Below are 142,613 nucleotides of genomic sequence, written 5' to 3' on the forward strand. Positions count from 1 at the left end.
GTTCCATTCCTAACTTTCATTAACAAACTGGACCGCGTGGGCTCCAACCCAGCCAGGGCCCTACAGCAAATGAGGTACCGAGCCTGAGAAAGGACAGGGGTTGTGACCATCTGGATAACAAACCTTACCTCCAGAACTACGATTGACTCAGCGTCACTGGAAAAAGAAATTTATTTATGTGAGTGACTTATCTTAGTAAGTGGAACACTGAGGTCAGTAGTTTGATTTGTGGTGTGATCTCATCAACTGCCTTCTCTGTAAAATGGTGAAAATATGACTTAAATTGTAGGGTTGTTGAAGGTGAATTCAGAAGACAATCTGGCAATTACTGTTTTGCTATAGTTAGAAAAGTCATAATCTAGAGTAGATTTTAAAAGTTTGTTAGAGCTGTAGACATGATTCCGACTCCTAGTGACACAGCAGAGTGGTGTCTTTCTGCGCCGTCCTCTCACCTTATGGCGCTACGTCAGAAGTATTCCACTGCTATTCACAGGGTTTTCATGGCCACTTTTTCTGGAACTGGGTGACCAGGCTCTTCTTCGCAGTCTGTCTAGTCTGGAAGCTCCACTGAAACCTGCCCACCATGGGTGACCCTGCTGGTGTTTGAATTCCTGGTGGCAGAGCTTTCAGCATCACGGCGACATGCAGCCACCACAGTATGACAACCGACAGAGGGCTGGTGTGGTTCCCTAATGGGGAAACGAACTCAGGCTGCATGGTGAGAGCGCCAGATCTTACCACTGACCACCAGGCCTGGCTAGATCCTAAAAGTACTTGCATTTACTGAGACAAACCTAAAAGATCATCTTCAACTAATTTTAATTAATGCCCTTAGGTAGTCTGCTCTCTTCCCTTGCTCTCATGTGGTAACATATTTGCTGAGACACAGTAGCACTTCTTTCTGTGCCAGATGTTACCCAGTGGTATTTGTGGCATTTTACATTTTGCACAATACTGTGTGTGTCACATAACCTTGAGAAGAGTCCACGTTTCGCTCTTCACCCTTTGTAACTGTGTAAATGGAGCTGTAGCGTTCCCACTCAGCTTTCCCATGGCAGAGCTGATTGATGGGTGTAGGCAGTCGGGTTCGTGGTAGTGGAGAGACTGAGTGATGTGTCCAGTGCCAGGAGGGATGGTGCTGAGGACCTTTGTATCGCTGTGTGCACTCAGATGGAAGTGAGCTATTTGGGAACATGAGAATGAAATTTTTCTTTATTGGATGTTTGTCATATTTTCTTGGTAAAATAGAACGTTTTCACTTTTTTGCCTTTATTACTTATATTTTACTTGTGCTTGGCAGTAGTGGACTCTTCCCAAGTCTTTTTCTGAATTCCAGGAAAATTTTCTGTTAGCGTTTATTTTTCTACTTTGGTTCTTTAGTCTACTCTCTTTTTTTTTTTTTTTTTGAGGAAGATTATTCCTGAGCTCACATCTGCCGCCAGTCCTCTTCATTTTGCTGAGGAAGACTGGCCATGAGCTAACTCCCGTGCCCATCTTCTTCTACTTTGTGTGTGGGACGCCTACCACAGCATGGCGTGCCAAGTGGTGCCATGGGTTCCGAACCGGTGAACCCCAGGCCGCCGAAGCGGAATGTGTGTGCTTAACTGCTGCACCCTGGGCTGACCCCTACTCTCTTTAATCTGTTTTCCCATTTTGTAACTCTCATTAAACAGATTTTGAAACTCCTGAATCTCGCCTTCTTAACTTTTCTGCCATACTTTCTGTCTCCTTCTCATTTTGCACTGGGTTACAAGAGAATTCTTGAGGTCAGTCTTCCAGCTTACTACTCTGATATTCATCTGCATCCCTTCTCTTGTTTAGCCTGTAGTTTTCTTTTTAATTTCAGCAATTATATAGTTAATTTCCATAAACTTTCTCTTTTACTGCAACATCTTTGTTAATAGAGGTAATTACTTCTCATCTTTACACTTTATTTTCTTATAGTAACTCTCTCTTTGGACGTTAGTTCTATTTCTTGAACTCATGCCTCTCTTTCAAGCTATTGGTTTCCTTCGAATATTTGGTGATTGTTAGTTATCTATCCATAGTTACAAATGGGGGCCTAAAGTCTAGACTGGATGTTGGTAGCTGGAGCCCATTCCTTCTTGAGGGAGAAGCCCTGCTGGTGAGTGTGGCTTCTGTTCAGTGGTTGGCCTGAGTCGGGATACGGGCTGGTGACGAGTGTCTGCCTTTAGCACCTACTCTGAGAGTCTTCCCCTAAGAACTTCCTCTTCAGATGGCAGTACTCGGCTTCACGAGAGTCGGCTGATCCGAGAATGAGGCGTGGGCACAGTTATCCCACCATCTTCAGATTTCCTGGCTGACTACCCATTGACCTGTTCCTCCCCCTTCGGTTTCTGATCCAGGCTATTCTGGGGATCTGATGGCAAAACACTTACTTTAGAGTTCTTTTTGTTGCCTAAATAGGGTTGTGGCTTCCTGAGCACGAAGAGTTTGGTTGTCAGTCTGTCCCTGACTGCCGTATGTCTTCCATTCTGACCTGCTGGTGACACCCCTCGCTGTCCCACCTCATCTGCCATAGATTTCTTTTTATATTTATTTTGTCATTTCAGAGACATTTGGGGTGAAGAAAGAGGTAAACATATGTATTTTTATTTTTCAGGTCTAAGCTAAGTCATAATGCAGCGTTTGTGCAGATGCCCATTGGTTTGGAGAGCGATTTTAAAGGGATTATAGATCTTATTGAGGAGCGAGCCATCTATTTTGATGGAGACTTTGGGTAAGTATTAAAAATATATTAAAATCTTACATTTTAAAAAGTATGAAAGAGAAGGAAAAGAATGAGTTCTTTAAACGCAGAGTAAACATCTTTTTGAAATGAGGCTGGGAGAATATCCTTTAAGCTGATTCTGTTCCAATGCCTTTAATCCTGGTTTCTTCCTATTTTGCTTAGTATTCATTCCAAGGGAGAGTAGGTTAATTTTTCGCTAATGGATTTCTATCACATTGTGCCCTGCCTGGTGTGGTGGAAGGAGGCCTTCAGCTTGGGCTAGGAATGCAATCTCTCTTTTTCAACTTATTTATTTATTCGTTCATTCATTCTGCAAACTTTTTTGGAGCAGCTGCTATGTCTTGGGTCTTGTGACAAAAACTATGAAGAAAATAGGGATCATAAATATTTTCTCTGCCTATTTCATGAGATTACAAAGATAAAAAGATTAATATGTAAAGGCGGTTAAAAATTGCACAGATGTGGTTTGGGCAATATAAGAAGCAAATTGGTAACTTTTTGACATGGTATTTGGTCCATCAGTCCACTTTTGAGTGACCTTTGCATACAAAGCACTATAATTGCCCAGTGGTTATCAAACCACAGCATTCAGAAAAATCCCCTGGAGAGCTTGTTAACGCACATGTTCCTGGATCTTCCTTCGGAGATTCTGATTCAGTACATCTAGGGTGGGGCCTGGAATCTGCGTTTCTGGAAAGCCCCCAGGTGATGCTGATGTTGCAAGTCTGCAGACCGCACTTTGAGTGGCACTAATCTAGACAATGTGGGGAGTGGTAAATGACCCTTTGTTCTGAGGAGTGGCCCCAAGGGCCTGGCACTTTCTCCAAAGGTACTTCTTGAGGGATTTCCTTCCTCTGCTATGGAACTGGGATTGCTGGTCCTGCAGGTGGGTGATAGGGCCTATGATCAATTAGCTGTAGAGTTTATCTCATCTTGTAGTCAGGGAAAAGATGGAGGCTGTCCAGCGGATGAGGCATTTCTCTCACTTTTCGTGTGACAGCAACAAAGTTTGTCTGTCCTTCCTTAGAATGTAAGGCCCAAGAGGACAGGGATTTTTGTCAGGCTTATTCCTTCATGTCCCTAGCCCCAGAACAATCTGGTACGTAACAGGGACTCAAAACATGTTGGTAGGTAAAGGATTAAATCCACTTCCCCAGAATTACCAGGGCACACGTTTCTGTCCTCTAAAGTGAAGGCTTGTCAACTTTGTTGTGCATCAGAACCCCAGGTGGAACCTCTTAATATACCTACCCCTGCTCAGCGCTGGCCCGCCGGGCATGTGTATATTCTGATGTGAAACGCTAAGGGTCAGGGAGCTTGCGGGAAGGAAGGAATTAAGCTCTAAAAGCTGTGAAGAGCATTCTTTAGGATAATAATTATTTTCTGATCATTTGCAATTGGCTTCTTTTACTTTTTTTGATTTAGAAATGTGTTTTCTGAAAAGCTTATTATTTTTTGACATTAAGTTCCATTTTTAAAGAAATACTTTGAAAACTTTCAGACTATTGTTTCTAAGTGTCAGGTGTATCCATTTCTTGGTTGTGTATGTTTTATTTGTGACTCTTAGCTATTCGGCCCCTAGAGGAATGAAGCATTGGGATCAAAGTTGAAGAGTCTGCGTATTTAGTAACCTTTTTTTTTTTTTTTTTACTGCAAAATGGGTTAGTCTGTGTTAAAAATTATGTGATTGGTTTGTTATTAATGGAAAGCAATGGAGTCGGGTCTCTAAATCTGCTTGTTAGAGACCATGATGTTCTGATTCATTTGGGCAATAAATTTTCAGGTGCTCACATGGGCTTTGGGGTCAGACTGGTTTCGAATCCTGCCGCTTCCATTCACTAGCAGGACACCCTTGAGCGGTTTGCTCTGGCTGTGTCAGTGAAGTATTTTGCCCACTGTTTTGTCTGAACTTTAAAGCTGTATGTTAATCTTATTTGCCATTATACTGCAAATATATCAGAGCTCTTTCTCATCTGAAAAAATATTTTAGCCATTGGTTTATCTTTTTCATGGGTGCTTTATGTGTTTAATCGAATATCCTCAAAGTACCAAAATAAACGTTTCTTTTCTTAGTCAAGTTGTTCGATACGGAGAAATTCCGGCAGAATTCAGAGCAGCAGCAGCTGACCGCCGGCAGGAGCTGATTGAGTGTGTTGCTAATTCAGACGAGCAGCTTGGTGAGATGTTCCTGGAAGAAAAAATCCCCTCTGTTTCTGATTTAAAGGCAGGTGCCGTCGAACTGGGCCTTAAGTTGACAAAGCACGAGGTGGGGGGTCTGGTTTGCAGCGAGGAGATGTGATGCTTTCCGATGGGCTTATTCATGGAATGTGAGTAAACTTATTTAACATGATTGCTTTCTTCAAAAAGTACTCGAGGGCTAGCCGTGTGGCCTAGTGGTTAAGTTCATTGTGCTCTGCTTTGGCTTCCCGGGTTTGGATCCCAGGGCAGACCTACACCACTTGTCAGCCATGCAAGTGTGTAAAGTGGAGGAAGACTGGCTCAGGGCCAGTCTTCTCAAGCAAAAAAAAGAGGAGGATTGGCAACAGATGTTAGCTCAGGGCGAATCTTCCTCAGGAAAAAAATAATACTTGACATGGTCTCGTACTCTTTTTTTTTAAGTAATGAGTTATGTAATATTTTTAAATGGAAAAGGAGTCATAGTTTGTTCTAGAAAAAAAGATACTTAAATAGCTAACCTCTTGGGTATGTCCTTATTAGAAAGAAAGAAGATATGTAGAGAAATGTTACAGCAATAAGAGAGGTTAAGAGACAAGGCTGCTAAGTGTTTGCTGACTGCATGTTGGTACTTACACTGTTGTACTGTTTGGAAGGCTGTATAGAGTCTTTCACTTCATTGCTCAACTCTTTACAAATAAAGAGAAGATCCCTGCCTAAGACTGGTAGCCATTTTTTGATTATATGTTTCTGCATAGAAGATAACAAATGACCAATAAGCACATGAAAAGATGCTTAAGATTGTGAACCATGAGGGAAAGCAAATCAAAACCACAATGAGATACTGCTTCATCCATTAGGATGGCTATTATTTCAAAAAAACAAAAAAGCAGATAATAGGTGTTGGCAAGGATGTGGGGAAATTGGAACCCTTGTGCATTGCTGATGGGAATGTAAAATGATATAACTGCTGTAGAAAACAGTATGGCAGTTCCTCAAAAAACTAAACAGAACTACTGTATGATCCAGCCATTGCACTTGTGTATACCCAGAAGAGCTGAAAACAGGGACTCAAACGTACTTGTCCACCAGTTTTGATAGCAGCACTATCCACAGTAGCCAGGAGGGGGAAATGACCCAAATGTCCGCCAATGGATTAATGGATAAGCAAAATTGGTATACACATACAATGAAATATTATTGAGCCTTTAAAAAGGAATAAGATTGTGATACATACTATGTGAATGAACCTTGAAGACATTATGCTAAGTGAAATAAGCTAGACACAAAAGAACAAATATTTGATTCCACGTATATGAGGTACACAGAACAGTCAAATTCCTAGAGACAGAAAGTAGAATAGTGCTAATCAGGGGCTGGGGAGGGGCCGAAGGGGGAGTTTACTGGGGACAGAGTTCCAATTTGGGATAATGAAAAAGGTGTGGAAATGGATAGTGGTAATGGTAAGATAGCAATGTGAATGTACATAATGCCACTGAACCGTAAACTTAAAAATGGTTAAAATGGTAAATTTTATTTTATGGACATTTTATCATTATAAAAAAATGACTGATATTCATTTTGTCTAACCACTTCATGCACTTAGCAGAAATCACGTAAGTAATTATTGTGTGTAAAACATTGCACTCATGGAGTTTCCAGGTCAGATGCCCAAGGAAAGAACTGTTGAAGCTGAGGATGCTTACTAATATATCTCATAACTTAGTCCTTTACCGCTCACAAAGCTCACCACCTCAGTTCTCTGATGAGTAGGGAACACAGTGTAGGAAGGGATAGGTCTGGCCATAAATAAAGTCAAGTATTGTGTCCTGGGAACCACAATAGAGAGTTAGGTTTTTATCTATTGAACAGAATGTGGAAGAGGTCCCCACGACCACGCCCAGGTTTGTTGACTAGGAGGACTCGCAGGACTCAGGACATAGTCACACTCAAGGCTGTGATTTCTTACAGAGAGAGGACATACAGCAGAATCAGCACAGGGAATAGGCACGTGAAGTGAAGTCCAGAAGAAACCGTGTGTAAGCTTCCACGAGTTCTCTCGCAGTGTAGTCACGTAGGCGTGCTTGACTCCTCCAGCAGCAAGTTGTGCCTGCGCCTGTGAAATATCTACCAGGGAAGCTTCTCAGAAACTCGGTGCCTAAGGTTTTATTGGGGGCTGGTCACATGACACCCTCTACCTGGCATGCACCAATTCCTGGACTCCCAGAGGGAAAGCAGGTGTTTAGCATATACCACATTGTACAAACAGTCTTGGCCCGGTGAACCAGTCTTAGCACTTCTGGGAATGCTGGGCACCCTCCTGAAATCCTGGTTCCCAGACACCAGCCAGGGGCCAACCTTGCAAGCAGGCCATTCTAAGGATAGCACTTCCAGTCCTGCTGTGTTTACTGTTTTCTGCACAGGATGCGTGGGTAACTTTAGTTTCTGTATTGTTGGATATATTATTATTAGAGACAGTGGAAGTCAACAAAGTGTTTCTTAAGAAAACAAGGGAAAATTTTGGAAAAGTACAGCTTTTGTTAGGCTGGTATAGGAATAGTTTTTCTATTTATCTACCACTCTCATTTGTTTCTCTATCCAATGGATGTAAAGTAAGCATGGTAAGATTCTTATATGCCCCTACTTGCGTATAAGGGAGGGGTGGAAGGTCAAGGATGTGACCATGTGGCCTGGGTAGCCTCGGTGGTTAGTGACCTAGCCATTTTTGGTTCCTAGCAATGGCAAAATCAAGTTGCTAAGGTAGTTTCAAATAGTAATTGTTTTTTTGCCGTGCATGTTTTCCCCTGTTCTGCTCTGTTTTATCATGCTAGCTGTTATCTTACTTTTCATTTTCGTGATGTTTAAAAATTTTGGTTATAAATATTTTTCTTTAAGCTTTTTGAGGGTAGTTTTTTTTTTTTCATGAGGACTGACAAATAACTGTATGCTGGCTCCGTATTTCTGCAGAGGTAGGTTGTGGCCACAGCACTGCCCTTGGCCTCTTTCAGCTGCAAGAGCTGACGCTCCACTGCTGACGCTTGGAGACCTCCTGGGCCATTCGGGCACCTGGGGATGCAGCCTGAGGCCCACTGATAGGGCTTGCACTAAAGCCTGGTGTTCGTTATTGTAGAGCCTCTTACTCTCATTGCCCTTTATGATGAGTGATCCGTACCGCTGGACTTCCTGTATGTATGTTCTTTTAAAAAATAAATAAATAAACAATCAAGTGTTTTCTAAGGTATGCCTTTTTTTGGTAAGGAAGGTTGGCCCTGAGCTAACGTCTGTTGCCAATCTTTCTCTTTTTTTTCCTCCCCAAAACCCCAGTACATAGTAGTATATTCTAGTTGTAAGTCCTTCTAATTCTTCTATGTGGGATGCCACCACAGCATGGCTTGATGAGTGGTGTGTAGGTCCCTGCTGGGGATCCAAACTGGTGAACCCTGGGCTGCCAAAGTGGAGGGTGCGAACTTAACCACTGCCCCTCCAGGCCGGCCCCAAGTGTTTTTAATAGATGATACTTTCATATGGTTTAAAATTTTTTAAAGTATACAAAGATATACAGTAAAAAATCTCCCACCTGTCTCCCCTCTGCTCAGTTCTCTGCCCCTCCCTAAAGCAGGTTACTGGTAAATGGTTTCTGTTGTATCTTTCCAGAGATTTTTTTTTTGCATATGTATAACTTTTCCCTCTATTTTGTGCAATTGTTAGCATACTGTTCACACTCTTCTGTGTATGTGTCTATTTTCTATGTGTATGTATCTTTTTTTGCCAAATTGAAAATTAGTGACATTCCAAGAATGTTGAAAGCCGTTGTACAGTACGTAGCTTCCAAGCCCTGAAAAAGGAACTGATTTTGTTTCTTTTTCTTTGTATTTTGACCTTAAGTTATAGAGAACCTGATGCTAGTCTCCGCTAGAGCCAGTACTCCAGAGAGTATCAATGCATTTCATTCATTTGTTGGTTTATAATTGATCTGAAACAAAAAATGTAATTTTTAAGATTAATCATTAAATTTTTTTCTGTTGCAGCTTGCAATCCGAAGAGCTACTCTAAATAGGTCCTTTACTCCTGTCTTTTTGGGAAGTGCCTTGAAGAACAAAGGCGTCCAGCCTCTCTTAGATGCTGTTTTAGAGTATCTACCGAATCCATCTGAAGTCCCGAATTATGCTCTTCTTCATCAGGAGGAGTAAGTCTTGCAAACTGACTCCTAGTTTCTGCAGAAATACGTTAACACTTACGCAATATGATAGCAATGGTTCCTTTAAGAAACAGACTTTTTTAAGCACGCATTGATTATTTTTCTTTCCTGTCTCTACCAGATAATTTCTGTATTTTTTAGTCTGCTCTGGTCCTGTCACCATGTTGTAACTAAGCCCAAGGAAGTTATTCTTACTGATCTCTTTCAAAGAAATTTCATTTATGTGAGGTCAGAAACGTTTAACACACGTGCATTTTCTTAGCTAATACTCTGATGAAATAAATTGATATAAAAGAAGTATTAAATATTGCATCTCATAGATTTATGTTTCTTTTATTTTAAGTGATTCAAAAGAAAAAACCAAAATCTTAATGAACTCCAAAAGAGACAGTTCTCACCCATTCGTAGGCCTGGCTTTTAAACTGGAGGTAAGTTGCTTTCTAATGTATTTAACTGCTGTAGGTAGAGATTTTCTTTTCTTTTAGGTTTTTATTCCTATTATAAATTGACTCATAAAAGATTTGGTTACAGGGTTCTCTGCTATAAAGTTACTCTTTTTTCCCCCTTTTGATACTGACTCTTTAGAAGGAAGTTACTATGCACAGCCACAGTTAAGGGGTGGGGCATCAGCTCCCCCTCCTGGAAGGAGCAGCATCTACATTAACTTACTTGGGATTCTTCTATATGGGAGAGTTGTCTCTTCACCCCCGTTTATGTGTTTATTCAGTCATTAGTTTATATCAGTATGGATTCATGGATATTTATTTGTAGTTTGAGTTGTAATCCAGTAGTATGTCACTTATTCTGTTGCCCAGCTTTGGCCAGTGGAGCTCTTTCCGTTGGCTCCTGTGTCTCTTTGACGTTCTTCAATGTTTTGCTTTTTTGAATACTTCCTTACTTTGTGGCATTACATGGCCCAAGCCCTAGAATCAGCCATTTCTCTAGGAGCCCTGATTCCTTTTAATCAAGAATAGTATTAGGAACCAAGATTTGAGCATGGAGTGTGCTTTTTGTTGGGATATTGTTGCTTCTGGTCCTAATATTTTAAGTGGGGAAAAATGATGGATAAGTTAGAAGTGTGAAGAGTGGTTATTTCTGGGATGGAATTTTATTTGGGGACTTTTTCCTAGTTTTTATTTTTAAATTTTTACAATCTACTTCTTATTACTTCTAAAATGAGAAAATAATTTTAAATTCAAAAGTAGAAATAACTGTGCAGTGACAATTTTATGCATAAAGCTTTTAAAAATAGGTATTTAGGAATGCTTTCTTAGCATCCCAGAATAGTGATTATTCAGTTTAAAGTATGGAATGTTTTAATATTTAATGGTTTGTATTGCCAGATTGCTTTCATACTCTCAGAATTAATGTACTAGGTTATTTCAATGAGTCTTGTTCAAATTGAGTATTATTTATTAAAAATCAGTACTGATTTCATACATGAAAATGGCATTTTAATATTTCATCTTGCCTTAATTCCTAATGATAGAGAATATTTTTTCATATACTGTTTATGCAGTTGCATTTCCTTTTTTGTAATTGTTTCTTTATTTCTTTTGTCTTTCCTTTTTTAAAATTAGAGTCAAAGTGTTTTACTTATTGGTATGAGCTTTCCCTAATAAAGTTCTCTTTTAAAACAATTAGCAGTTTAAAATTTATATAATCAAATATATGTCTTTATCTTGAGTCATTCTCTCATTTTTAACTGCAGAAGCCCTGCTCTTTGAATATATTTTGTAAATATTTCTTTAGTTTCCTCTGCTTTGTTTATTGGTTGTTAAACCGGCTGGAATTTGTTTTGCTGTGTGCTGTGAGGTAGGGTCTAAGTGGATCTCCTCTGCCTCCAAAGAGAAGACCCATTGTCTCGTTACCAGGTTTTGAACAACGTTACACTTTTCCATTGATTGTCATGTTTTTTTAATCATTATTGACAAATGAATTAAACATTTTAGATTTTTAACTATGCTCTATGGACTGTTCGGTCTAATTGGTGCTAGTTCCATACTTTTTAAGTTTTGGAGTATTTAATTTTTTTAAATATTAGTCAGGGTTAGTTTCTTCTCATTGCCATAGTTTTTAAAATTTCTATTTTTAACCATTTTTCTAAGTAGATTTTAAATCACTTATCAAATGTTTATATATTCCTCTTGGGATTTTGGTTGCTATTGTGTTAAACCCATAAATTAATGTGGGAAAAATTGGTAACTTTTAAATATATATCTAATTGATTAGTGTTACTGTTCAGGAGGAATTGATTCTTGAATACTCATTTTATATTCAGTCACTTCACAGAACTCTTACTTAGATAGCTTTCCAGGTGATTATCAAAGGGTTTTTTAGATGTATAGTACAATCTTACCATTTCTAATGATGTTTTTGTTGTCTTTCCAATAATTATACCTTATTTTTGTGTCTTATTTTATTAAACTGAACTTATGAAATAATATTAGAAGGCAAAAGCATACTTCCTAATTATATAAATAATTAAAATTTTCTTTTAATAACTTTTATTTTGGAGGAAACAGAAGTAGTATCTTGGATTGTGATACCAAAAAGAATAACAACAACCATTTAACTTATCTTATTCAAAGCTAGTATTAAGGTAGTTTATGACAAACCAAAACATGTATATAAGATGTACTACTAAGATTGATAGGAAATATTTGGAGGTAGTGTGAAGTTCTCCTAAGTTTGATTACTTTTATTATTATTTATTTGATTGAGGTCGCTTTGGTTTATAACATTGTATAAATTTCAGGTACACATCATTATATTTTAATTTCTATGTAGAGTGCATTGAGTTCACCACCAAAAGTGTAGTTTCTCTCTGTCGCCATACACGTGTGCCCCTTTACCCCTTTTGCCCCCCCAGCCCTCTACCACCTGCTGCTCTGGTAACCACCACTTTGTTCTCCTTATCTGTGTGTTTATCTTCCACATAGGAGTGAAGTCATATGGTAATTGTCTTTCTCTGTGTGACTTATTTTGCTTAGCATAATACTCTCAAGATCCATCAGTGTTGTCACAAATGGCACTATTTCATCTTTTTTTATGGCTGAGTAGTATTCCATTGTGTATATATACATATACCACATCTTCTTTATCTGTTTATCCATTGATGGGCACTTAGGGTGCTTCCAAATCTTGGCTATTGTGAGTAATGCTACAGTGAACATAGAGGTGCATATATCTTTTCAAATTAGTGTTTTCATGTTCTTTAGATAAATACCCAGAAGTGGAATAGCTAGATCATATGGTATTTTCTATTTATAATTTTCTGAGTAATCTCCATACTGTTTTCCGTAGTGGCTGCACCAATTTACATTCCCACCAGCAGTGTATGAGGATTCCTTTTCCTATACATCCTCTTCAACACTTATTTCTTGTCTTTTTAATAACAGCCATTCTTACAGGTGTGAGGTGATATCTCATTGTCGTTTTGATTACCTTTCCCTAATAGTTAATGATGTTGAACATCTTTTCATGTGCCTGTTGGCCATCTGTTTATCTTCTTTGGAAAAATGTCTGTTCTTATCCTCTGCCCACATTTTGATTGGGTTGTTCATTTTTTTGATGTTGAGTTAAATGTTTTTTGATGTATTTTGGATATTAACCCTTTATCAGATATATGATTTGCAAATATTTTCTCCCAGTTGGTGAGTTGTCTTCATTTTCTTGATGGTTTCCTTGCCATGCAGAAGCTTTTTGGTTTGAAGGACTCCCATTCATTTATTTTTTCTTTTGTTTCCCTTGCCTGAGTAGACATGATATTCAAAAAGATGCTGCTAAGACTTATGTCAAAGTGTACTACCTATGTTTCCTTCTAGGAGTTTTATGGTTTCAGGCCTTACATTTAAGTCTTTAATCCATTTTGAGTTAATTTTTGTGTATGGTGTAAGATAATGGTCTATTTTCATTCTTTTTCACGTGGCTGTCCAGTTTTCCCAACACCATCTGTTGAAGTGACTTCCCTTTCTGCATTGTATGTTCTTGGCTCCTTTGTCAGAGATCCGTTGTCCATAGATGTGTGAATTTATTTCTGGGCTCTCAATTGTGTTCCATTGATCTGTGTGTCTGCTTTTCTGCCAGTACCATGCTGTTTTGATTACTATAGCTTTGTAGTATATTTTGAAATCAGGGAGTGTGATACCTCCAGCTTTGTTCTTTTTATCAGGATTCCTTTGGCTGTTTGGGGTCTTTTGTTGTTCCACATATATTTTAGGATTCTTTGTTTTATTTCAGTGAAAAATGTCCTTGGGATTTTGATAAGGATTGCATTGAATCTGTAGATTGCTTTAGGTGATATAGACATTTCAACTATGTTAATTCTTCCAATCCGTGAGCACGGAATAGCTTTCCATTTCTGTATGTCTTTTTCAGTTTCTTTCAATAACGTCTTATGTTTTCAGTGTATAGGTCTTTCACCTCCTTGGTTAAATTTATTCCTAGGTATTTTCTTCTTTTTGTTTCAATTGTAAATGGAATTGTATTCTTAATTTCTCTTTCTGCTAGTTCATTGTTCGTGTATAGAAATGAGACTGATTTTTAAATGTTGATTTTGTACACTGCAAGTTTATTGTACTTGTTAATTATTTCTAATAGTTTTTTGGTGAATTCGTTAAGGTTTTCTATATATAGAATCATGTTATCTGCAAATAGTGGCAGTTTTACTTCTCCCTTTCCAATTTGGATCCCTCTTCTTTTTCTTGCTTAATTGCTCTGGCTAGCACTTCTAATAGTATGTTGAGTAAGAGTGATGAAAATGGGCATCCTTTTTGGGTTCCTGTTCTTCGAGGGATGGCTTTCAGTTTTTCGCCATTGAGTATGGGTTGGCTGTGGGTTTATCATAAATGGATGTTGAATCTCGTCAAGTGCTTTTTCTGTATCTATTGAGATGATCATGTGATTTTTATTCCTCTTTTTGTTATTGTGGTGAATCACATTGATTGATTTGTGGATGCTGAGCCATCCATGTGCCTGGAATAAATCCCACTTGATCGTGGTGTATGAGCCTTTTAATGTATTGTTGTATTTGATTTGCTAATATTTTGTTGAGAATTTTTGCATCTATGTTCATCAGTAATATTGGCCTGTAATTTCCTTTTTTGTGTTGCCCTTGTCTGGTTTTGGTTTCAGGGTAATATTGGCCTTGTAAAATGAGTTAGGAAGCATCCCGTCCTCTTCATCTTTTTGGAAGACTTTGAGAAGGATAGGTCTTAAGTCTTCTTTGAATGTTTGGTTGAATTCACCAGAGAAGCCCTGTGGTCCTGAAGTTTTGTTTTGTGGGAGGTTCTTCATTACTTCTTCAATCTCTTTATTTGTGATTGGTCTATTCAGATTCTCTATTTCTCCTTGATTCAGCTTTGGGAAGTTGTAAGAGTCTAAGAATTTATCCATTTCTTATATGTTATCCAGTTTGTTAGTGTATATCATGTATAATGTATATCATGTATATCATGGTGCATAGCTTTTGATGGTATTCTTATAATCCTTTGTATTTCTTTGGTATCTGCTGTAATTTCTCCTCTTTCATTTAAAAATATATTTAAATAAAATATTTAAAACTGATTTTATTTATTTGTGCCTTCTCTCTCTTTTTAATTTTTTTGTTGGGGAAATTGGCCCTGAGCTAACATCTGTGCCAATCTTCCTCTATTTTGTATGTTAGTTGCCACCACAGCATGGCTTGATGAGCAGTGTGTAGGTCTGTGCCCAGGTTCCAAACCTGCGAACCATGGGCCCCTAAAGCATAGCTCGTAAACTTAACCACTACACCACCAGGCCAGCCCATGAGCCTTCTCTCTTTTTTTCTTAGTCTGGCTAAGGGTTTGTCAATTTTGTTTATCTTTTCAAAGAATCAGCTCTCAGTGTCATTGATCCTTTCTATTGTCTTTTTAGTCTCTATTTCATTTATTTCCACTCTGATTTTTATTATTTCCCTCCTTCAACTGACTTTGGGTTTTGTTTGTTCTTCTTTTTCTAGTTCTTTTAGGTATAGTGTTAGATTGTTTATTTGAGATTTTTCTTGTTGCTTGAGGTAGGCCTGTATTGCTATTTAGTTCCCTCCTGGTACCACTTTTCTGCATCCCATAAGCTTTGCTATGTTGTGTTTTCATTTTCTTTTGTTTCCAGGTATTTTTTGACTTCTCCTTTTATTTGTTCATTGATCCAGTAGTTGTTCAGTACATGTTTAGTCTACACATATTTGTGACTTTTTCAGCTTTCTTATTGTAGTTCATTTCTAGTTTCATAGCATTGTGATCAGAAAAGATGCCTGATATGATGTCAGGTGTCTTAAATTTATTGAGGCTTGTTTTGCTTCCCAATGTATGGTCCGTCTTTGAGAATGTTCTTTGTGCCCTTGAGAAGAATGTATATTCTGCTGCTTTGAGATGGAATGTTCTGTATACATCCATGAAGTCCATCTGGCCTAGCATTTTGTTTAAGGCTAGTGTTCCTTGTTGACCTTCTGTCTGGATGATCTGTCCATTGTGTAAGTGGGGTGTTGAAGTCCCCTACTATTATTGTCTTGCTGTCAGGACAGGGTATTCTTGGCTGACAGTTTTTATCTTTCAATATTTTGAATATATCATTCCACTCTGTCCTGGCCTGTAGAGTTTCTGCTGAGAAATCTGCTGATAGCCTGATGTGGGTTCCTTCGTATGCTATTTTCTCTGGCTGCTCTTAATATTCCTCCTTTGTTGTTGACTTTTGGCAGTTTTAATGTAAAGTGCCTTGAAGAAGGTCTTTTTGCATTGAGATAAGTAGGGGTTCTATTAGCTTTATGGACTTGTATATCCAGTTCCTTCCTCAGTTTTGGGAAGTTCTCAGCTGTTATTTCTTTGAATAAGCTCTCTGCTCCTTTCTCCCACTCTTCCCCTTCTGGGATACCCATTGTCCTTATGTTGCTTTTCCTGAGTTGGATATTTCTCCATTTTCTTCATTTTTAAAAAATCTTAGTTCTTTCTCCTCTTCCACCTGAATCATTTCTAGATCTGTCTTCAAGCTTGCGAATCCCTTCTTCCATATGGTCTGCTCTATTTCCAATGCTTTCTAGTTTTTTTCATCTCATTAATTGTGTTCTTTATCTCCAGAATTTCTGGGGGGTTTTTAGTTTCAGTCTCTTTGGTGGAGTGCTCCTTCTGTTGATTTTATTCCTGAGCTCATTGAACTGTGTTTCTGAGTTTTCTTGTAACTCAGTGAGTTTCTTCATGACAGCTATTTTGAACTCTGTCAGTTAGATCACAATCTTCCGTGACTTCCAGTTTGGTCTCTGGAGGGTTGTTGTTTTCCTTCTGTTCTGTGTGTTGCTGTGCTTCCTCATGGTGGGTGATGAGTTCATCCCCTGCCAGTGCATTCATGGTGGTACCCACCTTTCTTATTTGGGCACGGCTTTGGTTACTTTGATTCTGAGGTGCTTCTGGTTGCATTTCAGAGCCTGCACTTTCCACCCTCCACTGCCTCTGCTAGAGGCATCATCAGTGCCCTCTTGTGCTGCTTGTGCCTGCGAGGTTGCTGCTTATGATGTCCCCACAGTCGTGGGTGTTGCCACTGGGGTCACCAGGCTGCAAGCACCTCTGCTGGGTCTCGTGTTCCTCCACTAGCTCTCTGTGGGCTCTCCACGGGCTCGGGTGCTGCTGCCCCGTGCACCACCTGTGCTGCTGCTCCCAGGTTATCTGGGGATGCTGGCAGTACTACTACCAGAGGCACTCAGTTCACAGGTGTTACTGCCAGTGACTGAGGTCTGGGGTCTCGTGTGCAGCCCCTGCTGCTGGTAGGGCTGGTGTCAGGAGTGCTGCCACTAGAGGATGGGTGACAGGTACTGCTGTGACTCCTGGAGCCTCAGGTTGCAGGTGCCACCCGCCACTGCAGGGGAAAGGAGAGGGGTTAAGTCACAAGTGCCACTGCTGGGAGAGGGGCAGGGGCTGAGCCAAAACTGCTGTTGCTGCTCGTGCAGCCTCTGGTCTCCAGTGCCACTGTGCTTTTTGAAACTTCCGGTCAGGACACCACCACAAGGGGTATCTGCATTTTAGATGCACCCTTGCTGCTGGGAGGGCTGGTGTTGGAGTTGCCAATACTAGAGGAGGACACCGGGGCTGCTTCCCTAGTTCCACTGCCTCCCAGAGGTCCAGTCCACCCACCTTCAGGTGTTTATATGTCTGGATCTCTCAGGGTTTCTGGTGTGCTGTGCACCTTTTGTTTGTCATTCGATCTCCTACTGGCTGTAACTTAGAGGGGAGACACAATGGGAACAGCTCACTCTGCCATGATACTGACATCACTCCTAATTTTGATTTTTTTGTTTCTTTTTCATTTCTTTCTACCCTTACCCAATCTTGACTTCTAGGCAGGTCGTTTTGGACAGTTAACTTATGTTCGCAATTATCAAGGAGAGTTGAAGAAGGGTGACACCATCTATAACACCAGGACAGGAAAGAAAGTGCGAGTGCAGAGGCTCGTTCGCATGCATGCCGACATGATGGAGGCAAGTACAGTCATTGCTGTGAGGTCCAAAATTTCTCTGATGTCCGTGAAATACATCTACCTTCTTGGTATCCTGAACCCCATGGGAAAATCACTTTTATTGAACATGTTTTCCTGGCTTCTTTCTTTTTAATTAGCTGTGCTACAGGTCTGATGGAGCACTTTGGTAAAGGTTAAATCAGCAGATGATAAGAACACATTCCACACCACTATTTGTGAGTTAGCTGTATTTCCTCAATGGCCGAGGTTAAGGAGAAGGGACAGTTTGGTCCCTGAGACTCAGAACACAAGATTCAGCCCTTAAGAGCTATCATTACAAAGAGTATAATAGGTTTTTAGGACAGTGGAACTGTGGTTCTCAAAGGTAAGTGAGAGTAATAAATTCACACATAATTTCCCACATTGTTTAGTGGATTTACTTTCTGAAATATGGTGGATGTGAAAGTTCTTTTTAACCCTAGAGTTTTGTATTCGTAGAACCAGCCCCTTGACAGGTCCCATTGGTGCTGGAATCTCTCTGAAGATTGAAAGCCTTTTGAGATCTGGTCTGGAAGATGAACTTCGGCTTAGGGCTTGAATGCTTGAATTGGCTCTGAGTCTGTCCTGGCCTTCTCTTGTCCACGGGGTTAGGCCTTGGCAGGAGTACCAAGTGTGTGTGATTGTCTTCTACTCTCAGCCTTTCCCAGTTCAGCTCTGTATTCCTGGAGAAATTTAGTTGTCTAAGCAAAATCTTGACGTTCAGAAATTTTTGGTGGCCATAACTTTTGTGTCTCCTGGAACATAAATAGGCAGTCTCGATCTTGGGCAGCATTGCTGTTTTCTGAGATGGGCAACAGGGGCAGGCTGGAGGGGTTAGTGCTGGCACTGCTGTTTCATGGGCCAGAAGCTAGGCGATCTGTACAGCTGTGTAACCGTCACAGACAGACACACACACTTGCTCCTTCACAGTCAGTCGCAGCTCATTCACAGCTGTTCAGAATGAGCTGTTAGTATAAAAGGACAAAAAGCAGAAAGCTTAGAGGCACCAATGCTTTGTTCTTAGAGTTCCTGTGTTTTCTTAACTGCTTACATCTGTGAGAAATTGATTATTTTAAGTACAATGGGCTCCATTCTCCTTGTTTTCAAAACTTCCTTTGCAGGTTTTCCGTGTAAGCCTTTGCCATACACATCTCATTGGACTATGGCAGCACATATAGTACATGCTTTTTAATTCAATAGAAATCGCTTTAGAACTGTGAGGCTCTGTGTTCTGTCAGTACTGCAGATCCTCCAAGTCATGAGGCCATATCTCTGAGTTTCTTGTCGACTGAGATGTGGTTTAAAGAGGGGCCCTGTTTAAGGTGTTTTGCTGTGGTTGATTGGCGCTGTTGCAGTGGTTGTAGCTAGTTCATTCTTTGTAGAATTCATGGTGAGATTCTGCCATGTTTATTTATGAACAATGTATTTATTCTGCAGTTACTTTTTAGTTACCATGCCCTGATTTGTATTACTTGCGAGTATCATTTTGTGTTCTTTCTTTATTTAGGATGTTGAGGAAGTGTTTGCTGGAGGCATCTGTGCATTATTTGGCATTGACTGTGCTAGTGGAGACACATTCACAAACAAAGACAATAGTGGTCTTTCTGTGGTGAGTCATTTAATTTTAAAGCTGTTTATCACTTGAGTTTCAAAAGTCTGTGTTTCTATGTAGTACCTTTAGTACCTCAGAAAAACAGCCACTGAGGTTTTCATTGAGTGCCATAGGCATCACGTATAGTTTGGCTGTGGCTCTTTAAATGTCCCCTAGACACAGCTGGACCTGTAGCTCTGACTCCTCTGCCTCCCCATTTTGGGTGCCTCTCTAATTGCCGTCACCAGCATCAGGCTAGTCCCAGTGGAGTGCCAGCTCTTTATTAACTCAGCAACCAGAGGGCGGGCCCTCAAACCCCAGGAGAACTGCTGGACCAGACTGTAACGTTTAGGCTAGACCTGGGGAGAACAGAACAGGACAGAACCATGGTCTGAAGGCAAGATGCAGCTAGACAGCATGACTGACTGCAGCCTGCCCTGTGGCACTCACACAGGTGCCTTTTCAGCATCAGCGACCCAGAAGGGAAGAACGTGCTCGGCAGCCGCTGCCTTTGAATCCCCTTCACTGACTCCCCTTTTTTGCCTCTACAGGAGAGCAGCCTCTCCTACAGTATGACCACTTGTTCGTGAGGCTGGTTCCTCTCCTGAATTCAGTAAAGAAAGAATATGAGTACTTAGGGGACAGGTAATTTGCAGTGAAGGAATTTACAGTGGGTCGTTTATGTAAGAACTGGTCCAACGCTAACAAGTGAGCACTATAATAGCTCCTGTATACAATGATGAACTCATAATTTTGTAATTTAATTTTTTTGTATAAAATATTCTCTAATGTCTATGGTTTTACAAATGATTTAAGATACTACAAAAATCATAAATAAATCCATGCAAGTTTTGGGGGAATCTAGATAACGGGAATGTTGTATTTTATTATTGATAAGACCTCCTTTAAATACTTGTCCCTGGCTATGTGAAGGGACTGGAGGTGTGGCACGTGCTCAGGCTTTGAAGCAAGTCAGCCTGCTTAGAGTCTCACCTCTGCCCTCTGCTCTCTAAGGCCCTTGGCCAAGGTATTTTATCTTCTTTCCAAGCCTTTAATGATTTTATTTGCAAAATGGGAAAAATAATATCTGCCTCTCAGAGTTGTGATTGATTAAATAAGGTATCATATGTATAAAAAATCTAATGCCCTTTCTCCGTTTCTCTTGTCAATGAGTATAGTATATTTTGATTAAATAAAGTAACTTCTCAGAAGATAGCAACAGCAAATGTAGTCACCAGTCAATAAGAATTCCACATCTCATCATTTGGATTCATTATAATGATTATGTTAAACAAAGGGTCGATAAATTTAAGGGTCTTAGACAGTTAAATAAATAGATACTTTATTTTTGATATTTGGGGAGGGAGGAGATCATATAAGTGGACACCTTTATTTATTAATTAATATGTTCATTTATGTAATGCAAAACAGACCAAGATATATACCGTCTGGACTACAGATGTTGACTAGTATTTGTCCTTTGTTCTACTGGAAAGTAGAACATTAAGATTAATTCATCTCTGACATACACAGTAATACCTCTGAATTCTTCTCTCTTCTTTTAAATAATATTGTAGGAGTCAATTCATGTTCCTGATCCTGTCATTTCAATAGCAATGAAGCCTTCTAACAAGGTAGGTTTGACTTAATGTTCAGTATATCACAATAAAAACTTGAGCTCCTTTTTATCTGTCTACACAATGCACAGCATCTTTTGATAACCAGCAGTCTTATGGTCTCTGTTTCCTCTTTTGGTATTGAAATCACCTTTTAAATTTATCGGTCTATTAGTAGAAATTACTCCCCAGTATATTTGAAGAAATTGATAGTATTAAGGCCTTCACGAGACTGTGCATTGTAACTCCTTACGGTAGCGTTGGCTCCAGAGTGGGAAGTGACGTCGTAGATTTAGGTCGCAAAGGGATGGTAAAGGGGAAGCAGGTGCGTTTGTCCGAAGTTGGGGAAAGCTCACTGTAAAGGACACTAGAATATTGCAGAGATTGACTGCCTCGTGAATCATAATACATCCCCAGACTTGTGATAGTTAAGTCAGTGTCTGATTATAACATGGAACGCCTACAAACTGTTTTTTTTCACTTTCAGATGTGACAGTTTTATGATTGGATTTGATGTCATTTAGCTTTTTACAAAGCCAAAATTGCTTGAATAGGTTCTGCATTCATATTGCTTGCCACTGGAATTAGTCATGAACTTGAACCATAACTTGTTTAGTTCTTAAGTTGCCTTGACATTCGTAACAATCACCTTCATATGGTATATTGAAATTAACTCATTCATGCATTAGCTGAACATTCTGACCTCTTGTCACCTGGAAACTATCATTTACAGAACATGCTCTGATTTATTGTCTTGTGGATACAGTAACAGCTGCTACTTCATCTATTTTGAGGAATTTGAGATTTTCCAGACCCTTCTCATTATAGAAAAGAGAATGTTGAGATGGCAAGAAACAGTAAATGACTCCATCTCAGAAATCTGAGGAGAGACGAACCGTCCGTCTTGCCACACAGATGCCACAGTTTGTTCCAAGTGCTTTGCTAAATTGTTTGCTTTTCCCCTCAGAATATGCAGGGCTATAAGTTAAAGATACTATGTTTCTTCACTCCTAAATGCAGCGTTTAGGGAAGGCATTTAAGTGTTGATAATCCTCAGTAACGCAGGGAAATCAAATGCATCAATATCCAAAAGAGTTTTTGGTGTCTCAGGGTTGTCTGCCTCCTGGAGTAAATTAATTTAAATCAAATAATGAAGTCACTGCATAAAGCCAAGACTCTCAATAGTGGGGGCAGGGATGATCTAGTAAGTTGAGGGTACCTGGCTAGCGCAGGGAAAAGGGAAAAGACTTTGGAGATAGACTAACCCAGTATTCAGTCCCAGCTTTGCCCTGCACTAGCTGTGTGGCCTTGAGCAAGTCACTTAACTTCTCTGTGCCTTGTTTCCTCACCTGAAAAATGTGGATAATTCTGTCTTGCAGCATTATGGTTAGAATCAGATAACATATACAAAACACATAGCACAGCTCCAGCCACAGGTGATAGCTGTTAATACTGGTGATTTGGGGCATGTTAGTTTCCTTTTGCTGCTGTAAGAAATTGCCACAAACTCAGTGGCTTAAAACAGCACAAATGTATTATTTTACAATTGTGTAGGTCAGAAATCTGACATGGATCTTAATGGGCTAAAATCAAGACATTGGCAGGGCTATGTTGTTTTCTGGAGGCTCTAGAGGACAGTTTATTTCCTTGCTTCCTTAGATTGTTGGCAGAATTCAGCTCCTTGTGGTTATAGGACTTGGGTCCCCATTTCCTTGCTCACTGTCAGCTGAGGGCCGTTCTGGCTTCTAGAAGCTGCCCCCCTTCCCAGGTTTGTGGCCCCTTCCTCTTCAGTGCCAGCAGCAGCAAAGTAAATCCCTCTCGTGCTTCAGATAGCTCCTGCCTCTTCTTCCCTCTCCCATCTCTCTGACCTACCCTTCTGCATTCCTCTTCCATTTTTTAAAGGCCCATGTGATTACATTAGGCCCACCCAGATTATTCATGATCATCTCCCCCAGCTTGAAGTCTGCAACCTCAGTCACTTCTGCAGAGTCCCCTTTGCCATGTGAAGTAATATTCACAAGTTTGGGGGGATATGGACATATCCTTAGAGGGCCGTTATTCTGCTTACCACGTATGGAATTACGTCTAAGGAGAATAGAGGTGCATCGCAACACACCCGCGCAGATTGCTTTGAAGGGGAGCCGTCTCAGTGTGGCATTTGCCCTACTGTTGGTCTGAACTGTCCTCCTGAATCTACAGTAGAGTCTTGGTAAACATGCTGATTCCTTTGATTATGTATAGGACTTCTGAAATATAACACAGGAAAACAGATTCTACTTTCTGCATGATGGGCAGTTTTCCACAAATGGACAGTTTTTATCAATATAATAGGAAAGGGCATAGAGTTAAGTCTTGGACTCTTGATTTTTCTCTTGGTAGAGAAAGAAAATTCTGTCAGCTGGCTATTCCCTGCTCTCTTGGCTGTGTGGTATCCAAGCTCACATATTAAAGCATGTGTCCTAGGAACTAGATGGTGGATTATTTTTAATTCTTAACTGCTTATGTATTTGATTGCATTCAGTAAAGTTTGGTCAACAATCCCATTGCTTATCATGCTTAGTAAAATGTGTACTGGCTTTCTTTTTTTAAAGAATGATCTGGAAAAATTTTCAAAAGGTATTGGCAGGTTTACAAGAGAAGATCCCACATTTAAAGTCCACTTTGACACGGAAAGCAAAGAGACAGTTGTATCTGGAATGGGAGAATTACACCTGGAAATCTATGCTCAGGTATTAAATAACAAGGAAGTTAATTTAAATTCACTTTATTTATGTCTGTATTTCGTTAAGAGTGAAAGTCAGTAATTCTCAGTCTCACAGTCATAATAACAACAGTGGCTTCGCCAAGCTTCACTGTGGTTTGCATCCAGATATGGTGTACTCCTTCCTCTTCTACATGTTACAAATTATTTTGATCTCTAAATCTTTCTATTTGTAAAACATCGTAGACTTCTAGAATCAAGGCTCAGGAGATTTGCAGTAAGACCATCCATCCATCCCCAGGTCATGGTTAGTTGGGTCACGGATATCCTGGCCCCAGCCCCAGGGAGACAACCTGCTGAGAAAGTTGTCCCACCAGTACGCGCTCTCCAGGCCACTTCTTGTCTGTTTTCTTCCCAAGTCAGCACTTGAAGACCGTTATTATATGGATAAAAGAGTGGCTAGATGGCGCCTGTACTTCCCTAGGAAAGGTGTTGTGTTTCTATGAATGAAAACGAAAGATATGTGACTTAGAGTAAAAATTCTGGTTGTGATCGTATCTTTGAAGTTGAGATAGAAGAAAATTCTGACAACAGATTCAGATGCTATATAGTGAAATTGCAGTAAGATGGAACAAAGGTGAAGTTTTAGTGGATGGATTACTTGGAGGTAAGTGTAAATTAATCAGTACAAATTAGAATTCATTTATACAAAATCTGTAAAAGCAGGTTGTATTGTTTAACATCATGTATCCTTGTAAGATACTTAAATGATTTAAAACATCATTTGCTTATCTATTTAAATGAATGCTTCTAAAGTAGTTAAGATTCTTAGAGTTTTTCTTCTTTTTTATTTTTTTAATTTAAATATACCAAAACATTATCTTCCCTGCTCTTTTTAGAGGATGGAAAGAGAATATGGCTGTCCTTGTATCACAGGAAAACCAAAAGTTGCTTTCAGGGAGACCATTACTGCCCCTGTCCCGTAAGTATGCAACACGAACATCCTATGAGACGAGAACTGAAGCTTTTTATTATGGGATATACATAGCACTGTTACTGTTATTAAGACGCTTGCACCTCATGGCACTTTATTATAGAAGCTGTATAGTACTGTAATCAAGACATTTGTACTAAGCAACACTTTGGGATTTGTTTGGCCCCTTAAGCTAGATATCCGTGAAGACTGACATACACATCGTTAATAAGCATGTTTACACTTCCTCCAGAGTTAGGGTCTTCATTTATTCCAGTTGTGCTTCCTTGGGCAGACGGCTGCTATGTTTTACTTTAGTACCATACTGTGGATGCCAGAGAACTTGCATTTGCCAGGGAATAATCTCCTGGAAGCAAAGGAAACTAATGCTATGATAAAATTCAGAAAACAGAGTTGGGCTTACATTTTATTCGAGACAAAACAGTCCTCATAAAGAATAAAGGAAAACAAGTTAAACTACTACAAGTATGATATACTTCAACCTGGTGTCTATTTGAATTTACACGAATTCTGATTTAAAGTCAAAATTAATAAGACATACTGTGGCTACAAAACTAGTCTCAATTTTCAAATGAAGGCACATGATACTTCACCTGAGATGGAATGTCATGAAGTAGAATGGTATAGTGTAACTCAATGAAGTCATCATTTCTTTGCTATAATAAAAAAATAAAAACCTGCTGTTTAAAACTTAATATCATTGGCAAAAATACTTTAATTTTAAAAATCAGGTTCATTAGTAGATGATTATAATACTTCCACTTAAGTAAAAATAAAATTTGAATGTCATAATTTATTTAGCCTGACAGAAAAACTGTTGTCTTATAAATAAGTTTTCTTTCAAACTACATTTTAAAATCATGAGTTTTCATTTGTTACTCTAAAAATCATTTACCCTTTCTGTTTGGGGTTCTTGTTTTTTGGGGTTTTTTTTGAGGAAGATTAGCCCTGAGCTAACTACTGCCAATCCTCCTCTTTTTGCTGAGGAAGACTGGCCCTGAGCTGACATCCGTGCCCATCTTCCTCTACTTTATATGAGGGACACCCGCCACAGCATGGTTTTTGCCAAGTGGTGCCATGTCCGCACCTGGCATCCGAACCGGCGAACCGCCGAACCGCCGGCCACTGAGAAGCGGAACATGCGCACTTAACCACTGCGCCACCCCGCCGGCCCCGCTCTTTGGGTTTCTAAGTTGTGGTAGCTATTTAAGAGCATTACAGTCTGTAGTTCGTCATTTAAGATTCCTTAATGTTTCGAGTTGTTCACAGAAGCATCATTTAAGGGATAAACTACTGAAATGAGTGTTTACATTAAAGGAAACCAATTTTGTAATAGAAATTCTTTTAAAAAAATGAAAATAGTAAAATGTAATGAATGCGGTTATCTGACTTTGTCATTAAAGCTTTGATCTGTGCTGCTTCTTGCTTTGGGCATATAAAGTATTTATACCACTAGCTCCACAGAAATATTGCATCCACATAGTTTAAAACCAAGATTATCAAAGGCTGGCCCCGTGGCCGAGTGGTTAAGTTCGTCCGCTTTTCTTTGGTGGCCCGGGCTTTTGCCGGTTCAGATCCTGGGTGGGGACATGGCACTGCTCATCAGGCTATGCTGAGGTGGCGTCCCACATGCCACAACTAGAAGGACCCACAATTAAAATATACAACTATGTACTGGGGAGATTTGGGGAGAAAAAGCAGGGAAAAAAGAAGATTGGCAACAGTTGTTAGCTCAAGTGCCAATTTAAAAAAAAAAAACAATCATCAGAGATCTGCTCTCCTTACACAGGCTCTTTAAGGCTTATAATGGACGTATCAAAACCAGCCCGAGACTCCCAGGGGCAGCACAAGCTCCTGCGGCTTCTTTGGTTAACAGTGATTATAAATGTGACCCCAGGGTCAAATAGAAGTATACTATTCTCTCCTTACAGCATCTTGAAGTAATCCTTTCTTTGAATATATCAACAAAGACTGTCCTTTAAAGATAAGGTAAAAATCAGTAAGGTTCCTTACATGTTGGATCTTAATAGGTAAAGATACATAAGATACATAGCCTGAAGCAGTGGTTAAACCCTTCTGCTGAGATTTTCCTTAATGCTTTCATGAAACTACTAGCACTGTCTTGTACATATTTTGCATAAAAACGTGGCTTGAAATTCATAATTATGATTGTATAGGCTCTGGTACCTGGACCACTTACTCAGTTATTTGAGGCTGTAGTACCCCTATGGGAATCTTGTAACCAAGGTTGATGTCTTCAAAAACGCATTAGAGAAAGGCTGTTTCTTAAAGTGCCACTGTAATATTCACGTTGGGTATTTGGTGTCACACTCTGAGTTGTAAGTGACTGTCCTGCCTCAAGTGCCCATAGGGATCTAATAAGTGGTCGCAAAAGCCTGCAGAGAACGTGCTCCAGCTGCCTGGAGTTTGTCAGCAACGAGCTGACACCGGTCTGCTGGAGAGGCCTGTTCTCCCAACGGAGCTCACTACAACTGTTGGTTGTGGTTTCTTTACAGTATTTTCCTTGTTTTCCATTAGATACTACTGGTTGACATAGTTTTTTCTTTTTAACCTCTTAATAAAGATAAAATCAAGGAATTTATTTTTATTTCTTTAAGGTCCAGAAAGAGGCAGTTCAGAATAGTTATATCAGACTTAAATATTGTAAATTATTTCCAATAATTGCTTGGAAATTATGACTAAATAGATTATAACAGAAAATTACATACAGCAAGCTTCACAAATCCATGCCAATATTTTTGTTCTGGCTGAGCCGTAGGAAAAACATGCAGCCATGTGTCACAGCAGCTCTGGCACCACCAGCTCTCGGTGGAGGAGCGAAGCAGACATGGTCTCAGTATTGCGTGGCTGCAGTAATTTGACCAAACTTGGGTTGCCAAGGGAAATAATCTATATTAGGCTGAGCACAAAAACTGAATGCCGAATTATCTCTGACTCCAGACTTCACGCTCTTGAAACTGCAGCTTCACGTTCTCTAGCCGTCATTATAACTGACCTCTCTTTCAAAATACTAGGTCTTGAATACAAAGTAACTAAAGGGGCGCTATTTATCCAATCATGAATTATAACACTTTCAGTAAATATTAGCCCTGTTAATAGTGTATTTTATAGAAATTACTTACCACTTGCTTGACAGTTTGAATTTTTACCATTTTATACCATGTGTTTTCAGTAGAATTCTGCCATATTATATAACCACAGGCAACCCAGGCTAAATGTCGAACTGGCTTCATTTCTGGAGATACGTTTCCAAAATTGTCTAGTGAAGGAAACATTTTTATGGTAAATGGAATTATTTTATACATACAGTATTAACCTCTTAAAAAAACCTAAATTCTAAATCTTGTCATAGTTTCCTTGAAATGTGTGCAGAAAATAATTAAGCCATGGATCTATAAAGTTCCAAGGCCTTTTTTTGTTTAATTAGATTGGTAATGAATATTTTTGCAAAAGCCAGTATATTTCCAACATTATGTTAACATAAATTTTGAGCATAGATAATTGATATTGATCTTAAAGTTGAAAAAATATTTTTCCATGGCATATTTATGTACCTGGAATATTTTGTGCTTCTAGTGGTTCCTCCATGGACTTGAGTCTTTGATAAAATGTGTTATCTTCTTCATCTGGGTTCTTTCCGATTTCTCCTTCAAATGTGAAGTTGACTTCTGGTGCAGAATGTTGTCCTGTTGGAGGGTAAAGTACTTCTGCTGTGCAGTCCACTGTAACTTGCTGTGTGAAACATTTTGCAGATGATCTTTACGTGTAGATGGCCATCCATTACTAATTATTGTTCTTTGAGATAGAATGTTTAAGGCATTGGCCCGCTATTGGTGTTGTTTCAGACCTGACTTTGGAGTAACATTCCAGAGGTATCTAATGGGGATGGCCTAATACTTTTCTTAGAGGTATCTAAAAGAGATTGCTTATTTTACAACTTAGAAGGCTTCATAATCCTATAAATTCATCTTAAAACTTTGAATATATTTCAGAATTAATGGGGTATCCATTTGCAAGGCCAGATTTTAGTCTGACTTTATATACCAACTCCAGACGGGTTACTTTTTAAGTCTTTCCGTTACTCTTCGTCTCTACTCCTGAACTAACAGAAATCTTCTCAAGCTCAGATACAGCAATCTGTACCTAGATGTAAATGAGAAGATTGTAGCATTGGTTCTGCGTGGTAAAGACGAGTGTCTAGCAGCTCAAGTGCCTTTTAATGAATCTCCTTATGTTGGCCTATATCTCTTCTGAATTATGCTCAACAAAAGGGCAAACTTTTTTTAATTACAAGATGGTTATGGTACGAATTGCAGTTCCTTTTAACTTTGTTTCATTAATAGTTTGATAGGTGTGTAATTTTTAAACATTTCCCTGCTCCATTACTGAAAGATTCTTATCTGAACACGGTGCTATTAGTTGGCCATTCTAATACTCATAAATATCTAAAGCACTTGCTTTTTTTAAGTAAAAGAAACCAAAAACAGAATGAGAAAGGCAGACAAAAAAAGTGATGAGAGTAATATTAGGCATGAGTTCAGACTGCCTGATAAGTATATAACATTTTTAAAGGGAATTTATTTGAACTGAAGTATATAGAGTCTGTTTTCTAAATAGCTCAATAGAAATACTTCATGTATCTCAGAATATACAAAAAGAGTAAAAACTGACCCTTGTATGATATCGTTTATTTCGAGGCAGGGATTTCACAACAGCTTTAAAAAAAACCCCAAATTCTATGATTCGATCAGCAAAGGTGCTCTGGAAGATTTAGAATCAAATTTTATTTAATAATAAAGGAGGTTCACTTACTTTTTGGATAATTTCTTCCACAGAAAATTTAAGGCGATACTTATGTCCTCTTCCCGGAATATCCTAAAATTAAGAAAATGTGGTGAGTTATTATAACAATAACGCAGTTCTTTGCATTGTTAGAAGAACCCATTCTCCTTTGGTTGGGCGGCTGACTGGGAAGGGTAAAATGATTAGAGCCTTAGACCTTGAAAAATGCATTTCACCGTGTATGTAACATCTAAGTTAGCAGGTTCTCTATCAGGTTTATTTTGGATGAGAACAGAAGGGTGGGATAAAAGCATATAGAAACAAAATGGGTTACAATTCACTTTCATTCATCAGAGGACTTCAATCTCTGGGTCTGTGATCCTAACTTCTCTACAGAAGAAATTTTGAAACAGCCTTTAATTCTAAAGACAATAAACAGAATACACCGTCGAAAAGATTTTTCATAAAGTCCTGTGTACCCTCCAGATAGTGTTCGGTGAAGCTGAATTAATTCCATTGAGGCAGATTAGTGTGGAGTGGTGAGAGATGTTTAGTACTGTTTTTACTTGTATGGTTGGTGGACCTGCAAAAAGAGACTTTAACAAATTTTATAACAGTAAGACAAACATTTAGGGATTTCACCTTTCAATCAAGATACAATTGAAAGTTTACGCTTCATTATGCTGTCTGATGCAGTTTTGAAATAACACCTCCTCCCTGTCAGCGCTTAAAGACTGTAGCAGTTAAACTTATGTCGGATAAATAAGGGAGGACCTCAGAGCCCTTAGAATTTAGTAAAATGACAGCGAACGCAGTGACTGCTGAGGCCTTAAGCATTTAATTCACTCCTTTAGCCGGAGGAAGCACGTCTCTTACGGAGTCAGCGGCAGGAGTGTTGGGGTGGTTCAGGCGAAGGTTCGGGCCACAATGCTTTTACTCTCGGATTTTGGTTGTCACTTTCTCCTGCTGTTTCTCCCCCTTCATTATGGTCAAAGCGTCTGATAAGGGTTGGTCTTAAAATGTAAGCAACGAAGACTCGTTTGCAGGACAGGAGCTTTTGTAGGTGCGGACTGGAGTAGTGGGGGAAGCGCAGGAGCGGCGCCCGCAGGTCTCGCCGGGGAGAGGGGAGAGGGGAGAGGGCCGCCCCGCGCCGAGAGCAGTCCCCTGGCCCGAGGGCCGTGGAGGCCGACTCGCTGTGTCCGCCCGTCCGCCGCGGACTCACCTCCCTGCTGGCCTGGCGGACGGTCTGCACCAGGAACACCCTGTGGGGGCTCCCCTGCTGGTAGTTGATGCAGTTCTCCGCCACCGAGGCCGCCTTGGCGGCGGGGTGCTCTGTCGGCGGGATTTCCATCTCGGGCAGCGGCGGCCGGGCGGCAGGCTGCTGGAGCTCGGCGGCCGGGCGTCGGCTCCTCCTCGCTCCCCGCTCGCCCCTCCCTGCCCGCTGCCCGGAGTCAGGAAGCCGCCCGCCTGCTCCCGGCTTCCGCGTGCCGGAGCCCCTGGTCCCGGCGGGAGCGGCGTGCGGGCGGGACTTCGTCCTTCCTGCTCCCAGCCTGGCCCGCAGTGCGGGGCGGGGCTTTCCGGACTCCGCCCCTCGGGGCGATGCCCCCGGCCCTGCAGATTCCGCCCGCGACAGGAGCGCGGCTCCCTTCCACGCCACGCACCGTGACGGGCGCCGGGCGCAGTGCGGGGAAGCGCCGGGTCCTGCGCGGTTCCCATCCCTTCGTTTCCCGCCCGTCGAGGGCGTCCAGGAACAGGCTTGCTCATCCCCGACTTTTGTAGGGTTGGACCACTTCTGACCAAGAGTATGCGACTGCGAACTGTGGCATTAGTTTGGAGGATTATGTAATTTGGATCAGGAGAGAGACAAAAATGCACCTGCAGCCCTCTCGCCCTTTACTGATCTTAGAAAGATGAGGTTTTGATATAACACCATGCTTCCAAGTTTCTGATTCACTGAAATTTTTACTTTCAAATAAGTACTTTAAACTTTCCAAAGCCCTACATTGAGGTAGCTTCTAACAAAAGCAGGATTTTTAAAGCTGCTTAAGCAAGCGCAGACTTTCAGCAGGCCTTGCGTTTCCACTCTCTAGATCTCCTCATTACCTTCTTGTGTCACCTTTAAAGGAACTGCTGGGTTTGCTCTGGATCAGGAAGCTAAGGTTCCTTGTCGTTACGCGTATGACCAAACTGTCCCTTTAGCTTGTTGGCTTGGAAATAAAGATTCTTTGCTCTTTTTCTCAAAATGGAGTTTTGAAGGCTCTTTGAGTAGACATATGTTGTGGTGATGCTTTTTTAAAAAAAGTTAACAAAAATGTATTTGTAATATGTTGTTTTCCTCAGAAACCCTTTTCAATTTATTTGTAAATAAAGTCTTTCTATCGAGGAAGTAGCTTTTTAAAAATAGTAAGCACTAAGGCATTTCCCATCCTTTCTAGTTATATTAGCCAACAACTGTCAAGTCACTGGAGGATGAATGGGTTAGTTTTTCTTCTGAAGGCTTTTTCTAAAAGATTGAAGGTTTTTTGCAGGGAAGGGTGGTGACTCATTCATCCTTTGGCCAACCTTTTAGGTTGTCATTGTGTGTATGTGTGTGAATTGTTTGAATTATGTGCTCCTTTCATAGTGTCCAGGAAAGAGTGGCTGAGTACATTCTGATGACGCAGAAAGAACTTTTTGCTGCTAATGAAATTTTATTTTTTTGGTGAGGAAGATTAGCCCTGAGCCAACATCTGTGCCAATCTTCCTGTATTTTGTATGTGAAACGCAGCCACAGGGTGGCTTGGCAAGCGGTGTGTATGTCTGCGTTCTGGATCCAAACCTGCGAACCCTAGGCCACTGAAGCAAGCCCACGAACTTAACCGCTATGCTACTGGGCTGGCATCTGATAATAAAATTTTAAGGTTTCACAATTAGCTGGTTAACATCTCCTGTGTTATTACCAGTTAGAGTTGTGAGAAGTACAATATGTGAGCTTGCTAGATGAAGTCACCATTTTGAAGCTTTGTGAATACAATTATCATCTCTGTAGATCAAGACTGATAACATGTTATGACACATCAGGCATTTACTAAAAGTACACATACCGATTTAGGTTCTTTTTAAAATAGAATTATTACACTAAAAGAAATTAACTGCCTATTTAGGTGTTAAATAAACTACATTAAGAGAATCTCATTCCTGTATTTGAGTCCTTGAAATCTTAGTTGCTTGCTAAGGCTTCACAAATGGTTAGTCAAGAGATCATTATCCTTAAACTTGAGTATGTGTGGATTACCTTGAAAGTAACAAAATTATTATGAGTCTCTGGCATCAGGTAAATTAAATTGTTATAGCTTTATATAACTATATGAACATAAAACTAAGTAAAAATGCCTCTGGCTTACAACTTTGGTACGACTATAAAATTAAAAGAAATCTGCAAAATAGAAACAATAAAACCAACACAATTCAAATTAACATCAATTTTAATGAGTCATGATGTTTTGCCAAAACTAAATTCTGCAGCACGCCAGTGGTCTGGCAGAGGGCATGGGTTCTTTTACCTTCAGCTTTCCTATTAGCTGCCTACCAAGTGATGTCTTCCTTCTTCCACCTCTTCTCTACTGGAGCTACTGTAAAATCTGTCTTTGTGCAGCGCCCCCTAATGGCTTTTGAAGTGAATGCATTATTTGCAGGTTAAGTTAGTTTATATTTTTATTAGCCTTCTAGAAAAATGTTTGATTAAGAGCATTGGTTTTGGTGCAAATCCTGGCTCTGCCACTTAATATCTTTATCACATCTGGCAAGTTACCTAGCTTCTCTGACCCTCAGGTCTCACGTCTGTAAAATGGTGATAAAAATAGTATCTACTTCCTGGGTTTGTGGTAAAGAACAAGTAAGACAATCCATAAAAGTGTTTGACACAAGCCTGGCACATAGGTGTTTTGTAATTTGGCACCCAGTTGATTGTGAACCCAGCCACGGTCCCTGAAACTGCACGGGTGACTTGTTTGCGAGTTGGCCTCCAGAGCAGCACTGTCTGGTAGCACTTTGTGCAGGGGTGGAAGTGTTCTGTCCTTGTGTCCCCTACAGGAGCCACTCTCCATATCTGCCTGTTGACCCTTGAAATGTGACTGCTGCAATTGAATTTTTAATTTTATTTAATTTTAATTAATTTAAATCTGAATATCCATGCTTAGTGATTACCATATAGAGAGCACATCTCGAGTATGTTGTATAGATGTTATATTGTTGTCAAATCAAAAACAAAATTTACAGTGTCCCAGAGAACTCGTGCATCCCTGAGGATATGCCAGCGGGCTGCGCTGTTGGAATCCGGTCAGTATCCTGCGGGGACTTGGCAGTTGCTTCTCTTCTGCTTTCCTTCTCAGTTCTGAGAGCTGTTTTTCCCCTCCCGGGAAGTTAGCCTTTCGGCGGTTTTTCCCTTGCCCATCCTGAAGTCTTGCCTTCTGGAAGACTGTTGAAACGCACTTCCTCAGGCATGTTCACACTTGGCGTCTTTATGAAGTCTGCTTGTTGCGAGCTGGCAGCTCCTACCAAAATTGATACTTTTGTGGATTTTTTTGAGGAAGATTAGCCCTGAGCTAACATCCGTGCCCATCTTCCTCTGTTTTATATGTGGGACGCCAGCCACAGCATGGCTTGACAAGTGGTGTGTAGGTCCACACCCGGGATGGGAACTGGGGAACCCCAGGCCACTGAAGCGGAACGTGCAAACTTAACCACTGTGTCCCCCCCCCCTCCCCCGGACTGGCGCCTGATAGTTACTTTCTGAACACCGCTCGGAGATCTGTCTGCAGGATCTCACACTCATTAATGTCCATTTACCTGCAGTTGTCTGCAGAAAATTTGAAAGCAGCTGGCCTCTTCCATCTTAATGGTCTTGAGGAAGGTTTCAGTTTAAAGGAAGAAATGCTTTGTGAACAGTAGATACTCAAGAAATGTTTTTTCAATGAAGTAGTAGCTTATGTTTACGTATGTTAAATATGTACGTAAAATGCTTATTCTGTCCTACTTCTGTTGGCGGTAGTGGTTTGACGGAAACGCCTGTGCCTATATATGTTTCTATTTGAATGGCTTTCTTATGTTACTCATTTTGAGGTGTTCATTATTCCACTTGAAGCTCCCTGCTCTTGAATTGCTCCAGTCTGTGATGTCCAAGCAGTAAATCAAATAGGCACTATCTGAATAAGTTACCTGCGGGGCGCCTGCTTTCAACTAACTGTCCTCAGTGTAGAGACTGAAGGAAGGAACACTGCGTGGCCAGGAAGGGAGGCGTTCCAGGAGAAGTGGGCAAGCTCTTCAGAGTGCCAGAACAAGAACCGTAGACTGACTGACTATTTTAGTCACTCGACTTTTACTTTTTTCTACTTGTGAATTTCGGAATTCGCAGAATTAAAACCATGGATTACTTTGGTGGTGTTCCCCACCCCCACTTCCAAGTAAGAACAGAAAGGAGAGGATTCCTTTTTAAATAAATTCTACAATAAAATTTTATAGCAAAGCTATCATATTCAAAGGAAAAAGTTAAAATGATGAAATGTGGCTTTTCACTTAAATTAGAAGTTATTTCGTTTTGGTAATTACATAATGTTATATTGATTTTGTTTTTTCTTCTTAAATCACTTTCAGGTTTGAGTTTACACATAAAAAACAGTCAGGTGGTGCAGGTCAGTTTGGAAAAGTGATAGGCGTTCTGGAGCCTCTGGACCCAGAGAACTACACTAAGTTGGAGTTTTCAGATGAAACATTCGGGGCAAATATTCCAAAGCAGTTTGTGCCTGCTGTAGAAAAGGTAAAAAACAACAACAAAAAACTGTCTTGCATTTTTTTTTTAAATCAAAAACAGTTTATTAGGTGTTAAATTACATTTCCATCACAGTGTCTTCCATGATTCATTTTAATTACGGTCCTGCTTCTTTATCTGATTGTCCAGCTTTCCATCTGATTTAGAATCTTTAATTCGTTAAGTTCAAGAGCTATAAATATATGCTGTGACAATGATGGGAAACCATTCTGTTTCTTAATCATAGTTATTCTATTTCTCTTGATAAATTGAAGCCTCTTCGTTGATTGTAATCAGCAGTTGAAATTTGTAGTCGTCGTTAGGGTCTGTGAAAGTTTTAGGGGCACTGTTGTAGTTGGATAATCATTTGTCACGAGTGCCCACACTTGGGTGCTGCCAGCGTCCCTGCGCCTGATCAGCGTGCTCTTTGGTCAGTCACGGTGTGCAGAGCCAGTTTCTTCGTTTGTAAACCAGCAATAAGATACTTAAGCTTGAACCTGTCGCTGCAGTGAGGCTCCGGTGAGCTGCTGTGACATTCCTGGGAGCCGTGACGTGCTGTGTACACGTAGGGCTGGTGTGTTGGCTCTGGAGGTCCCTGCTTTCAGGAATGTTGTAAACCTTTAGCAACTGTCTGTTCTTATAGATTGGGGTTTTCAGTGTTTTTATTTTAACCTGTTAACTTAGAAATCTTTATTAACAGATTATAATTTTGGTTTCAGTGGTGGTAGCATTTTTTGTGATTAGTATATTTCATTCGTTATACTTTATTTCAGGACAATATTTTGTTCACACACTTTTAAATTATCTTCTGTTCTCCATGATAAACAGAGGTGAGGGAGAGCTTAGATGTTCACATACAGAGTTTACAGCTTTGAAATCTCAGAAATGTACCGTATGTGGAGCTGTATGATTGTCTTGCCAAGAAAAACTCACTTGATTTGTAGGAGCTGTACAAATATTTAAGTGATTGAACGAAAAAGAATTGCAAACTTATCAAATTGTGTTCTTTAATATGTATAGTTTATTGTATATCAGTTATACTTCAATGAAGCTGTCTTTTAAAAAAAGAATTGGATTTGGAAAACTGAAATTACTTTTTTAATTCCAGCTCTTACTGACGTTTGTGTAACAGTAAAGTAATCTGCCGATGAGACAAAGCAATAATAGGTGTGTGGCAGGAGCTCAAGACACAGCTGTTGAGTAAACGCCAATTTTGTTGGAGGTTTGCTTTTAGGGTGTTCCTTAGATCTGCCTTTCCTCTGTTTCCTCCTTGTAAAATTAAGATCATGCTGTCTCTGTAATGGGTTATGAGAGTTAAGGAAGTCCTGAAGATGAGATTATGAGAAAGCGGTTATTAGCACTTCCAGCATCACTTCCAGACCAGCTCACACTTTAAGTAATATGCTTTTCCAAGGGATTGCTCATCTCAGTGCCACAATGATAAAACTTAAACAGTAAAGCTGTTCAACTTTCTTAAGTTCCTTTCTTGAGGAGTGAAATATAGCATTCATAAAAATGTTAAACTTGTGGGGCTGGCCCCGTGGCCGAGTGGTTAAGTTCACGTGCTCCGCTGCAGGTGGCCCAGTGTTTCATTAGTTCGAATCCTGGGCGCGGACATGGCACTGCTCATCAGACCACGCTGAGGCAGCGTCCCACATGCCACAACTAGAAGAACCCACAGCGAAGAATACACAACTATGTACCGGGGGGCTTTGGGGAGAAAAAGGAAAAAATAAAATCTTTAAAAAAAAAAAAAAAAGAAATATATTTAAAAAAAAAAAATGTTAAACTTGTGAATACTAAAATGGGGGAGAGGAGCTTCTTGGTAATTCATCTACAAGTGAAATCCACTTACTCCAGAAGTTGTGTTCATTCATTAACAGGGGTTTTTGGATGCCTGCGAGAAGGGCCCTCTTTCTGGTCACAAGCTCTCTGGGCTCCGATTTGTCCTGCAAGATGGAGCACATCACATGGTTGATTCCAATGAAATCTCTTTCATCCGTGCAGGAGAAGGCGCGCTTAGACAAGGTACTCTGTGTCCTGGCTCCTGCCGCATCACTGTATCTGTTTCCCCTGGTGGACCATCAGAGCCTCAGAAGGCAGCGCTGTGTTTTGGTCTTCTCCCCCGAGAACACTAGGCAGCACACCAGGGAACGTGGAAGGCCCTGGGCAAATATTTATAGAATCAGGGGCCGGCCCCATGGCCGAGTGGTTGAGTTCTCGCGCTCTGCTTCGGCGGCCCAGGGTTTCGCTGGTTCGGATCCTGGGCGCGGACATGGCACTGCTTGTCAGGCCATGCTGAGGGGGCATCCCACATGCCACAACTAGAAGGACCCACAACTAAAAATATACAACTATGTACCGGGAGGCTTTGGGGAGAAAGAGGAAAAATAAAATCTTTAAAAATATATAAATGTATTTATAGAATCACAGTGAGGATAGATTACTGTCTTCTCTTTCTTGCAAAATTAAAAGCCTACTTTGTTCTCTCCTAAATTATCTGATGTTTTTCGTATGTTTAAATTAATGGATAATCTGTCAGTTCTATTTTTAATAGAGAAGATAGAAATGCTCAGAATTCTGAGAAAATTTTAAAGAAACATTAACTACAGTAGTGCTATTTTTGGTGACTTACTCAGATGTCAGGAAATCCATAAATTTGTAATTTTTTCATGTATGACATTATAGGCTTTTAGGCATTTTGAGAATGGCACAGTATTTTGAAAGAATTCAGTAAACCCTATTCCCAGTGCAGACCTCTTGCCAAACTGCTAAAATTGTCAACCTTTTTCACACAGAGTAATATGTGTATTAAAACCCTGATGAACCAGAACCCTAAGTAACTGCAAATACATCTGATTTATTGCTTTTAAGAGAGGAAAGCAAATGACAACACAGCAGTTTGACATCAGGCTTTTTAACAAAGGAACTTCCGAGTTGTGTCCCGAAGCCAGAAAGGTCCCTCTCTGTCGTCTCTTCCACGCCCGTTACATGGTGATTCGTTAGGATGCCCAGAAGTGTCTCTACACAGGGGAAGGATATGATGATTCAAAACATTTCAGAAATATTTCTGTCCAAGAGGGTCAAAATGGACAGTAGAAAATTAGGTAAATCGTAATACATTTCCTAAGCATTCTGTAAATCAGGATTTTATTGATTCTGTGTGAGTTTTGGACTTGACGTTGTTTTTGGTCTGTTTGCATCTGCGATCAGATGTGGGGCAGTGGTTGGAGGATGTTTCTCATTCCTTGGGCAGGTTGCTAGTTCCTTATTTTCCTTACCTGCCTCACTTACAGTGATGGGAGCCGCAGTGACCTGTGTTAGTTTCTCAGTTGTGAGAGGAGAGGGGCTGCTCCATCTCCTTCATGTGAGCTGTCTCACTTACAGTGATGGGAGCCGCAGTGATCTGTGTTCTAGTTTCTCAGTTGTGAGAGGGGAGGGGCTACTCCATCTCCTTCATGTGAGCTGCCTCACTTACAGTGATGGGAGCCGCAGTGATCTGTGTTCTAGTTTCTCAGTTGTGAGAGGAGAGGGACTGCTCCATCTCCTTCATGTGAGCTGCCTCACTTACAGTGATGGGAGCCGCAGTGATCTGTGTTCTAGTTTCTCAGTTGTGAGAGCGGAGGGACTGCTCCATCTCCTTCATGTGAGCTGTCTGTTAAAGCTGCATTGGGAATCTCTGATCTGGAAATCTTGTCACAGTCTGAAGACTGTGTTAATAGAAAAAGGGGAAATAAAATCACAAAGAACATAAGACTTTGTTAGGCATAATTCAGATTAAAACACCTGCCTCTTGCCCTCTAGGTGTTTAACACTTTAATAAATCTAAACTGACAAATTAGTTGTAATCACTTCATATTCCTTTTTTCAGCTTTGTGGAGGTATAATTGACAAATAAAATTATAAGATATTTAAAGCATACAATGTGGTGATTTGATAAATGTATATACGTTGTGATACTTTTTTTAAAAACTACAGTTAAAACAAATTAGAAATCGCCAATTGTTCCCTAGTGGTTCTTGACTGGAAATAGATATCTTTCTTGGAGATAAAAGTTATGTAAAGTGAGATAATTGGTGTAGTTATCAGTTAACAATGAGCCTCATCGTTTTTAATTGCTCTTAGATGAAATGTAAACAAATATGGATGTATACGCCCATAATATACACACACATATCCATGAAAAAAGTCTGTATATCTGTGAATATTAACTAAACAGGTGAATATGTACCATTTAATTTTTAATTATTTAAGTGTACAAATATTATTAAGTATGGTTAGTTGCCTGGCAGGTGTGCAAAGGAAAAGCACCAGATGATAATTGAATTGAGAAGTGTTGGGTTGTTTTGCCAGATAAACAGTACAAATAAGCAGGGTGCTAGCATGAAAAATGAATTACTTTGCTGTTTCTTCATCTGATTCTTATTTCTCCATGACTGAAAGACTAAAGAGTAAAGAGGTGAAAGGAAGTTTTTGCCAAGCTCAGTAAGAAAATCAGCTTTTCATGCATATACCTCCCTTGAATGCCATATCAGAGTTTTAGGGTGAAAATGTTAATAAATGAGCTTAGTAGCACAATAGCTTATAACTTATCAACTATTTTCTATTGTCAGAGTTGGAGGGAAAATAGTCCAAATTCTCATGTATTTTTCATTAAAAAGATGAAAACTGGAACTATTTTCAGTCACGATTTAAACTTTGTGCCTGAGATTAATCAGTGATGTAGCTAAAACTGAAATGTGAAATTGAATGTTCTTTCTGGTCATGTTTCACCTTAGGGATGTGACTGTTGCCGTCATTTTCTCTGGCCAGTTTTTAGAAAGAGCACTATGCTTGGTCTCCCCAGAAACGTTGGACCTGTAAGCCACTCTACTAAAGGCCTACCCAGAGGCATGGTTAGCTCATGTAACTCGACAGTGCCCCGTTTGCCATCGCTTGCCCCATTGCATGATGGGCTTTGAGTTTGTATCCTGGCTCTACTCCATGCTTACTGTGTGGAAATCGGGAAGTCATTGGAACTTCCCCCCGGCTGCTTAGAGACACTAATTCCACAATATTAAATGAGAATGTACTTGAAAACACTTGCACATACCTATTTGGGCATAATGGATGCTAATCCCTCTTCCCTTCATATTACCTTTGACCTAGCACTGTGCCTTGCCACACATTCCCTGACCTTATGTCTCAGAGGGGTCATAATAACATTTATTGATCAGTTATGTGCTCTGTATTATGCTGAGTACGTGAATGATCATATTTTGTCTTCACAGTGACCTTACAGTTGAGAAAATTGGGACTCAGAGCAGTTAATTGAATGGCCCGTGGTTATACGCTAGTTAGTGGTGGGGCTGAGAGTTAAACCCTAGACCGGAGTCCTCGCCCTTGACCACCTCCTCACACAGCCTCTTCAGCGCCTGGCCTGGTGTTAGCAACGTTCTTCCTGCTGGGCTGAAACAGAAGCATTACCACCTCTACCCACCACTTTAGGCTCAAAAGGTCCTGTGATGATGTTGGTATTTTTACTTCCTATCTTACGAAGCTACAGACCACGTGGATCTGCTTGAGGGAAAATTGTTTTTAGGACTTGGCTGCCGTGTGACTGTTGAAAAACAGCAGGGTGAATTAGCTCTGGGCTTTGTCACCTGGAATGGGGTTAGTGGAAAGCATGGATAAGGGCAGTCTTGGGAAGTGAGTGAGGAGGTGGATTTAAGAAGGAAGGGAGCAGGGTGAGGGAGCATGAGACTGAGAACTGAACAGGCTCCTCCACAGTTAGGTGACGGGCACTGTGCCCTTGGCGCCTGCCTTCGCTTTAAATCTGACCCCTTCGCAGTCCAGCTCTCCTAGATGGCTGACCTGCTGAGAAGACTGGACAATGGACAACTAGATCTGCGTGTGTCTGCTGGCGTCCCCCTCTCTGGCTGCCTTCGTCTATATTAATTGCGTTCGTTAGAGCCCAGGAAGCCCTGCCCTTGTGATAACCCAAGAAGTTCCAAGCAGGAGAGCTGTAGCTAGAGTCTAGGGTTGTCAGTGTGCTGCTTTAGAGGAATGCGCAGGTTCTGCAGGGCGCAGCTCATGAAGCTTAGGAGCCTGCAAAGTTCAGTTATTCCTCTTTTTGGAACAAAATTCACTAATTAGGACTAATTGGTCACAGGTAGGTCTGAGCTAGGATACGATTTGAATTAGAAAATATTTCAAAGGAATGCAAATATGTTAAATGGCTGTTCTGATAATTATACTTAAGCTAATAGTGTCATTAGAAGTACTTTAAGAATATACAAGAATGATTGCTATTTGGTTTATTAGACACAATGTCTTTGTTTTGTAGGTGAGGAAACTTGAGATTGAACAGATGGTGTTTTTCCAAAAGGCATATAACTTGTTAGAGGCAGAGCAGAAACTAGAAAGTTGGTTTTCTAATTCTCTATCCGGTGTTGAAATTGTTCAGTGTAGACAAGGAAAGACCGATCTCAGGCATGACTTGATTATCATCTCCAAGTATATGACGGTGCCCTCAGCCCCACTCCCGCCCATGATAAAAAGTTGTTGTCTTACAGTTCAAAATAACTGTCTGCCAGGAACCAACAAGAAAAGATGGGTTTGCCCTGGTCAAAGATTTAACAGTTTGTGTCTTTTCTCCTGAAGGTTTTCAGGAGAGAATAAGTTACCCTCAGCTCAATAATTTAGATGGTAAAGGACTTGATCGAATGTTGTTTTAAGACCCCTTTCATATTATTCTCTGCAGCTTAATGATTTTAAGGATAAAAATATGGTAATGGAAGTACTCTTACTAGAATGAAGTGTTATCTTATTGGAACTTGCATTTGGAAGAGTAACTGTTCCTGCTGCTAGGAACTGAGGCGCATCAGAAATTGTAACCTCATCGTTGGTGTGCAGACCTTGGGAGAGCAGCATCCAGCTCCCTTTTGTGGATCTAGATAGAAAAGAGTCCCAGTTTGTTTAAAGATGAATAAACTAATTTATTTATTTTTTTAAAATCCAGCCTTGGCAAATGCAACGTTATGTGTCCTTGAGCCTATTATGTCTGTGGAGGTTATAGCCCCAAATGAATTTCAGGGATCGGTGATTGCAGGAATTAACCGGCGCCATGGGGTAATCACCGGACAAGATGGAATTGAGGACTATTTCACGTTATATGCAGACGTAAGTACTGTTCTCACTGACAATCTTGCTCTTATTAACCACAAGAGGGAATCAGAGTTAGCTTTAGTTTTTGGAGATTGTAGAGCAAGTCGACACATTGCCCTGGCTGTTTGAGTGTTGGATTTGTGTCTCATGTATGTGTGGCAATTTCTGTAATTTGCTGTTAGAACAACTCTTAAGTGCAAAAGCTAAAAATAAGATTCATTTCATTGAGGCCTTTTGTGAATATGTCATTTTCTTAGATTTATAGTTAACCTTTCTTTCTCGTTATAGCTTTATTTGCATAACTGCTTTATTATGTTCTTTCTCATTTATTGGGAAATATTTCATTGCTTTGCTAAAATGTACCTTGCTTGACTTAAATCTTGGGAGCAAGGGTTTATCACATTATAGAAAGCCTCCTAGAAGATACAGCTATCAGCGTATCACTGAAGTGTCCAAAGGAAGGTTGTATTAACGTTTTCACAGAAGAAACACTTCTGAATGCCTGAGCTGCAGCCAGAGAGTGGGTGGGGATGAGGGAAGGCTGTCGGTGGCGGCCACTCTGAAACTCAAAGATCTGCTTTCCACTTGTGACTGTCAAATGAAATTATTTTCAGATAAGGTCTCTACTTTCAGTAAAACAAAAATGTTTCTCTTTGGCTGTTAATTCTTTTAAGCCAGAGTACTTAGTAGAAATGTGAGTCTAAAGGAATTAAGTGGCTAAGGCTTTTCTGTGTTTTTCTCAAATATTCTTCCATAAGCAATGCTGAAATGTCACTGCTTGTTTTCAGGTCCCTCTAAATGATATGTTTGGTTATTCCACTGAACTTAGGTCATGCACAGAGGTAAGCAAGCATTTAAACTTTACTTCTTGCCCTTCAAGAGACCACCCTACAAAATGATCAAATTTATGAAATCTTCTCTTTGCATGACTTTGATAGTTGTTAAAAAAAAAAGAAAGAAAGAAAATCTCTCCTTTTTTTTTACACTCCTAGGGAAAGGGAGAATACACAATGGAGTACTGCAGATATCAGCCGTGTTCACCGTCCACACAAGAAGGCCTCGTTAATAAGTATTTGGAAGCTACAGGTCAACTTCCTGTAAAAAAAGGAAAAGCCAAGAACTAACCTTTCTCACTTTAAGTTGACAAACTGAATCTGCAAGGTTTAGATACTTTAACGGATTCCAGCGGAATGGATTCAAGCTGAAATAAATTTTAGAAGCCCTTCCTGTTTTGTTTAGGAGCTTCTATTATATTCAAAGATAATTCTATGTATATCTCAACTCGATTGGTTTTATGGTTCATTGAAAAACCTCATAAAATATGATTATTACTGAAATATATTTAATATTTATCTAAGGGGAGAAGAGACTAATTTCAGTTATACTTCTGAGCTTAGAATATATGTAAACTTCCATTCCAAAATTTTTATCATAAGAATTTTCAACATATAGAAAAGCTGAAACAAACAGTATAAATAACAGCATGTATCTTCTATCTAGACTCAACAACGAACAATCCTGTTAACAATTTGTTTATCAGATAGTAATTTGTTTTGTCATATTTGCTTTATCTGTTTGTCTATCATTTGCCTACCTATCTCTTTATTTAAAAATTTTTTTTAATTATTGTTTTGCTGAATACTTGAAAGTGAATTGCATAAATCATGATGCTTCTTGGAGTGTCCTTTTTTTTTTTTGTGCTGAGGAAGATTTGCCCTGAGCTAGCATCCATGCCAGTCTTCCTCTATTTTGTATGTGGATTGCCACCACAGCATGGCTGCTGACAAGTGATGTAGGTCTGCACCCGGGAACTGAACCCAGGCCACCAGAGTGGAGCCACCAGACTTAACCGCTAGGTCACCGGGCTGGCCCTGGAGTGTCATCTTTTAATGAGCAGCCTTTTTTGTTCGAGTGGATTCCATGTGTTCTTAATGGAGGATGTTTTTCAGATTCTTCATTGGGATAGTAAAATGCTAGCTAAATTTCTAGCTGTTTTATATATAACCAACTGCTTCAATTTGTGACTTGTCCAAATTTATAACTGCCTTCCTTGCAGACCTGTGAAACGAAGAACAGCCCCTTGCGCATGCTCTTCTTGTCTCTGTTCTTCTGAATGTCTCTGCGGCTCTAAAAAGAAAATAGAGTTTAAAGAGTTGCTGACCAGTCAGTTTCATTCACGTAGTAAATTCTAGTTGAATTTGAGTCTGTTGGAATTTATCATATATTGTATTCATGGAGAGTGTGAAAGAACAAATGTTAAGCTTTTTTTCCTAGAATGAGGTGGACTTTCCCAGGTACTTTTACCATGCTGTTCCGAATTGCTTCATCCAAAAAAATCATCTGATGTGATAGATAACATCCTAGTCCTTTCTCTTGTGGACAATAGAAATAAAATAACTTTTAAATTCCTTTGTTTTTCTTGACTTATAGATTTGGCTTTATGACTTAAGCCTTCTAGGAAGAAAGATTTTTAAAAAGTGTTGAAGACATGTTTTCAAGGCATTTGCTAAATACAGCTGTCCTTCGTATCCACAGGGATTGGTTCCATGACCCCTTCTGATACCCAAAGGATGCTCAAGTCCCTTGTATAAAATGGTGCAGTATTTGCATATAAACTAAACATATCCCCCCATACAATTTAAGTCATCTTTAGATTACGTATAATACCTAATACAATGTAAAAACTATGTAAATAGTAGTTATACTGTATTGTTTAGGGAATAATGACAAAGAAAAAAGTCTGTACACGTTCAGTACAGACACAACCATCATAGGCCTTTCCGTCCATGGTTGGTTGGATCCGCAGATGTGGAACCCTCGTATATGGAGGGCTGACCATGCTTTAAACACATTATCTAATTTAGTTTTCACAACCTTATGAAAGTAGGTACTATTATGATGTCCCTTTTGTAATAGAGGAAGCAGAAGCACAGAGAAGGTAAATAACTTGTCCAAGACCACACAGCTCGTTAAGTTTTGAAATTGATAATTTAGTTATTCATCAAACCAAGTGTCTTTTTCCCATGAATGTGTCTTGCTATAATAGCATCAAGCCTGAAAAATGTGGCTTTGGCATTTCGTCAGCATCTCATGCTATTCGCAATGACTCTGAATATTGTTCCTGACGAGGAAATAACCTTCATAGAATTTAGCACAGTTCCTCTGGCTATTCAACAGTCAGAAATGCTGGAACTAAGATGGATAAATTTGGATGTGTCTTTTACTTGCGGAACATTCTGGCTATCAAGATATAGCGTCAGAGGGGCCAGCCCCGTGGCCAAGTGGTTGAGTTCATGTGCTCCACTTCGGCGGCCCAGGGTTTGCCAGTTTGGATCCTGGGCGTGGACATGGCACTGCTCATCAAGCCATGCTGAGGCGGTGTCCCACACAGCACAACCAGAAGGACCTACAGCTAGAATATACAGCTATGTACTGGGGGGCTTTGGGGGGAAAGAAGAAGAAGAAAAAGAAGATTGGCGACAGATGTTAGCTCAGGTGCCAATCTTTAAAAAAAAAGAAAGTGTCAGAAAAGAGTCTAGATAGCTAATCCAATGCCAGCGTCACACGGGCAACGACACGCCCAGCTGGTGGGAGTAACTAGAACAGATCGCAGACGGTGGCTCCAGGACAGCCGCCTCCTGCTGACTCTCGAGTCTGCTTCCACCTGGTGAAGACCTCGTACTAGCCGAAGTCTGGAGCGAGGAAGAAGTTAACGAGGATTCGTAAATGAGGACTTTTTAAAATACTATTGTTGTGAAGAGAAATTGGTGGCTAATTTAAAGAAGGGTAGTTGTCACTTGTGCTGGAGAATGTGGCAGCAGTGGGCAGGACTGTGCTGATTGCCCCCCGCCGCATTTAACCACCTGGGGCCCTTGGCCCAGAAACACGCCGGCCAGCCCTAGCTACTCTGACTCCAAATGGGGTCGAAAGTTTTCCACGGGGTTCTACTATACAGGTGTGCTTAAAGACCACTGCAGCATTGCCTGCACCTCCAGGACAGGAAATGGAAGCTCTTTTATATTATTAAGTTATTGCCAATTATACTTAATTATATTAATAAGTATTACTCTTGTGTGTGATGTTAGAGTTTGGGCGGTTGGTTCTTAGTTTGATAGGTTTACCTTTACAGAAAGACAGTCAATTTTCTGTTATTCCTCTCCTTGCTCACTCTTACATTGTTTAGTTGTAAAATCACTAAAGTTTAATCAATTCTGAACTTTTAGGATTTTTCATATTTTAATGTTTTTGAAATCTGGATTAGTCTTAAAATTGATGCCAACGAAACTAGGCAGCCACCAGTAGGTGTAAATTGTGACACGTAAGAATATATCCCCTTGTAGAGGCAGCTGTTTGCATTGCTAAAACCGTAACTGCGTGAATTAGAGCTTTAATTGCTGCCCAAAGTCTCCAGATGACACTGGACTCATCGTCAGAATAGTTTCTCGTGTTCACGGACAGTGTGTTGTGAGCAGTCATTCATTTATCCAGTCAGCTAAGCGCCGGGCAGCATACTAGGTTATTGGAGCGCTGGGAAAGCTGGGAAAGGTCAGAACAGGTTACAGGATGTTGTCAGCTGGGAGGAACTGGGTAATAAACTCGTACGTCATGAAGGGCTGTCATTCAACGGCAAACACAGAAACTTCCAACTGACTTTCAAAAGAACTTCTTTAACTTCTAACAAGTCATAATTCAGAATGGAAGAGTGAAACTATGAGTAGAATCAAACAATGCAGATGAAATCCTGGTATTATTTTTTATGTCTTAAAATTATGAAAGTTCTAAAGAGGTTAGGAAAATGAATGTGATGCTGTATGTAACCGTCATTGGCTTAGAGTGATTCAGCAGAATTTAGACTCAATGAAAAGAGGGCTTAGGGAATTTAGATTTTTCATTTTATGTCAAGGCAGATGAAGTAATTTGTCTTTGCTGTTGGCTAGCACAATCAGTATTAGTGAAATCAAGTCAGCAGTTTTAGAGTTTGTGCTAAAAAAGATGTTCTAATGAGGATGTTGAGAAATTTTTAATTGGTTTAACTTTTGTGGGGTTTGTAAGTGTCAGCTGGGTAATTGTGCTTTGTCTGTATGTGTAGAATTCCCCTTACTCCGTCTATTATGTAAAACCAATCTGTTAAAGGGTTTCCTTAGAGCCCTGCCTGATCTTGGCGAGCCTCAGCTCACTAACGAAGAACGCCTGTCTGAGGATGAGGACTTTGAGAAAGCTAAGACTCCAGAAAGCTGGAAGCTCCTTCTAGGCCTTAACGTGACACTGAAAGACTGCCTGGCGGGCACAGGACGGCGAATCTGCTGGTATGGTGCTCTTGGCAGTTTCCGTGACGACTGTTTAGGGAACTTCACTTAGAGGAGTTTATCATCACTTCATTTTGGCATGATTTAATCTTTGTAGCTTGTTCAGTATTTTAGAAAAGATCTTTTCTCTGCGTTATCACATAGGTGGGAGGTCTGATGTTCGCCCACATCAGACAGTTTCCAGTGCTGCAGAATACTCGGCCCTGTCAATCAGGTAGGTGCTGGGAAGAGGAGTGCAAAGGTTGGCGTTTTAAATAGAAAAACACATAAGCTAGATCTGCTAAAAAGTAACTATCATCCATGTTATTTTTATTTTGTATGAGTCCATGTCTTTCAAATTTTCCTTTAGTATAAACTTTTACAATTTCCTTGTAGACTTAAAAGTAATATTTTGGTATATTTTAAGGCTGATGCTTACTAACCAATTACCGGCCAAGGAACCTTGCGTCACTGATAGAACTGTTCCATTAAATGATAAGAATTTTGAAAGGCAAATTATGGCCACATTTCCTGGATCAATTCTTTCTGCCTTAGGGAGACACTCCACCGAATTTGATTACGGTGCATACTGTGTGTGCTTTTATGAATTACTGAGGCCAACAGTAGGTGCAAGTTTTCCCTATAAATGAAAACTGTAAATATCTGATATGCTTTCAGTTACAGCACTGTTCCATGTAACGCATGTTTGCAGACAGTGGCTTTATCTGGGAGACACTCCATATTTTTATTTGTAAAATTTGAATTAAGCAATATTAAGAGCTCAATTAATTCCAGCTTAGCAGAAATTTTGCCTATGTATACAAATCTACACACACATTTAAAATATTTTACTTAGAAAGATAAACATTTATTTAAAAGTAAATATCAAGTTAAAAAGGAATACTTGCTTGAAATCATAAAAAATAGTACAATTCTTCTTAATAATATAGGTAATATATTCCCTACAATTTGCTTTTGTTGAAATATATATATATCTTTTTACATACTAGGTAGAAGGAATTTAGCAACATAAAATAGTTGGCTACAGTATGTTCAAAATAATGAGACATGCAGATTTAGAGGTAATACCCTCAATTTTTGTTTGGTTAAAATACTTGCTGATCCAGTTGTGTCATGTCCTAATTGACTGGGTTGTACGTTTTAGGACCGCAACCCTGAGGAGCCTGTGGGGTGACTGTTAAGAACAGAATTGAGTATGCACGTGCACCCAGAGCTAAAACGAAGCGAAACCCACTGAAAAACAAAAATCCCAACATCTTTTAATTTTTGAGTATTTACTTGAAATCACAGTCTTTCCCAAATTATCAAAAAGCCTATGCCTTAGCTATTTTACTAGAATAATGATTCAGGCTATTCGGTATGGTCATTTTGTGTAGAACTTGGTATAAACAGATCTTTCTTTTCTTTTCAGAAATTACTAAGCTCTGTTGGTGCCACAGCTGATCCTTCTTCAGTTCCAGAGGCGTCTTCTGGTGCCAGCAGCTCTTGACAGTGGTACTTCACTGTAAGTGGTTTGCCAGGGGACCAGACCAAGTGAATGCGACAGGGAATGATTTCCTAGGAAATAAGAGTTCTAAAATATCATAAGCTGCAAAACCTTCTGGTAGAAACAATTCAGTATGCAGTGCTGTCTTACCTGCGTTGAGAATTCATGGAGTAGAACAGTATAATCAAAATCAATCGCACCATCGTTTGTTTCCTAGAGGAAGCAAAAAGAGTCAGTGTGCTAAGCAGGGTGGGTTGATCTTAGCTCAGAACGTGGAAGGCTCGTCTCATTTAAAGTCTTGTTTGGACGCGCGCCTTGAATCTCCTGCTGCCCCTTTCACTCTGTTCTCATTTCCTTTGGTAAGTAAGTTTCCTGCATCAAGAAACGGAAGTCATGGATCCTTAGCATTGCTTTGTCACTGAGTTACCTGAAAATCTAGTTGAATGTCTTTCTCCCACTTTCTCTCTTTAGTATTTATGGGCTTTGATGGAGGCTAAGGGCTGTGGGGACGGGGAGAATCTTTTGACAAGCTTGGGAGTCTAGATACTTATATGTACCTCAAGCCAATCTGTCAGCTCGGATATGCCAGCAGTAAGATAAGGGGACCTTCTGATCTGAGTGACTTTTTAAAAATTGTTGCTTGTTTTGCTGAAAGATCTTGGGAATCCTTAGTGGCCACTGAAGAGCAGAACTTGAAAATCTCTGTGGCCACTCTGTGCATACTTTTCTATAACCTTGAAACCAAATTTCCCAGTTGCTCTGGTGATTCAGACTTCTGTGAGTTAGAGGGCTTCACTAAATTTGCTAGTCTGCATTTAACAGGCCCCGAGAGATGAAGGGATTTGCCTTGGGTGATCCAGCAAGTCAGCTGCATAGTCCACTATTACTTTTCTAAAACTCAAACCCCACAGGGTAAAAAAATCTAAAGCTCCTACTTAGTGGCCATTCTCCCTCTGCATTCTGATTTTCTTGATGCTCCAGTTACACTCGTCCCCACTTTCTCCCTTGCAGGGTGCTTGAGGGACTTTAACGGACAGATGACGGGCAGCAAAGACTGGCCAGAACGAGAGAGAAATGGGGCTGCTGTTTGGAACATGGATGCCCTGGTGGTTTGCTTGCTACTGTGCCACATACAACTGCAGAAGAAAGGGACGCACTGACATTAAAAGACCCTCATTTGCTCCCTGTGTTGTCTCTGCATCTGTTCCTACTGAGTTCTCCTCTCACATTCATTACAATTGGTTCTAAATTATCTTGACACCATTTTCTAGTCTATAAACAAAAAACCTTCCCCATACTTCTCAGGGAAGGTCAAAGCCCCTTGCTGAGGACATGATCATCGTAGCAGATGAGAGAGAGAGAAACTTTTATCTAGCAAAAGAACTGGTGCTGCATCCTGACTGATAATGTAGCAACAATCGATCAAATGGTAATTCCTATTAAAAAGCACTCTATGAGGGGGAAAAAATGTTTTCATTTTGATAAGTAAAGAAAAAAACTACGTTTCTAGTTGTTTATTTTACTAGTGGCCTTTGGAAGGCACACCAAACTATTACTGGCGTTAATAATGCTGACCTGATGCTGGGCAAATCCTTGTACTCAGAAGATACTCACTGATGACCCATCCATGGGTGAGTCCACCACGTCGCCCATCCATGAAGAGGATGGTTTTTAGAAACTTGAACTTAGAGTCGGATTCACTTGCCGCCCTCAGAGTAGCTGATTCGTTTACTCTGGAAATGCCCCTCTCTCTCCATCACTCTTACCTGACAAAAACTACAACCCCGGCTAAATCCAGCCCTCCACCTACTCCGTGCCGGCACACACAGCTGAGTGACTGTCCTCCTCCAAGTTTCACGCGGCCTGCAGTGTTGCGTGATGCTCAAGTCCATGCGTTCCCCCCACACTCCCAACACCTCATCCACTCGCAGCTGATGACTTTGCCTCATTTCTCACTGAGAAGACGGAGCAGTTAGAATAAAACTTGCACAAGCTACCAGGGTGACATCTAAGCTACCAGCATCTGTGCCCTTCTTCCCCGCCCTCCCTCCAGGGGAGCTCTGTGTTCCTGGCTGAGATCATCTCCTGGATCCATCTTAGCCTCTCACCACTCAAAGATAATAACTCCAACAATTCTTTCTTTTTCCTACAAGTCCTACTTTGCCCTTCTCTACTGGATTTTTCTCATCAACATATAAATATGCTGTTAAATCTCCCAACCTGAAAATACATCAGGAAAACAAATCCCCTTTCAACCCTGTGCTTACCCATGCTCCAGCTATAGACCCTCCCTTTCTTTACTTCCCTTTATGGCTGCATTCCTTGAAAGAGATGGAGTGTCCACTCCTCCCAGCCTCTCCTGAACCTACTCCAACCAGGCTTTTGCCCACACTGTGCCAGTGAGATAGCTCTTGACGGGCTCTCCATTGACTTACACCTGCTAAATCAAATGGTCAATTCTCAGTCCTCATCTGGACGCTCCAGCAGCATCTGATACAGTCAGTCGACCTCATCCTTGAAACACTTTGTTTTCTCGTCGTATCTCCACCCTCTCAAGTTGGAAGTGTTCCAGGACTCCACCCTTACATAACTTCTTGTCTTTTGTATATACCACTCATTCTCTGTGATCTCATCCCGTCTCACGGCTTTACATAGCACCTGTGTGATGGTGAATCCAGCGTGGTCCTCTCCCCTGAACTTGAGACCCTTATGTCCAGATGACGATGTAAATTCTTTACTTGGTTACAGGATTTAGTATGCCCCAAATCAGGCTATTTCCCCCAAAATCTGTTTTTCTTGTAGTATTCCTCAATCAGTAAATGAACACTTGCCAGTTATTCAGGCCAAAATCCTAAGAATCATCCTTGACTTTTCTCATTCTCATATCCATGTCCAACCCATCAGCAAATACTATCAGTCTATCGTCAAACTGTATCCCAAGTCCAAACATTTCTCCCCACCTCCCCTGCTGCCGCCCTGGTCCCAGGCCTCGCCGAGATTACTGCAATACTTCACTGGTCTTCCTGCTTCCACCACCTCTCTCCACTCTTCTCAACACGGCAGCCACAATGATCCTGTTGGAAGTCAGGTCACGTCACGCCTCTGCTAAACACCCTCTAATGAGTGACGGGCGCAGTCCTGACGGCCTCCGGGGCCTCTCATGAACTGATCCCATTTGCTCTCCTCTCCTGGCGCGCACTCCTTGCTCACTCTGTGCTGGCACACCACCCTCACTGCCCTTTCTCCCGCCCATCGGCCCCCTCTGCCTGAAGTGCTCTTCCTTGCTGGAGGCGGGCTCCCTCTCACTTCCCTCAGGCCTCTGCTCCAGGGCCGCCTCTGCTCACCCTCTAGACTGAAGCATTAATTCTATCCGTACCCTGCATGCCCTTGGCCCACTTCACGCTTCTCCGCAGCACCTGGCGCCGTTTGGTGCATATTCACTTGTTGACTAGTTCCCTGTCTTCTCTTCTCTCACTGGACTTCATCAGTGAGGACAGCAACATGGTGTTTTTGTCCACTGCTGTATCCTCAGTCCCTAAAGGAACACCGGGCCCACTGCTGGCATTCAAACATTCATTGAATGAATGAAATGCAATGAAAACTCTTGCCATGAAATTAGAAATTCACATGGACTCAGCCTAAGAACGCTGCACTGGTTGCACCTCTTGCGGCGCGGGTTCGTTTTCAGCTTTTCTTACCCACTGCTTCACGCCGCTCAGCTGTGCCATGTAGTAGTGCAAAAACCGCGTTGTCTTCTCCCACATCACGTAAGAGCTGCCCAGAAAAGCTAGTTCCCAGACGGGTCGCAGAGAGGGGTCAATATGTCCATGACTGTCTGAGAGCACAAGAAAAGCACATCTGTATTTAGGCATTTGGGGACAAAATTTCAGAAGTTTCAGTAATGAATTAAGGGCTTACGCTTGGTCACATCGGTCATCTCTCAGCAAGACCCTGGGCTGGACACGTGATTTTGTTGCTATCCGTTTCTACATTATGTGAAGACTGACATGCTTCCACTTGCTCTGCTGATAAAGCTACTATAAACAATATAATGGCTATTGCTGCACTATTTAAATACAGAGTACACGCTGTACTGATACTCAGAATTCATCTAAAATCTTGTTAGTTAAGAAGCATTTTCTAATTAGATTGAAACGTCTATTGGTTATCTTCTCCACATTACCTTCTGGTTTGGGTCTACAGTCAATGTGACGGGCTTTGCCAAGCTGCCAAATGTCTTTGTCCTTCTCTGATCATTGACTGTAAAGCTAGTCAATGTATTGGCAGCATCTGTCACTTTTTTTGAACACATGAAGATATCAAGTGGGTTCTTCCTGTGGCATTGTGTTTGGACATGCAATCTTTTTAATTCAGCAGACATTTATAAAAAACCTACTTAATATCAGATACCACTAGAAGTAGGGATACCTTTTGTGACTTTTTCTTTCCTGAGGAAGATTAGCCCTGAGCTAACTGCTGCCAATCCTCCTCTTTTTTGCTGAGGAAGACTGGCCCTGAGCTAACATCTGTGCCCATTTTCCTCTACTTTATATGTGGGACGCCTGCCACAGCATAGCGTGCCAAGCGGTGCCATGTCCGCACCTGGGATCAGGCCGGCCCCCTTTTGTGACTTTTAGAAACTCAAATTTTAGCGAGTAATTCATGAGACAACTGTTCATGGACTATCATTTTATGCAATTTGGCAGAGCTCTCCTTAGTCTACAGCAAAGCCCAATAACAGTATACCATGTGAGGAAAACTAACGAGCTTCTTAGGAAACGAATCGTTCTTGTTCAAATGATCTCTAGCACAAGTTTTGCTCCGTATCGGGGGAACTTGCCTGGGCGGGCTCACAGTGGTCGTCAACGGAAAAACCATTCACTGCTTGCTTGCCCTGTGCGGGGCACAGATGGTCCCCACCCTCCACCTGTTGGTTGTGTGGAGACACAGCTGGAACCCTCCTTAAGAGACCGGGACAGGGCCGAGGGAGGCAAGGCAGGGGGAGGGGCCTCTGGGCAAGAGGCTTGGGGAAGGCTTCCGAGTTGAGATCGGAGCTGGCCTCGCCCTCCTGGCGTGTAGGTCGGTGGGACAGGGAAACCTTCCTCCGTCCAGCTCCGCGTCAGGCACTCCGCCCTGCGCCGCCGCTGCGAGCACAGCTCGTGAGGACAACCCACTGCCGCGAGGGCCGCCGAGTCACGGCGCGGGTCAGCCCGTCACCGCGAGGGCCGCCGAGTCACTGTCAGCCCGCCCCCGCGAGGGCCGCCGGGTCACTGTCAGCCCGCCCCCGCGAGGGCCGCCGGGTCACTGTCAGCCCGCCCCCGCGAGGGCCGCCGGGTCACTGTCAGCCCGTCCCCGCGAGGGCCGCCGGGTCACTGTCAGCCCGCCCCCGCGAGGGCCGCCGGGTCACTGTCAGCCCGTCACCGCGAGGGCCGCCGAGTCACTGTCAGCCCGCCTCCGCGAGGGCCGCCGAGTCACTCAGCCCGCCCCCGCGAGGGCTGCCGGGTCACTGTGAGCCCGCCCCCGCGAGGGCCGCCGGGTCACTGTCAGCCCGCCCCCGCGAGGGCCGCCGGGTCACGACAGCGGACGCGCAGGGGCCCAGCGCCGGGGCGGGTCCCAGGCCCCCAGACTCTTGTTGCTCTGTGGTATACTTGGGCTCATCGACAGGACGCTCATGAATTCCTCAGAAAAAGTGCAATTTTTACTTATAGTTAAAACCAGACACCTGGTTTTTTAGGCGAAGGAGTGCGGGGCGAGGACGCGCTGCCGCCGACTGGCTCCCCTCACTTGTCAGCTGTGAAAACCAGCGGGGGGGGGGGGGGGGGGGGGGCGGGGCGGACGCCGCCGGGATCCGGGCTGGCTGCTCCGAGATCTCTCCACGACCGAGTCTTTACCTAAAGCCAAACTCTTTCAGTTTTAACGAGATAATCTGATACACAGGCTATAAATAGCACCACTGCATTTCCCTGCTGAATTTAACGTAACAAGAGAACCTGCGAGTTTTGTCGATGAAAAGGTACCTCTATTAGAAAAATTTTGACACTTCACAGTAGCCACATTGTTAGACGACAGAACGATTTTTGCGGGCATAGCGGCCTTATTAACTGAACGTGATCCAGTTAACCGGCACTTTTGAAAGGCGTCCAGAATCTGGTGATCCTGTGGCAAAGATTCAAAGAAAAGGTCCTAGCCAATGTCTAAAAGCTGTGTTTTAAGGAGAATCTATATAGCCCTCTATTTCCCCAACTAACGCTAAGGGGCAAAAAATCCCTAAATAACTAGCTTTTAAGTATCAGTCATTAGCCCGTTTATTTCAGGCAGTGCTAAATATAAACAAATTCCACTCCAGTGTAAGATGTGAATGGCTCCGCTCAGTTCTTTGGAACAGGCTTGAATCCGAGTTCTCAGAACCACAGGGAGAACCACGCGGGCTTCTGAATCGCCGAGACGCCAGCAGCAGCGCTCCACCGCCACGCCCCTCAGAGTCGCCCCGAGGGGCGCAGGCGCGCTGAGGCGGCCCCGCCCCGCCCCGCCCCGCCCCGCCCCCGCCGACGGAGAGAGCGTGCCCGGAGGGCTGCGGGCGGTGCCGCGAAGCCACACTAAGCTCCGTCCCCACGCGCCAATCCGGAGTGGGCGGCGGCTTCGGGACTTGCGTTTGCCGGCGGCGCCCGCCTCCCTGGCGGGAGCTGGGACAGAGGAGCTCGGCTTCGCGTCAGCCGAGTCACCTCGGAGGGCAGCGCGCGCTTCCTGTTAGAGACGCGGCTGCCGTCAGCCCTTGAGCGAAGGCGAGATGAACCCGACTCCGCCGCAGCCGCCGCCCAGGCCCCTGACGCCGGCTGTCGCAGCTCTGGCGGGCGTGCTGGGCAGGGGGAGGCCCTGGACGGCGTCCCCTCACCCAGTCTTCCAAAGCCGCCGCCGGAAGTCTCCGGACGTGTCCCCTCAGGTTCTGACTCAGCCCTGAAAACTGGGGCCTACAGGCGCGTGCTGTCGCGGAGGCCTCTGCTCGGCGGGCGGCCTGGCCCTGCCCCCACCGCCCAGCAGGGAGGCGCGACGTCCAAGGCAGGAGGTGTTGGCGGAGTGGCCACACTGTACTGGAGATGGAAAAGAAGGTGATACCCCTGGGTTTTGTTTAAGTGAGGTGTACCACATGCCGTAGGTGAATTAAAGCCCCACTTTGGGGATAAAAACTTGAATGATCGTTCTTTTTAAGATGTAGTGATCACATACATTCCCGAAGGTAGAAATTCTGGACACGAATTCATACCAGGTATGCTGACTCCGTCCAGGGGGTTTCTCAGTTGCTTCATTTGCTTGTAAAGCCGGTAGTCCTCTTGCTGTCGTTTGGTCTTCTCCATGAGCCGTGCACAGGTGACATTAACGGCGGGTCTGGGCTTCCGGTTCCTGAAGAACACTCGAGCAGAACATTTCCCCAAACTTTCCTCGCCTTCCTGAAATAAAGATTTTGGAATTGAACAGGATGGTTACCCACCACTCTCCCCCGCAACACGCGCAGACGGAGAAGTTCCCTGCAAGGGCAGGCAGGCACCGGCGTCAGCAGACAGTGGCCTTGGCTTTGTGCAGAGTGAACACGTCAGTCCTCCGCTCTGGGCTGTCATTTAAACTCCCGCTTCCTGATGGTGCCTTATAAATAATGCTGGGCCCCGTCCAAAGAAGCCCCCCTGCTGTCGCCGAGCGCTGCCTGGCTCAAACTCTTAGGACAGCGGGGACCTTGCTCTCTACTGTGCACCAGCACGACGCCCGGCTGGACCTCAGGCTTGTTAACTTGAACCAAAAGATGCAACTGGCTCCCTGTGACAAAAATGGCAACACCTTCACGCTGCCTTATGAACTTGGTCCTCTTATTCAAGTTTCACAGATGAAGATACTGAAGCTTAAAGAGGAAGCTACTCCATGTCTAACAGGCAGTCAGCGGGAAGCCAGGACTTGAGCTCCCGGCCGAGGCCAAAGCCCAGGCACTGTGCTAACTCCCTCTCTCCACTCGGAGAGCGAATCCGGAAGGAGTGGAGGTGCACATCACCACATGGGGCTAATTCAACTAGCTGCGTGACCGCGGGATGTTTGTCCTCGTTCATATCTAAGTGTAGACGGACTGAGTACTCTGGGATCACCCTCACTTATTTTCCAGTCCAGAGACATCTGGAGCCGGACAGCGGGCTGCTTCAACTAGACAGCGGATGTGGGGCTCATTGCCAGGGTAGTGCGTCTTCACCCTTTTAGAGCAGAGATTGCTTAACCCAACAACAAAAGCCAGGAAGCCTATTCCCAGAAAAATGACATGCACTCACCCCGGCTGCTCTGGGCCTGGAGTCTGAGGCCGTCGTGGCCCTCCGGAGCCCGTCCATGCGTCCCGCCTCAAGAACTCCTCTTACAGGGAGGTCGGTGAGCAACTGCGGCAACAACCTTCTTTCCACATTTGCAGCTGCTTAAACTGGGTGCAGTCGCAGGGAGAACCACACCAAAAATAAACTTCAAAAGAAGCCCACGAGGAAACAAACTGTAATCAAAATTGGATCTGCTGAAGAAGCCCATTTCTAGAACTCACTCAAAAAACTGAAATAGGCTTTCCCATAGCAGCTTTTCCTCCTGTGAGCGCTCGTTTTGAATGAGACGGCATTTCAGTGTGCCTTAACATCCTAAGTATTGGTGCAACACAGAGAAAGGAGAAGGTGAGCATTCAGGAGGAGGCTCATCGGAGGCACAGGACAGGGCTGGGCACGGCACCCATCCAGGGAAGACACGAGGAACCAGGCATCGACCCCTTTGGTTTTCCTTTCCCTTTCCCCGAGAACAGCTGCACAGAATCAAAGCAGTTTTCTGAAGGTGACAGAACCCTCCCCGGCCCGTGGCATGGAACATGGCAGGTAGCTAGCTGTGCTCTTCAGGGAAAGGTAGCGTCGGTCAAAACCACCTAGTAATTGTTCCCCTTTAGGTGTAAGCTAACACTTTCAAGTCTGCAACACCAGAAGTCAAAGGCATCTTCCTCACGCTTTAAGAACATTTTAATTCTTAGGTTAATTAGTGAAGTCAGAGTATACTGTTGTCTTGTTAGAACTGGTTTCCAAATACTGGAAGCATTCTTCCAGAAGCCTCGGGCTGCGGGGTCAGGCCCTGCTGAGGCCCTGGAAGGCTGGCCATAGTGCCGGCTGCTCTGACTCAGTACCGCACAGGGAACGTGGCTGGTCCCGGCTCCACCCCTGTTCTGGATGCTGGCCCAGCAGAGGGAAGGGCATCTGGTTCTAATTTCTGTATGCGTTTTCTGTTTACTCTCTTCCTGAGAACGGGAAAAGGAAAGCTGGCAAACCATGGCCTGCTTGGTCGGGCTTGTAGAGAGGCAAATAGTGCCTGTGGCCGGCATGGGCTCTGCTCTGTGTTTCACAGAGCTCCTCAGTGCACAGAAGCTCCTGGAATCACCTCACGCTATGCCAGCCTGCTAAGGAGAAGTGCCACCAGTTGGCAGGAAGAGGAACAGATTGGCATTTGAGAGAGTCATTCTAAGGACTCTGAGGTGCTAGGGAGGGGGACCCAAGGGAGCTGGGACAGTCTCCCCAGGCGCAAAGGAAGGAGGGGATGCTGGCTGTGTGCAGAGTTTTAAACACAACCCTGCATAAGGCCACGAAGTCCAAGGAGCTAAATCTTGAGTTCTCGCCTAGCTCTGTTCTTCAATTCTTGAGACCAAATAGAAAACAAAGCAGGAAAAGACAAAACACAAGCAAACCTCCAGGTCACTGTACATTAGATTCTCACTTTTCTTAAAAAATACATTCACACGAGTTGCTAACAGGATGCCTCACTAATTGTGGCCGCTTACCTCTGAGTTGTAGCGCTCCGTGGTAAACACCAGGTCAACTGTACATTCCTTCTTTGCATTGATCTGAAACACAGAAACGGAAACTTAGCCTAGCGGAAGCTCTGCTAGCATCTTCAGGTCCAAGAATCACCCTCTTGGGATAACATGGCGTGCAAGGTAGCTGCAGCATTTACACCTGAACAAAACTGCTGATTTTTTGGGAGAAAAGATCTCAGATTTGGTCTGGTTATGCCACTCGGCTTGCTAGCTTGACACCTACTCACAAAGAGCGAGGTTGAGAGAGGAAGCATTGTGCTGAGGCTGGACGTTGCCTTCATGAGAGCAGCTGGGTGGCAAAGGGACATGTGCGTGCAGGGCTGTGGAGTGAGTTTCTTCCATCCCCAGCTGTCAAGTGTCGCCCACCCTGTCTTGGGTGCTGGGCTGCAGCCGTGAGGGAGACAGGCGAGGGTGCCACTCACGGTCCCACTGTGGCCACAAAGGTGGACCTAGATTACTAAATAGTGGGTTTGCAGATGGTGATAAGTGAAGAAAGAGTGGTGGGCATGTGTGGCAATGTTACTAAGGCAGACAGGGAGGCCGTGGGGAGCGGTGAGGCCCAGCCGCCTCTGTGAGGAGCAGGCGGGGCGGGCGGGAGAGGGCCAGCGTCAGGGGAGGTGGGGAGGCTGGTGGACAGGCCTTAGGTGGCGGGGGCCACCTCCTGGAGCCCCGGGTTTGGCAGACCCGAAGTGGCATCGGCAGGGCGCCCACAGGACCGGGCCAGGGTGCCAGGGCCATGGCCATCCGCGGTCCCTATCGGCATGAACATGCAGGGACGTGAGGGGGGCCAGAGTCATGCTGGGCCCTGAGCCCTGCGGGGAGGAGGCAGGGAAGGATGCTGCGCCCTCCGTGGAGAGGCGCTCCCCCGGAATACTCCTGCCCCAGGCTCCCAGTGAGCAGCCCAAGGGTGTGAGTGAGACCCAGGGAAGAGCTGGACGGCTGCCCGGCGTCTGTCCCCAAGTCACCTGAAGGCTGCGGTCCCGCCACCCGGCCAGAGTCGGAGGAGCACACAGAAGTGCGGGCTGCTGCCCATCACCCCTCGGCCACACCGGCGCCCATGAACAAGGCACCCTCACGCGAGACTGTGCTGCTGCTGGCCGCAGGCTCCAGGCTTTCAATGGCCTGCATGCCGGCTTGGGGCCCCCTCGCCTGCGGCCTGCAGCCTGCAGGACCTAGGAGTCCGCCCTTCATGTCACTTAGGGCCCCTGCGTGCAGGCCTCCTACGACCCAGTCAGGGACCCCACAGGCCACTAGTTGGCGGGTGAGCAGGGTGGGTGGGGAGGCCATTCACAAGAAGAGGTGGAGGAGGTCGGGTTGGCAGTACAATCTTTGGCGCTGGGGCACGAGGGGGCCATCCAGGAGGCAGCTGAGTGTGATGGAAGCAGACCCAGTAGAGATGGTGGTTGAAGCCGTGGAAGCTGGTCGTCCTGTCCCATCGTCCATTCCCTGCCCCGCCCCGCCCCGCCCCGCCCCGGGAAGATGTGTACACTAGACTCCTGAGGACCACCAACTTCACATCAGTAAGAAATGCGCATGCTTATTTGCTATACACAAAGATTCACAAAAGTTCTCCTGATTCTCAATACAACTGTGCATACTTAAAGTACTTAAGATCTCATTTGACTCAACAGCTTTTGGAAAACCCATGGAGGCGAAGTGAGGCGCCAGCGCAGTCTTTGTACGGAAAGAAACAGAACTGGATTCACAAAGGCTGGGAGCTGAGTCAGAATGGAGCCTGTCCTGAAGAGTCATTTTCCTGGCTGATTAGATTTCCTTATTGTTTTAGCTAGGCACTCTTAAAAGCTTCTACAGTGTGTCCAAAGCAAGATTTTCATAGTTTGGTCGTACTTCATCATCGCTCAAGATGCAGCCCTTTATCTGTCTTCTCCCTCATCTGTGTCACAGGCTCCCCGGAGGCCTGAGGTCAGCAGCCAGGGCCCAACGCATGGGCGCAGCAGCCAGCCAGCTTGGTCTGCGAGGGTCAGTGCTCCTCCGCCAGTTTAGGACCAAGCTTCGCTTTGGCTGTCTTTGATTAAAATTATTCTGCCAGGTCTTTGTTCAAAATCCACTGCAGGGATTAGCTGAGCGCTGAGCACTGTGCTGGGCGCAGGAACAGCGGGAAGGGAGCAGCTGCAGCCTCAGGGCAGGCAGGTGCGGAGAAGGACTTGAAATAGATGATTGCAGATTGATTACTTGATCATGGATGACTTAAGAGCCATGAAAGGGTATCTGGAGAACTGACCCAGTCTAGGGATCAGGGAAGTGCCATTTGAGCTGAACTCTGCATTAAGAAGAAATTGACTTGGGGGCAGGGGCTGGCAAATCATTCCACACGTTAGGAATGAAGGAAAGGGAGGCTGTAGGCCCCGAATAGGGCGGGAAGGTGGAGCTAGGGTCAGGAGGAGGCCCACCGGGGAGGCAAGGGCTACCTTGAGGGTTTATCCCAAGAGAAATGGGAAGCCGGGGACAGGAGAGAGAGATCCCGCTAGCCCGAGGTGGAGAACTCGCGCCGGAGTGCGGAGGTGGCCAGAGTGGACGCAGGTCTCGGGAGCTAGTAGAGGGGGGATGACAATGCAAACGGAGAGAAGTTCATGGTGGACAGACTGCGTTCTACACGGAAGACAAACGATGAACAGGGACGTGAGTCAAGATCATAAACAGTCACTGGAACAGAAGTTTTATATTAGGGCACCATTATTAGATCAACAATAATTTAAATGATACTTGTATTTACAGAACAACAACAGACACCCTGCTGGGCCTGTGCAAGGCACTGCTCTAAGCGCTGCCCATGTCTCAACCAGGCTGACGAAGCCCTGAAGGCCGCTCAAACTCAGAGTAATCGGGGAAATGCAAATTAAAGCCCTGAGTGATCACTGTATGACTATCAGACCAGCAGTAAACGAGAAAGGGGACAGGGCCAACTGTTGGCCGGGTGTGGGGGCTAAGTGGGAGGGTCACCTGGTGCGGCCCAACCGGGGCAGTCCTGCCAATGTGGTCAAATCAAGCTTGTGTGCCTCTGCCCTAGGATCTGACACCCCACATCTGGGTGGGTCTCTCAGAGGACTGTGCTGCGGGTCCATGGGACTCACAGGAGAGCGTTCCTTGAGGCACTGTGTGTGTGCAGGGATGTGTTGTCCATCCCTGGGGGTGCCCACCCCCTAGCGCTATGCAGCAGCCACCGGGAACAAACTAGCCATGTGTACAGCAACACTGATAGATCCTAATGTTGCAAGCAACAACAGAAACAACAAAATGTATGGCATACTACCACTGACAAGAAGTCCTTAACTAAAAATGTGCAGATCCACCCACAGTATCTTTTATAAGAGCCCTTGCAGACAAAAGACCACGCATCAGATGCTGGGAGATGGGTGGCGGCCAGGAGGAGGGATGAAAGAGAGCAGACTCCAGAGGGGAGCCTCCGGGGACCATGGCAATGATGGAACCCAAGCCCAGGAGCCGCGCCCTCAGCTTTGCAACAAGCACACGGGACAGGAAGTCGGTTCGGAAGGTGACTGAAGTCGGAAGCACCTGGGCATGGGTGTCCTCCCTGTGTCTGAACTTCGGTCTCCGTCCGCCGCGTCGGCAGTGTGCTTAGCTTTGAGGAGTGCGCCAACTGCTCGGCACCTGCGGTCTCGTCTGGAAGGCCCGCGCCCAGCTCTCAAGGCCACCTCCTCCTCCCTCTGCCCCTCGCTGGGCTGCCACAGGCACAGCCACGGCTGCAAAGCGGATCCATTCATTCAAAGCCACTAAGAAGGAAGCTAAACAGACATTTCTGAAAGAGCCCATCTGACCCTGCGGAAGGTGACAAGCAGTTCTGGCTCCCCCGAGTGGGGAGTGTTCCTGTGACGGCAGGTCACAGCACGCTAGTCCTGTCATTCCCACGAGGACAAAACTGTCCATCTGTGGAACAAACCAGGACGTTTCACTCCCTTTCTCAAAACACAGCCAGAGGCGCGGCACACTGTTCTAATATTTTCCAGAATAAGGTTCTTTATACAGAGAAACAGTCTGCAGACAAAGCAAATGACCAGGTGACGATCCACCTGAAGGAGGGACGACCACCCGGCCATCCACCGGCAGGGTGAGTTAGCAGCCGTGCGCAGCAGACTTCTCGATTCTGCACAGCAGACTCGGGCCCCACAGCCCAGGACAAAGGTTCAGGATCACAGCCGCCACTGACATGGTTTATGTTCCTCTCGGGTTTTTTGTGTTCTATTTATTTTCTAAGTTTCCTGGTTTGGGCCCCACTGGCCACGAGGAAGGCAGCCCCGGCCCTCAGGTCCCCATTCCCCACGCCATCCTCACAGCAGGCTCTCAAGGGGCCTGATGGGCACTTTAGTTTCTCGCTTCCCTTGCGGTCGGGAGGGAGAAGGGCCACGTTTAAAATCCTGTGTGAGAAGGCACAATGGAATGCCTTCAAAGAACTGAATGCACGGCACTGGATTTTTTTTTGGTAAGAGAAATGCTCCTCACATCTCTATCAAATCAATATCAAGCATTCCTTCCATGCTTGGGTATAAAGCACGCTGCCACCTTGAGGGGAGAGGCGAGGACGGCTGTCACCCCTGCCCTGAGCTCCCGCAGCCAGTGCTACTCAGCGTATCACAGGAGCCTTTCGAGGCAGGTACTGCTATTACCCTCAGTTTAAGGATGAAGAAACTAGGCCCCTGCCCAAAGTTAAGGAATTGTCCAAAGTCACAGAGCTGGTAAGTAGCGAGCCTGGCCCTGGGGCCACGCTCCCCACTTAGACTGCATGGGGTCGCACAAGCAGGGCCACCAACCTCTAAGAGGAGGAGGGAAGAAAGCCACCTGGTGTGTGTGTGCGCCCACAGAGAGAGAGAGCACGGCCCTGTGGACCAGAGCCCCAGCCCTCCCCTGCAAGGGAGCCAGCCAGGCAGGCGTCAGTTCCCTAGGGCGGCCACAACAAAGGGCCACGCATGGGTGCCTCACACAGCAAAACAATCCCGTCAGAGCTCTGGAGGCTGCAAGTCCACGGTCGCTCCTGCTGAGGCCCTGGGGATGCCTGCCTCCCCCTCCCAGCTTCGGGTGTGGCCACAATCCTCAGCGTTCCTTGGCTTTTAGCCGCATGACTGCATCTCTGCCTCTGTCTCTCTGTACCTCCACGAGGCTTTCTTATAAGGCCATCCTTGGACTGAGAGGCCCTGCTGATCCAGTATGGCCTCGTCTTAACCTGATTACATCACCGAGACACTATTTCCAATGTTGGTGTTAATCAGAGGCGTGGGGGTTAGGACTTCAATGTATCTTTTTTGAGGACACATCTCCACCCACCGCAGCGTGGAAGAGAAGAGGAGCCGAGACTTTGGGGGAGCCCCTGGAGGCACCCTTTCAGGCAAGGCATAAATCGGAGCTTGGGCCAGAGCAGCAGAGGGGTCTCCAGGAGGACCAGGACGGAGGCGAGTGTGAGCCCGGCGGTGGGGAGCCAGCCGACAGAGGGGTGCCTGCGGGGCCGAGGTTCCGATGGCGGATGGGGCCCTAGGAGAGAAGGGCGCCTATAGGGGCCTTGTTGCGGAGCAATGGGGCTCCGCCTCGAGCCGTGACAGAAGCTGTCGGTGGCTTGCCAAAGCGGCATGCTGGGCCACACCTGAGTTCTGATCCGGTAAATGTGGGGGAGCCTGGGAACGAGCATTTTGAGTTGCAGGTGATGCTGAGGCCGCTGCTCCAGAGAGCACACTGAGAACTTCTCTCCAGAGGCTCTGGAACCTCCGAAGGTCTGAGGGAGGGGTGCGAAGGGACAGGTAGCTCCAGTGACCGTCACTAGAATACAGCTGAATAGGAGATTAAGGACAGGACCGTGCATTCTTTCCAACGGCCCGAGGACATCGAGAAGCCTACATGAAACGGAGGGCTGTTGCCGAAAAGTCTGGCCCACCTGGAGTCTCCGGCAGACGGGGCACGGTGCCTCTGAAAGTCAGGCAGAGCCCACGCAGGACAGGCCGCGCCTCAGGCGGGAGCACGGGAGAGGGCGGCCTGAACTACGGCAGGTTTTGAAGAAAACTTGCTCTTTGCTTGCTGTAACCCGGACAGCTACTGCACCGTGAAATGACATTTTTATCAAGAAGTTAAACAGCACATTCCAAGAGCAACTATGAAGCCATGTCTTACTTCTAGTAAAAAGCTGTTGGCTGTAAAACACAAACCCTTGTTTTCAGGTCAGTGGGTCAGGGCTTTCCTCCGCGTCTGGACGATCTTTACATTAGATACACGCAGTGTCTGTTGCCTGTTTAAGTCACTGAAATACTGGGGGTGAGTACTAGAAATAAACCTGGGGAACCTGCTGCGGGATGGAGAATAGGTATTTATTTATTCCAAAAGCACATTTTAAAAACCTAAACTCACTCAAAAACACAACAAAAACTTGGAGCAAATGAAAGCGCAGGAACGGTGCCCCAGAGAAACCCTGCTGTCGGCTGCTGCGGGGAGACCATGAAAACCGTGGCCCTGGGAGCCTCACAGGACGCAGTCCTGCCAAGGGCGGATCTACAGAAAGAAGCCCGGCTCTGGGAGCCACCATCCTGCTTCTCCTCCCGCTGCTGTGGGGGGCTGGCACGGCCCCTCCGTGTTGCCTTGGAGCGGCAGTGACAGCTGCAACCTTCACGGTTTCAGGTGGAGAGGTGGGTGGCGGGGACAACTCCTGCCATCAGAGCTCTCAGGGGACTCCAACCTCCCCCCCACGCACACCGGGCCTCCGTGGCCTGACAGACTCGGCTGTAAATGTCCCCTCCAGCCTTCACATTCGGTGAGAAAACATAAATGTCATGCCATTCCCGTAAAAGCAAACTTCTTCATTTTATAAGGTTAGTTTTATGAGTCAGGCTTAGTTGGAGACAAGTAAACAACTCATCTGTGGATAAAAATTGCTGTGCCGTTCTCATGTTCTGGACAGAGAGTGCACTGTATTGCGTTATACCCTGGAATTATCTTATTACATTTTCCTTCTCTTGGGCAACCCCAGATAAAGCAAATACAGATTATGGAAGAGCCAGTGACTCTCGGATCAGGCCCCATACCCTGGGGTCCAAGGAGATCTTTGCACATGGACACTGTGCTCAATCAGGGCTAGGAGGAGTGGCGAGAAAGAGCCGGAATGCTGTGTGTTGACCTCTGTTCAGCCAACTCTAGGTAGGAGCTCTCGAGCCTGTAGAGCAGCCAGAGAGGAAGAGGCCAGAGGCAGCGTTCCCTCTGCTTTGCCACAGCTCAGGGCGGGGCTCAGTAGAAAAAGCTGGTTCCAAGAGGGACTCAGGGAGCTGGGTCTCCCTCCCTGCTCTAGCAGGGCTGGGAATGAGTCGGGGCCTGGCCCAGCCCCCTGTTGTGGAAGCCCAGTGGTCCCAGCACCCTTCTGCCGAACTCTGTTTTCATTTAACAACTATTTAGTACTGTCTCTTGCAGAGCCCTGTGCTGGCGCAGCGGAGGAACTAAAGAGCTACTGATGCCTTCCACCTGGAAGCAGCAGATGCACATGCAGAGGGGCACTAACGCTGGCTGCTGAGGATGGAGCACAAACCGGCATACAGGAAGTACCCAGACGGGTGCAGAGGGCAGGCGTGGTGGGAAGTGGGGGGACGACCGAGCCTGCAGAGATCAGCCAGGCAGGATGCGGGACAAGAGCAGCCATTCCCTGGGTCCAGTCACAGGTCCAGCGTGTGTAAGGACTTGCATGAGGTCACAGCCACCCCAGAAGCTGCTATGGTAGGCTGTCATGGCCCCGATGTTCTCATCAGGGTCCTTACGAGGAGAAAGTAGTGTTACATTCAGGAGATGCTCCGCTGCTGGCCATGAAGACGGAGGCTGGGGCAGGACCGAGGAGTGTGGGTGGCCCGTGGACGCTGGGAAAGGCAGGAAACGATTCTCCCCTAGTCTCCAGAAGGAACCGGCCCTGCCAACACCTTCATCTCAGCCCTGGGAGACTCATTTCAGACTTCCAGCCTCCAGACTGTCAGAGAATCAGTCTGTGGAGTTTCTACCTACAAAGCTGCGGTGACGTGTCACAGCAATGAAGTACGGGTGTCCTTCCTGCCACTTTCTGTGTGGGCCGGCCCCTGGGGCCGTCAAAGACCCACAAGCATCCCGTGCAGGGCGCTGACACAGGACCCCTTTCATAACTGGACTTTACCGGCCCACAGTATCCTGCACAACCTAAGAAGTAAGCCAGAGTGCGGACTTGCTACGGCCACTGTCCCCACCCACCACGGAGCAGCTCTGTGGAAACCTCAACAGAGGCCCAGCGCAGAGGCCCGGAAACGCCAAGGCCACGTGAGGGTCAGTACGTCTCTCGGTTGACCCAGGGCCCATACACGGCGCTCACAGGCCAGGCTGTGTGCGTGCATTAGCGCCCCATGCCTGGCTGCTGTCAGTCATTCCAGCGCTCAGCGTTTACCCTCGATCTCCAGCAGAACGACCAAGGTCCTTCAAGGGAGAGTGTGCGGCCATGGCAGGCTCCTGGTTAAATTCACAACCCACGACCAGTGGGTTTTACTTGGGGCCACTGCTAATGCTCCATGATCACACGCATCCCCGGCCATGACACCGCATGTGGCAAGAGAAGCAGAAAATGTTATGGGCTCATAAAAATTGTCTGCGGTTCAAAAACAATTTATTACAAGCTGGTTAAAAACATTCCTACTTGCTGGCTCATCCGGGTGACTGGGGCAAAGTGCCCAGGACCAGGTGGCCTTTCCCACCCGATGCTAGACCCAGACTCTGCAACCAGAGCCTGCAGACCGGCGGGTGCTGCGGTGGGAGCTGTGCCGGGGAGGAAGGCAGGCTGTGCCTCCTGTGCTGCGCGCACCCTCAGGGCTGCTGTGCTCCACCCCGGGTCAGCGTGCGGTGCTCCCCGTGCGGTGCTCCCCGTGCGTGGTCAATCCCGACTGTTCTTTCCAGACGGCTGTAAAAGCACTTAGGCGCCTTCCTTGGAAGTAAAGCTTATTTCCGGTCACTGTTGTGTTGCTTATCTTCCCCTCCACACTCACTGCAGCCTTCTTCATTCTTCAGTTTCTGTCTCCAGAGCCTGCTCTGCTTCCTTGCAAACCATCACCTCTGAATTATTGACGTTAATGGAGACAAGGCTTCAAGAAGAGCAGAAAGCAGATGAATTACGGTGTATTAAAGTGCTTTAGAGACAAGAGCGATGAAGCGAAGAAGTCCTCCTTAGCAGAGCATGCTCTCCTCCCGCCTGTGGCTCAGCCCAGGGGCTCTGTTCTGCTGTTGGAACCGCAGCGGGCAGAGCCCACAGCAGCCCAGACGCCTGCACGGGGCACAGATGCTCACCCAAAGTCACTTGCTTTGCTCCCAAACTAGCTCGTGCCAAGTGTACTTACTACCTAATTGCATAATTAAGTGCTATGTAAACTGGTGAAGAGTGGGCACGAAAAAGATGTCACGTCCACAAAATACACCTTAAATCTCTAGAAAGAACTAAGTCAAGTCTCTTAAAACTCTTGCTGTTGAATTGGGTGTGGGTGAGTCAAGACTGGGCAAGAAAGAAGGAAAAAAAAAGGTAAAAGTAGGAGATTATGCACTGTATTCATCGCAAGTGCTCCCTCCATTGCAAGTAAAGCAAAATGGAAATGGGAGATGATCCGTGAGGGCGCGCCTTCTTGCTAAAGGCTGTGAGGACGGCCAATGATGGCCTCGACCCCGAGCTACATTTACCCTTACCGATTTTAATCTAAATGGAAGCAATTAAGGCATGGGCAGAACTTCCCCCCACACTGTGGTCCATTGTTTCAGTTATGCTTCTAACTTCTGGAGCTGGCCTGGTCAGAGGCGTTCCCCTCAAGTGACCAATCCCCAGAGACGGCTGATGCCTGAATGGGCCGCCTTTCTCTTGAAGGATGCGCACACAGGGATCTCCAGGCGTGAGGGAAGGGCTGGCCTCTCACTGGCTGCTCCGGCAGGGGCCAGCGGTCCCAGGACTTAATGTGTGGCCAGAGGAGAGCTGTCCAGAAGTCGGGAACCGGGCTGATCCAGGACACCCTGGGGAGCACCGGGACTCTCAGCACCACCCCAAATCTCCCACCGCTGCACCCTGTGGGCCCTGGGGCTGCGCCACATGACGTCGGAAAAGCAGCAGCCTCCTTGGTCGTGGGACGGTGGTGTGAGGCCAGGAAAGAGATGGCACCACGCGGGTGGTGAGGGAAGGCAACCACGTCTGTGATCTCTGTCTACAGTTAGTAAACAAAACAAAACGGCAGTTCACTGGCTGCAGCCCAGCTAGCGCGGATTTCTCCTCAACGCTTCCCTGCATTTACCACCGTGCTATTACCACATTTCGCCACTAGAGGGCAACAGTGTTTCTAAAATGAGCGATTCTCGCAGAACCAAGAAAGCGCTCAGAACCAAGGAATTTCAGAGCTGGAAGAGCTCTTAAAAATCATTTGGTTCTCTGGTTTTCAAAATTTTTATAGCTGAAACCCACAGCAAGAACTGCATTATTCATAATGACCTAGTTCATACATATATCTTCAAAACATTCTGAGGTACTACTTACCTTTTCTTCCACAATGCACTCAATAGTCTGTATCACAAACTATTTCATTAAAAGCAAACAAACAACTACAATAACAAACAACTGTAACTACTAAGTTGATTTCATAACCCACTAGCAGGCCATTATTTTGAAAAACGCTGACTTGGTCGCAGCCTCTCATCTTACAAAGGGGTGTGCTGACCCCGAGGATGGAGAGGCAGCCCTATCAGCGACGCCCTCACCCACTGGGCCACCTGCTCCCCTGGCTCAGCCTGGAGGAACGATCGAGCAACTGAGTGCTAACTGTGACAGGCACTGACTGGATAAAGATGCAAACCCGGGTGTGGGGATCTGCCATGTCTGACTTCCTGCCAATGCTAAGGATGCTCCTGTAACTGAAGCAGAAGTTCCTGAAATCCCTAAGTGGAAGCGCCCCGCGGGTGGTGGCGTCTGTGCGCCTCACTCAGGCGGCTGAGGGACTGCTTCACACCAAATGTCTCCAAGACCCGCCCCCCTGAATTACAGGCACTCTATCTAGCCCAGGGCCCCCGCACAGTGCTGGGTGAGTGGACCGCTCCTCAGACAGGACGACAGTCACTCACATCTTCAGACTTTACAATTGGTACTTATGTCCTCTCTTACAACTCTTAAAAACACCTGGCATGGTTGGCAGAACACGCATTATTTCCACTCCAAATGAGGACACAACCAGAGAAGACTTACATGACCTTCTCTAGGTTGTGTGGCTCGTTGCAGGCAAAGCAGGGGCTGGTGTCTGAGTCCCCTATGACACCCCACCAGCTGGCCCCCTACGTTCCAGAAAGGCAGCCCATGGCAGTTTCCCGGTAGGAATCGGCTCTCACTCTCGCCACCCCCTCCTCTGCTTCTGCCCCCCACCCAGGGGTCCTGGCCTGCCAAGGCCACAAGTTGAAGGCACAGCCTGCCCCAGGCTGCCTTGATCGCCCTGGGAAGTGGGCCCCTCTTCAGCGGCGATGTTTGGAGGAGGCAGGAGAATGGAGACAAAGTTTCACTGAATTCCTGGGAGAAACTGAAACCCCTTTAGTCCCTAGAGATTCTTGGCCCTGAAAGTCACTGAGCTCTCTCTTCCTTAGCTCCTTGATTTTAAGACATCTATAGCCATTTTTGGAGGAAATGTAAAGGGAGACCAGATGACACAGGAAGTTGTCCTTTCTTAGGGTCAATGCCCTGGACCAGTCTACTATTTTTTTAATATAGTATTTTTTATATATAGCTTTTTAAAAAATAAAGCAGTTTATGACGTGTTATTTCATAAAGAGCAGGCTGTTTTCCAAAGAGAGAGACATAGACACAGCTACGAGTGCAAATCTGAACACAGGTGTACGGAGACGGGCGGCGGACGGTCGACTAGTAAATTCTCCTCTCTCACGCACGCTCGCCTCTGATTCATCCTTCCCCGCTTTTCCTTTTTGGCTAAAAAGAAGGCTATCTTTAAAATTCAGGAGCATTATACTATTACAGATGAAAAACAGTAACTGAGCGCTTTTTGGATGAGAAAGGAAATTTTTACTTAACTCATTCCGGTTTTGAGAGCTAGTTTGATTATTTCGTGAACGATGCCAAGTATTTAACTTTTTTTCAAGGGAGTGACTAAATGCATGAAAGTGTAAAGCATTTTATTATGTTTTTATGGTCTTGGAAGGAAGAAAACAATTCCCGGAATTTGAAAGCTGGTGTACTTTAGAAATCCGAGCTTGCTTTCCCTAGGGGCCTCCCCGCTGGTAGTCGGAGCAAATCTTCCCGGACCCACCCTCTCTGGGCTCTGGGAGGCGGCGACTCGCCAACTTCGGTAGAAAGTTCTAGAGTTCTGTTCCCTGTCTGCTCTGCGGCACAACTAACAGTGAACTTTTTTCCCCCTGAAACAGCAAGGACTAAGGCGACAAAAATAGGTTGCCTTTTTCTAGGAACAATTTGATTTCATCTCTCAATAAATCTAGCCACCCCCGACCCCGGGTGCGGGATTAAATCAGGAACCACGGCTGACCTTCCAGACGCCTCCCCCAGCCTGCCTCCCACCAGGTCTAGAACAACCTAACAGCCTGCCGCCGCTCCTTACAACTACCTAGTTACACTCCCTACTTCATTCCAGGTTCTTGGAGGCCGAGTGTGCAGGCTTCGTGGAATATCTGGGGGTTACTGGAAAGCGCGTCGTACTTTTGGGACAGACTCCGCGGAGTTCTGTAACTTTTGCACTCTTCCATTCGATGAAGAAGGCAATGCAGCTCCACAGACGCGAAAGGACACCTACACCCAGTGCCTTGAAACCAGCAACCGGACAACCCGCTGCCAGGCTCACGCCCGTCGGGTCCGTGCAGCACCCCGCGGGCTCCCGCCCAGGCCGGCGCGGGAATCGCGGCCGCCGCGCCCGGACGCCTCGCGCACCCAGCAGGACGGCCGCTCTGCCGTCCGCCTCGGGGACCCGCTTTCGTTCTGGAAACCCGGCGCAGGTCGGGCCCGCCGTGACCGCCCCCACAGCAACCAAGTCCCGGCACCCCAAGCCAAGATCAGGCCTTGCCGTGTGGGCCTGTTCCTCAGTTTCCCCAGGCGCCTCTTTCCCAGCTACGGGAGCTGCCCGGTGAAAAGTCCGCGACCTCGTTAATGCCAGAAAGAACGAGCCTCTTTTCCGCGGACTCCGCGCACCGACGGGCCCCTCCCACGCCGGAGTCCCCGGGGGGCGCGCAGGCCCGAGCCGGGTCGCCCCAGAGTCGCGCGCGTCCGTCCCGACCCCGGGCGCGCACCCCGGCCTCAGCCCGGCGCCGACCCCCGCACTCACCCGGGCGCGGCCCTCCTGCACGGCGGCCAGCACTCGCAGGGCGCTGGGCGAGCCCGCGCGGAAGTTGAGGAAGTGCAGCGCCGCGCGCGCCGCCTGCCGCAGGAGCCCGTGCGGAGGCCCCGTGTCCGGGCGCCACTCCGCGGCCTCGGGCCCCGCGGGCGCCGCCGCCCCCTGGACGGCGAGCAGCAGCAGCGGCAGCGCGAGCAGCGGCGCGGCGGGGCGCGGGGGCCCGGGCGCGGGCGGCGGGGGCCGGCGGGGCTGCATGGACGCGGCCGGCCGGCGCGGCGCTCGACGGACCCGGCGCGGAGCAGGCGGCGAGGGCGCTCGAGGGAATCAGCCTGGCTGGCCCCTTCGCCCCGCCCCGCTCGCCCGCCCCGGCCCCCCCCGCCCCGCCCCGCCCCCCCTCCTGCCTGGGCGCCCCCGCCCCCTCCGCCCGGGCCCCCTTCGCTCTGCCCCCGCCCCCCCGCGCGGTGCCCGGACGCGGCGGCGCCTCCGCGGCGCGGGGTCGGGGGTGTCTGGCCCGGACGCGCAGGCAGGGCGACAAGTGGGCAGCGCAGCCTGCCCGGCGCCGCTCCGCGCCTCCCCCGCCCCGCTCGGGGACCCCGGCTTCTCCCCGCTGCGGTCGGTCGCGGCGATTTCGCATCCCTTCGAGTTTGCGAGTTCAGTTCCCCAAGGCTGAGAGCAGTGATTTCCCAGAAGATGAAAGAGGGGGTGTGTGGAGAAGGGGGCGGGACGCGGCCGGAGTGGATGGGGGTCGCTGCGGCGCCATGACCCTGGATGTGGGAGAGGTCGCGGGAGAGCTGGGGCTGGAGAGGAGGCTGAAGTGGTCAGCAGGGCAGAGTCTGATGAGGACCGACATGCCCACTGCACTTGGAAGCCAGTAGGTCGCGGGGACCCTGGGGCGCGGGGACTTGAAGGCCCACAGGGCGAGGCCGGACGGGGCTTCAGGGCAGTGCCTGCTGCGAGTGTTGACACCTCTGTCCAGACACACGGCAGTGAAGGGTAGAGATGGGCCTTGTTTTCGAGCCACAGACAGGCGCGAAGGCCCAGGAGAAGGATGCGTTAGAGGGTGGGCCTGGCACAGCGAGGCGCGCCCGGTACCCTCTTCTCCGTCTCTCCGTTTTGTTCGGGGCACCACCCTCCCCAAGGCGCTGACCTCAGGCTGCCGCGGGGCTAAAGAGGAGCCGTCTCTGAAAACACCCTCCCCGGCACTTCTTCTGATGCTGTCCATCTCTCGTTTGTCTTTCTTTTCTTCGGCGGATATTTTTGGGACATCTGCGCTGCTAGGTCCTTGGGAAAATGAGGGGGAACAGTCAGGTCAGCATCTCTGTCCTCTTCCAGGCAGGTGGGGCCCAGACGATCAAAGAGGCCAGGGGATGTGCCCTGTGTTGGACGCAGTTAGAGGCTGTGGGGAAAAATTAAGCCCCAAAGGGGATGGGGCATTCGGAGGTGGTTCTAAATTAAAGTGTGTCAGGGCGGGCCTCACTAGGAAAGTGCCAATTGAATAAGGACCTGAAGAAAGTCAGGGAGCCAGGCAGACATGTATGGAAAGAGCACTGTGGGTAGAGGCTCCCAGCAAGTGGAGAAGACCAAGCAAGTGCAGCTGGGGGGAGAGCGAGGGGCGAGAAGTCAGAAGGAGACGGATGGGCAGGGCAGGCAAGACTCCATAGACGCCTGCCATTCTGGATGTGCCACCTGGAAGTGCAGCCTGAGGACAAGCCTCTCAGAGAAGGCTGAGCACAGAGAGGGGAGGGGTGTGAGCTCCCGTGCCCTTGTTGAGCGCCTGCGCCACTGACCCTGGAGCTCCTGTCCACTGTTTAAGTCCACTCACGCTGGCATTTCTGTTTCTTGCCTTCAGAGGCAGCCTAACACAGATAATTCTCTCTCCGGAACCCAATCATCTCCCCCTTCAAGGGGTTTTAGTTGCAGGCTTCTTGAGAATTTATCGCCTCCAGGTCTTACAAAGATTAAATTTTCCTTGTTTTATTTCAGCACTTTGTCCCCAGTGGGTGTTAGGCTGCTTTCACTGCAGGTAACCGGGAAACTGATTAACCTTCTGAACTATTCAATGGTCTGGAGTGGGAGGTCTCAGGAATGGCTTGGTGACCCAATGGTTTTTGGAAGGGTTCAGGCCCTCTCCATCCTTCTGCAGAGCTGTCCTCAGCTGGTTGGCTTTTTGTGTCTAGACTTGTAGCTTCATGATTATAGGATAGCTGCCACAGCTCCAGACATCACATCTTCCACATGCTGCAACCAAAAGCAGGTAGCAGGGACTAGGTTGCCAGGGTGGCAAGAGAGCTGTATGTCATGCACCTGTCTGTTTGGTTTTTACTGGGGAAGAGAAATCTTTTCCAGAACCTCTTCGCCCTCCCTTCTCCCCACCAGACCTTCTCTTATATCTCATTGGCCAGAACTGGATCACACTGGCAAACGCTAGCTGCAAGGGAGGCTGGGAAAAGCAAGCATCTGCCTTTTTTCAGTATCTATAGCCGTGATCTGGTCTATAAATTAGGATTAAGTTTGGCTGCATGGAACAAAAACCCAATGACACTGGCTTAAACAAGAGAGGAACTTAATTCTCGAGGAAGAGAAGCTGGGGTGGGGGTGGGGTGTTAGGTAATCTGCGGTTGGTATCGGCAGGTCCATGAAGTTGTCAGGAGTTTCCAGATCTTTGCTCCCACATCCCAAGGGTGTGCCCGCGTCCTCAGCGTCCAAGATGAGCTCTAGCCCTCAGCAGAGCTCCCTGTCTGGACTTCCTAGAAGTTCCACAGGGCACTTCTGCTTCTGCCTCATTGGCAAGAACGAGTCACCATCTTAGTTGCAAAGGAGGCTGGGAAATGTAGTCCTTACTCAGGGAGGCCATGTGACAGAATGAAAGTCAGGATTTTGTTACTGAGGAAGAAGATCCTGTCTTACGTTGGGTGTGTCAGAGGCAGGCCTTGAGACAAGGATTGTGTGCAAGTGGTTTATGAAGCGAGCGCTCCCAGGAGAAACCAGTAAGGACCTAGAAGGAGGGCAGCGAGCAAGGGTCTAAAAGTTCCCTAAAGGGTCACTTTACCCGATCTGCAGGGGAGCTCCGGAGGTAAGTTACACCTCTGTTGTCCCCACCCAGGCGGGGGACTTGTGCTGCCATATTCTATGCCTGTCGGTCATTGACTGGGGCTGCGCTGGTCACACAGCCCAGGCACTTGGGACTCTCTGTATGGGGGCACAGAGGGGTGGCAGAGGCACAGCCCTCCTGAAAAGAGTCACAGGGCCCCCCGGGGGGAAGCAAAAGCGCCCCCGTGGTAGGGGCAGGGTCCCAAGGGGCTCCCAGGGGTCCTTGCAGGGAGAGCAGGTGCCAGGAGGTAACATCTCTGTCTCTGAGGCCAGGAGGGGGGGTGGGAATGGTGAAGGCGCCATGGGTGCTTCCGAGATGCTGAGGACCACAGAACTCATAGACGGGCGACAGACACACGGGAGACCAGAGGACTCTGCCAGGGCTGTTGTTTGTAGTGTGATAATAACTGCGATTGGGGCAGATTGATGTTGATCAGGAAGCAACATTTAAAGCATTTTGAGTTGCAGCATTAATTTGATAAACAGATTTTGTGGAACACAGGAGAGTATTTCCTTTGCTGAGAACTGTCTTCATGTCCTTTGTCCATTTGTCTGTGGGACTGTTGGATTTCTAATTCACTTGTAGAAGCTATTTATTTATTTACTTAGGTTTCCAGCGGTCTCGGCCCCCGGCCTCCGTGCAGAGTAGATGTGTCCCACCAAGAGTGTCCCGTATGTGAGTTTCCTCGTCCCTCAGTCACCGCCCAGGGTATCCTGGGCATTTTCCTAAAAAGAACTGGGTTCGTGTTTAAGAAACGTAATGGTATATAAAACTATAATGACATGAAAAGATGTTCAGTACAGAGAGGAAGAGAGTAAATTGATAGAGACTTTTTGTTGGGCTGTTTGCAGCATCTGTCAAAATCAGCAGTGCGCGCACCTTTGACCCAGTAACTTCACCTCTAGAATTTACAGTGATGATAAATTCACACATGTACACAAAGAAGTGTGTATGGGAACGTTCATCTCCACATGCAGATTGTAAACGCCTCAAATGTCCTATTTGCTGCTGTCTCTCCCTACAACAGTGCCTGGCACACCATAGGCACCAATACATATTTTATTGAAAGAATAAAGACTAAAAGGCATGAAAAAAATCTAAGTTCCATGGACAAATAATTATGGTACCTCCATCTGGTGGAATATTGTGCAACCATTAGGAGTGAGATCCAGGTGTGCAGAAAATGAACCATCTCTAAGGTATGATGATGTTAAGGGACAGCAAGGAGTAGAATAGGGCAAATCGTGTGCTACTGTTTGTTTAAAAAGAAACAGATGACGTACACACATGCGCACATCCATAAATGTGGAAATACGCAGACTGTCTCTGAAAAGGTTCACGAGAAATGGGCAGCGCTAGACGGGAGAGGGGTGGGAGACGAGCTTTCACCATTGCACCCTGCACAGTGGTTGTCGTCTTCTTTTGTGGTGCGTGTGGCCTGTTCTACATCAGCAGTAAGCGGAGTGCTGTGCATGAACACCCTTAGATCAGGCTCTTCTGTGGCAGGAGGCCACTGTGCCTATAGGGACTTTACAATCCTGTCTCTCAGCGTAGCCAGAGCAAGCTCAGCCTCAGCGTATTCGCCGTGTGGTTCAGGCTGGTCTTCCTCACTCGGAGCCTCACCTTTCCCCAGTCTTCTTTTGCCTCAGGCCAGTCATGTTTCCCCACATGAGAACATCCAGGAAAGGAGTTGATGAGCTAATTCATACTGTGGTGTAGATGACTGCCATGGCTCAGAGCATTGCTCCTTTCAGAACTATTACCATTTTGATAAGGACAAAGTCTAGAGCCAAGAGATCTGAGTTCTGATTGAACAGCTTGTAGGCACCTGCAGCTGTTAGGGTGCTAAGTAGAGGCATTCAGCAGCCGCTGAAGGCCCACACCGCCCCTCGCCCACCCCTCCAGTAGTAAGACGCCAGAGAGCAGAGTGGGAGGGCTTTGAGAGGCGTATAAGGATCACGCCCCTCTCTCCCCAGAGCTGCATGAGTCTTCCCTGGGATGGCTAAACGCCGAGGCTCGCTGAGATACCTCTGCCAGCGGCCTGAGAGCCCTGGCCAGGAGGGGGCCGGGCGGGCGTGCAGAGAAAGCAGCGCACGGCGACGCTGCCGTCCCGCCATCCCCAACTCCCTCGGCTCGGGGGGGCGTGCGGGCGAGGACTCGGGGCCAGTTCCGTGGGCCGCAGACCCCTGCCCCTCAGCCAGGCCCTGGGGTACACCCACGACCGGTGAGGGCTTCGTCGTCGGAGGTTACAGAAACTGGAAGAGCCGAAAAGCTGACTTCTGCACAGACCCATCCCCCAGAACACTGTCCGGAGTCTCCCCGGGGACTGCCTTGAACAACTGGTGGTTTTTGAAAATTAATTTTTGATGCCATTTTCAGTTTCAGATTTTTGACCAGCAGTCTCTTACCTGTAAATTTGTAAATAATCTCCATGTTTCTGTGAAAATATATTATCAATAAAACGGGAGGAAAACACCTTTTTTTAGCTAAAAAACAACCCACAAAACCAAAACACATCTGGGACCTCCAGGAGCTGCCCGCGACCTCCGGGTGCCGGGCTCTGACTGCCCCTCCCCGGTCCCAGCTGCGGAGCCCTCCCTCTGGGGCCGCCCGGGGTTCTGATAGCCCCGCCCCCGTCCCTGCTGCGGACCCCTCCCTCCCGGCCCCCCGAGGCTCTGATAGCCCAGCCCCTGTCCCAGCTGCGGACCCCTCCCTTCCGGCCCCCTCCACCCCAGCGGCTCTCGCTCGCCCTCACCCCGGGTCTGCGGTGTAGGTCTAGGGTCAGGCTGAGGACCTCTTTGGACGAGTGAGGCACGAGGAGTCGTCGGTGGGGTCTCCTCCGAGAGGGCGCGCCCTCCCCTCGCCTCGCACCCTGGAGAGGAAGCCTGGGACCCTGTCCGCGGGCCATCCTGCTCCTCGGGAGGGAGGCCTGGGGGTGAAGGCAGAGAAGAGGCTCAGAGGGAAAGCAGGTCCTTGGGATATCACTGACCTGCTGGCTCACGACCCACCAGAAGCCTGTCCCAGCTAGACTTTTCAGTTATAAGAAGCAATAAACTGACTATTTTTACACCAACTTGAGCATGATTTTTGCACCAGATGAAACATTCCTAATGGATTGCTGAGGCAGATAGTACCTTGTGCAGGAACCAAAGTGAGACAAGGCTGCCTCAGGAGGTCTGCTGGTGCTACGACTGGGGGATGCAGTCTGGGAACCCGTCAGCTGCCTCCTGCCTTGAGAAGATCATATTGGCAGATTGCCCCAGCTCTGGGCTGAGCCAGCCTGGGAAGGGACACCCCCCTTCCAACAGTACGCAGCCATGGCTGCAGAACGTCCCTCCGCCGCAGGGGCCAAGCCTGGCAGTGAGCCCAGATGAGAAGAAGCTGCTCCCAAGCTGGACAGCCATCCATTCCCACTGGAGCTCCACTCTCTCAGGCTCTTCTCTGAGAAGAGCAGGGGCAGGGACAGCCAGAGGGAAAAGAGACGCTGTGGGAGAGCAAGGAATCCCCAAGATAGAGACTGGCACCCGGGCCGTGGTTCAGAGGCATAGCCAGAGGTGGCGGCAGCATCTCTGGGGTGGATGGGACACCCTGTGAGGCCTGAGTGCCCTGTATGGATGGCTTTCGGTTTCCTCCCTGGCCTCCCCAGTGCAAGTCCCCACAGAGACCACGCACTGCGATGCCACAGCTCCTTCTTGCTAGATGCTGATGTCTGCACAGCACGTCTCTGGAGGGACAGTCAGAAACCTAATGGTGGCTGCTTCCGGGGAGGGTGCCTTACTCTAACTGGAGGTGTCATCACAGGGAGCACAGGTTGGTAGTGAGGGCTGGAGCCAGGCTGCTGGGTGTGAATGCAGCTCCACCAGTGTGAGCCGAGCTGAGTGAGTCACTTCACACACACACACACACACACACACACATACCCGTGCTTCCTCCCTCAAGAGTTGTTGGTGAGGTGTGCTTGTGCTAATATCTCTACATGTGTGAAGCCCTCAGACAGCGCCCAGCTGTGGACGTGACTGTGATTGTTATTATTGCTATTAACTTTAAAAAACTAGGTATGATCTTGAAGAATGCAGTCAGCTGTGCATTTCTTTTCACAAATGATGAGAAGGGATGGCAGGGACTGAAAACTGCCTGGCCGTTCAATAAACCTCAGCTAGTACTTTGAGCCTGCTCACCTAATTGTTTACTGGAGCTTTAGCAATTGAGAGAAGGTGACTCTATGTTCCTTTTTTATTCTTCTCTTTGGCAGGGGGGAGGTGGATGGGATTGGGAGAAGAATAAGGATAATCAATCTGTGACTATTGAAAGCTGATTGCCCAAAGCTCAAGTGTGACCGACAGGATCTTTACCTCTGAGCCTTGGAACCAGGAAGGCTCAGGAGAAGACGCAGCTGACTTGGTCCTTGGGTCTGCATCTTGCATGCTCTAAGGTGACCTTGGCTTTGTTTTAGGTTAAACTCTGTAAAACTACACAGTTTCCATGCTGTGTCCCTCTGTCCTGCATAACATCTGTCCTGAAACTCCTGGAGAAGATGCTTTGCTGGTCCCACAGAGAATAGAGGCCCTGCTGATGGAGGGTGGAGCGGTGGAGGGAGCTGCTTTCCTAGAACATTTGGCTTACTGAGCTCTCCCTTGAGGGTGCTTGGGCATGTGGAGGAATTCACAGGGTCCTAAACTCCAGGCCCATAAGCTGCCTGAGGCTCATGCTGGCTGCAAGTCCCCAGAGACTCTGTTTTGCTTTGGGAACAAGACTCAGGGCTTGGAGCTTTCGGCATCAGGCCTACACCCCGAGAGTCAATGGTGAGGCACAGGCTGCAGAGCCAAGGGCCCTAGAATGCAGGTCTGGACCATGGTGGGGCAGCTAACCATCGGTTTCTGAATCTGTGAGGGTGAGGAAGCAGCCTTTCTAGCTTGAATCCAGCAAGACTAAATTCTTTGACATGCAGAACTAGAGACAGGTTTCTTTCTAAAAGAGATGCGATGGGAAACAGAGTGGTTGCATGTATTCCTGTGTGGGGGAGGAAGACATTTCTTCTACCCTTTCTGGGTTCATCTGGCCGGAGAATGAATTAACAGAGACAGAATAACAGGAGAAAATCAAACAAAGCTTTATAACATGTATACGTGGGAGAGGCTCAGGCAAGCTGAGCAACTCGCCAAAAATGGCTGAAGCCACCACGTTAAATATCATCTTCAGCTAAAGACAAAGGAGGATGTTGGGGGTGGGGGGAGTCAGTTACAGGAGGTTACCAGACAAGCACAATAAACAGGAATAAGATTATTATGCAGATTTAAGTCCTTGCATTCTGTATTGATAGGAGTTTCTAGAGATAAGGTCATCCCCCTTCTTCCTGGTACAGAGAGGGAGACACATTTACAGATGGAGATTTCCCTTACAAATGGAAACGTCTCTTAACAAACGGTAAGTAAATTCTGCTTTCCAGAGTTTCTCTCATGTCTGCAGTTTTTAAAAGTAACCAGACCAAAATAATCCTCATGCCAAAGAGACATATCTTGGGGTGGCCAATTCCAGTCCCCCACACCTGTCACCAAGGAAAGACTTCCCACTACATAGTTTAGGGAGAGACTGACATGGATGTGCCAGAAGCCTGGAAATCCGAGTGGATGAGGTAACCATCATCCATCAGTTCGAATAGAACTTTCTGATGAAAATGTTTGATGTCTTCACAGTCCAATGTGGTAGCCACTAACCACACGTGGCTACTGAGGGCTTGGAATGTGGTTAGTGCAGTTGAAGAATTGAATTGTATTTTTACTTAATTTTAATTGATTTAAATATACGTAGCCGCTTATGGCTGGTGATTACTATATTAGACAGCACAGTTATAGACAATCAACTTTTCACTACAGCAATGATTTGAGGAAAGTAATATTTGGGGAACTGTGTTTCAGACACGATGCTGGATGCTTTCTGTAACAGAATTATCTCATTTAATCTCCACAATTTAGAGGAGTGCACTGAGGGCCACAGAGGGGTTAGGCGACTCGCCCGAGGTCCCATCACTAGTAAGGGACGGGAGGATCCACACTCAGGTCTGGCCCACCCTTCCTCCACGTGCCGTCTTGTATGTTCCACAACCAGAGACACAAAAGGCACTGGAGAGGTTTAGATCCTAGCAGCAAAGCTAACTGGGGGCCAGGAGACACGACTCTGTGGTCAGGGGAGTTGGAATTCTTTTATTTCAAGAGAAGAAGATTGAAGGAGCCCCTCAGCCTTTGGTACTAAACTGAAAGATCGTTCTTCAGAGGAGAGGCATCTCTGTCACGGCTTGTGAGAGCTTCATTTTATTCTGGTCAACACGGGGGCGTGGAAGAATGTAAGGAAGCCTTGGTGTTGACGTGGGGGCGTTTCTCTCCACACCCCAATGAGCCTGGTTGGACTTAGGTCCCCGTGAGGCTGACTCTGGTCCAAGAGAAACTGGACAGCCTGGGCCTTAGGACAATGTGTGAGTAGCGTTTAGGCTAATCAGGAACAGGTGCCTCCTAAAGGAAAAGCCTATATTATAATTATTTGATGGTCTCAACACCGGTTGTTGGCAAAAGTACCGTGCAGACAGCAATTGCCCGACGGCTCTGATGCGCAGTTGCTGCTGAGCCAGAGAGACGAACAGAGCTGTTGTGCAGGTCTCCGCTCCGCTTACCCATGGGCGTGAAACAAATACTTTTTAAAATCCACCTTGTGTTCTCCTTTAAAACTAAAAGTAATTTAGATTGTGTGGCTTTGAGAAAAATTTCTTCTCTTGTGAAGCTATGACAAGCCCATTTTAACACATAATTGCCAACAGGTGGTTTTTTAAGTGTGATGAAACGGACACGGTTAGTACTGCATGTATTGGATTTTGCAGTTTTCCAAAGTAAACCCTCATTTTTGGCATGTCATGCTAGTTAAGAACTCAACATCTTTATAGGTCAATTATACGTCTTCTGGTAAATTGAGCATGCATTTCGTTTTCCATCAGTCACTTAAAACAGGCTATTTGCCATTCCAAGAATGAATTAATATTCTACTTGGTAATCTGTAAACTGAGATGTAGAATAAATGACACATTTGGACTGTTGTACTTTTTCAAGCAAATGATTTAAGTAAATCTTGATTTAAGTAAAGCTTGAAATGGTAAAGTTTATTCTTTCCTGTTTGAGAAGATGCTATATTCATTACAGAGTGAAATAAAGGATTTTAGTTTTTTCCTCACAGTCATACTTAGAATTTTATCTTTTTCAAAGCAAAATCCCTAACAGTTGTTAATGTTTCTATACCATGAATTCCTGGAGTGATTAATTTTTGAAATTCTGTTTATGACGCTAGTGTTCAGCAGTCAAACTGGCATTGAGTGTGCCAGCAGGGCTGCCAACACCAGTTCTGCAGACGGCAGAGGAAGGCGTCTGCCCACGGACGGCAGCCTCGACACCAGGACGGTGGGGGAGAAAACCCACCTTCTATTTTTCCTTCCTCACCAATCTTTCCACAGGGTACATGGCACGGCATCATCTAATCATGAGACGAAGTACCCATGAGTAGGTCACCTGACTGGTAAATAAATGACACAGTGGCCCAGACAACTTACACACACGCAGAGGTTGTCTGAGTTCCTTGGAATGCAATAATGCAGTGTGTGGGTCTGCATGCCAGAAGCTATGCAAGAAGAGCTGGATTTATGGTGTGCTTCGAGGAGTCGGCATGCTGTGAGAACATCAAGGGGCAGTCTGATCCAGGCGGAAGGGGTGGCCTGAGGGGACTGCAGGGAGGCCCAAACATCGGACAGCAGTGAGGCTGGCTGGCATGGCGCCAGTGGCTCCCTACGGGAAAGCAAACAGGTGAAAGGCCTGGAAGGCAGACGTGGGCATCTGTCCTCACAGGTCCCTCGGAAGCTCCTGCACCCCAAGGCTGAAGAGAGCTCACAGTGCGCAAGGTGGGTTGGCTCATATGAACATTACTTTTTGGAAACAAATGCCAGTGCAAAAATGGTTTTCATGGGTAAATAACAGAACTCTGACCGGGCTTCAGGACAAGGAGGTAAATTGTTGGTAAAATGAAATTCTATCTTTGGCTTCTTAAAGGACTGACAAGTATGGTATAGGGCAAAGGCTCTGGTGTGAGAGTCAGGAGGAACGAGGTCTAGTCCCAGCCCAACCGCCCAAACCGGCTCCAGTCTCCCCCGTGTAAAACGCCGCGTGTGGGATGAACCGGCTGGTAATTAGAGGGGACTGCGTGTGTGAGCTGATGCAGTCACGGTAGGCTGGGCCGTGCTGCAACCACGGACACATCCCAGATCTCAGGGCTCAAAGTGGCAAAGGCTGATTTGTGGCTCTCACTACAGGTCCCCTGTGGGCTGGCAGGGGCTAGGCCCGTCTCCCACGTCCCAGTGAGCAGGCCACGGAACAGCCTCTTTGGGAGCATTGCTCTTTGCTGTGGCTGAAGGGAAAGGAGAGCAGGGGATCTGTCATCAGGTTCTTGAAGGTCCTGCCAGAAGTGACATGTCACTTCTGCTCACCTTTGTTTTTTTGCTTCTTCTCCCCAAATGCCCCCAGTACATAGTTATATATTTTAGTTGTGAGTCCTTCTCGTTGTGAGATTCTGCTCACCTTTTATTGGCCAGAGTATGTCAGGAGGCCATGCCTGACTTCTCCAGGGGTGGGAAGCTGCAATATCATCATGTTCCCCAGGAGGCCAACCCGTGCTCTGCAGCACAGAGAGTTGAGGCATTGACCCCATCATCATGTTGGTGGTTTCCACCCAGCAGAAGCCTAACCTTCCGCTGGTTCCGCTCTCCGTGCACAGGTCTCTGAGTCGTTTCCTCTCACTGGCAATTCTTTAGCAAACTCCTGGGAGTTCAGATTGATTTACTTAGTATTTCCAGATTTTATTCTATCAATAAAGAAATTGATGCAGTGGGATATTCCTTCAAGTATAGCCTTTCAGAATTTGCGTTTTAACCCTTTCATTCCTCTACGTGTCTTCTAACCTCTAAAACTGAGTTATTACCTGTGGAGAAATGCCCAGATCCTCCGTGTGCTGCTCCATGATTTTGACAAATGTAGGGATCCATGTCACCAGATCCCCAGTCAAGATACGCATCACATCTAGCACCCCCGAAAGGGCCCACCCTCACCCTTCACATGGTCTAAGGCTCCCACACTCGAACAGGCCAGAGACACTATGCAAGTATAACTGGGGTGAGTAAATATCCTATAAAAATAAAGTAAGACAGATACACATGGTTTGAAAATATCTACAGTTTAAAATTTCCTCCCTCTCCAGAGGCAGGTAACCAACTGTTTACTACATTGTTTTCCCACAATTCCCATTGCATCATTTTCTTTAAATAGTTCATTATGTCAAACCAATTAAAGCATTTATTCTGTGTTGTAACTTGTATTTTAAAAACATGTATATCAACTTGAGCTGAAATGGAGACGATCTGCATGGTCATGAGCATCCTTAGGTACGGAAGGACCAACGTCATGGTCGTTGGCTGGCAGAATTGACTGGGAGGCCTGAGCCAGCAGAGGTGCCCCCAGGTGCAGGGGTGGGCACCAGCCGGCTGCCGTTGTCGGGGACCGGCGTTTGCCAGCACACTGCCCACTGCTGTGGCCACACACCTGCAGGCGTCTGTGCAATGTGAGTGAGCGGCGTGGCTGGGCCTCGCGAATAGTGAAGACTTCTCTTGTAGGAGACGAGCTGGGTTGGCCCATTTGTCACAGGAGGACAGAAGCCGCCGTACATAATTCCACTTGGTAAGAGTGGCTGACATTTATTAATACAATGGTGACCTCAAGAAAACTCGGGGAAGTTCTTTAAGTCCAAGAGCAAATTATGTTTTGGCTATCCTGTCTTAGGTTCAGCTTTGGTGTTTTTGCCCAGAGACGGTTAGGTAATGCTCAGATCATGGGCAGCAATGAAGAAGTATTAGTGACAACAATAATCACCGTGCCCATCATGATGATAATGGCAGCAACTGCCTGCTCGCTCGTGCTAGATGCCATGCTGAGGAGTTTATGGAGATCATCTTAATCCATTCCCAAGGCAGCACCTTTTCTAGTGGCAGTAACTGGAGTCAGACAGGTTAAGTCGCTGGCCTCATAGGGTTACATCACATTAAAGCAGAATCTGTCCCAGGTGTACAGTCGGTGTAAGAGACGGCAAACTTAAGCTGGGCGGCTGGAGGCGCGTGTGACACAGGTGTCGGCAGGGTTCAGGGGAACCGCCAGGGCTCCTAACAGCGGGGGCCTGTGCCGCCCGGCCCATGGGGCAGAGGAGGAACCTGGGGACAGGGAGCTATGTGGAGAGGGTCTCTTTCAGCAGCTGTGGTCTCTGGTTGAGAGGCACAGCCACGTGGAGATGGGTGCCCCGGGAGAGTCGATGCCCCAACCTCGTAACACCTGCCTGTCTCCTCTCCACCGGGCTCTCCATTGACAGCCTGGGGGAGCAAGAGCTGGAGCCCTGGGGTCAGTGGATTGTGTGTATGAAAAATTTCTTCTCTCAGTCTGTGGCTTGTTTTTCCGTTTTGTGTACACTGACTTTTGTCCTACATATGTTACATTTTAATGTAATCAATTTATCTTTTCTTTCATGGTTTGTGCTATTACATCTTGTTTAGGAAATTCCTTTCCCACTCCAATGTCATAAAAATGGCCTCTTATTTTCTTCTTAAAGGGTTAAGATGTTGCTTTTCACATTGGATCTGTAGCGTCCACAATTTTGTATATGTGTGTGAAAAAGTGATTTTTCCTCCAAATCAAGAGCCAGTTGTCCCAGCATCATTCACTGGTGTGAATTGTAGTGCCCCCTCTGTCATGGGGTGTTCACGCGTGTGAGGGCCCGCAGCTGGACGTGCTCCCTGGCGTGCTGGTCATCTGGCCTTGTCATTTTATAAACACCTGGCACTCGTTGTTTCAGTGCCTCTCGCCTTCATAACTAAGTCACATTATCCGGAAGACTGAGTCCCCTTCTCCTCCTCCAGAGTTTTTCTTAACTCTACTTTTCCTCTTTTCCTTGCTATTAATTTGAGGACGAACTTGACAAGCTCCGTGAAGAGAAAAATCTGTTGGGGTTTTGATTGGAGTTGTATTGCATTTATTGGTTAATTTGGAGAGAAATCACTTATTTAAAGTATTGATTTACCATTTGTGACTGTGGTAAATATGTCCACTTGTTTAGGTGTCCTCTCATGTCCTTCATTACAGTTTGATAATTTTCCCTGGATCTTGTACTGGTTCTGTTAGATTTTTCTTCTATTAAAGTACCTGGTGTTTTGTCCGTGTTGTATTAAGATTGGAATCTTCTTTTCCATTACATTTTTATTTGTTGATTCTAGTCTAAATACTTTTGGTTTTTGTCTGTTGATCTTGTATTCAGCAACCTGTTAAACTGTCGTATTAGTTATAAAAGTTTTTAAGAATCTCTTCGATTTTCTATGTTGTGGTAGGCAAAATTCTAAGAAAGTCCCCAAGATTTTCATCTTCTGGTATACATACCTCGTATAATCCCCTCTCCTGGATTCACAGGGGAGGACCGGTGAATGCGGTGGAATAGTCACCCCCTTGATTAGGTTATTTTATATGGCAAAGGTGATGGGATAGTCACTCCCATTATTATGTTATATCATATAAGACTCAGTCTTAGCCCACAGAAGGGAGAGATTCTCCTGGTGGCTTTGAATAAGTATGCTGTCACAGTGTGGGCCACATGTCAAGAGACTCCTGGGTGCTGAGAAGAGCCCCTAGGTGACAGCCATCAAGGAAACAGAAACCTCAGTCCTACACCCACAAGGAATTGAATTCTAGCAGCTGTTTGGGCTTGGAAGGGGACCCTGAGCTCCAGCTGAGAACAGAAGCAGGGCCCCAACTTGACTGCCACCTTGTGAGACCCTGGCCAGAAAACGAAATTCTGACGTACAGAACTGTGAGATAATAAATATATGCTGTTTGAAGCTGCTATATCAGTGGTGATTTTTCACCCAGCAATAGAATACAAACGCATCCGTAAACAATTATATTGTTTGCAATTAATGGCAAGATTGTTTCCTCCTTTCTAACACGTACACATTTTATATTCATCTCTGGTCTTCTTGCACTGGCTAAAACCTTAGGTCAAACAGAACAGATAATATTGAAAATCCTTGAATTTTTCTTGATTGTGAGGAAACTTCTAATGTTTCATCATTAAGTATAATGTTTGCTGTAATTTTTTGGAGGACATTTTTTATGAGGCCATGAGTTTTCCCTTCTATTCCTACTTTGCCAAGAGTTTATTTTCTAAATATGAAGGGGCTTTAAAATGGTTAAATGAGTTTTCTAGATCTATTGAAATAATTATGTATTTTTTCTTTTTTAGCATGTTAAGCTGGCTCCTACATTGATAGACTTTCTGAAGTTACACCATGATTCATTCTGGCAATAAACCTCACATGTTTATTATTTTTTCTAAGTTTCAACACATTGCTGGATTTAGATTGCTAATGTTTTACTTAAGACTTTTGTTGATTTTCTTCAAATGTTTGTTAAAACATTTGTAAAACCATCAGGGATTGTCGCTTTTTTTTCCCTTTTAAATAGACTTTTGCTTTTTAAGAGCAGTTTTAGGTTCATAGCAAAATTGAGCAGAAAACACAGAGAGTTCTTACGTACCCCTGTCTCTCTCCACCCCCACGCCTCCAGGCGCCTCCATGATCAACAGCCTCCTTAGAGAGGCATATTTGTTACAACTGATGAAGCTACAATTACCACGAAAAATTCATAGTTTACACTAGGTCTCACTCTGGTGTTGTACATTCTGTGGGTTTTGACAAATGTATAAAGCTGTGCATCCACCGGTGTAGTATCATACAGAATAGTCTCACTGCTCTAAAGATCCTCTGCGGTCTGCCAGTTCATGCCTCCCTCCCTCCAGCCCTGGCACTCACTGATCTTTTCACTGTCTCCATGGTTTTGCCTTTTCTGGAATGTCACAGAGTTGGAATCATACAGTATGTACCGTTTCAGACTGGTTTCTTTCACTTAGTAATATGTTTCTAAGTTTCCTCCATGTCTTTTCTTGGCTTGATAGCTCATTTCTTTTTAGCACTGAATACTATTCCATTGTCTGGATGGACCGCCGTTCGTTTATCCGTTCACTTACTGGAGGACAGCTTGGTTGCTTTCAGGTTTTGGTAATTATGACTAAAACTGCTGTAAACATCCATGTACAGGTTTTTGTGGACATAATTTTTAACTCCCTTGGGTAAATACCAAGGCGCATAATTGCTGGATTGTATGGTAAAAATATGTTTAGTTTTGTGAGAAACTGCCAAACTGTCTCCCAAAGCTACTGTACCATTTTGAAGGATTGTTCCTTCTTTCAGTGGCTGAATTTTTTTATATTATTATTGATTCAACTTGTTTTTAAATGCTTATAGTTCTTTTTAGGTTTTTTTATTCTTCTTGAGTCAAGTTTGGTTCTTTATATTTTTCTAGAAACTTGTCTACTGCATCTAATTATTTATTGTCCTATTGTTCATAGTATTCTTTCATGAAATTAAAAAAAATTTCCTATACCGGTGTGTATATTTAATTTTCATATTTAGTATCATTGATCTGTGCCTTTTCTCATTCATTTGACCAGTTTTGGGAGAGTTTTATCCATTTTACAAGTACGTAAAGAGTCAGCTTTTGATTTTATTAAACCTAGTTTGTTATCTTTTCATTTCATTCATTTCTGTTCTTACATTTATTAGTTCCTTCCTTCTACTTTATTTTGTTTATTACTATTTTTATAACTTCTTGAAGTGAATGCTTAGATCATTAGTTTTTAATTTCTCTTCTTTTCTACTATATATTTTTTCTCTAAGTCCTGAATTGGTTGCATTCTACATACAAGATTTCCTTTGGCATCCATTTCTAAGTATTTTGTAATTTTTAAAATGACATTCTTTAACTCATGAAATATTTAGAAAACCATTTCTTATTGTGTAAGTACATTGATTCATATTTGACATTGGTTTTTATTTTTGATTGTTTCTTGATGGTGGAGAACTTCATCTTCACGGCACTGAGTTTTTCTAGTACGGAGATTCCTTCTGCTGTCGGTCAGTGGTCAACTTTTATAAATGTTTCAAATGTGACAGAAAAAAACATATTCCTAATGTTGGGGACAGGGTTCGATTATCTCAGATTGTTGAAACTCTAATTCCTTTTTGTATCCTTACAGGGTGGTTTGTCTTTTCTTGGATCACAGGGCTTTTTGGGTCCCAGACTAGCTCTTAGCTTTGATTTTTGGATCAGGATTCCTGTGCTCTGAGGATAAGGTAAATGTGCTACACCACCCCTGCAGAGGAAAGGCCGTGGAAGACTTTAGGAGACCCCAATTTGGGAACATAATCACTCTGAATGAAGAAACTAAAGGAAATAAAGTGTGGTATATTTGGAGGAAGTAGGATTGGGATGAGGTAAAGTCTTTTATGTGCTAAAAACAAGATTGCCCTGTGACTTCTTGATGAAGGCAAGTCATCATAAATGCTTAAACCATTTGACTTAATATTTTTGTGTGTGTGAGTGAGGAAGATTGGCCCTGAGCTAACATCTGTTGCCAATCCTCTTTTTGCTGAGGAAGACTGGCCCTGAGCTAACATCTGTGCCCATCTTCCTCTGTTGTGTATGTGAGGCATGATCACAGCATGGCTTGATGAGCGGCGACTCCATCCACGCCTGGGATCTGAACCTGTGAACCCTGGGCTGCTAAAGTGGAGTGCATGAGCTTAACCACTATACCACTGGGCTGGCCCCAACTTAATATTTAATAAGGATGTACCTTTAACTTATATCAATCCACCCTAGTTCTGAGCTCAATTTCTTTTTGACTCATTTATTTTTCTCACGTCCTGAAAGAGGAAGGGTGGAAGCTCTCTATGAAAGCAGGCCAAGTGTATCCTTGATATTCGTACTTCCAAAGGCAGGCAGGAACCTCTCTAGAACAACTCCTACGTCCTTTCAGCACAGCTCCAGAGTCCTTGAAATTATTCTTGTTTTACTCCAGATCAATCCTGAGGTTCTCTCCACCCAAGACATGGAGTCAGCTACTCTCCCAGGAGTCCTGTTTCATTATAGAGACCAATTTTGGGTGGAGGGGGTGCACAAGAGAGTGAGTGTTGGAGCAGTGCTCCCCTACTGTTCTCCATCTTTAGCAGTGCTAGAGTGAAGCATCTATAAGGACTTACATCCACAGTAATGCTCCAATTTAACATAGCACATTATTGTAACCTATTTTTCTTGTAGTATGAGATTTCATTCACACCAAAACTTTTTTGTTTGCTACTCTTTCTTTCCTCAAGGCACCTGAGAGAGCTTATGTAACGTGTCCAAGACGACGTCACCTGTAAGCAGCAGATGCTATTTCAGTCCTGGTCTAATCCCAAAGCTCACAGTCTCTCCGTTACACAGCAGTTTGTGAAACAAAAGCTGCAGTTCTGCTCATTTGTTCATTTATTCCGCGAATCAGTCTTCCCTTATAGCTTAGGACTTGTCTTCTTTCTCATCCTCTGTCACACAGCTTTAAGGTGATCTAAGTATGTCTTGCACATTCTGGACACACTACCAGTGATGAAGAGGAAGAAAGTTCCTGTGATCGCCTCAAAATGAGAAAGAGTTCTTTTTAAAATTATTCTTATACCTGCAAGAATGGTTCTTTCAAGGCAATCAAATTACCTTACATTTCAAGGTCAAGGTCATGATAAAAAGTGGAGTATAAGTGAATAATAAAAGAAATAATCTGGATGTACAAGCCAGCAGAGCAACAGTTAATGAGGATTCAAATCTTGCCAAGCTCTAAATTTCAGAATAAATGACCTGCTCCCTCCTCATAGAATTGGCCTGATAATCAAATAAGAACCCATTTAAAGCTCTTATCCCAGCACCTGGCACAGAGCGAATGCTCAAAAGATGTTGGCGATCGTTAGGAGTATCACTTCTTTCTGAACCAGCCAATTTGTGGAGCACCTACGATACCTACAGTGTTATGATTCAAGCTGGGGGTTAGTAGAAACAAAAAAATCCTACCTGTCAATAATAAAAATAATGATTTCAAAGATTAATTTTTAAAAATTTTTTTTTATTGCTTTTCTCCCCAAATCCCCCCAGTACATAGTTGTTTATTTTAGTTGTGGGTTCTTCTAGTTGTGGCATGTGGGATGCTGCCTCAACGTGGCCTGGCGAGCGGTGCCACGTCTGAGTCCAGGATCCGAACCAGTGAAACCCTGGGCCGAGGCAGTGTAGCACCGGAACTTAACCACTCGGCCACAAGGCCAGCCCCTCAAAGATTAATTTTGTTGATAGAAATGTTTATAAAAGTCACGATACTTCCTTGAGTTAGCGGAAGAAGGTGGGCTGGGAGACGATGGAGGTGAGCCCGCTCGGAGGAACAGGATCCACAAGGAAAATGGTAATTACAGTTGGCAGAGTTGAATTTGTAAAAAGCTAGTAATATTTAAACGAGAAAAGTTAATATAAAATGAACAGAAAGGAAGTTACAGTAGAAGAACGGGTGTGACGATGCGTGTTAATTTGGTGTTGGTTCTACTGAGTTCAGGGACGGTGACACATGCACTTCTCGTTTCTTCTCTTGGGCCACGTTTACTTACAAGCACTGATATGGATGTGCACACGTTTCTGTCCGTGTGGCGAGAGGAGGTGAAGAGCGCTGACGGGGTGGCTTCTGTGGGTCTGTGGGAGGGGACTTCGGGCTTCCTGCAAGGTAGAGGTGGCAGCGGGGCACTCAGGAGCCTTGGACTCACAGTGGTTGTCCATTCTGGTGACACCATCTTCCCTTTTGCTGTCCAGGCTGGAGGGCAGTGGTGTCTTCCTGCGGCTGCCAATCTCTGGTAAACTTACTTCCCCCTTTTTGTTCCTCCAGCGTCTTAGTAACCGAGTCTCTGTTAACTGCCTGTGTCTGAAATGCCCCACGTGGGTTTGGGTTTCTGGACTGATGCTGGGTGACACTGCCTGCCTTTTCTTTTGGCCTGGGATATCTGTATAATCCTTGGAAGGTATTGAAATAGGTGCTACTGCATTTCATATGAGCTTAGAGAGGGCATAAGAAGTATAGAAAAAATTAGGAAACGAATTGGATTGATACTTTAGAGTAGTTTTAAGGGTTTTATAGTCTTTGTGTTATATTTTGTGTTTGAAGTGTTCAAATATTAGTTATGCTAAATTTTTAATTGTAGCTTAAGTAATTTAAGGTAATTTAAGTATATGATCATTGCTTAAATGTATAAGAAAATTTGATTTTCAAAGTTTTGTTTATTAACTTTCTAAATTTAATAAACTGAGTATTAAACAAAATACAAATAACGATGAGCGTTCTTTACATGGGGAGTTCCTTAAATATAAAGAATGTAATCACCTTTTTTTGTGCATGTGTTGCAGCTATGTGTAGTACTAAATGAATCATGGTCTGAAAAGCAGGATTCAAACTTTCTCCTTAAACAACTACTCACTCAGCTTTTATAGTCTTGTTCTTTCGGCATGGTGAGGAGCTGTTTGGTCCATTCTGGGTGTGAGGGCAACTTTCTCCAGGGCCGAGAGGCAACATCTCTCTTTTTCCTTGGAGTGAAGATTAGACCTTGGGGTTTGATGGAGAATGAGCACTACTTGCCCTTGAGGGCTGACGTCGTGATGTCAGTGGCTAACGATTGGGGCTCACCGCTGCAAGGGTACCACAGATAGCTGAGAGAAGAGAAGAAACCAAGGGTTTGGTTTAGAGGATAAAAGGGGTAGCAGCCAGAAGAGGAGAGAGGCCAGGAAAGCCAGGAGAAGCCAAGCACGCTGGAGCTGGGAGAGTGATTCTTGAAGGGGGCCTTTGGCCTAGAGGCAGCCTCAAGCAGGCCAAGTGGAAGACTCCTTCCCAGGAGCTGGTGGGCTCAGACCTGGCCAGGCGCTGTCCGGGATTTGCATTATGGAGATCTCACTTTCTTCCTTCAGTTACTCTGGAGCCCCAGGGACCATGGCTACTGAAACGGCCGTCCTGGCACTAGAGGATCAGTTACTATAGCCTTCAAATGAATTTAATATTTGGCAGAGCAAGTTTATTCTTACTATCCTTATCAAACAAACTTGTCTTTTCCATGACAGCTGCATAGATGTTGAGAGGAAAACCCACCTTGCATAAAGGAATTAAGCCAGAAAAGGGGTCGTTTGTTTCAGAGACAGGGGCAGAGCGCGCACCAGCTACTCGCAGAGCTCTGCGAGCCAGGGAAGCCCCGCAGCCACGCCCGGTCATCTTCATCCCCCAGACGATCAGTCGGAGGACCGGATTTACAGGGGAAGCAGGGAGTGGATTTAAATGGAACTTGACTGCATTTCTGGGGCAGGGAAGGACCTCTAGTGGTAGAAGCGTTGCCGGAGCTCGGTCATCTTGACGGGATTGCTGAGCGCTCACCGACGTTTAAACTGTGCAGTCGAGATAACCTGGGTCCCTTCGGCACTATGAATCTACGACGGTTTTCTTTCTTTTTTTTTTCTGAAGGATGGAGATACATGAATTGAGGCAATCAAAATACTGTTAAATTCTAGAGAATAAAAATAACCTTTTACTGTATTTGGGATAGAAATGTGCATGCTGATTACACCCTGTGCTGGAGTGGTGGGGAGAGACCTAAATATTACATTTATTAAGGATGGGACAGCGCTCCACTGTTATTCATACATCAAGCATTTCTTGAGAGCCTAGGATGTACCTGTGCCAGACGTTAGGAAATAACACGGGGAGCAAAACAGACATGGGCCTTGCCCTTATGGAAGTCACAGCTGAAGCAGAGGAGGAAGACTGATCAAATCATCATGCACATAACTGCATATTGTGATAGATTCTTGAGGAAAAGATACTTGGTGCTGGGAGAGGTAAACTAGTCTGTGGCAGGAGGTTTATCACGGGACAGACCTTGAAGCCGGGCGCGGGACGAGGCGAAGGGGCGGGGGAGGAGCGCGCGGGCGCGGTGGAGCTGCCCGTCGGTCTCCGGGCGGGGGAGGAGCGCGCGGGCGCGGGGGAGCGGCCCGTCGGTCTCCGGGCGGGGGAGGAGCGCGCGGGCGCGGGGGAGCGGCCCGTCGGTCTCCGGGCGGGGGAGGAGCGCGCCGGTGCGGGGGAGCGGCCCGTGCTGTTCCGGGACGAGGGTGCCCTCCCGGAGCGCTGGCGGAGCTGGCAGAGGGCGCGCGGGCCGGGCACGGCGGCGGAGCAGCGGGCAGGGGCGCGCACCGCGTCCTGAAGACGCGGTCAGGGCTGGTCTTTGTTCTAAGATGGAGGCGAGGCCTGACCAGACCGCGTCTGGAAGGGCTCCCTCTCTGCCCTGCTGCGAACGCGACGGGAACAGGACAGGCGGCCGCCGGAGCTCAGGGAGGAGGGCGCGTGTCCCGGAGCCCCGCGCGTCGGGATCGGTTCCTCCCTGCCCAGGGGCTGTCCGCCAGCACCCAGGATATCAGGTTACGTGACTTCTGTAGCAGGGACCTTTCTCAGCACCTCGGTGCCTTGGGCCCAGGGTGGGGCTTTGAAGGGCTTCTAAAGTTTCAAAAGCACCCCAGGAGTGCTAAATACTGTTATTACTACTGACTCTGGGGCCTTGAGGCCTCCTGAATCACGTCTCCCGCGTCCGCCGCGCCCCAGGCCGTGCGAGTTCTCTCCCGCTGACTCTCCTGGGCCTGAGAACGCCCTCACACGGCTCCAGGGGGTATGGCTTTGGGCCATAGGTTGAGCAATCTTAACACTTCATGGAGCTGCTTTCTACTTTCCTCTTTCCTGGTCTGCGGAACTTTTACTTGCATCATTTGGGGATTAATTATGAATTTTGAGGCGATGTCCGTGTGAACTGATATGCTGTCTTTCAAACCTCAATAGTGAGACATGACGTTATTTTTCTCTGGTGGAATTATTAGTGGAACTATTACCTTTTTCTTTTTCCAAGATTTTATTTTTCCTTTTTCTCCCCAAGCCCCCCCCCCCCCCGACATAGTTGTGTATTTTTAATTGTGGGTCCTTCTAGTTGTGGCATGTGGGATGCCGCCTCAGCGTGGTTTGATGAGCAGCGCCGTGTCCCCACAATCCAGCAAAACCCTGGGCTGCCGCAGTGGAGCTCGCGAACTTAACCACTGGGCCACCGGGCTGGCCCCAAACTGTTACTCTTTTGTAGTGTTAATTTTTCATCGCAAAATAATAAACAGTACCAACAAAATAATATGGTATCAATCTTCTGGAAATTAAAGCTGATTTTAAGGAATCTGAGTAAGATTCAGGACTACTTGTATCACTACATCTTAGACTCAGCAAACAGTTTATTTTGGGACAAATTGAATAAAAAAGTACTTTGTTCTTCTCTAATTAGAGGGAGATTCTTATGCTATCAAAAGAGATCAAATTCATTCTTTCCACCATCTTGGAGCCTGTGGAAGCCGCTGGGAATAGGACTTCCAGAACAGTAACTATGTCGGGAGGCTGTGGTCCAGGGCCATTTTTGCTGGCTATAAACCAGGTCTCTGGAACCAGAGGGAGCGCACAGCTCTTTTTAAAATTGAACGTGTTTATGCCTGACTTGAAACTGAATTCTGTTTGGGCAAGAGATGTGCTTATGAGCATAAAGCACAACACGGTGACTCCTGGTGGCAAACCGAGCAAAACCAGAGGAATCTGGGGAAAGGTAACTCATGCCCATGGAAAGAGTGGCGTGGTTCCTGCCAAACTCAGAAGCAGCCTTCCTGCTGATGCCATTGCACAGAGAATGCATGCGATGCCGTCCCCCTCAAGGATTTAAACTTATTGAAAAGTAAATAAATAGAAACTGTGGGTTTGTTCTCTTGAAAGCACAAAGGATATGAAATTCTGATGTGTTGGAAGGGCCCAACAATGGAATGTGGAGCTTCGAGGTGAGGGCAGCACGTTAGGGTCCTTCCTCATGACCTGCCCTGTGTGTCTTGTAGGCTGCCTGTCCGGAAGGTCTGTCCACTTGCCCCTTGCTCCACTTCCCCCGTGGGTTACTGATGGCCTGCTCTGCTCTCCCCAGGGGGCCTTTCGTGGAAGTCCCTGGGATCGTTTCTAAGGTGATGATCCTGGCAGAGGTCAGAGCCATTCTTGGATAGAAAACTAATCATATGAAAATGTGAAGCAGCTTGAGATCAGACAATGAGAGGAGGCGTGATTTTTAGGAAGTATCCTTAAAAGAGCTGCCATATGCAAGCTGGAGGCCCAAGAAAGCTGGCAGTGTAGTTCCAGTCGGAGCGCTGGTGAAGGCTGGTGTCCCAGCTGGAAAAGCGGCAGGCGTGGAGAGAGCAACCTGTCCCTCATGTCCCCTTTTGTTCTGCACTGGCCTCAGTGGACCGGATGTTGTCCTCTCACATTGAGGAGACCAACCTGCTTTACCAGTGTAGGGATTCAAATGCTAATCTCACTCAGAAACGCCCTCACAGACACACCCAGAATAACATTTAGCCGAACATCTGAGCCCCTGTGGCCCAGGCAAGTTGGCACATAAAATTAACCCATCACACTGTGCTGTATTTTTAAGGTTAAAAAAATAAGTAGGTTACAGAAAGTGTATAAGGCAAGCTTTTGTTTGTGTAAAATATATACATAGGCTCCTATAAGACGCAGCCCACAGCTTAGGTCAGAGCCATGACCTGGTGGGTATCGTGACAGAGGAGTGCATGGTGTATACGCACACACACACACACACACATATTTTTTTTTAAATGTTTATTCAGTTCTTATGCCCAATTTTTTTTTTTTTAATTTTATTTTTTCCTTTTTCTCCCCAAAGCCCCTCGGTACATAGTTGTGATGTGGATTAAGGCTGCCCCAGCTAGAGAAGCCCAAGGTGACCTGGCCTACATGCCAAACTATATGACCCAGTGGACTTTTTTTTTATGGTATGAATTAGGACCGCCCCAGGGAGAGAAGCCCAGGGCATCCTCACCTACATGCTGATCTATATGGCCAGATTCGTATCTAAAGTTATATGACCGCACAATAACCAGACCCCATCTGCACTGAAATCATTTAATGACTTTTTACATCATCTTTTCTTTTTTTCCAGTAAAAATAAGTCACGTACCCATGCCTTATAAAACTAGCCCTAACCCTCAACTCAGGGCAGCAGCAGGAGCTCTGACCACCCGTGGGTCTTGTCCCCACGCACCAGCTCTGCCTGCCCATGGGTCCTGTCCCCATGCCAGCGGGGGCAGCAGCAGCTGCTCTGCCTGTCCATGGGCCCTGTCCCCATGCCAGCGGGGGCAGCAGAAGCGGCGGCAGCAGAAGCTCTGACTGCCCATGGGTCCTGTCCCCATGCTATTCCACACTATTCTCTAAATAAAAGAGCACTACTGCCAGATCTTGAGAGTCTAAGAAATCTTTCTTTCGACTCCTCGGCTCACCGACCCTGCATCAGTTGTATATTCTTCGTTGTGGGTCCTTCTAGTTGTGGTATGTGGGACGCTGCCTCAGCGTGGTTTGATGAGCAGTGCCACGTCCGCGCCCAGGATTCGAACTGATGAAACACTGGGCCGCCTGCAGCGGAGCGCGCGAACTTAACCACTCGGCCACGGGGCCAGCCCCGCCCCCACACACATATTTTAAAAGACAAAATTTATGAGATCAATAGTGTCATCCTGATCACTTATGCCGGGTGTGTGTGGAAATGAATACAAATTTCCATGAGGACAACAACAAGAAGCTGTCACCTGTGGTTCTCTCTGGGTGGCAGAATGCTGGAGGTCAGGGAGCAGCAGGAAGAGATTTTACTTTTCACTTTATACTCATCTATGCTGGTTGAACATTTCTGTTTTTGTTTTTGAGGAAGATTGACCCTGAGCTCACATCTGTGCCCATCTTCCTCTACTTTGTATGTGGGACGCCTGCCACAGCGTGGCTTGATGAGCAGCACGTAGATCCACGCCCAGGATCCGAAGCGGCGAACCCCAGGCCGCCAAAGCGGAGGGCGTGAACTTAACCACTATACCACCAGGCTAGCCCCGTTTGAACTTTCTAACTATTATCACATTTCTTAAAAAAACGACAGCTTTCAAATTTGTGTGTGTGTAGTTTTGCTGGCCCCGAGGGTAATGGGCCCCTTTAGTGGGATGGGCTGCAGCAAACCCTACTGGCAGCTTGAGCTGAGACATCAGAGCCTGGCCAGGGGGGCTCTGCGGTCAGTTTTGGGTGGACACCTTTAACCTAGAGTACTCAAAAAAGTGCCAGTAGAACCCCCTCACACCCATTAGGAAGGCTACTATCAAAATATAGAAAACAGTAAGTGTTGGTGAGGATGTGGAGAAATTGGAACCCTTGTGCATTATCAGCGGGAATGTAAAATGGTACAACCGCTATGGAAAACAGTATGGAGGCACCTCAAAAAATTAAAAAATTACTGTATGAGCCAGCAACCCCACTTCAGGGTCTGCACCCCAAAGAATTAAAGGCAGGGTCTCAAAGAGATGTTTGTACACCCATGTTCACAGCAGCAGTATTCACAACAGCTGAAACGTGGAAGCAACCCAAGTGCCCATCACGGATGAATGGATAAGCAAAAGGTGGTATATACATACAATGGAATATTATTGAGCCTTAAAAAGGAAAGAAATTCTGCAATGTTACAACGTGGGTGAACCTTGAGGACGTTATGCTAAATTAAGTAATCCAGTCACAAAAAGGCAAACACTGTATGATCCCACTTATATGATGTACTTGGAGGAGTCAAAATCATAGAGACAGAAAACAGAGTGACAATCCCCAGGGGCTGGGGGGAGGCAAACATGGGAAGTTATTGTTTAATAGCTACAGAGTTTCAGTTTTACAAGATGAAAAGCCTTATGGGGATGGGTGGTGGTGATGGCTGCACGGCAGCATGAATGAGTTTAATACACTGAACCGTACACTTAAAAATGGTTCAGATGGGGCCGGCCCTGGTGGCTGAGTGGTTAAGTTCACGCACTCCGCTTAGGCGGCCCAGGGTTTCGGAGGTTTGGATCCTGGGTGCGGACATGACACTGCTCATCAAGCCATGCTGAGGTGGCGTCCCACATGCCACAACTAGAAGGACCTACAACTAGAATATACAACTATGTAGCAGGGGGATTTGGGGAGAAAAAGGAAAAATAAAATCTTTAAAAAAAAAAAGGTTCAGATGGTAAATTTTATGTTATATATATCTTAACAATAAAAAAAGAAAAAATACAGAGTCAGATATGGCTTTGTCTTAAAAAATGAAAAGGAACAAGTACATTCATTTTAACAACAACAACAACAAAATGCCAGTAGAATGGTTACAGAAAAGGAAATCATTTCATCCTTTCTGGTACCAGAGACAGTGCCTGGAAATGCCTGGGAGGCCAATCCTTGTCTAACATAAAGAGAGACTTATGGAGGAGATCCAAGTAGAATTGTCCCCTGGATGACCCTAATCTCTTTGGCTTACTAGCAATAAGCCACTGGGTACAGGGGTCCCTCCCAGAGACTTCCATGGCTCAGCTTCCCTCCTGGCCCCCGGGAGAGGGACCCCTGGTCAGCTGGCAGAAGATTCGTCTCCAGCACCAGGCTTCCATCGTACCCTCAGTCAATTTCTCCCGCTTGCTCTCAAATCTCCAAGTGCACAGCAAAAGGGAGAGCCACAGGCTGCTCTTTCTCCCGGAGCACCAGCCAGGCTGTGTCTGCTGTGCCTGACCTAAGCACATCTTTCTCGAATGACCAGTGGCTTGGGAACCGCCACATTCTCTTGCTCACCCTCCGCTATTCATTGAAGCCCCACTTCGTGAAGCTGTGGAGTTTGCATCAGCCCTTCACTTGACAACAATATAAATAATTCCAGGGCACCATTATCTAATTGACCTTTCTGTGATGATGGAAATGTTCTGTGATATCTATGCTGCCTAACATGGTAGCCACTAGTCATATGTTGCCATTAAGCACCTGAAATGAGTCAAGTGTGACTGAGGAACTGAATTAAAAAAAAATTTTTTTTGAGGAAGATTAGCCCTGAGCTAACATCTGCCGCCAATCCTCCTCTTTTTGCTGAGGAAGACTGTCCCCGAGCTAACATCTGTGCCCATCTTCCTCTTTCTATGTGGGATGCCTACCAGAGCATGGTGTGCTAAGCGGTGCCATGTCTGCACCTGGCATCCGAACCGGTGAACCCTGGGCTGCCAAAGCGGAACGTGCGCACTTAACTGCTGCGCCACCACAGGCAGGCCCCTGAATTTTAAATTTTATTCAATTGTAGTTGATTTAAATGTCAATAAGTCCCGAAGCCAGTGGCTGCGGTATTGGAGAGCGCTGCTCTAGGGCTCTGAGCAGCAGGAGTGTCTTAGCTTGGTCTTGGTTAAATTCTAGCCTCGGAATGTTAAACTAGCCTTCTTGAAATGTGCTCTGATTCTTCAGTTGGAGAACTATTAACAACTAGATGTTTCACTTTTAAACCAACTAACTAATCCAGCAACTAGTCAGTTCCCCTCCTCCGACTTCACAGCCTCCTCCAGGTGCTCCAGTGTCCTCTCTTCCACTTCACAGGCAGGGTTTGGCAATCGTCTTCTCTGTCATTGAACATTTCCTCATTGCTCACTCCTCCGTCCCCGCCACCTGGGTTCCCGTCAATCTGTTCTCGAAGTACCCCCTCGTCACAGTCCCCGTTATCGCTGTGTAGGTTTGCGAGGGCTGCCACCGCGAAGTACCACAGACCGGGGGGTGGCTGGCTAATGCGACAGAAGTTTATTTCCTCACAGTTCTGGAGGTTGGAAAGCCGAGATCAAGGTGTCTGAGGAGCGCTGGTTTCTTCTTGGCCTGCGGACCGGACGGCTGCCTTCTCCCTGTGTCTTCACATGGGCTTCCTTCTGTGTGTCTCTGGGTCCTAGTCTCCTCCTCTGGTGAGGACACCTGTCACGCCTGACCAGGGCCCACCCATGTGATGTCATTTTGCCTTAACTACCTCTTTAAAGATCCTGTTTCCAACCACGGTCACGTGCTCGGGTACTGGAGGTTAAGTCTTCGACATACGGATTTTGGGGGACACAACTCAACTCAAAGCAACTACTTTGCTTCAAAATCCAACACATGCTTTTCCGCCCTTATCTTCATCTCTCAGCATCACTGGACAATGGCGTCCACCCACCTGCAACTCTCTCCTCTCGTGCGTCTGTAACCCCCCTCCTGGGTTTCCTCCCACCTCTCTGGTTGCGTCCTCTCAGTGCTGCAGACTCTTCCGTCGTCCTGCCTTTAAACAGTGGTGCTCCTCAGGGATCTGTCCTTGTTTTCTCTTCTCCTTATGCACACGCTCAGCCACTTCCATGGCTTTCGCTACCGTCTTTGTGCTGATGCTGTCCAGATCCCTGCCTTCAGCCTGGGTTCTCTCCTGAGCTCTAGACCCAAATACATAACTACTTAATGGATATCTGTGATCTGTCCCCTGCTTCCCTCACCGTCCGCCATCGGCAGCTGCTTCCCTCCGTTGCACTCTCTGTTCCAGGTTTACCCCAAAGACATCACAGTCTCTCTCACCTAGGGGCCTTGACCAAGGCTGTTCCCCTGCTGGGAGCCCTCTCCTTGCCCACCTGCTTTGGCCTGACCATTCCTACTCACCTTTCAGTGTTAAGTCTTGGAGGTCACCCTCGGTGGCTGTCTGGGCCATGTGTCCCTGTATGTGCCCCTACAGGACTGTAACTTCCAGTTCCCCCAAAAGACTGCAAGCTGCTTGAAAGCAGATTGTGTCTGTCTTGTTGGCCACGGACACATACTAGGTGCCCAGCCCCCACGACAGAATCCTTGAGTGGAACATGGCTGGATTCATTAAATTCACTAACACACATTTACTCAAGGGCTTATCGGGACCTTCTTCCCAAGGTGTCTAGAGTCAGACCTCCAGCTGTCCTCTGCCCTACACTGTCATCACACAAGAGAGCCTGGAGCCCCGTCCTCCTGGTGCTGGCCTCTCAAGGACAGGGTTTGGAAAGAGGAGGGAGGGAGGCCTTCTCACTTACGCTTGAGACACAGCCCTGGATTAATCAGCATAAGTTCGTTCCCAGGGCAGCCTCAGACCAAGTACGCTGAGTCTGTGTAAACTCACAGGAGGGACGAGTGGATTTGAAGAGAACACAAAATAAAACTCTCCAACACTCCCTCAGATCATGAGAGGATAAGCTTATGGCCATCAGATGCAAGGTTTTTGTTTTTCATTCATGTAAAATATTTCTGGAGGGACCACTCTGTGCCAGCCTGTGTTCTGAATGCACACAGTTAGAACTGAGCACCCCAACACACACACACAACCAGATCCCCAGAAGTGACGGCTCCACAGAGTGTAAGAGCCTTGTAAGGATTGTACTCCTCTTGTAAGTTATCTTACTTCGCAAAATCAGGGATAGTTAAATGCCAAGGGCATGCATTTTGCTAAAAAGGAATATTTGCAAAACTGTAAGAGTATTGCACCTCCGGATATTTTTACAAGAGTAAGTCAAAGCGAAGTAGTCAGATCTAAAGAAATGCATTAGTGAAGATCCTATATTTTGAAGTCTGATCAAGTGCTGAATGAGACTAAGAACTCTCCTCCATTAGGACGTTCCTCCTCCTGGCATGAGGAAGGGGCTGCTCTGTCGTGAGTTAGTGGGGCCTGTACCGGACATGGTGGATTCCTGAGGACACGGGGGTGGAGACACAGAATTCCACAATTAGTAAACACCAAAAGACGGGCCCAGACCAGGTTCTCTTGGCTACTCTTGGATAAAGGTTCGATCGTTGTTCCAGTGGGAAGAAATGTCCTAATGGCGGAAGTCAATTGACACCTGCAGTCCTGGAGTGAGCAGAGCAGGCGTCCGGAAAGTGCCCCCGCATTGCCCTCCTGGCCAGGAGGAAAGGCTGGCAGATTTGATCACCCGAGGAACGGTGATTTCTCTACCTTAGCGTGAAAGCACAAAGGTAAACAGGAGAATGCTTGTGGGAAGGCAACCAAATTCATGCTCTGTTGAGTTGTGTCAACAAGGGTGTTACTCTCTCCCTCCATCTTCCCAGCCTCAGTGTGAACAAAACACTTGGAAAAGACTCTAGGGGCTTTGCAGCCAGTGTCAGGAAAGTCACTCCTCCTACGGTTATGGGTTCAAGTCCCACAGTATCTTCTTCCTGCGCACCCACACCTCGACTGTCTGTGGCCATGAGTTTGAGTTTTCCTTGTTTGTATTTTGCCTTTCCAAACAGATTGTAATATCTTTGAAGGCAGGAGTAAACCTGACACGTGAGAGGTGCCCACTTCACATTTGACAAATACCTAAGAGGCATTAAGTCTCCGAGTGAATCAGAAGGAAGCGCTGGAGGCAGACAGTGTCGGTCGGTCCTGCGTGGGTGAAGCGTTTACAGTGCGTGAAAATGAATGGCTTCGTTTGTTGTTCACTCACTGATTCTTTCATTCGTTCGAACACGTACCTGGTGCCTGGCACTTGGGTACAGGGTGACTAGCGAGGCCACTCACAGCTCTTCCTGTTGGTAAGAAACAGAGATGCCAGAGGCCCGGGGAACAGCCTTCTGTACAAACGCCCCCACAGGCCCGCAGGGGCCCTGGCTTCTTCCCTGTCTGTCATGACACTTCTGGCTTAGGAAAAAAGGATGAAACTGAGTCCAATGAAGTTCACTGTGTGCGTTTGTGTGTTTCCTCAGAACTCACACTCGGCAATCCTCAAGGGACGACTTTGGCTGAACCCCGTGAGCTGGAGGGAAAGGATTACAAAAGTCTGGGGTTTTTTGACCAGAAAAATTCCCCGTGGTCTGACAGATTACCATTTCCCACACGGCCCTCCCCATCAGAAAAACAGAAGTCTCCCTTTCAACTGACTCAGAGGCTTCTTCTAGATGTTTCCCCCATGTGTGTAAATAATATGCTTCCGTCTTGATTTTTCAGATTTAGATATAAACTCTTGACTTCCTCCTATGAAAGATGAAGATTTAGCACTCTTGTTCTCCCATTCTTCCAAAGTAATTATATTATAATTTTTGGTTAAATCAATATTCAAAGTTAACACTGTTGTGATTGTTGTTAACTATTCTTCCCAGATAAGGCATGCGGTGTACACTGAGAATGATTCCTTTGTTATATGCCTTTTTCCCCCCCGCTGGAGTTCAAAATTATCTTATGTTTTGATCTATACCTGTCCCCACCTCCAACTCTTTCCGGACTGTTAATCTCCCCCTAATAGTCCATGCGGTCAGCTAATCTGTTGGTTTTGACTTTTACGACACCCTCCCTGGAGCCCGCTGGCTTCCTGTCTCATGTGTCACCAGCCCTCCTTTGTTGGATCCCTGTTTCTTGAATCTTCTGTCTTCTTTTTTCCTGGTTTACCCCCTCATTTTGGTGGAGTACATCCTGCAGCAGCTTCCCAATAAAGCATGCTTGGATTCTATTGAATCTTTTCTTCCTGTTTTTATATTTTTTAAAACTGAGAATGCGTTTTTGTTCTATGAATAGTCTGGTCTTTTTTCATTGGTGCAATTATCTTCTATTGCCTCTGTTAAGATATTAATTATGGTTTTCCTGAAAGTTTATTCTGCTCTTTGTGCTGTCTTGGTTTCCTCTGGATTTCTGCGTTGGGTTAGGATTCCCAATATCATTGTCTCTGTCTTTTCTTTGAGGATCCCGGTTTCCCTGGAGAAACTGAGGTGTCTAAGCTGGGCTGCCGGCATTCTCAGATGTGCTGGTGAAACGTTGCTGGTGGATCTCAGCATTTGCTCAGCACGCTGACTTGCCCTTAATCCCTTCTCCAGCATGTTTTCTGTTTGATGATGGAGATACCTGGCTGGTAGGGTGGTGAAGAAATCTAGGGGTCCCCCAGCATTTGGTGCAAACTTTTAACTCACAGCCCGCCTCCTGAGAGGTCTCCTGGGGCTTCTGGTCCTGTGTGTTCAGGGGCTCTATGGGACCAGTCTGTCAGCTTCCTGCCTCCTCTCTGCAGCCCTGGTCTCCAAGTCACTCATCACTATCTGCTTTCCAGTTTCCGACATTTTGTTCACATCTCTCTGCATTCTGCTTGCGTTTTCTTTTAGCTTTGTCTTTGAGGATTTTGTTGCTTTTAACAGAATCTTTATGTTGTCATGAGAGTTCGAGAGGAAATGAAGGCAGAAGAGGGCACTCGACTCCGCATGCTTACTCGGGCCGTTACTCCAGCTCTCTCCAGCGGGAAAGGAAGGACTTGAAATTGACTCTGTGGACATTCCACTCGGTCTGAGAATGTTGCTGAATCCCCATGTCTCCTGGCACAGTTCACACCCCTCAGTGAACTTGCGTTGGCCACGTAAAAAAGGTGAGCAATTACTGCTTGTTGACCACGTGAATCAATAAGTGAATCAGGAGTTCACCGGCGGTGCTGTTGACTCCTCTGGAAGCTAAAGGACTCAAAACCCAGAAGAGGGGAGAGCACAGAAGGTTTAGTGAACTTGGGAGCAGTGGCTCCCACGGCAGGTTGCCAATTAGGATCACCTGGGAAGCTTCAGGAATTATAGATCCCTGGAGATCATTCCAGAACTAACTGAATCCTAATCTCAGGGACTGGGTCCTGGGGAATCTGCCTTTTTACAAAGCAACTGCTCACCTCTAGCCTTCTTGTTACATGAAAAATGTAAGCCGCTAGTGTTTAAGGCACTGCTCATTATATTTTTTGTCACTTGCAGCTGAAAGCATTCCTGACAGATACCCGGGGCTCATAAGAGTCCTGAAGCACCGAGTGGGGGCGGGCATTCATTCAGGGGAGTGTGGATGGAGCTCAGCAAACATCTCTGGGGACATGCAGCAGCTGAGGGCCTTGAGGGGAGCGGTGGGGATGGGGAAGCCTCTCAGGTGCTCCCCAGGCTTCCAATGCTGACCTGCTCCTCCCTGCTCCTGCCCTCGCCCAGCCCAGCAGACCTACTCTGGTCTCCCTGGGAGGCATTGGGGTGTGTTTGTCCAGCAATTCCTCTAGTCTTTCTCCTTGTTCCATGTTTATCCATGTGCTTCATGCTCCTAGCCTCACTTTTTGATTCTCAAAAGCTCTTTTGGAGTCACAAAGCTCAACCTTGACTATTTTTGGCTCTTTTCAATCCCTCTCTATCAACCTTCCTTTTCCATGAGGCCACTTGGTTATTGTACCAGGAAGTGGAGAAAGAAAAACCCACAGATAAATATCTTAAGGTAGTATCTTGCCATGTTTGTTAAAAACAACCTGGCCATTGTGGCCTCATGTCAGGGAGGCAGCTGGAGAGGAGAGAGCCTGAACAGATGGTGCACATGGACGGGGGAGGGGAGGGCATAGGTGAGCAGTTCTAAGTGGTTCTTTTCATTAGAGAAGTTACAAAGGCCAAATTTCAAAAGGAAGAGGAAAAGACTCCACTTCTTAATGGGGGAGCAGCAAGGCTCTGGATGAGCATGTGGAATCAGAAATATTTTGCAGCCGTTTCTGGAAAATACAGTCTACCACAGCAAGCATCCTCCTTTACCAGGCCAGTGCCTTGGGAACAATAGGACAACCAGAGCTTCACATGGCAGTGAGTTAGTTCCAATTCTGATGGGTAGCTAAGGGGAAAGGGTGATTTTTGCTTAGGGTTAGGAGATGCTGGATTGGGAGCACTCTGGGGGTGGGGAAGGCCAGGGTGGAGACACCCCAGTTTAAGGCTTAGGGTCTGGGGTGCAGGAAAGATTAAAGAGGAGGAGATGGTTCTGGTGCCCTGATATGAAGACTGTTCATCCCTTGTGATCAGCATTTCCCAGCTGCCCCTGGTGGTTTCTGGACAGTGAGTCTCACACCCTCTTATAAAATCTCTTCTTCAAGACTCATGCTTCTCTGCGCGTGTTCATGTCTGTCATCTGCAGCTCCTCATTCATTCTCATCCTCTACCTTCTGAAAAGGTGTTCCCTTCTGGGGTCCCACAATGTCCTTATGCACCTCTCTCATTGTGTTTCTCATTCTGTGTGATGGTATTTGGCTCCTGGGCCATCTCTAGTTCCGGACTGTGGGCTTCTTGACAGCAGGATCTGCAGTTTTGATTTCTGTATTCCAAGTGTCCAAGAAAGTCAGAGGCCTTGATAATGTGCGTTCAATGAGTGAATGAATGAATGAATTGTCCAGCATTCATTAGGCTCTGGGCCATGTCTAACTGTCTCCCGCAGCAAAGGCCAGCAGTGGCCATGCTGTTTCCACCATCACCCAGCTTCCCAGGGAAGAAACCCTTGATGTTTCTGAGGCCAAGGACACTCTCCTCTACTCTCCTCCGGCACTCAGCTTCCTTGGCCTCACCATGAATGGTGTCGACACCTGGAACTGCTCCACTTGTGATATACGTAACTTGAATAGTTAGCTGTCTTATTACAACCTCCCAGTCCTCTGCCTTTTCTTCCACCATATCCTTGCTCTTCAACCTCAGCTTGACAATGTCTCTCAGCCAGAAAGCAGGAAGACCAAGGTTTGCACCCAGATCCCAGAGCCCTGTGTCCCTGCTTGTTCCTCGACAATTCAGCCTAGGGGCAGACTCTCCCCAGCCTGCCTTCTAGACACGGATCCCCACCCACATCACTTCTTTCCCTTCCTAGAACTTTTTCTCTGTTGGCTCCTTCCCCTGAGAATATAATTATACGCAAACAGCTCTCATTTTAACTCACTTCCATTCATTGTTCCTTTCTAAACAATGCTCTGCTTTCCTTTCATACTAAAGTTTCTTAAAAGGCATCCCCAGTATCTATCTCTTGGACGTTGTTCTCAATTGTCTGCCCTCTACTTTTCTATGTTTCTGTGGCTGGCCAACTAGTCCTCTGGTTGACACATTCTTTCTAGAGATTTTAATGCGTCTGTGGGGGTCTGGAATTGGCCACCCCAAGATATGTCTCTTTGGCATGATGATTATTTGAGGCTGGTTACTTTGCAGACAGGAAAGCAACTGAAAAGTAGAATTTACTTACCCTTTGTTAGGAGACATTTACATTGTAAAGGAACTCTCCATCTGTAAAGACATCTCCCTCTCTGTACCAGGAAGAAGAAAGGGGATGACCTTATCTCTAGAAACTCTTAATCAATGCTAAAGGCAAGGACTTAAATCTGTGTAATAATCTTATTCCTGTTTCTGGTAACCTCCTGTAACTGACCCCTTCCACCCCCAACATCCTCCTTTGTCGTTAGCTGGATATGATATTTAAGGTGGGGGCTTCAGCCATTTTGGCGAGTTGCTCAGCTTGCCTGAGCCTCTCCCATGTATATATGTTATAAAGCGTTGTTTAATTTTCTCCTGCTGTTCTGTCTCATGTGAATTTAATTCGTTCTCTGGCCAGATGAACCCAGAGAGGGTAGAGGAAATGTCTTCCTCCCCTACATGTTAAATCAGATTCCAGTCAAGTTTACTTGGCTTGAGAGCCTTTGGTCTTTTCAGGGTGATTTTGTAGCATTCTGTCCTGATCTGGTAGGTGTTGCTTTCATGGACTGGGGGTGGAGGAGAATTTTATTCACATAGATGCAGATTTTTGGCCTCTCATACTCATACACTCTGATACTCATATACTACCTAAACAGAGTCGACCCACCCAAAGTAAGAATGTAAAGCTGAGTTACCCGGGAGCTCGAAAACGGGGCATTTGGAAAGAATGCTTGCTTTCCACTTTGCCAGTAATATCTTTTCTCTTTTCCACTTCCCTGAGCAGCAGTGCTGTAGGCTTGAACACTGCATCATGCTCTTTGCATTGATGTTTGGTGAAGTTGATGCGGGATCGGTGAGCCGAGGAGTCGAAAGAAAGATTTCTTAGACTCTCAAGATCTGGCAGTAGTGCTCTTTTATTTAGAGAATAGTGTGGAATAGCATGGGGACAGGACCCATGGGCAGTCAGAGCTCCTGCTGCTGCCCTGAGTTGAGGGTTAGGGCTAATTTTATAAGGCATGGGTACGTGACTCATTTTTACTGGAAAAGAAAAATGATGTAAAAAGTCATTAAATGATTTCAGTGCAGATGGGGTCTGGTTATTGTGCGGTCATATAACTTTAGATACGAATCTGGCCATATAGATCGGCATGTAGGTGAGGATGCCCTGGGCTTCTCTCCCTGGGGCGGTCCTAATTCATACCATAAAAAAAGTCCACTGGGTCCTATAGTTTGGCATGTAGGCCAGGTCACCTTGGGCTTCTCTAGCTGGGGCAGCCTTAATCCACATTAAAGTCAACTTACATTCCCATAAGCAATAGAATTATGGGAAGGTAAAATGGTTTCTTTCCACAGGGTAAAGGAGCGTCTGAAGGCCAGCTTTACTGGAAACGATGCTTAGTTACTCAGTACTGATATTTGCAAGCATTGGGGATATTTGCATCTTTGTTTGTATTCTATTATCCATTATCATGCTCTTCCTTAAAAGAAGGAGTGGCATCTACTTGTTGGATTCAGGTAGAGCATGATTTATCACACACGTTCTTGCTCTTAAACCACGAGAGGCGTGTGAGTCACAAGCAAACAGCATGAAGTCTTGCTGTCCTCCAGGCGCTGAAAATTTGAATGAGCTGCCGGCCCAGCCTCTTTGAAGAGAATATTCATATTCATAAAATGTTATTTCCTGTATTTAACAAATTGCTTATTTTCACTTCACAGGAAAAATTTCTCCTTTATTCAGTCAAAAAAAATTCCATGGTATTTATTACCCAGTTATTTGTTTTGGTTAAAAGTTTTCCTAATTAACTGTGAAGCAAAGATGTGATACTCTTTTCCCCCTTTTCTGGTATATTTGCTCTTCCTTTTCATTTTCTAGGTCACACATGAAATCCTTAAGTTAAATGTACAAATTATTTTTTTAAAATTATTATTATTATTTTTTTTGAGGAAGATTAGCCCTGAGCTAACATCTGCTGCCAATCCTCTTCTTTTTGCTGAGGAAGACTGGCCCTGAGCTAACATTCATACCCATCTTCCTCTACTTTATACGTGGGATGCCTACCACAGCATGGTTTGCCAAGCGGTGCCGTGTCTGCACCCGTGATCTGAACCAGCGAACCCTGGGCTGCTGAAGCGGAACCTGTGAACTTAACTGCTGGACCACCGGGCCAGCCCCCGAATTATTTTTTTTAAATGCTCAAAACCCTTTAATTTTTATTGTCTGAGTTGAGACATCATGCATATGCCAAGGAATATTCTTGTTTCTAATAAAATCTCCTCCTGTAGTCATCAAGAAATAAACCAGATTCCAAATCCCAGTATCAGTGTGTTCCTTTCTCGCAGATACTCTGTGTTCACAAACAGATGACAGCGTTGCTGTTTCAGTGAGTCTCTCATGTGGCTCTGGGGTTGTCTGAAGAGGAGCGCTCAGTGCCCCTCAGACACAGAGCTGGTCAGTGTGAGCGACGTCAGTTCAGTAGCACAACAGTGTGACAAGCACCAGATGACACGAGTTTCCAGGAGGAAGTGTTTACTTCCTGATGCACTGACTGGAGGATAAAGGTCCTATTTAAAATCAAAATTACTGATTTGTCTTCTAGGAGATGAGTATAATTTGTCCAGGAGTATGTAATGTAGCTCTTTTTCCTCTTAAATTGTGGGAGTATCTTCAGGGGCCTGAGTGGGCTTTGTTCTTGCTGTTTTTGGAGAAAGCTAAGGGTGATTGGGAGAGGGAAGACCCAGATTGCCCCATAAAATAAAATGAGATGAATCTGGAGTTTCAGGGTAGCTCTGGAGGAAGGTTAAGAGCTTGAGAAAAGAAAAGAAGTGAGATGTGAGGAGAGAGATGGGGGGAACCCAGTGATGTGGTGGGAAGATGAGCCTGAGGAGTCCAGACTGCCAGCAGGGGGTCTCTTTGGGAAGGATGGCCCAGGAACTTCTAAGAAAAATGAGCACCAGTTTTCAGTCTCAGGCTATGCTCTGTTCGGGGTTTTGCTCTCCTCCTTCTCTGTTGCCCCAAAGTCTTCATGCAGGATCTACTATATTTGGCTAATTTGTAGAGGTACATTTGGGCCTGAAGGAAAAGGGGCCATGTTCAACATGTAGAAAAGTGATGTGAGGAGAAGAGCAGAGAGGCACAACTGGGACCAGAGAGTATGCAAGCTCGTGGTGGCATTAGGAAGAGTCTTGGGGATCCTCCCACACAGCGCGGAGCTGGGCCTATGTCCACGTCAGAGAGAAGCAGTGCAGGAGGAACCCCGAAAACTGAAGGAGGCCAGATGGGCTGAGGAAGAGCGTCCTGCCGGAGAGCAGGGAGCTGCCGGGAGGCTCGGAGGGGAGCTGTGACCATCCAGAGCGAGTTGTGGACCTCTAACAACCCCAGGGCTCCCCTGAAGTATCTGGGGAGGGGGGTCTGGTAAAAGACTAAATTCTTCTGGCCAATCAAGATGCGGCATTATGGCCTGATGCTGTTTTACAGACTGGAAGTCTGATTTGGGGGTCAAGAGCTTCTGGAGGCCACGTGTCTGAGGCTTACTGCAGATAGTCAGCAAGAACATGGTTTCCTTTTGACCTTGGTCCCATTCAAGAACTTTAGGATATAACATTTCAATGTCCACTGTCCCTCTCAATTTGGCCAACACTGTTAACTCCTTTTAATTTGTCTTCTGGTCTTGATCCATATAACCAGTTGTTACTGGAATTTTCCACCGGATTACCCATGAGTATCTCAAATTCAATGTAGCCTCCCTTCCTCAGTGCCCCAGCTTCCTTCTCTGTACTCTGTCTCAGGCGATAGCCCAAACAGCTGCCAAGCCAAGAGCCTGGGTGTCATCTTTGACTTCTCTCTCTTTCTCACCTGCTTTCATCACCCAGTCTGATTACCTCTATATCCTAAAGGTCTCTCACATCCATCCACAGCTCTCTGTCCTCATGTCCTCACAGCCTCTACTCTGTCTTGTCCGTTGTTGAACCATAGAAGAGTGCTTAAAGTGGAGCAGTAACTCAATTTGCTGAATGAATGAGTGTCCACTACCCACAGACACTACCATTTTAAAACAAACAATGACTAGCCGCTTCCATATCAGTTTGCCTCTTTTCAGGTGCTAAAGGGGCCACAAGGGGCTGTGGGGGCAGATGCAGCGGGATGGATTAGTAACAGAAGAGCATTATACAGGATATGATGCTTTAAGTCTCTGTGGGTCCTACCCCAGCTGTGCTTCTCTCCTCATCTTAGGAAACAAAGGATGCTCTCCCTGGAGGTCATAACAGCCGAAGTGAGTAAAACCCTGAAAGCCAATTTTCAATTCCCAAGTGTATTGGCTATCTGGGATTTTCAGTGGACTTGATGGATCAGAGTAATGCAAAAAAGCAGCACCTACAGCCCCAGGGTTTTATAGCACCTATAAAACATGTTTTACAGTTTCTGCTCAATTTTATGCTGTTAAGCTAAACATTTGCTATCATATGGCACTTTAAGCACATTGATTTATGGTAAGTCAGCAACTGCATCTGTAATAAAAAGTCCAAAGTATGGGTTTTAAAAGTAATCTACTGTATTTATTATTGACATAAACAGTTACCTGCAGTCCATTTGAACATCATCTTAGATTTAACTCATGTATTAAAGATATTATGTTTCCCACTCAGCAAGGTCATCACCAAGGTGAAAACTGTCTAGGGTTGGAAATGAAAAAGATCAAATGTGTAATGATAGATACTTTTCAAATAAATGATGTATAGGTTTCATCTTCCTACATTCCCGATTAATAATCATGCTCTGTTTACTTTATTTTTTCTGCCCACGCCCTTCCCCCAGTCCCCAGCTCCGGCAAGCACTAATCTGTTCTTCATCTCCATAGTTTTGTCACTTCAAGAATGCGGTGTAAATGGAATCGCAGTCTGCAGCCTTTTGAGATGGGCCTTCTGCATCCACGTGATTCCTTGAGGCCTGCTTAGTTCATGCGGACGGTCTCAGGCTTATTTTGTCAGCATGGTTACAACTGGGGTGGCATAATTCAATGAATTTAAGAACTACTTCAATACAAACCGAAGTAAGAGAGTCTAAATTCAAGTAGTTTCGTAACAGGGGAACATTATTTATAACTGAATCCATGTTATTGAGCGGGGAATGTTTGTTTTTTAGACAGTGTTAGACCAAGTGTGGACAAAAATGCATCTAGTTAATCTAAGAGGTGGTTGGCAGCACAATTAAGAAAACACCCAATTTCCCTAACGCTAATTTAAGAGATGTTTTAGTTAAACATTTGGAAAAGTTATGAAAAATTTGGAAAAGTTTACATTTTCACTTTGCATTTGCAGAATGTATATTTTTCAGTATTTAAGCATTTATTGAGTTCATCCTGTGTGTGTGCCCAATGAGCCCCAAAGTGATAAAAAAGTAAGATGCACATGGGCTGAAGGCACAGATTTGTGTTGCCCCGCTTTGACTAGCTAGTGTGTTCCTTGCTATTGTTCTTAAGATATTGTATGTGGGTTTATTTTTGCTTTCATAAGTAAATTGAAAGTTTGACAAAGGCTCTTTCTTGTCAAACACCTCAACAAAGGAAGGTCTGAGTTTGAGGTGATTTTCCTTCAGGGAGTGTTAGCAGGCCATGCCATGAGGTCCCCAAGACCACCCCCAGGCTCAGTGATTCTCCAGGAGGGCTCACAGTGATGTGGATTAAGGCTGCCCCAGGTAGAGAAGCCCAAGGTGACCTGGCCTACATGCCGGACTATATGACCCGGTGGATTTTTTATGGTATGAATTAGGGCTGCCCCAGGGAGAGAAGCCCAGGGCATCCTCACATGGATCATATACATGCCGATCTATATGGCCAGATTCGTATCTAAAGTTATATGACCGCACCATAACCAGACCCCATCTGCACTGAAATCATTTAATGACTTTTTACATCATCTTTTCTTTTTCCAGTAAAAATGAGTCATGTACCCATGCCTTATAAAATTAGCCCTAACCCTCAACTCAGGGCAGCAGCAGGAGCTCTGACTGCCCATGGGTCCTGTCCCCATGAGGCAGCAGCAGGAGCTCTGACTGCCCATGGGTCCTGTCTCCATGCAGCAGCAACAACAGCTCTTCACTGCCCATGGGTTCTGTCCCCATGCCTGCAGCAGCAGGAGCTCTGACTGCCCATGGGTCCTGTCCCCATGCTATTCCACACTATTCTCTAAATAAAAGAGCACTACTGCCAGATCTTGAGAGTCCAAGAAATCTTTCTTTCGACTCCTCGGCTCACGGACCCCGCATCAACAGGATTCAGCACAAATCGTACTCAGGGCTACAATCTATTACACAGAAAGGACACGCAGCAGAATCAGCAAAAGGAAAGGCGCACGGGGTGAAGTCTGCAGCGCCTGGGCATGAGCTTCCGGGAGTCCTCTCCTGCAGGAGCCACACAGGATGCTCCCAAGTCCCCCAGCACTGAGTTGTGATGACACATGTGAAACGCTGCCAACCAGGGAATCAAGTCCATTAGAGAATTGATGCCCAGAGTGTCCCTTGGGGGCTGGTGTCAACGAAAATAATCCATAACTAATCTATAAATGAAAATTTGGGTGAGTTTATTCTGAGCTGAAATCTGAGGACCATGGCCTGGGGCCTTTCTTCCCGAAGGAAGAAAGGGCACCAAAGAAGTGGGGTGCACAGAGTGGTTATATAGCCCCAGAGAGGATGTTTCACATAGGATTGAAATGTCCCTTTTACAATAGTCACGAGACTCCTCTGTCGGCACAGCGATTGATGGAAATAGCAGGTAGGTCTTCTGTCTCAGTGAACACAGCAGGGTGGCAGTCTGCTGTCTCCAGCTGAGTGGTCACAGGTGAGCTAGGTGGTCAAAGGTGAGTGCAGAAATCAGTTCCTAGCCTAAGGAAAGATGCTTATCCCTAAGGAAATGCCAATGCTGGGGGAAGTTGCACCTTTATCTCAAGGGCCTTTGTTCTGGCCATAGGAAATGTCTAAGCAGATATACAATGCAGTGCTCAACAGCCACAGTCAGGCCCTTTTGGAAAAAACAAAGTCAGGCCGAATTAAGTTTATAGCAAATGTCTTCCTCATATACTCCAATATATCCTATTGCTTGCCATTTTTATTTGTCACTGGTCACATAGTGCTTTTTATCTAGCACATATCCAAATTCCAGGCCCCCAGAAGGAAAGCAGATATTCAGCATAAACCACATTATTTGTACAGTTTGGCACAGTGAGCCACATTTATCAATCAACAGGTAGGTACCGTCCTGAAATCTAAGTTCCCAGATGCCAGCCAAGGGCCAACCTCGCAAGCAGGCCTTTGCAAGGAGAACGGCTTAGGCCTGTCTGTTAACTCTCTTCTGTGCAGGGGCCCATTTAGTGTTATATCTATCAATATGACCTCCATCTGGAGCCAGCTCGGTGGCGCAGTGGTTAAGTGCACACGTTCTGCTTCTCAGCGGCCCACCGTTCGCCGGTCCGGACATGGCACTGCTTGGCACGCCATGCTGTGGTAGGCGTCCCTCATATAAAGTAGAGGAAGATGGGCACGGATGTTAGCTCAGGGCCACTCTTCCTCAGCAAAAAGAGAAGGATTGGCAGCAGTTAGCTCCGGGCTAAACTTCCTTAAAAAAAAAAATTACCTCCATCTGTCTAACTACTGTGTCTTAAAGCATTCTTACTGGGTAAGAGACGAGTGTTACCTGTTGACTTTCAGCTAAATAACATGCAGGGACAAATGAACAAGAAAGCAGTTAGGCAGACAAGCCTCTTTTCTCCTAGCGTGAGAGAAAAACCCAACAACAAACCCAACAGCAAAAATCAGCACACAAAACTTTAAGATTAAGAATGCTATCTGAAAAAATGGATTCACATTCATTATCCTTATTGACAAAATCTATATTGTGGCTTGAGATATTGATAATGATAGATGGAACATCCCAATTAACAAGAAATTTAAAATGTTGTTTATTTCATTCCAAAATCTCATCCTTTAAAATTTTCACGTGTGTGTGTGTTCCTTACTATAAGGTACTAGTACTGTGGTACATGTCTACTTGTTTTTCTTTTTGGTGAGGAAGACTGGCCCTGAGCTAACATCTGTTGCCAAGATCCCTCCTTTTCGTTTGAAGAAGATTGTCGCTAAGCTAACATCTGTGACAATCTTCTTCTATTTTTTGTATGTGGGATGCTGCCATAGCATGGCTTGATGAGCAGTTTGTAGGTCTGCGCCCGGGATCCAAACCCGTGAACCCCAGGCCACTGAAGTGGAACACGTGAACTTAACCACCACGCCACCAGGCTGGCACCCATGTGTACATTTTGAAACTAAATAATTATAATTATAATATAAATAATTATGGTTGTATGCTCAAACTGTTTTACTAACAGGGGTTTAGCAACCACTGCCTTTGGGTCATAAAATTTTAAAACTAGAAGGAATCACACAGACCTAGTTAAATGTCCTCATTTTATATTGCAGCATTATTCACAGTAGCCAAGATATGGAAACAACCTAAGTGTCTGTCAATAGAAGAATGGATAAGAAAATCTGGTGTACACACACACACACACCCCTCACACACAGGAATATTATGCAGCCTTAAAAAAAGGAAGGAAATCCTACCATTTGCAACAATATGGATGAACATGGAGGATGCTATGCTCAGTGAAATAAGCCAGACACAGAAAGAGAAATATGATCTCACTTACATGTGCAATTAAAAAAAAGTGAAACTCCTAGTAACAAGAGAGCAGAAAGGTGGTTACCAGACAGGGAGGTGGGGGTGGGAGAAAATGGGAGCTGTTGACCGAAGGGTACAAACTTTCAGTCCTAAGACGAATCAGTTCTAAAGACCTTATGTAGAGCATGGTGACTGTAGTTAATAATACTGTATTGTACACTTGAACTTTGCAGAAAGAGTAGGTCTCAGTGTTCCCACCGCGCACATTCAAGCGGTAACTGCATGAAGGGATGGGTATATTGATTAGCTTGACTGTAGCAATAATTTCACATGTGTATTATCAAATACAATATCAAAATACAAATACAGGGGCAGATCCAAGATGGCGGCGTGAGCAGACTTCTTTGTCTCTCCCTCTTCGAATCTACAACTAATTGGACATTCATCGCTTGACAAAGGATATCTATATAGCATCTCAGGACGTCAGAGAGACCCGCACTGCTATACATTGGAAGGCGGACGGACTTCCCTCTGGGAGGAGGTGGAGATAGGTGAAAACTCTCCGACCCCGACCCCCCGAACAGCCTAGAGCCTGCGGGCGGCTTTCTTCCAGCAGACGCCGCCAGAACATCGCCACACACCAAGGGCAGGAGAGAGCGCACACCAGAGGAGCGACGGTGGAAACAGGTGAACAGAGCCCTACCTAAGCCCCCCGCAATTACACCTGAGCCCAGAGGGAAGCTCCAGAGTTACACACTGGAGGCAGTGGGGAAAACCCCTACCCACCATTAGCGGAGAGGTCCTGCCCAGCATCCACAACGCCTGGGGGCCCCTGGAGACAATCCCAAGTGGCGCACCAGCCCGCCAGCTGCCGCGGCCCGCTCCACTGACCCGGCTTTCACCCAGGAGGGGCTCGGGACTACCAGAGATCTCCTGGGAGAGGTCCGGGGCTGGGTGGAGCTCCAGCAGCCAGCTACGTGGCCCGGGGGAGAAACTCTAGAGTTTCGTCCTGGCAGCAGGCAGAGTCTTTACTGGCCATTATTGGAGAGGTCCTGCCCAGCATCCACAATGCCGGGAGGGTCCCAAAGAGGAGAATCCCAGGCAGGGCAGCAGCCGAGCAGCTGCCACTGAACTCAAGGTATCCGGCTATCCCCTAGACAGGGCAATGGGCTCCCCCAGATCCTAGGAGAGAGGACTGGGGCTGGGTGGAGTTCCAGTGACCTGGCTCTGTGGCCCAGGGGGAAACTCTACAGTCTCAGCGATAACCTCTGCACAGCACTAGTAGAGAGCACCCATCCAGCAACCACAAGGCTGGAAGACCCTGGGACAAAAGTAGCATAGCTAGGCGAGCTAAGCACAGACTGTAGAAAATGCCCATAGCTCTGCTGTGACCCATAGTGGACAAGCGAGATTTTGTGGGCGCCGACAGTGACAGAGCTGCAAATATAAGTGATCCTGCCCTGGCTGCTGGGAAAGCCCATAACACCACTGCAGACCCTAAGGAGGGAGCACGTCTAGGTGGTCTGCAACAGTAGGCACCAGCAGTCTGAAGCCCCCCTGTGATGGCCTCCACAGCTGAAGAGGGAACCCACAGGATCACTGTGACTGCGAGGAGGGGCCCAGGCCCAGTTAACAACAGCTGATAGGGTTCCTGGTTGGAGCAGTATAAACAGCTGTCCCCCCACCACACCAGTAGAAACAAGTGGAAGCAGTAACTAAACTCTATCTCTATGTGGAGGCACAGATCTACACCATCAAGCAGTATGAAAAAATATATTAAATCTCCAGAACAGAAGGAAAATGACAAACACACAGAAAACAATCCCAAAGACAATGAAATATACAACCTAAATGATGATGACTTCAAAACAGCCATCATTAAAAAACTCAATGAGTTAAAAGAGAATTCAGATAGACAACTCAACGAGTTCAGGAGCTATGTCACAAAAGAGTTCCATACTATAAAGAAGAACCAAACAGAAATACTGGAAATGAAGAACACAATAGAGGAGATTAAGAAAAATCTAGACGCACTGAACAGTAGGGCCGATAATATGGAGGAAAGAATTAGCAATTTGGAAGATAGGAATATAGAAATGCTGCAGGCAGAGGAGGAGAGAGAGCTAAGACTAAAAAGAAATGAAGAAACTCTCCGAGAATTATCTGACACAATTAGGAGATGCAACGTAAGGATTATAGGTATACCAGAGGGAGAAGAGAGGGAGAAAGGGGCAGAAAGCCTATTCAAAGAAATAATGGCTGAGAACTTCCCAAATCTTGGGAGAGAGATGGAACTTCATGTGACAGAAGCCAGTAGATCTCCAAACTTTATCAATGCAAGAAGACCAACCCCAAGACATATAGTAGTGAAGCTAGCAAAAGTCAACGACAAGGAGAGAATACTAAGGGCAGCCACGCAGAAGAAATTAACCTACAAAGGAACCCCCATCAGGCTTTCAGCAGATTTCTCAGCAGAAACTTTACAGGCTAGAAGAGAGTGGAATGATATATTCAAAAATCTGAGGAACAAAAACCTGCAGCCGAGAATTCTCTACCCAGTGAAAATATCCTTCAAATACGATAGAGAAATAAAAACTTTCCCAGATAAACAAAAATTAAGGGAGTTCATTGCCACCAAACCTCCTCTTCAAGAAATGCTCAGGAAAACCCTCATTCCTGAAAAATCAAAAAAAGGAAAGGGACTACAAAACCAAGAGCAAAGGAGATAAGTAGAAGGACAACAACAGAGAGTAACAGCTCTCCATCAGAACAGACTAAACCATGGGACGAGAAACAAAGGAAATTGAAGAGAACTGGAAAACAAGACATAAAATGGCAGCGGTAGGCCCCCACATTTCAATAATCACTCTAAATGTAAATGGATTGAACTCTCCAATCAAAAGACACAGAGTAGCAGGATGGATCAAAGAACAAGACCCAACAATATGCTGCCTCCAGGAAACACACCTCAGCCCCAAAGACAAACACAGACTCAGAGTGAAGGGATGGAAGACAATACTCCAAGCTAATAATGAACAAAAGAAAGCAGGTGTCGCTATACTAATATCAGACAAAGTAGACTTCAAAGCAAAACAGGTAAAGAAAGACAAAGAGGGACAGTATATAATGATAAAAGGGACTCTCCACCAAGAAGACATAACACTTGTAAATATATATGCACCCAACACAGGAGCACCAAAATTTGTAAAGCAACTCTTAACAGAACTAAAAGAAGACATCAACAACAATACTATAATAGTAGGGGACCTCAACACCCCATTAACACCAATGGATAGAACATCCAGACAGAAAATCAACAAGGAAATTATAGAATTAAATGAAAAATTAGACCAGATGGACTTAATAGATACATATAGAGAACACTTCTTCCAAAAACAGCAGGCTACACATTCTTCTCAAGTGCGCATGGAACATTCTCAAGAATAGACCATATTTTGGGAAACAAAGCAAGCATCAATAAATACAAGAGAGTTGAAATAATATCAAGCATCTTTTTGATCACAATGCTATGAAACTAGAAATCAACTACAAGAATAAAGCAGAGAAAGGTGCAAAAATGTGGAGACTAAACAACACACTACTGAACAAACAATGGATTATTGAAGAAATTAAAGAAGAAATCAAATATTATCTGGAGAGAAATGAAAATGAGAACACGTCATACCAAATCATTTGGGATGCAGCAAAAGCAGTCCTAAGAGGGAAATTCATCGCAATACAGGTTCACCTCACTAAACAAGAAAAAGCTCACATAAGCAACCTCAAACGACACCTAACAGAATTAGAAAAAGAAGAACAAACAAAGCCCAGAGTCAGTAGAAGGAGGGAAATAATAAAAATAAGAGCAGAAATAAACGATATTGAAACTAAAAAGACAGTAGAAAGGATCAATGAAACAAAGAGTTGGTTCTTCGAAAAAATTAACAAAATCAACAAACCCTTCACCAGACTCACCAAGAAAAGAAGAGAGAAATCTCAAATAAATAAAATTAGGAATGAGAGAGGAGAAATCACAACAAATACCAAAGAAATACAAGGGATCATAAGAGAATACTATGAAAAACTATATGCCAACAAATTGAACAACCTAGAAGAAATGGACAAATTCCTGGACTCTTACAACCTCCCCAAACTGAACCAGGAAGAAATGGAGAATCTGAATAGGCCAATCACAAGTAAAGAAATAGAAACAGTAATCAAAAACCTCCCCAAAAATAAGAGTCTAGGACCAGATGGCTTCTCTGGAGAATTCTACCAAACAAAGAAGATTTAATACCTATCCTTCTCAAACTATTCCAGAAAATTGAGGAAGATGGAGTACTCCCCAACACATTCTATGAAGCCAACATCACTCTGATCACCAAACCTGACAAGGACAACACAATGAAGGAGAACTACAGGCCGATATCACTGATGAACATAGATGGAAAAATCCTCAACAAAATTCTGGCAAACCGAATACAGCAATACATCAAAAAGATTATACACCATGATCAAGTGGGATTTATACCAGGGACACAGGGATGGTTCAACATCTGCAAGTCAATCAACGTGATACACTACATCAACAAAATGAAAAACAAAAACCACATGATCATCTCAATAGATGCAGAGAAAGCATTCAACAAGATCCAACACCCATTTATGATAAAAACCCTCAATAAAATGGGTATAGAAGGAAAGTACCTCAACATAATAAAGGCCATATATGACAAACGCACAGCCAACATCATACTCAACAGACAAAAACTGAAAGCCATCCCTCTGAGGACAGGAACAAGACAAGGGTGCCCCCTTTCACCACTCCTATTCAACATAGTACTGGAGGTGTTGGCCAGAGCAATTAGGCAGGAAAAAGAAATAAAAGGAATCCAAATAGGCAATGAAGAAGTAAAATTCTCGCTGTTTGCTGACGACATGATCTTATATATAGAAAATCCCAAAGAATCAATAGGAAAACTATTAGAAACAATCAACAGCTACAGCAAAGTTGCAGGGTATAAAATCAACATACATAAATCAGTAGCATTTCTATACACTAACAATGAACCAACAGAAAAAGAACTCAAGAACTCAATCCCATTCACAATCACAACAAAAAGAATAAAATACCTTGGGATAAATTTAACCAAGGAAGTGAAAGATTTATACAATGAAAACTACAAGACTTTCTTGAAAGAAATTGACGACGACATAAAGAGATGGAAAGACATTCCATGCACATGGATTGGAAGAAGAAACATAGTTAAAATGTCCATACTACCTAAAGCAATCTACAGATTCAATGCTATCCCAATCAGAACCCCAAGGACATTCTTTACAGAAATTGAACAAAGAATCCTAAAATTCATATGGGGCAGCAAAAGACCTCGAATTGCTAAAGCAATCCTGAGTAAGAAAAACAAAGCCAGAGGCATCACAATCCCCAATTTCAAAACATACTACAAAGCTACAGTGATCAAAACAGCATGGTACTGGTACAAAAACAGGTCCACAGATCAATGGAACAGAATTGAAAGCCCAGAGATAAAACCACACATCTATGGACAGCTAATCTTCGACAAAGTAGCTGAGGGCCTACAATGGAGAAAAGAAAGTCTCTTCAACAAATGGTGCTGGGAAAACTGGACAGCCACATGTAAAAGAATGAAAATTGACCATTCTTTTTCACTGTTCACAAAAATAAACCCAAAATGGATCAAAGACTTAAAGATTAGGCCTGAAACAATAAGTCTTCTAGAAGAGAATATAGGCAGTACCCTCTTTGACATCAGTTTCAAAAGAATCTTTTCGGACACTGTAACTCCTCAGATGAGGGAAACAATAGAAAGAATAAACAAATGGGACTTCATCAGACTAAAGAGTTTCTTCAAAGCAAGGAAAAACAGGATTGAAACAAAAAAACAGCCCACTAATGGGAAAAAATATTTACAAGCTACTTATCTGACAAAGGATTAATATCCATAATATACAAAGAACTCACACAGCTTAACAACAAAAAAACAAACAACCCAATCAAAAAATGGGCAGAGGACATGAACAGACATTTCTCCAAAGAAGATATAAGTATGGCCAATAGACACATGAAAAGATGTTCATCATCGCTAATCATCAGGGAAATGCAAATCAAAACTACACTAAGATATCACCTTACACCCGTAAGATTGGCAAAAATATCCAAAACCAAAAGTGACAAATGTTGGAGAGGTTGTGGAGAAAAAGGAACCCTCATACACTGTTGGTGGGAATGCAAACTGGTACAGCCACTATGGAAAACAGTATGGAGATTTCTCAAAAAGTTAAAAATAGAAATACCCTATGACCCAGCTATCCCACTACTGGGTATCTATCCTAAGAACCTGAAATCAGCAATCCCAAGAGTCCCTTGCACCCCTATGTTCATCGCAGCATTATTTACAATAGCCAAGACATGGAACCAACCTAAATGCCCAGAAACTGACGACTGGATAAAGACGATATGGTATATATACACAATGGAATACTACTCAGCCATAGAAAAGGACCAAATTGTTCCATTCGCATCAACATGGATGGACCTTGAGGGTATTATGTTAAGCGAAATAAGCCAGACAGAGAAAGATGAACTCTATATGACCCCACTTATAGGTGGAAGTTAACATATAGACATGGAGAACCGATTGGTGGTTACCAGGGAAAAGGGGGGGTGGGGGGAGGGCACATAGGGTGAAGTGGTGTACCCACAACATGACTAACAATAATGTACAACTGAAATCTCACAAGGTTGTAATCTATCATAATCTTAATAAAAAAATACAAATACATATATCAAATCACACACTGTATAGCTTAAATATACACAATTTTCATTTGTCAATCATTCCACATTTAAGCTGGGGAAAACAATAAGGAAATTGAAGGTCAGGGAGGTGAAGCTGACCCGTCCGAGGTGACAGAGCAGTTAGCAGTGGGGCGGGGCTGGCCTGGGTCCCGCCTGGGCCCGGCAGCCATGTGCGACAGGATTTGGGAGGTGTGGGAGCCACAGCTCTTTTGGGAGGAGGAATGAATGAGTTCCCTTTCTCCTTGTCTCCGTTTCCCCTGTGTCATCTTGCCCTGACGTCTTCCTTTTCATATTCTTCTTTCCACCACAGCTGCCTCATTTGGAGAGAAGCGAGGGAGATTTACGCCCAGTTCCTCCTCTGGTGGGCGACTTCACCTTATAGTGTATGTGCGACATTGCTGGGTGGACGTTGACTGGGAATACAGCTGCTCAGAACTGTGCTGTCAGTGTATTATTAGATGTTATTTTACTCCTTTCCAAACTGGTAGGCTGGCATTGGAGAGAACTTAAATTAGCTGGAGTATCAGTCGTGATAATTCCTTATGTTTTCACAATGCTTCCCCAGTTTTAAAGTATTTTTGTCTACGTAGTATCAGTTGATTAGTGCTTAAACCACTACATTTGGGGATAGTTTATATAACCAGAAGAGAGTGAATAAAATCATTAATTCCGTCTCCGAGAAATCAAGACCCAGGGACATTGAATGATGAAATGTGGCAGAGCTGAGTCCCTAGAGGGCTTCAGAGTTTCTCCCCATTCCACCACAACGCTTGTATGATTCCGCAGTCTTATTCAGTCCTCACACAGAACCTTGCAGAAAGGGTGAAAGATTGACTCCAGGTTAATGATTTTATATCCCTTCTATCTCTAATTTCGGTTTGAATTTAATGGTATTCTTACACTATAGGCCTCCTTTGTATAATTTAATGAGCTGATTCTAAAATGCATATGGAATATCAGAGGATATAGAATGGCCAAAACAGTTGTAAAAAAGGAGAACAAAGTTGTAAAATTTCTATTCCTAATTTTACAATGTACAACAAAGCTTCATTAGTCAAGAGAGTGTGGCATTGGCATAAGGGTAGACATATAGATCAATGCAATACAATAGAGAGTCCAGAAGTAGACCCATTCTGGAGGTTCTAGCCAGGGAATTAGGCATAAAAAAGAAATCAAAGGCTTTCAGATTAGGAAGGAAGAAGTAGAGCTATCTCTATTTGCAGATGACATGATCTTGTGTACAGAAAATTCTAAGGAATTCAGTAAAACACTACTAGAACCGGCAAATGAGTTCAGCAAAGTTGCAGGATACAAGAGCAATATATAAAAATCAATTATATTTCTATACACTAGAAATGAACAATCTGAAAATGAAATTAAGAAAACAATTCTATTTACAATATCATCAAAAAGAATACAATTCTTAGAAATACATTAACAAAAGTACAAGATCTAGGGCCAGCCCTGGTGGCCTAGTGGTTAAGTTTGTCACACTCCACTTCGGTGGCCCAGGTTTGGTTCCCAGGCACGGACCTACAGCACTCATCAGTGGCCATGCTGCGGCAGTGGCTCATATACAAAATAGAGGAAGATTGGCAACAGATGTTAACTCAGGGAGAATCTTCCTCAGAAAAAAAAAAAGTACAAGATTTGTATACTGAAAAGTCTAAAACTGTTGAAAAAAATTAAATACAATCTAAATAAATAGAAAGACATCCCGTATTCACGGATCAGAAGACTTAATATTGTTAAGATGGCAATACTCCCCAAACTGATCTACAGATTCAATGCAACCACTATAAAAACAGTCCTAGCTGGCTATTGTTTTGTTTTACAGAAATTGACAAGTTGATACTAAAACTCATATAGAAATGCAAGGGATCCAGAATAGCTAAAACAATCTTGAAAAAGAGCGAAACTGGAAGACTTGCACTTCCTGATTTCAAAATTTACTACAAAGACAATGTAGTATTGCCATAAGGATAGAAATATATATCAGTGGAATAGAATTTAGAGTCCAAAAATAAACACTTACATTTATGATCAATTGATTTTTGACAAGAGTGCCAAGACAATTCAGTGGGGGAAAAATAGTCTTTCCAATGAATGGTGCTAGATCAACCACATAAACACATGCAAAAAAAATAATCTGGACTCCTTCCTTATATCACACACAAAAATTGACTCAAAATAGATCAAACCACCTAAATGCGAGAAGTAAAATTATAAAACTCATAGAAGAAAACAGGAGTAAATCTTAGTGACTTTGGGTTAGGTAATGGGTTCTTAGATTTGACACCAAAAGTATATGAAAAAAAAAGTTGATAGATTGGACTTCATCAAAATTAAAAACTTTTGTGCTACAAATAATATGATAAAAACCTCCAGAATGGGAGAAAATATTTGCAGATCATATACCTGATAAGGGATTTATATCCAGAATATATAAAAAACTTTTACAACTCAATAATAAAAAGAGAAACCAATTAAAAAGGGGCAGAAGATCTGAACAGACATTTCTCCAAAGAAGATATGTGAAGTCTAATCAGCACATGGAAGGGTGCTCAGTAGTATTAGTCATCAGGAGATACAGAGCAAAGAAGCACGATGGCACATGCACTGGGATGGCCGCTATAACAAAGACAGGACAGTAACAAGCATTGGCAAGGATGTGGAGAAATTGGAACTCTCATACATTACTGGTGAGAACGGAAAATGTATGTCCATAAAAGCTCATATAAGAATGTTCATAGCAGCCTTAGTCATAGTAGCCAAAAAGCGGAAGTCCAAACGTCCATCAACTGATGAATGGATAGAGAACATGTTGTGCACTCACACAATGGACCATTATTTGGCGATTAAAAGGAATGAAGTACTGATACATGCTACAACATGGATGAAACTTGAAAACATTTTACAAACTAAAAGGAGCTAATCACAATGTACTACTTATTGCATGATTCCATTTGTATGAAATGTTCCAAATAGGCAAATCTACAGAGATGGAAACAGGTAAGTGGTGCCCTAGTGCTGGGGGGGGTGGGGCAGTAAGGGGAAATACAGAGGGAATGTTAGTGGATATGGGGTTTCCTTTTGGAGTGTTTAAATGTTCTAAAATCAGATTGTGGTAATGGTTGCACAACTCTGTGAATATACTAAAATCCATTGAATTGTATACTTTAAATGGTTCAATTGTATGGTATGTGAGTTATATCTCAATAAAGCTATTTAAAATGGCTTCATTGAGTAAATAAAAATGCAAGTCAGAGACCTGGAAACATTATATGCAAAATATAATCTGATGAAAGGACTTATATCCCCAATATATAAAGAACTCTTTTAACTAAATATTGAGAACAAAAACAACCCAATTTAAAAAATAGGAAGAAGATTTGAACAGACATTTCACCAAAGAAGATATATGAATGTCAAATAGACACATGACTAGTTGTTCAATCAACACCACTAGTCATCAGGGAAATATGAGCTATTAGCACACACCCATTAGAATGGCTAAAAGTAAAAGAAAATAACCTGAAAATATACAGTGTCCATGAGGATAGGAACAACAGGATCTTGCATGCATTTCTGCTGCGAGGGCAAAAAGGCTCGGCCAGTTTGCATAGTAGTTGGCAGTTTCTAAAAAAGTTAACTATGCACTTACCACACAACGCGGAAGTCCTACTGACGGGTATTCACTCAAGAAAAACAAAACATACGTTTTTACAAAAACTTGTACGTGAATGTCCCTAGAAATTTTATTCATAATAGCCCAAACTGGAAGGAACTCAGGTGTCCATCAACAGGTGGACAGACAAACAAATTGTTCTGTATCCATCCAGTGGAAGACTGCTGGGCAATAACAAGGAATTAACTACCGGTGTACACAACGATGTGGATGGATCCCAGTGACAGAAGTGAAAGAAGACAGATAAAAAAGACTACATACTGTGTGATTCCATTTACAGGAAAACCTAGAAAAGGCAAACTGGAATGAAGCAGCCAGATCAGAGGATGTGAAGGGCTGGGGGCAGAGGAAAGGACTGACTGTAACGGGCCGTGGAGGACCTTTTTGGGGTGATGCCAATTTTGTGTCTTGATTGAGTTGGTGGTTACATAATGGTATAAATTTGTCACGAGTCATTGATTTGTACAATGATAAGGAATAAACTTTACTGAATGTCAATTATACCTCAATTAAAAGTGATTAAAATTTTAGAAAAAATCAAAGAAAGGTGGGGTTTATGGAGGTAGGGAATTGCTATAGACTGAATGTTTATTTTCCCTCTAAAATTCTTATGTTGAAACCTAATCCCCAGTGTGATGGCATTAGGAGGTGGGCCTTTGGAAGGTGCTTATTGCCCTTATGAAAGAGAACCTAGGGGGCTCCCTCACCCCCTCTGCCACATAAGGACATGGAGAAAAGAACCAGGAAGCGAACTCTCACCAGACACCGAACCTGCCGGCACCTTAGTCTTGGACTTGCCTGTCTCGAGAACCGTGAGAAATAAAGTTCTGTCATTATGACTACTCAGTCCACAGCATTCTGTTATAGCAGCCCAAATGAACTGAAATGGGGATTAACAAGGGGTTACTGCCGGGGACACATTGAAATCCACCAGCGTGAGCCAGTCCTAACATTGAGGCACACAAGGCCTAGAAATCAAGATCCCTAACTCCTGGAACGGGGACCCAGCCACTATTTCACATTCTCACTCTCATTCTCTTCTGAGTTTGTATAATATTATTGTACATGAATCCAAGCATTGTGAAAAAGTGTGAAATATTAGGAAGTTTCAAAATCAAACATGTCGGGGTTATGACATGATTCCTGGCCAGTAATCTCAGAGGAGGGGTAGGCTCCAGGATTAGTTTGGGTTAAGAGAACCCTGAGACAAGGATCTGAGGACAAGAAGTTTATCGGGGAGGGCTGGAGAAGAGTACTAACATGGCAGGCCTGAGACCGCTGTCCTGAGGCCTGCTTGCGAGGTTGGCCCTTGGTGGGCATCTGAGAACCTGGATTTTGAGAAGGTTCCCAAAACACTTCTAAGAGTGGCTCGCTGTGCCTAAACCGTGTGTGAACACTGGGTTTGTGCTAAATGCCCGCTTTCATTTTGGGAGTCTGGGATACGGGCACACGCCAGGCGGAGGGTCTCTATTGAGCAACTCTTGTTAAAGGCTTGAGGCCCTGAGCCGCTAACGAGCTTCCTCGGTAGACGGCGTTTCACACGCGCTGTCACAGCTTGGTGCAGGGGGAGTTAAGTGCATCCTGTGTGAGTCCACTGGGAGAGGACTGCTGGAAGCTTGCCCCCGGGCCCTGCAGCCTTCAACCCGCGCACCTTTCCCTTTGCTGATTCTGCTGTGTGTCCGTTCTCTGTAATATAGCGTAGTCATGAGCGCAACTTGTGCTGAGGCCAGTGAGTCCTCCTGGACAATCATGGAACCTGGGGGTGGCCTTGGAGACGCCCAACGCAGGAGGTGGTCCCAGGAAACACTAAGAAGGGAAGGGATGATGGCCCTGAAAAGGTATGTTGTCAAATAAGCTACCAGAGTAGGCAATTGGGGCAAAATTCATCAGGGAATTTGGATTATGAGAGCTGAACATGCACTTCAGAGTTATCCACTCAAGTGGCAAGGGGGATGTGACATTTATGCACCAACTCCCGAGTTGGTATTAATTGTCTGGGACTTCCAGCGTACCCTGTGCACAGGCCAAGCGGACTCCGGGGGCCACAGCCAGCCCTGAAATGAGAGCTGCAGCTGGAAGTTGGACTTGTACGTGTGGAAATGCTATATGCCTGCAGAGGACATGGTGGGACACTTCTGCCACAGCCCCGAAAAGGCATGAAAGCAAACACGAACATGGGACTACTGCCCAGGCCTCGCCCTTGCTGCCCACTGCCTTCCCTAGGAACACAGGGGATAACTCAGTGTGCCTTATTCCCACCAGGGAGCCCTTGCCTCCCTCACTTGCACCAGTCAGAGGCTGTAGCCTGGCCCCGTGCAGCGGGAGCAGCAGGGGGTTTGCCTTAGCTATGCAAGATGGAGATAAGGTCTTTCTCCTCCCTCTCTGCACACAAGTCCTGGTCACAGGAAGCCCTGCCTTGGTTTAGTTTCTTTGGTTTTACCTCTTTACTAGCTCAGTCTAATTAGTAGGGTCAGTGGGAGGCTTGCTTCCTCTCCCATGGAAGGGGCACCTAGTCTGAGCCTCTGTCTCCTTTCAGGACACATGGCTCCTCTATCAGGCTCCGCACTGCGGGATGCTCTCTCTATCTGGGCAGCGTGTAGGTCCACTGGGCTGATCCTCACTGCCTGCTCCTAGTAGAGCTCCCACACTCTCCAGAACTCTCCAGCTACTTACACTTCCTCCTTCTACCCTTCCTGTTTACACAGCCAGAAATCCACGCAGCAAGATTGAGAGTACCTGCCTCATGGGAATGCCCTGAGGATTGTGTCAGATAATACCAGTAACGTGCTCAAAATGGTGCCTGGCACACAGTAAGCGCTAGAGAGTGTTAACTGTTATTATCATGTGTGTATAAGTAGTTGGCGGATATTTATTTATTAGAAAAAATGAAATGTCCAGATTGCCTCAACCTGCGCATTGCGATGCATCAGCAGACTAGAATGGCAATAGATTCTTCAGGAACTCTTAGCTGATTTTCAGTTTCAGCTTTTGAAAAACTTTCAGAAGTTCTAAGTAAAATATTGTTCCTCTCAAACAGGTGCGAGTGATTTACCTGTTCTACTTCTAAATTCAAGGTAGCTAGGCAGAATTAGTGAAATCCTTGCTCAAGAATGGAAGGTAATAAAGTGGTAACTCTGGGGGCCTGCCCCATGGCTGAGTGGTTAAGTTTGTGCGCTCCACTGTGGCAGCCAAGGGTTTCGCCGGTTCAAATCCTGGGTGCAGACATGGCACCACTCATCAGGCCATGCTGAGGTGCCATCCCACATGCCACAACTAGAAGGACCCACAACTAAAAATAGACAACTACGTACCAGGGGGCTTTGGGAGAAAAAGGAGAAATAAAATCTTTAAAAAAAAAAATGTGGTAACTCTTCTAAGCTCATTGTCATCCTCTATCTGTACAGTTTAATCTTCCCTTTGAAAAATAGCCCAATATTTACAGAACAGATCTGAAAACCCCTCCCTCTGTGACTTGCTGCTGGGGAGAAGAGAGAGGCCATGGCTAATCGGAATGCTCAAATTAGAAATACAAAGAAGCCACAGGGCCTCTCACACACAGTGAGACAAGTCCCATGGTGACACGTGATCAGCAACAAACGTCTAGCAAGCAAAGTGGAAGGAAGAGGACACTCCTGGGAAGTCCTTTGTGAAGACTGCCCTTCAGGTGACCTTGAAACAAGAGCATAAGCAAGAACTCAGGACTGTCTGGCAACTGGGACAAAGGCTGTAAGACCCAATGTGACAGAGCTAGCAGGTGACAATGTGTGGCAGAACTTCCACAGTACAGAGATAAACTCAGAATGGAGATGATTTCCCGGGCACACCTGCCTAAGGGATATCATAAGGAGAGATTAACCACTGATATCAGAACTCAATGTGCAACATTTCTTGTCAGTTTTGTTTTGTTTTTGAGGACGATTAGCCCTGAGCTAACATCTGCTGCCAATCCTCCTCTTTTTGCTGAGGAAGACTGGCCCTGAGCTAACATCCGCGCCCATCTTCCTCCACTTTATATGTGGGACGCATACCACAGCATGGCTTGCCAAGCGGTGCCATGTCTGCACCCAGGATCCAGGCTGGTGAACCCCTGGCCACCGAAGCGGAACGTGCGAACTTAACCGCTGTGCCACTGGGCCAGCCCCCATGCTGTGATTCTTAAAGAGAGCTATTGTCCTAAAGTCTGTGAACTGAGAGGGCTGCACTAGACTCTCTCTCTTAAAGCGGTACTAGAGTGACATCCACTGGCCAAACAGCTGTAGTGGCCATGTGAGAAAGCTGACCTCTGGTGAGCAACTGAGAGGGACACAGGGTACACACGACACATCTACCCAAAGACCAATCATTTCCACCTTTAAAACTTATAGCCATTCTCGCATACATTTCTTCATGTTATTTTTATCAATCTACGCCACATATGCTGAGCCAGATTGGCAAAAATTCAAAAGCTGCCAATACACTCTTTCAGTGAGGCTGTGGGAAAACAGGTATTTTCATGACGCAAAACGTTACAATCCCTCTGAAAGGAGGTTTGGCAACACCTAAAAAATCGCATATGCATTGATTCTTTGGCCCAGCAATCGCACTTTAGCCTGAAGACAAACTTCCAACACATAAAAATGCTTTTGCACAAGATTATGTATTGCAATGTGATTTACAATTGCAAAAACTGAAAACTTAATAAATGCCCAAATGTAGGAGAGTAGTTGAATAAACTGTGGTACCAACACACAATACAGTACTATGCAGGTATAAAAAAAGAACAAGTAAGATCTACGTGAGCGGAGGGGGGTGCTTTCAGGATATATCATTAGGCGGAGAGAAACAACTTTGAACAACTGGCATCTATATCGATGCTGTTTTTTGACCTAACCCAGGAGGAAATTTAAGTTTTTAGTGCTAGGAATTTGTGGTGAGTCAGGAATGGTAGCTATGGACGAGGAGGGCATTTCAAGCCAGGCTCCTTCCCTGGGCCAGCCCTCCTGACATACTCATAAAGCAATCTATTTGGGGCAGGTCACTTTTCTAGATAGACAGATGGATAGATACATAGATAGATAGATAGAGATCTGAAGCAGATAAAAATACGTGTCTGGGTTTAGGTGTCTGAACTGAATCACGCAGAGACTCTGCCACGTTGCAGTACTCACAGACAAATCACGCGTGAATAGACGACAGCAGGTGGACCAGAGCCTAGTCAGTTTGTCCACTCCAAGGTTTTATCCTGATCTGTCTGACACGAGTGTGTGTTGATTTAGATTGCAGGCTCAGCATAGGGAAGGCCGTACTCCTTCCCGAATTGTGGGCCCCACCCGGCCCTGTGGACGTGTGCTCACGTCTCCCTTCCTCCTGCTGTTCTTCCAACAGGCTGGTTATTTTAATTTAATTTTTTCTCATCTTTCCTTTGCTGACTTTGAATTTCAGAGGTAACTTTGTTGTATAGTTTTTTTTATAGTACTAACTTTATAGATTTGTTTATTCTATTAAGCCGTGGGCTGCTTAATATTTTTCTTAAAAAAAAAAAGAAAAAGCCGCCTGTGCTGCAGGAACGGGGCGCTGCAGGGCCATGCTGCAGGCAGGGGTGGGAGCCCTGGAGCGAGCCCGGGAGAGCTGGAGGCTGTCTCTCCTGCGCCATCTACTGGCAAAGCTGAACATTGCGCCCGTTAGCAAAGGAAATCGATTCAAGTTTTCATAGACTAGGTGAGAAGGACGAACTTGGAGCTGAGACAGTAAATGCATGACCTGCATAAGAAGTGTCTGTATGTACTTCCTATGGCTGTTCCCCCAACTGCTTAATTTTTTCTTGGAATATTTTCTCATCTTTGTCTTTCTCTTCCTCAATATGTAATTCATAAGTATGTGCACAGTTTTTTCATTGCTTAACATGTACATATAAATCTATTTTTTCTTTCGCCAAGCTGGAGTGTTCCTTTAAACTTTTCCAGTTAGAAAATATAATATTATCTGTTTTTTCCTGACCCCCTTCACGTGACATGAGAGAGAAAAAAATATAATTTTATTTTTGAATTTAGTCTATACAATAGACTCCCATATCTGTGGTAGATAAATAGACAGATATACAGGTAGAGGTAGGCATATGGATGAATGCATAGCTGGACACATACAGAAAGAGAAAAATAGAAATAGACTGAAAGATGAGTGCTTACGTAGGTAAAAATATTCATAGTAGGAGAGACATATCTTTATTAAACATTAAAGACTGTAGGCCATAAATTTAACTATTGGTGTTAGCAATTTGGGGCAATCAGGGATGGCATTCCATCCCGGGCACAGTACCTATCTTCGCTCCCAGCCTTCCTCCTCTCCATCCTGACGTCCTCGCCAGTTTAGTGTCTTTGGGGGCAGTATCTTCTCCTTACTTAGTGTCTTCTCCTTATTCAACTGGTTTTCAAAACAGACACGGAGAATGTGCCAGTCAGGGGGTCATCCTTCCTCGTACACCTCACAGCCGTGCACACAGCTCCCACAGTCACCCTGGGATCCAAGGGCTGAGAGCTCTCCCTTCCCATTTTATACTCTTCCCAGCGGGGATCTCACGTGCTTCTGTGGGACACGCTCATGTTTACTTTCTAATGCTGTTTTCCCAAGGGGCTGATTATGCCATTGGTAATTTTTTCCTATCTTTTTCTCCTTATTTTGTAATTCTGTATTGTTTCTCTCTTTATTATTGTTTTGTCATACCGCCTCATACATTTCTAATATTTCTATAGAATTTTGCACTTTCAGTGAATTTTTTATTCAGTGGACTAGTCATACATATTAATAATGTCACACTTTCACAATCTCTTTTCTCCTTGTAACCAGTTGTTTAAAATAGGGTGTCCCGTAATTGCCTGTCTGCTCTTTGTTCTCTCGCTAAGTTGTACTGTAACCCAGTGAGTTATTTATTCTGCTCCTTCAGGACTCAAGCTTGCCATAAACAGATGAGGAAAACAACAGAATTATTCCGTTGGAAGTGAATAAAACAAATCTAAATGGCTCTTAGTTGTTTTGCTAGACAACAGAAAGCACTATTAAGTATTGAGCAGGCAAACAGTCTTTCAGATCTTCAAAAAGAGTCTGGCCTCAGAGGGTCGGACCTGTAGAGGCTGCTCTGTGGCTGTAGTCACTTTAGATGTGGCACTTTGCATCCAAAAAGCATTAAGACTAGTATTTACTGCTCACTGTAATTCATGTATTTAAAAAGTTATTTTATTGAGGTCATAATAGTTTATAACATGGTGAAATCCAAGTTGTACATTATTGTCAGTCACCATATGTATGTGCCCCTTCACCCCTTATGCCCACTCCCAACCCTCTGCACCACTGGTAACCACTGAACTGCTCTCTCTGTCCGTGTGTTTGTTTATCTTCCACATATGCGTGAAATCTTATACAGTGTTAGTCTTTCTCTGTCTGGCTTATTTCACTTAACATAACATCCTCAAGGTCCATCCATGTCGCTGCAAATGGGATGATTTTGTCTTTTTTATGGCTGAGTAGTATTCCATTGTGTATATATACACCACATCTTCTTTACCAGTCATCAGTTGATGGGCACTTGGGTTGCTTCCACCTCTTGGCTATTGTGGATAATGCTGCAGTGAAAATAGGGGTGCATAAGTCTCTTTGTATTGTTGATTTCAAGTTCTTTGAATAAACACTAGTAGTGGGATAGCTGGGTCATATCGTATTTCTATTTTTAATTTTTTCAGAAATCTCCATACTCTTTTCCACGTGGCTGCACCAGTTTGCATTTCCACCAGCAGTGTAGGAGGGTTCCCTTTTCTCCACACCCTCTCCAACATTTGTTATTTTTTGTCTTGGTAATTATAGCCATTCTAACATGTGTAAAGGGATATTTCACTGTAGTTTTGATTTGCATTTCCCTGATGATTAGTGATGTTGAACATCTTTCCCTGTGCCTGTTGGCCATCTGTATATCTTCTTTGAAAAAATGTCTGTTCTTATCCTTTGCCCATTGTTTTGATTTGTTTGTTTGTTTTTTTGTTGTTGAGTTGTGTGAGTTCTTTATATATTTTGGAGACTACTACCTTGTCAGTTATATGATTTGCAAATATTTTCTCCAAGTTGGTGGGTTGTCTTTTCATTTGTTCCTGGTTTCCTCTGCCTTGCAGAAGCTCTTTAGTCTGATGTAGTCCCATTTGTTTACTTTTTCTTTTGTTTCCCTTGCCTGAGTAGACAGGATATTTGAAAAGATGCTTCTAACACCGATGTCAAAGAGTGTACTGCCTATATTTTCTCCTAGGAGTTTTATGGTTTCACATCTTACCCACAAGTCTGTAATCCATTTTGAATTAATTTTTGTGTGTGGCAAAAGATATTGGCCTACTTTCATTCTGTTGCATGTGACTGTCCAGTTTTCCTAACACCATTTATTGAAGAGACTTTCCTTTCTCCATTGTATGTTCTTGGCTCCTTTGTCAAAGATTAGCTCTCTGTAGATGTGCAGTTTTATTCCTGGGCTTTCAATTCTGTTTATTGATCTGTGTGTCTGTTTTTCTACCAGTACCATGCTGTTTTGATTACTATGGTTTTGTAGTATATTTTGAAGTCAAGGATTGTGATGCTTCCAGCTTTGTTCCTTTTTCTCAGGATTCCTTTAGCTTTTCAGGGTCTTTTGTTGTCCCATATGAATTTTAGGATTCTTTGTTCTATTTCCGTGAAGAATGTCACTGGGCTTCTAATTGGGATTGCATTGAATCTGCAGATTGCTTTAGGTAGTATGGACATTTTAACTACATTTATTCTTCCAATCCATGTGCATGGAATATCATTCCATTTCTTCATGTTATCATTGACTTCCTTCAATAATGTCTTATTGTTTTCATTGTATAGATCTTTCACTTCCTTGGTTAAATTTATTCCTTGATATTTTATTCTTTTTGTGGCAATTGTAAATGGGATTGTATTCTTGAGTTCTGTTTCTGTTAGTTCGTTATAAGAGTATAGAAATACAACTGATATTTTTAAGTTGATTTTATAGCCTGCAATTTTGCTGTTCTTATTATTTCTAATAGGAGGGAGAGGAGATCGACCTGTCTCCTTCCACGGCCTCCCAGGGGGGTCCAGCACCCTCACCTTCAGAGGTATGACTATATGCATCTCTCAGATGTCTATTGTGTTGTGTGAATGTCCTCTGTTGGTTTCTCAGTGTCCTTTTCGTTGTTTCTTGGTGGGGTGGGGGGAGACTAAGGGAAGAGCTCACTTTGCCATGATGCTGATGTCATGCCTCCATATTTTTTTACATGAGGACATTAACACACTTAACATCCCATAACCACCCTGGCATCCCAATGAAGGATGCAGGTCACAAATACGATTATTACTGATGGGAAAATACAGGTACAGAAATGTGAAATGAGCCAAAATCACATAGTAAGTATCTTTTCTTATTGAAAAAAGCACTTTTATTTGAAGCAAATTTTTAAATCATGCTTTATGAAGACATCACTTCAGTTTTATGTAATGCTATAGTTCTTTATAAATGAGTGAATTTTATATTCTGAGCAAAGGAGGTAGACATTCAGAGTGGACATCCTTGCAAACATATTGCTGAGAGAGAACGTTAATGAATGAGCTTTATCTGAGTCCCACAGCTGAGAGGGGAAGGAAGAGCTTTCTCAACACTGGGGAGAGTTAAAGGCAAGGTATTAGGCCAAATGTGTGGGAGACACAGATTCTCAGGTCATGACAGTAATGCCAAAAATAGAGAAAAAGGAAAAGAGTAAAGAAGGCCGTTACAGAATGGTTAGTAGATGAATGAGCCAAGGCTCCCCACACCTCCTACTGGATGCCTTCCCATTATCTGGGCCACGAGTTTGGTCAACTCAACACTAAAATATAAGAGCAATCTTATATTACTAAGGCATAGATTTTTCTTTTAAAATTAATACCTCATTCAAATAAGAATATACAAAATTTTCATTCCTGTGATTATATAAACTTGACCAGAGACTGTATTTTTCATGAGTTGATACATGGAAAAACTAGACAAATTATAGTCCCATAATTTAAATCAGTCTAGTTATTTTTTTATCAGATCTCCAAAGCCTTCCTTTGCTCATCTTCCACTGAGAGTCAATGAAGCTGACATGGCAGTTGATGTGATTTTGTACCCCTTTCTGTCTTTGCAAATGAAGCTGCTTTTGCCTGATGTACCGCCAATCCTCCCCCACCCCCAATCTCCTCCATTCTTTCAGAGCAGACTCACTTATCCCTTCTTCTGGGCTCTCAAGCAGAAGCAGGCACTCCTCCCTCTTGCCGCACTGCTGGTGGGGAGAGGCGGGGGTCAGGACGGGCCAGGGAGGGGAAGAAGGTGTTGAAGAGGACTACGGGGTTTCCAGCTTGGCTTCTGCATAGGATGGAGATAAGGAGAATGTTTTGACCCACAAGGCCCTCGGGAGGAGTGGTAGGAAGTAAAGACTGACTCTAGAACTTAGATTTTTGAGAAAACTCTATCCCCTTTTCTGTCTATAGGTCTAACTTTGCTGCAGAGGCTGTAGCCATCCCTACACCAGTGAAATTGGCTCGTTGATCCAATGGCCTTCTGTCCCAGATGATACAAACTATTCCTATACCCTCACTCATTCTCATTTTTCCATCACTCAGTAGTTATAAAATAAGTGCAATTTGCTTGACTAATAATAGGACAATGCACTTAGACTGAGGAAGTTTACTGTGTAGGCAGGAATGGGTTTTTCCATGGCAGTAAGCTTTCCTTGTTACACCACTCGCTAGTACAACTCTTTCCTGGTTTAAGGGACTCAGCCATTCACTGAAGCGGTTTTCAAGCTGGGCCCTGAACTAGTGTTTGAGATACAAAGATGTGCAAGGCTCTCAGTGGTCAAAGTCTGGTGGACATAATTTCGGACTTACAGAAAGGCTGTAAAACTGGTACAAAGAATTCCCATATGTCCTGTACTCAGATCCCCCACATGTCAACATTTTACATTTGTTCCTTTTCTCTCTGTCTGTACACATACACATGTGTATACACACATTTTTTAAACCATTTGAGAGTAAGGTACATGCAAGTATGTTGTCTCTTGGCTTCTGAATTTCTCAGTCAGTGTCTGTTTTCTAAAATGAAGTATTTTCTCTTTCATAACCACAGTATAATAGTCAAAATCAAAAAATTATTATCGATAGAGTACAAATTAATCATAAACCTTATTCAGATTGTGTCAACTGCGCCAACAGTGTTCCTTAGAGCTCAAGTGCTGCATTCAGTTGTCATGTGTCTTTAGCCTGCAGTCATCAGGATCAGTGCCTTAGTCTTTTATGACATTGACTTTTTTGAGGAATTTTGTAGAATGTCCCTCAACTTGGATTTGTCTGATGTTTCCTCACAATTAGATTTAGGCATGAACTTTGGGTGGGTATACCACAGAGGGGTGCGTTCATCTCAGAGCATAATATCAAGAGGCGCATGACGTCAGTTTGTCTCAATACCGGTTAATGTTGATTTGATCACTTGGTTAAGGTGGTGTGTGCCAGGTTTCTGCACTATGTTTCTCTTTATAATTAACAAATGCCTTGTGAAGAGATATTTTGAGACTATGTATATATCTTATCCCTCCTCAAACTTTCACCACTGATTTTAGCAACCACTGATGATTCTTGCTTGAATCAATTACCATCATGGTCGCCACATGGCGACATTCTACTTCATCAGGCCTTCTACATTTATGAGTTGGCTTTCCACTGTGAGGAAGAGTGTTCCCTTCTCTCCCAAGTGTGTGTTTGTTTAGTACTCATCCCAGGTCCAAGGCAAGAATGTACCCTATCTCCACTGCTATCCAACATGGCACTGGCGGTGTCAGCTAGTGCAATTAGATAGATGATGTCCAGCCCTTCTGCCTCCCAAATGCACCTACCCCTGAACTCCATATTTCCCAAAGCCCTAGAGATGCTCAACAGCCTGCTCTGCTTGGTGAGACTGTGCCTACCCACACAGCCCCCGCTTAGTGGAGTACACAGTAAATCCAATTTGTCTTTGCCAGTTCAGATATTGGCTGGTTGTCTCATCATCCTTTGAGAAAACTAACTAAAAAGATCCCAAACTGAAAGGATCATTCTGACAGCTGTGTGGGCAACACATCATAGAAATGCGACAGTGGAAGTAGGGAACCCAGGTAAGGCTGTTGAAAATCTTGTGGGGGAAGCAAACCCTTGATTTATGAAAAAAGGGATACATTTACACTAAAAAAACTATACGGAAAAACATAGCACAAAGATAGTCAAAAGAAATATTTGCAACCCACACACCACTGACAAAGAGCCAACTTCATCAACAAGAGACAGACACTGACTCATCTGAAAAACATGAGCAAGATCATGAAGAGAATTCCCAGAAAATATAAGTGGCTATTAATTGTATAAAGAGAGTCAACCTCACTCTGTATAATAGAAATGAAAACTGAGACTGCACTATGATGGCCATTTTTCACTTATTAGATTCGCAAAGACCAAAAATCTGATAACAAGTTGGATCGGGGATGGTGTGGGGAACAGGTTCTTCCCAGCGCTGTTGGTGGGGCTGTAGATTCGTGCAATTTTTAACGGGAACAATTTGACACTACCTAACAAAATTTTAAAAGCATACCTATTTGACCTAGCAATGTTACTTTTAGGAATTTATCATAAAGGTAAAGGCAACGTGTGAAATGACCATTGTCCAGACCATCCAGTGCAGTGCTCAGTATAGTAGTTTGGAAACAACTTAAATGTCCATCAGTAGGGGGACTTGCTAAATAATGTATAATACACCCACACAAAAGAATCCTTTGCATCTGTCAAAAAAAAAATGAAGACAATCTCTAGGTATATTGTTGGGTTGAAAGGAAAAAAAGCTGTGTGTGATAGCTCTGGAAGGATGCAGAAGAATCTAGAAAGGTGATTACTTCCCTAGAGTACTGGCCATAGGGAGGCAGAAAAGACTTGCTTTGAGCTCTATTCTCTTTGGTACTGTTTGAATGTCATATCAGGTATATGTATTTCTCATTAAAAACAAGCAAAATAGAAAAATGTAAAGGGGTGTTGCAGCTGTCCAGCTGATCCCAATCTGTTAAGAACAGTAGTGGTGGAGAGCATGCACGGATTCAGCAGATGTTTGGGAGGAAAGTTGATGAGACAACTCCAAAGGCGGAGCAGACGTGGGAGATGAGGTGAGTAAGCCATCCAGGACGACTGCTGTAGCTGGTGGAGAGCTGTGCCGTCTGCTTCGCCGCAGAGACTTAGCGAGGAACAGCTCCAGCACGTGAGACAGTGCAAGGATTCCGTTTTGGCTATGTGCAGTCTGAGATGCCTGATAGTCATTCATGTGGAGATGTCAAATAGGCAGTTGGAATAGGAGTCTTATTGCTCAAAAAAGGAGTCTGGAATGGAGGTATTTTGGAGGCATTGGCACATAAATCAGCACTGATAAATAGAAATATAATGTTAGCCACATACGTAATTTAAAATTTTCTAGGAGCCACATTACAAAGTAAAAGCAGGTGAAATTAATTATGATATATTCCATTGACCCAATATATGTAAATATTATCATTTTAACATGTAATCAGTGTAAAAATTAGCAAGATATTTTATTTTTTTCATACGAAGTCTCTGAAATATGGTGTGAATTTTATACTTACAGCACATCTCAATTAGGACTAGCCACATTTAAAGTGCTCAATAGCCGCACACAGCAATGGCACAGAGATAGGGATGATGTTTAAAGCTATGGGACCAGATAAGTGGAAGGGCCTTGGAGCGCTTAAACATTTAGAGTTCAGGCAGAAGGGGAGGAGCTGACAAAAGAGACAGCAAATGAGCCCAGTAAAGTAGGAGGAAATCAAGGCGAGCGCAGTATCAAGGGGCCATGAGGAAGGGGCTGTCAACTCTATCAACTGATGCTGAGAAGTCAAGTCAGATGAGGACAAGGAAGTGAACACTGTGATTGGGAAGATGGAGTTAGTCATCTTGGTAAGACAGTTCCACGAGACTGGGGGCTCCTCCTGTGGAGGAGAAGAGAGAATGGGAGGTGGACAGTGGAGACGGCACAGACATCTCAAACGCAACGCATTCCAAATGATCTGCCTCGCCTGGCCCTCTCCCCTAGTCTTCCAATATTCTCATCTCTATGGGGGCTCACACTAGAAACTGATACTAAACCTGAAGTGAGTGCGCTCACCCGTTGCCCAGCAAGCCAATCTCTGACACCAGGTGTGGCGGAAGAATGTAGGAATTTTATTTTTGCACAGCACTGAGCAAGGAGAGAGGGCAGCTAACACTGAAATCCCAGACTCCCCGAAAAGCTAAAGGGAAGGGCTTTTATTTGGGGTTTTAAGTAGGGGAGGGGGAGCATATGGCCTTGCTGGTTGGAGCCTTCCCGGTGCCTGTCTTTGGCCTTGAGACACCTGCAGAGAGGAGGGAGCCCAGGACCTTGCTGGTCAGCAGGTTTCCCACCAGCCTGTATCTCTTTGCTGGGAGGAGATAATGAATCCAGGGGCTTATCCTTGGCAGTGACTGTCTCCATGGAGCAGAGTGGGTTCTGGAGCCAGGAAGCCAGAGAGTAAGCAGGGAATGAGTGTTTTGGTTTTAACCCCATATATGCTGGGTTTAATGTGGGTAAACTAATATCAGGGTAGGTAACAAAACCTGGGGCACATTTTCAAGTCCTTCCTTTCTTTCAGACCTCATCTACTATTATTCAGAAAGTCATCTCCGTCTCACTTCCTATAATCTTGTTGTGCCGCCTTTGCTCCATCCCTATTTCCTCAGCACAGGCCCTTACCACCTCTTATCTTCCTAATTGCTAATAATCCTTACGGTTATTCAACCTCCAGCCTTGTCACTCTCAAAATGATGTTGGCAAAGCCTGGGTGCACCCAGAAAGCGGAAGATCGGCTTGCGTGGCCAGACTGAATTTTTAAAAACACCAATCTTGCATTTTTGCTACCCTGCTGGAAATCCGTGCATGGCTCCTCACGGACCAGGTTTAGTGTTTCAACTCTCTCTTTAGTTTTCTGTTTGGAGTTTCTGCTCTCTCCTTCCCAGATCAATACAAACACGCGCACATCCAGCTCTGTTTCAGGCCTGCATCTTTATTATCCCTCCTACCATCCCCTCTGAAGGGCCCTCCCTCTTAACGAGGCACCGTGACTGGCTCATTTTAACTAACCTGGTTTAGCTATCAAATTCAGGGAGCTCCAGCACT

General features: G+C 45.0%; 3 protein-coding genes and 2 long non-coding RNA genes across 9 annotated transcripts; 3 read left to right on the forward strand and 2 right to left on the reverse strand.

Moving 5' to 3' along the window:
• On the forward strand, nt 1-44,671 carry LOC103544027 (G elongation factor mitochondrial 1). Of its 4 annotated transcripts, none has more exons than XR_011536440.1 (15): nt 1-178; nt 2,624-2,740; nt 4,826-4,976; nt 8,956-9,113; nt 9,469-9,553; nt 17,473-17,610; nt 19,135-19,236; nt 20,796-20,852; nt 23,426-23,563; nt 24,435-24,517; nt 34,964-35,126; nt 37,001-37,145; nt 42,192-42,278; nt 43,052-43,105; nt 43,256-44,671. XR_011536440.1 is itself a non-coding variant. In XM_070606872.1 (15 exons), the coding sequence occupies exons 2-15, from the start codon at nt 2,658-2,660 to the stop codon at nt 43,385-43,387; spliced, it is 1,650 nt and encodes a 549-aa protein (XP_070462973.1). In that variant the 5' UTR covers nt 1-195; nt 2,624-2,657; the 3' UTR covers nt 43,388-44,671. The 4 variants fall into 4 exon arrangements, 3 of the variants coding, with proteins under 3 accessions (XP_070462973.1, XP_070462972.1, XP_070462971.1); XM_070606872.1 differs by having other exon boundaries at nt 1-195; nt 42,118-42,278; XM_070606871.1 differs by having other exon boundaries at nt 42,118-42,278.
• Nucleotides 24,543-30,986, reverse strand: LXN (latexin). 2 transcript variants are annotated; one of them, XM_070606875.1, is made up of 6 exons: nt 30,555-30,986; nt 29,363-29,425; nt 28,105-28,282; nt 27,673-27,809; nt 25,123-25,185; nt 24,543-24,875 (listed from the first exon to the last, which is right to left on the reverse strand). In XM_070606875.1, exons 1-6 carry the CDS (start codon nt 30,681-30,683, stop codon nt 24,777-24,779), a joined length of 669 nt encoding a protein of 222 aa, XP_070462976.1. In that variant the 5' UTR covers nt 30,684-30,986; the 3' UTR covers nt 24,543-24,776. The 2 variants fall into 2 exon arrangements, with proteins under 2 accessions (XP_070462976.1, XP_070462975.1); XM_070606874.1 differs by lacking the exon at nt 25,123-25,185 and having other exon boundaries at nt 30,555-30,895.
• Nucleotides 44,672-48,803: 4,132 nt separating the features above from the next.
• On the reverse strand, nt 48,804-72,562 carry RARRES1 (retinoic acid receptor responder 1). The gene is made up of 6 exons (XM_070606873.1): nt 72,225-72,562; nt 58,882-58,944; nt 56,317-56,500; nt 52,754-52,890; nt 49,206-49,268; nt 48,804-49,126 (listed from the first exon to the last, which is right to left on the reverse strand). Exons 1-6 carry the CDS (start codon nt 72,486-72,488, stop codon nt 48,977-48,979), a joined length of 861 nt encoding a protein of 286 aa, XP_070462974.1. The 5' UTR covers nt 72,489-72,562; the 3' UTR covers nt 48,804-48,976.
• LOC103545282 (uncharacterized) lies at nt 48,934-50,236 on the forward strand. The gene is made up of 2 exons (XR_543379.2): nt 48,934-49,073; nt 50,067-50,236. It is a non-coding gene; the product is annotated as an uncharacterized lncRNA (long non-coding RNA).
• Nucleotides 72,563-94,468: 21,906 nt separating the features above from the next.
• Nucleotides 94,469-110,513, forward strand: LOC139081371 (uncharacterized). Its single transcript, XR_011536439.1, has 3 exons — nt 94,469-94,793; nt 105,400-105,623; nt 110,144-110,513. It is a non-coding gene; the product is annotated as an uncharacterized lncRNA (long non-coding RNA).
• The last annotated feature ends 32,100 nt before the right edge of the window (nt 110,514-142,613 follow it).

This window comes from Equus przewalskii, unplaced genomic scaffold (genome assembly GCF_037783145.1).
Source record: "Equus przewalskii isolate Varuska unplaced genomic scaffold, EquPr2 contig_R1840, whole genome shotgun sequence".
Lineage (NCBI taxonomy): Eukaryota > Metazoa > Chordata > Mammalia > Perissodactyla > Equidae > Equus > Equus przewalskii.

What these genes read in the sequence shown, in the direction of transcription:
- LOC103544027 (XM_070606870.1), top strand. An exon ending in TGCATGCCGACATGATGGAG is followed by an intron (nt 17,611 to 19,134) that starts GCAAGTACAGTC and finishes TTCTTTATTTAG; the next exon opens with GATGTTGAGGAAGTGTTTGC. An exon ending in ACAATAGTGGTCTTTCTGTG is followed by an intron (nt 19,237 to 20,795) that starts GTGAGTCATTTA and finishes ATAATATTGTAG; the next exon opens with GAGTCAATTCATGTTCCTGA.
- LXN (XM_070606875.1), bottom strand. Translation starts at nt 30,683, where the DNA reads ATGGAAATCCCGCCGACAGAGCACCCCGCCGCCAAGGCGGCCTCGGTG. An exon ending in TCCGCCAGGCCAGCAGGGAG is followed by an intron (nt 29,426 to 30,554) that starts GTGAGTCCGCGG and finishes TCTTAATTTTAG; the next exon opens with GATATTCCGGGAAGAGGACA. An exon ending in TGGAAGAAATTATCCAAAAA is followed by an intron (nt 28,283 to 29,362) that starts GTAAGTGAACCT and finishes TGTTTCACACAG; the next exon opens with CAAGTTACAGTGGACTGCAC.
- RARRES1 (XM_070606873.1), bottom strand. Translation starts at nt 72,488, where the DNA reads ATGCAGCCCCGCCGGCCCCCGCCGCCCGCGCCCGGGCCCCCGCGCCCC. An exon ending in CGGAGCGCTACAACTCAGAG is followed by an intron (nt 56,501 to 58,881) that starts GTAAGCGGCCAC and finishes TCTTTATTTCAG; the next exon opens with GAAGGCGAGGAAAGTTTGGG. An exon ending in GGACGGAGTCAGCATACCTG is followed by an intron (nt 52,891 to 56,316) that starts GTATGAATTCGT and finishes TTGTGCTCTCAG; the next exon opens with ACAGTCATGGACATATTGAC.